Below are 116,887 nucleotides of genomic sequence, written 5' to 3'. Positions count from 1 at the left end.
TCTGCATGACCATACTCTTCATCCCTAATCCTACCCAATCCCTAAACCTAACAACTACCTTAATAACTATTTATAAGCAAAAAATTAAGAGGTTATTGGGAAAAATTCGTAGTTAATGCTTTGTTAACACCGAGAATTGCCCCCTATACTGAAGTGTGACCCTTTTTTTTACAAACGAAATATAGAAACCAGAATTTCTCCCCGTAACAACACAATCTTTTGTGGTGATTGTTCTCTGTCTCATCTGGCTATCAAGAGCTCTTCTCCGCGGCAAAGCAGGCAACAGCATGACCATTAAAGGTTCTCTTCACTGAGCCTGAAAACCAAAACAAATCAGAGGGCATTCAGCCGATGGCACACTCGAAATATAAACCATTGATAGGTGAAAGTGGTTTGTTACCACCAAGAGAGGGATTATCGCTGTGCTTTACATATGAGGGTACACAGATTCTCAAATATGAGCCTCCGCTGGTCTCTCCACATGCTTGTAAGGTTGAAGAGTTTCTACTGAACACGTATGCATTCCTTGCGAACTTCGGCTTCCTCACAGCCCTTCCCCTGCTGCTTAGCCATGAAAGCATAACGCCATGCTGTGGTATCTCCTCTATCTGTCACTGCGACAGCATTTGACTCACTTAACAGTTGTGGAGTGTTATACGGAACCAGGCTGTGTTCAGCTCAGTGTAGGGGCCTGTAGGTAGGCATCAGATGGAGAGAAGCCCTAGGCATCTTGTGGCCTGACTAACTCCGCTGGCCTGGAAATGTCACATGTGCCCAGAAAAAACGACGCCAGATTACCAGCAGCTTCAGTGGCGTAGTGAGAAAAACTAGTAGACTAGACGTGACTAGTAGTTTTGTCCGCCTTTTGCTGAACTCTCCCTTTTTTATTTTCAGATCACATATCAGACCATACAGGCATTTTTTTTTTATTAAAAAAGGCTAACAGGTGTTTAATAATAAAGTGTATGGGAAGGTTATGGGTAGAGAGGTCTTTATTGTCCTGATAAGCTGGCATCCCCTTCATCGTTTTAATTAATTTGATCATTTGTACTTTAGTATAATACAGTAGAATGTACAACAATTCTTGGTTTACTCTGCTGTGTCGAAACGGAATGGAGCATTCCTCAAGTGGAATGGATTTGACTGACCGCGATGCTCAAAGTGTGGGTCGAATGTCATTGGTCTTAAAACGTAGGTGGGACAGAGAAAACAAAAAAACATCTCCCATTGATTCATGTCATGATATCGGCTGAGTAAGGCCATGTCACAGATTAAAATCATAGTAAAATTACTGCTTGAAATTTTATGCTTTTTATTTTCTATTATTTTAAAGCATGTTTAGGTAAATACTCAAGTCCGGTCATGTATAAAAAATGTAGAAACCGTGGCATATTTGTTTGTGGGCCGAAAAATCTTTGCTAGCACCTTATGTCTTCTTTTTCCTTACCACAGCAGCCTTTAGTTTGCCTACTGAGAGATATCTTTGCATAATATTTTTGCATATTTGTTTAAATTTTTACAAAGATTTTTGCATGATTTTCCTGCACTAAAGTGTTTTATTTTCTGCCTTGGAACTATGCACGGTGGGTTACGCTAAAGAAATGAAATGATGTAGTAAAATAGTCGACACCTGAGGTGGCTGGTTCTGTGTTTCACAGTACAGTTTGCCCGGAGGAGCACTGGCTCAACACTCTCTCTGGCACATAAATCAGCATCATTTCGATGGAAAACACATTACAGATTACTAATGTTGGCCTAACTCGCACACTTGAGGTCTTGAGCACAACAGCCACACAGAAAAAAGTCCAGTCAGCAGCAGCAGCGCAGTGAGTCCTGCTAGATAACATGAAAGAGAATCAAGAAGAATAGAATTTCTCAGTATGTTTGTTAGATCTTTGAAGGTCCATGATGAAAAGAAGCTCTTCCTTGCCATTTATAATGTTGTTGGGCGTTGTCTCTCCTCAAATAACGCAGAGTGTGGAATGCAAAACCTGCCGCGATGATCCTCAAAAAGGCATCGTATCGCTACAAAGAGCAGCCCTCATGTTTATACCGCAACACTTTCATCTCGCTCTGCGTGCATCATATCACCATCAGGAGGAGGGCTGAGACTGCGAGCGCTGATATGGCTGCTCCCCCTCGCAATCTCTTTCCATCTCTTTCGCGAGTGCATCATAAAAATGGGGGTTTTGCTGGAGTAAATTAACAAGAGCCCTTGATATGCAGATCAGTGCCTATTAATCAAAGAAATGAGATTAGGATTTCAAATGGGGATGAAGAAAGCCTCCATTATCTTACTGGAGTGTCATGTTTAATAACGTGGAACGACGGCGTAATTCACAGCCAAGGCAGGCCCTGGAGGAGAGACCGAGCCTCGGCAGCCCCCTGCTCAGCGTCAGGTGACCCAGCTAGCTCACGCTGGGGTGAGGGGAGCCACTCGGTGTAGAAACCGAGTGTAGGGTGAATCAAAAGAGCACGCTCCTGCGGGAAAGTGGAGGCCCCGGCATTCGGCTTTGATGTTAGTGTCTTGCCGCGCTCGGTTGGGCTGGGCCTACGCACAACATAAATAATGGCTCGCTAAATGTAGAATCTGCTCACTCATGCATCTGTCGAACAGACAGCTTGGTCGGCGTGCATACGCTATTGCTCACCGTGGCAAGCCCCGAGTTCGAAACGCACATCCGCACACAAATAAAGTCATACATATGCAGATGTTTTTGCAAATGTATACAAAGCAACCTTTGCTCGCAAAGCCTTCATATAAGGAAAAAAAGAAGGCGGAGGATTAGATTCAGTAGTCCATGGGGGATGCAGGAAGTCTCTGCCACATTAGTATCGCCATTCGCTCTTAAACACGCCTTCAACACAGAGTTGTCTCACTGCCCTGAACACAATTGATTTTGACAATCTTTCCGCCATTGGGAAAAACACATAACTCACTGATGACTGCAGGCATGCATTGCTCAGCTCCTTGGGAGCCACAGAAATTATGCCAGCATTAATGTTTAATATTGCCAGGGACTCAGGAGATGCACATGTGTGCAAGGTCCTTTGTCTTTGTGTCAGGCGAAATGTGCTTCGATGCAGAGCGAAAATCATTTAAAACAAAGCACACACAGAGAGCGAGGGAGAAAAAGAGTGTGCGTGCTTTCCTTTGGTCACTTCATGGTGAATAATGCAGAAAGAGAGGAAAAGACGACGACTGGGCCAGGCCTCATGAAGGCTGGGCCCACTGAGAGCTGACCTGCACAATTTCCTGTTGAAAACAACATTTTGCAGCCTCAGAACTCCCATTCTAAAGGAATGTTGTTCTTACCGCATAGGAGGAGGGATTATTGTGTGTCTGTTTGTGGCAAGTGGTCATTTAGGTGAGCAAAGCTGCCACTGCATGGATAGCCGACCAAAAACCGTAGGCTGAACACTGCAGTGCAACATTTAACCAGAATTGTAGTTCTGATTATTAAATAAAATATCTGTATACTTTGAGTAAAATTTGAGAAACCGTTTTTTTCTCAGTTTAGATATTGGAGTTTGGTTTATTGCCACGGCTTGATTTAAGGGTTTATGGTTTTATTCTTTGATTCATTTAATCCAATTTCATCCTCACATACACTAAGTAAAACTAATTGTATAGTATTATTGCAGATTCTTCATGTATATTATAATCTAACATCACATCTTGATACATTGTGGTACCATTAGGAAAAAAGCTCGATTCAAGCATTTGTGATGAAATGACGGGGATTTTCGATGCACCACTATACGAATGTTTTGAATTTTATGTAGTTGTCATCAGTTCAGTCATCTTGAAATGCAAAGACCACCATTCCATATACAGTGTTCTATACATTTCATATTTTCCTGAAAAAGTTTCTTTTTTCCTTGCCAGTATTTCCCTTATGTCTCTACTGCCTGTGCTAATATGCTAATATTTACTGTAAAGCTGCTTTGCAACAATGCAAACGTTTGATAAGCGCTATAGACATACATTTGAATTGAATTTGAATTGAAAAACTCTAAAAAGGGAACGGCCCACCCCATCCGGCCTCCACCTGAATATGGCATGTCAGTGTTCGTGACATAACTAAATCCTATTCGCATCCTCTCTATATATCCTTTCCTAAATTCTTGTTTCTATAAAAACAAAAATTCGCTAACTAACTTTTATGTTATACAGGTCAGTTAATATATCCTTGCATCACCTAAATAAACTCAAAATGTTGTTTAATGTAATGATATTCACATATCTGCTCAAAGCATTCATATAAAGGAACCCAAAAATGAAACCTTTAGTTTACTCACCCTTTAGTTGTTAGATCTGTCAGACTTAGATCTGTTGAACACAAAGATAGATATTTGGAATTTTAGGTTCTGGGACACCATTCACTACCATATTGGAAAAATTGTAATGGTATAGTCAAAGGTGCCCCAGAACTGTTCGCAAAATATAACAACAACAATAACGTTTTCTACTATGGTAGTGAGTGATGTCCCAGAACTAAAAATCGCAAATATCTTACCATGTGTTCAACGGAATGAAGTAATTTATACAGATCTGGAACAACTTGAGGGTGAGTACATGATGACAGAATTGTCATTTTTGGGTGAACTGTCCCTTTAAACAACAAGACTGCCAACAGCATGCCATATGTTTGTTTGTACACAAGTCTGAATTTCACCACTTTACTGTTTTTATAAAACCTTCACTCCAATCCTTAGCAGATCTTCCTGCTGTCCAAAACGAAACACAACAACACACAATGACCTCACATTAGCCGTCAACCTTCCTGACACCGCATCCTCCAGGCTGCTCTGATCATGTAAGTGGCTGTGGGAGAGTTTCTCGGGGGGCTCGGAGGGGAAGCTGAGAGGGGCAATGACTGAGGTTTGATAACCTTTTTGTTAACCCTCTTTGTGTGGAAACCACGGCTCTCCTAAAGCATCATCATCATCAGTTCATTTGCTGGTACTCGGGGCATGTGTGATTACTGACAGGCAGCGGTGAGGAGGTCTCAGCCCCTCTCTGAGTGATTACTTATTACAGTTCAGACTGAGAGGGCGGCGGCTTGAGGAAACCGACTTGAGCCCAAGCACAATAACACACTTTAGTTCACTGCTGAAGGAAAACACTGCACACAGTGCAAAAATCTTTTCTTCTCTTGCTTTCCAGTAGCATTATCTAAAGGTCTATAAAACAAGCTAAATTTACGTTTTATTAGAATAAATATTAAAAATATAATTGACAAAAATGTTTCCTCTTGTTTTATAGAGACATCTTAAGATTAAAAAATGTATGTTCATAACACAACCGCCGATTTGATAATCGTCTAAGAAACGTAAACCTAATTCGGCATATATTCTCTAAAATCCTCTAATTTTTACTTAGTTTATCTTAAAGACACACCAAATTTCCATGAAATCTGCAGCCTTGTTTGATGCATTGACATAATTTCCCCTGACACAGGAAATTAGGGCATGACGTACTGAGTGGCCCTTGTTTTCTTCTAAATAGCCAATAGCGTGGGGTAATGCTAGATTATGCAGATTCTAGAGAGCTTTTGATTGGTCGTAAAAATTCGAAACGCAGAATAATCAATGAAAAATCATCCATTTCGAAGTGAGACTGCAAGATTTGAATGCTTGTATCTTCTAAATGTGCATTTTTTCAAGTTTTTGATCACAACGTTAATAGATATCCCTAATGCTAACATATTCATAAAAGTACATTTCTTGTTTTAAGACTTTTTAGCTCATTTGTTTCTTCAAGAAAATCAGACAAAAACACTGATTAGGAAAAAATATTATTATTATTTATTACAAGAACTTTTACAGATATGACTGAAAGGCACATTTCAGATAGGGAATACTGCTGACACCCTTTGCAAAGAAATCCTACAAATTTGTGACCATCAAATACAAAACTAAAGAGAAAACCGAGCAATGGGAGGTGGATAGATTCCTCATCTTCTTTTCTTCTTTACAAGCATTGCAATTTCTGTCAGTCTGCATGAGAGGTATTCACAGCCTGCTCTTTATGCACCGTAACAAAGAGAGGCAGAAGAAAGAACGGCTGTGACTTAAAGTGACAGCAACATTAAACCATTGCCTTCATCTGGCATCTCACAGAGAAAGTTACATTAAGAGGGGCCCTTAGTCTGTTTACTGTAATGGACTATGGAGGGGCCATTTTGTGGCCGTGTTGTGGGCATTGTGGGTAGCATACGTTTTTAACAGATGGAGCGTTACCTGGGCACATTCTGTCAGACAAGTGACATGCTCAGGATATAGTGCTGCTTGCAGAAAGAAACTTGTCACTTGGTCCTTAGGAACGAACGCATAGCCTGCTCTGTGTAAATGCAGTATTTTACTCAAAAAAGCTATTTTTGAAAGGCTAAGGATATTACAAATATTTTAACTGCATTACATTTAAGAAGTAATTTGGAAGAGCACTCCCAATTTTAAGTGCCTATAATGTCTAAAATACTCCTGTGCGAAATATCCTGCAATTCCACGCCATTACCTTCCCCTGCAATGGAAGCACATTTCCACTGTTTTGACACACGTCACTCAGGTGACAGAGCGCTTGCACTGTATTTTTGGAGTACACTTGCTATTCAGTTCAGCACAGAGCAGGCTGGACCCATTTTTCGAATAAAGTCTAGCTACACTGTCTATTTTGTGCAATAATCAGGTTGTAACATGAATATGACAATACAAACTAAATCAAGCAATATTGCTCATTTTTAGTTCACATTAGGGAATGCACGCAAAAAAAACCCTTTCCTTAAACAATGTTGGTTAGAGCTCATGCCATTTAAAAAGAGGCCAGCTGTACAAGAGGCAGAGCCCTAACTAAGACCCTCCCCCCAGCTACGCTCAGATTGGTTGACCTGGTCCAGTGAGTGGTAAAACAAATGAAGTGTCACTGTGGGAGATTAGATAAATAAGTCAGTGGGGAGCAGAAGGTGGACTCGGGTTTATTTCAATTTGGTCAGATCACCAGAGCATTGCAGGGTCTCAATCCCTAATGACCAATGGGGGAGGGGATCGTATGAACAATCGTCTGTTTGGAGGAGGGGAGATGATACAGACAAATGGTTCAGAGATAACAGATTAAAAACAATCCTTCAGACAAGAGTCCCGAGCACCGCATTCGGTGTGAGATCTGGGAATACAATCTTTTTATTCGAACAATCAAGTGTGTATATTTGAGTTTGTACGTTTTGTGTTATTGGTTATCATGTCCTCTTGGTCTTCTTGGAGAGGTAGCTGTCATAATAAAAGTTGCTGAACAAAGCGATTAGGCTGAAAGCGTAGGCAAGCACTAAGGCATTCATGAAGTCACGGTCAGCGATGAGGTTGACCGCAGAGTGAATGGTCACAATAAAGAACTGCAGCAGAGGGGACAAACAGGCAATGACACAAATTCAGTGAGATATATGAAGCAAACCTAAAGAAGAGTTACTTCTTGATTAATCATTGTTTTGATGGGTTTGCAATATAAGCATCATAATTTAGGCTATTCCACAAACAGAAAATTATTCTATACACAGTTTAATATGAAACTTGTTGTGCTAATATGTGTCAGTAATACTTTACAATAATACTTTACGGGTTTCATTTTAACTAACATTAGTTAACATGAAATAACAAACATTGACCCTAATTTGCAGACTTACCAGCTGGAGACAAGTGAGGTATGAAGTATTTCTGGGGTCCTAGTGCAGCCGGACCATATAGTACATATACATCACCACATGAACAAATGAATTAATGAGGCCAATGTGGAAAGCTGAGGAAGAGAGAACATATTGGTCAAAAGCAACAAATAGAGCTTTTAAACTTGATTCAATATCAAGCATCCATGAGATACTGGGCATTTCGTTTGTCTAACATCAACATTTGATTATCCAAAGCAGGACACCATCTAGTGGTGTCAGGGTGCAACTACCATATACCAATAAATGTCTTCATCTCTATAAATAATCATGCATATAAAACCTCTAGTGAAAATCAATCTTATTGTTATTTATATTTGGCAAAACCTTTATTTGAGTCTTTTTATTAAATATTTAGAAAATCCGATTTTCAGACTTTTGTATAGCACAATGCACAAAAAATTCTGGGTTCGTTTTAAGCCATGATTGGGTCAAAAAGGGATCAACCCAAACTGTTGAATTAACTGAACTCAGAAAATGTCCATACTGGACCCATGGGTGGAAACAACTCAACAAGTGTGAATTTATAACCCAGTGGTTGGGTATGTCCGTTCTTCACCCACACATGTTTGTTAATATAAACCAGCATTATTAGAGTCTGTATTTACAATTTGACTGCCACCAAACTAAGACCCTGTTGATTGTACATACATCTGCAAACTGTAGAAATAGTATCTGTTTTGTAGACCCACTTACACTGCCCTCCTGCAACATACTTGACTCCTGCCCACCAGTTGAAAATCATTGTGCCGTGATGATATACGTGCAAAAGTGTCTTTGGAGAAATAAAACCACCAGCACACTCTGGCCATCTGTAGAGCCCTTAAACATATGTTAGCTGATATCAATGGAAATCATGTGCGAAGCTGTTGTGATTATCCGCATTGCCAGTGGGCATTCTGAGTAGTCAACAGGCCGACAAAACAAACTGTAATATGCCAACCAAGATGATGCTGTGAACTTAAAAAATGAAAAGTTTACAAAAATGAATACAAAATGAATCAAAGGTATGTTTGCCATGTCTGTTTTCTTGGCCCATACCTCATAGCACATATAGGCAGAGAGGCACACCATGTTATAAGAAGAGCCTTAATGTTGACTGGTCATCTGTGTGCCATCAGCATTGGACAAAGCCAGATGATGAAAAGGTAACAGAGGAAGATGCAACTGGAGAGTAAACCAACAACCATCCATCTCAGAATGAAAGTCTTTTATAAGCTTCTTAAACGACTTAATGCACTGTAAAATCACCGGTGATGTACGTAAATGAAACAGTACATTGATACATTGATACAGTAGCTGCAGTTTTGCCATGACGCTGGCGATACAGACACCTGATACAAAGTGATTAACCAGATAGAGCAGGTGTTTCAATATTTATTCAAGAGTCAAAAATAAAGTAGGCCTACCAGACAAACATTAAACAAAAATATGTAAAAAAAAACATTTATGAAAAACCTTGTTTAATCTATGAAATGAAATGTCTGTTAAATGACTTGCCATTGCGCTACCGCAATCTTCTCATTCAAGAATGTTTGAATGGCGCCATCTATCGGAAAACAGACGACAACTCGTTGCAGGGGGAGAGAGAGAGAGAGAGAGAGAGAGAGAGAGAGAGAGAGAAATCTTCTCTAAGAGGTATTAAGCAAATCTCCAACTATTTTCAGTGTGTTTTTTGTCGCTATTAATGCAGTGTCATAAGACATTATCCAGTTTTTGTAAATTGACCATAAAGACCAAAGACAATATTTATTATTTATTGTATTACGGCAAAAGTGAACTGCAAGTTTATTTTTGTCAGCTTGATTACCTTTTGCATTACCACAGTTTTAATAACAAAAATACCATGTTTAAACGAGGGTTATTGTGGCGAGCAAGTCCATGTTAAATGTGTGCTTCCTGTGCTTTTACTGCTAATAGGCTACAACCAAAGAATCTATGGATATATAATGTTTATACGGATAACAATATTTGTAATAATTTGTGTGTTCCACATTATGATACAATCTTACTTATACCATTAGATGCTTTAATGTACTGATGTGAATTTATATGAGAACACTCATGAAAGTCACACTTAATATAACATTTCAGATATATTAACAAACAAAAAGCAGTTTTTGTGGACTGACAATTAGCAATGCTCTTTTTTCAGCAACTTTAGGACACGTGAAAGGAAAACTGATGCACAGTGTTGCTGTCCCCTCTGCTCAACATCCATATGCAGAGCCCTGATCCAGGTTTAAAGTGCACACTTCATCGAAAGCAGTGAGGAAAAAACACTTGATACTCCAAACTCATCAGAAGCATCAGAGGTCCCACCTAATACAAAATCTGATATAATAGTAGCTTTGTTGTGTTTTTATATCTAGAAAAACAAATTATGTAAAAAATGGCAAATCCATTCTATTTGCACATACACATAGTCTAACAGTGCACTGTAAATACATTCATCTGGTTCAAACCAAGTGGGTGTTTGTGTATGTCGCCTCCTCTCCTGTAGAAATGTCTGTTGTGAAACTCTGTTGCAAGTCATGTATGATCGTGTCTGAGAGAATAACCTAGTCCCTAACTCTATCTATTGTAGTAACTATGTTTTTTTTATGAGAATGCTGGTTTGTGGTTGTTGATTTGCTGGTCACTTCAGTATTATCTACACTGCTGTTGTGGTTAGGTTGATGATGATGATGATGATGATGATGATGCTCATGTTGATGGTGATGATGATGATTCTGTTGAGGACTGGATTCCGATGGCTCAACTTCAGCAGGCTCTGCAGTGTCATTTTTCATGCTTTTAATGTCCTCTGATACTGTAGAATTGACACTCAGCTAATACAGAGTATGAACACTGTGTCATTATCGTGAATATTTAGTCAATATGAATTAAGAACATATTGCTTTATATACAGTGGCACATGAAAGTATTTGGATGCTGAAGCCAATCTTATAAAAAACAATTAAACATCATTAGATGCAAAAACGCACATTATGAAAGTAAATGAAGTCTTGTCATACTGGTATAAACCATGCATGCCAGTAAGAATAATCACAAAGACTTTAATTGTACAAGTGTGTTTGGTTAGGATTGGAGCTAAACTCCAGGAATGTTGTTAAATAAGCTTGAAGTATGTTTGACCTAAACATGCCCATTTTATAAATAGTTTTTGTTTAAATTGATGTTTTTAATATTTGTGCTACATTTTCTTTAAAATAAATGCACTTTTTTACATATTCATAGAATGATCTTTTTTTGTACAACTTTCAAGACTGAAGTGTCTAAATACTTTTTGGGGGATCACTGTGTTGCATATTGTTACTCACTGAGCAGTTGCATATGTCTTTATGGTATGTGGCCCGGATGGCAGCTTCTACATAAGGGTATGTAAGATAGCTGTATGGCAGGACAATATGGAAGGTTAAATATCCACATCTGTGAGCAAAAACATTGAAATTGGTAAACAATACATACAAATTGTGTGTTTTCCTAAAGCTGCAATCTATGGCACCGTCTCAATTAAAAAAATTGAATTGTAGGTTGTTTTATGTATTTATCTTCATGTGTGTTTACATCAAATAAAAGCAATCAGACCCTTCTTGGGGAATCCAAACCTGAACACTCAAATTATATATCAGTATTATAAGATGACCATTTAGAATCGGGGAAGGTAAAGAGAGAGTTTTAAACACAGATCCTTAAGTAGCTACTTGTTCAATTACTTATTTTGTTCCTTTTAACCAAACATTAGGATGCAGCTTAAAACACTTCATTCTTCTACAGATCTTCATAGAAATAGTCATACTAGTGTGTACTAAGTGTGTTTTGTTCATACCTATCATACACCAAGAAATCATCTTTGTCTCCATCCAAGATCTCCCAGACACTATTTTGCAGTGGGCTTTGCTGATACACGGTGATGCCCTGTGCCCTCCTCTTGAGCTCCCAGTACATGGCTCTGGACTGAGCGTCCTGCTCATTGATAATCATGAACGCAACGTCCGTCAGATTGCCATGAGCTAACTTGTCACGCAGGACCCCCAACCTTCAAAATAGAGGAGAAAAACTTATTTTTAAATATATTTTTCAAGTGGAATAAATATTTCACAGAAACTGAAATACTAAACAGACGCAGACACATCCTGCTCTGACCTGGCAGCCTGCGTGAGACAGAAGTGTCAGCTCGCTTGAAGAAGAGCCACGACGACTACATTTCCCACAAGCTCCTTCATTGGAGCCTTGTTAGCAATCTTCCAATGAGGAGCAGGCTTACAGATCCTGGAGCCAGTAGTTTCTTTCTCCACAAACAGCGGTGAAGCCTCCAGCAGAGCCAGAGAAGCAGAAAACCATAGAGGCCAGAGAGCCTTCATTATGTCTGCTTAACTTCATCCACTGCAATACCTAAAAAACAGATCCCATCAGCTTCTCATCGAGTAACCTACAAATTAATATGCTCCAGAATTAATTATATCAACATGTATTTTCATTATCGGCACATTGTTACTTCCAGCACATTCATTTTATTCCACATGTTTATTATACAGAAAAACTGACACAAACCTCAACCGCTGTTCCTTCTCTTTGGGTTACAAATAAGAACTGAGGGTAAGTTATTTGGTCCACAGTTTTAAGGGCACTTTGGGCAATCCCTTCCCCCTTAACAAACAAAACAAACCGAGACCATGTGATAATGCTCGGACATACTACAAAGAGTACAGAAACATCTTTCATATGTGCGAGTAATACAATATTAACTTTTTTCATAACAAATTAAGTGGCAGTACAGGACACTTGGACATTTTATTTATTCCCATGGTTGAAGAATATTAAACATCAATTGTTTGAAAATACAAGTGTATCGCACACAAACAAGTGAAGCTGTATATTCTGCATATACTGTTTTGTCGATATATTTGTCAGGGAAGCTTTCTCTTCAGCCTCTTTACTCAAAAGAGAGGAAAATCTATAAAACAAGTACTAGTTGGATTTGTGGTTTTGTTCATTGTGATTTAAAATTGAATCCTGAATATTTTTATTTTATTGCCATTCGGGAAAAGATTTAAAGTGAAGAAAATAATTGTAGCTTATGAGCGACTAATTTTTATCCGGATTTATTTTTCTCTGGCACAATTTTTTAACCGTGTGCTACTGTTCGCTTGAGCTAAATATCTGCTCATCACATCATGCAGAAAACAAGGACGTCTATAACATTCTTGACCCGTTCAAACAATGTAAACACAACTCTTGTCAGTTGCCATTGTTTTAGCATAATAATTCACTAAGTAAACACTTAACTATATTTACAATTTAAGTCAATGAAAAGCCTGCTCATACCCTTTTATAAAAAAGCTTAAGGTCTCAGACATCCATGTCCTGAATGAAATGTAGCCTATATAAATGGGAAAATCTCATTTAAAAATAATCTTTATCTGGCTTCAGATTTGCAAAAGTTTACATAATTCCTTTATTTACACAGAAAAAAAAATCATTATTTAAAGGGTCTTACACAATCCAATGGACAGAGTGATTGATTTTTAGTTTGCAAACAGCAGTGGTTCACCTTTAAAATGACTGGACCAAAGTACAAACTCTGATTCACGGAGCAATAACCTTTAGAAGGCAAAATCTCCACGCAGGCATAACAGCCATCAATTAAGGAACTGACACATTTGCTCCGACCAAACTCTTGTTTCTAGCGAAGCAGTAAACCCTGAGGAAGATTAGGCTAAGTATAGTTAAGAGGGAGCACCAGCAACATTTTTGAGAAACAGTTGTAACTGCTAATGTCAAAGAAAGGGATACATCTCTGGTGATGAACAGCTGATAAAAGTGTAAGTAAAAGGAAACATAAGGCCGGAAGTTCTGGTTTCCTAACAGACGTTTATTCTTCAGAACTTTACCCTCAGTGGCAGCTGCATGAGTCATGTGTGGTGGGTCTAGAAATATAAGATGTGAATCCTATACGACAGCTAAACTCTTTCACTAGGTGATACGGGTCAAACATAATACAAGATAAAGCATTACACGTTAAAATAGTGACTTAGTCACTTATATAATGCCAATTTCAACCTTTACCAATATCTCTGTGTCAAAAACTTTCCAGGTCTGATTCTAAGCATTGATTCAATGATTCCAGCTAAAGTGATTCTCAAATGTTCCTTAATATTTCCATTAAGAACAGACAACTGTCTAGCTAAATGTAGCAAGACCATAATATTGCTTCCTTTCTTTGAGTGGAGATAAGATACAATAACTCAGAAAACAATGAACCAACTTCAGATTCCTGAAGGATTTATGTAAAAGGTTTTAAATGCAACCCAAAAATAAATTAACCCAGTTGACAGAAAGAGTATAGTATGGCCTTTGGCATATTTAACAGTCAGTTTCGAGCATTAGTGTTGTTTCTTATGTCATAATTCCAATGAGTCCTTCATCCCCCGTCGTGTTGCCCTCTGGGCTGTCACAAGCAGTTATGATGCCTAGGCCTAGTTCTGCCAGTTCATCCTGTATGCTTGTGGTCACCATCATTTTGGGCTCCAGGCGATTACACAGCGTCCTGTAAGATGGTAGGGGGTAGCCCAGCTCCCTGAGGTATTCGTAGCCTTTAACTCCCACCGCGCAGCGGATTTTTCGGGCCGTCAGTAAAGTGTCATGGGACCACACTGCCCTCCGAGAACGCTTAGCTAATGTAAGGGCGCGTATCTGATCCTCGTAAAGGAACATCTGGAGCCCTTTCTCGATTTTACTCAGTTTGAAAAGACGTTTCTTCATCTCTTCTGCCTGTATAAATAAGAAATAATGAATACAGAACTCTAGACAAACTGGGTTGTTTTCAAAGCATAGTTGGTAACAACAACTCAGCATAGGGTAATTTAGAACACTTTGTCTAGATTTCACACGACTGTAGGTTGAAAACATCCCAGCATATTTTGTGTTTTATTTTAATTGGTTTTCAAAACATGATAGATAATGATGAAATTACCTCTCTCTGCAGTCTGACTGTGTGCTGCTGTTGCTGTTCCAGTTTGGTTTTGTAATGCTGGCAGAGAGAGCAGGGTCTTTCCTCCTCTGACCCCTGAACTCCATCCTCCTCTGTATCCACAGGGGGCTGGCGACGGGCATAACCATGGTCCCCCATGTTCAAGTCCTTCTCCACTAAATAAATAACATGACATTCAGATACAGCACGCCAGGAGAGAGACCACAAATGAACACTTAAATTAAAAACTATATAAAATTCTGTCATTATTGATTTTCTATGAATTCCTTAATTTGGTGTCATAATAAAAATACCTTTGAAAGAAAACATGTGGGTGGACATATAATGAAAGGATTTAAAAAAGGGACTTTCAATCTATAAGTGGCATGTGCATGGCATGGAATCAAACCCATTACCTTTCGACCAACGGCAATTGCCATTTCAGCATAGTCGACCAATATTATAATAAATTAGTAAGATTACATTTTAGACATAATAGATATATTAAGGATTGATTCTAAGTTTGTATTACACTGAATAGTTTGTGGATGTTTTCTCTATAAACGTAAACAAAGGAATGTTTCAATAAGTTTACCTGGCTCATTTTTAACAGGTAACACCATCTGAGGGGTAACAGGAGAGGGAGGGTCCGGTACATTGAAAAGTGTTGGTATAGCATTGGGTTTGAGTTTCCTTCCCCCTGCTGGTGATCTGGCGATCTCCTCGAACTGACTCTCTTCGAAATGATCCTGCCAAGTCATTGAAATAATGCTTTATGACAACAATATACATCGTTAAGTTAAGAGGACATCAGGAAGACGACTTAACTTGCTTTCATTTATCAGTGTAGATCACGAGAGTGATCGGAATACTCTTCTGATGTGTACTTGCCTGGCACAGTCTCGAGCAGGGGGTCGGTACAAAATCACGGCGACAGTTTACGAGCCACTTTCTCATGCGCACGGGGTCTTTGGGAAAGCGAAACAGCTGCTTTCCTATAGATGTGGAGTTTGAGCAGTTTGGAGCGGAGCATCCACCCATTTTTATTTACAGTCGCCAAATGTTTAACTTATCATCTGGGGAAAACAACGATGAAACGTAGAGGTCTGCTAGCAGAGGATTTAGCAGGTGTATTAATAAAAACGTTTCGCTTCAAAAAATAGATCCCGGTTGTTTCAGTAAACAAAAGCGTTGCAGGCAGTCTCTTTAATGTACTGAGTACAGCGATTTGCTTGAGACAAATATCATTTTTAGTATTAAGTGAAATGCGGAGTTTGTTTGAGCCAAAATGGCGGCGGTTACTTCTTTTGGCGATTTTGATGACGTGAAACGTGTGCGGTGACTTTAGATTTGCCGGTATACAATTCGTTAATATTTGGCACATTTAAATGATTGCAAATCGTTGCACGTAGGGTTTGGGGATGTGACGATAGTACAATAAGTTAAAAAAGTTATAAGTCCGTTTAGGGAGATTTTATTTTTAGAAAAACGATCGATCAAAATGGGGGTCACCTTTGCTAGTGACGTAAACTTCTGCCGGAAAGAAAATACACCACTCACATGGTGCGCGGAAGGGTGATTTCATGAAAGTGAACGGAACGAAGTTAAGGAAATTTACGTTTATTCACAGTTAGCAAATTAATAATCAGTTAAAATTACTTATGTAACAGAACTATGCACAGTTTGCGTATATTGAAATGAGTGTTTGTCGATTAATTGCCGAAAATATTGTTTCTCCACATGCAAGTAGAACAAACACATGACGTTAATTTATTTACAAAATCACATGTGACACTTAGCGTTTATAAATACTGCTCTTAAGTCAGGCTCAAAAGGAAAAACCCGTATTCACACAGGTCATTTAAATAATGACGTCCTCAATGATGATTCCAGTAATAGATGTGCAGGGCAATAATTTTAAGGAGCTGTGGGCTGCAATGGTTCTGGCCATTAAAACGTCTTCATTCATTGCCATTGATACGGTGAGAACGACATCATTGTTTATGAACGGAATCAGTTGAATTGATGTGTTTAATACTCTAATGTTGTCTGATCTCTTTTAGGAGCTGAGTGGTCTTGGGTCAAGGAAAGCTCTCCTATCAGAGTAAGTTATATTGGGGTTTTTGACGTTTCTTTGTCTACTACGCAATTTTAGTTTAATTTACATGAGAAGATTCTCACAGTTTTCATTGTTTTTATTAAAGATCTATTGAAGACAGGTACAAAGCCATATGCCATGCAGCGCGCACACGGTCAATACTGTCTTTGGGCATTGCATGTTTCAAAGAACTTGAAAACAAAGTAAGATTTACATTGAATGTGCTTTACCTATGGTCACATTACATTGTCACGACCTCGATTCCTTATAATGTTCTGTTTCTAGGCAGACCGCACATACCTGGTCCAGGTTTACAACCTAACCTTGCTTTGCACAGAAGAATACATCATTGAACCCCAGTCAGTGCAGTTTCTTGTGCAGCATGGATTTGACTTCAATAAACAATACGCTGAAGGTATTCCTTATCATAAGGGGAATGACAAAGTAAGTATCTGTAATTCTATAAGGAAACGCGGATATATTACTACATAAGCATTCATTTTTAAACTTTCTGTGCTTGTTTTATGTTTAGGGAGGTGATGCCCATGGGGTAAACATGCGATCATTATTCGTAGAGCTTCTTAGAGCAAACAAGCCTTTAGTGGTCCATAATGGGCTGATAGACATGGTGTTCTTGTACCAGTGCTTCTATGCCCATTTACCCGAGCGACTGGGCACCTTTACAGCAGATCTGTCCCAGATCTTTCCTTCAGGCATCTACGACACCAAGTATGCAACGGAGTACGAGCTGCGATTTACAGCTTCATACCTGGAATACGCCTATAAGAAGTGGTAAGTGTAATGTCTCAATATGCAAGTTATAGGAAATGTGTTCATGGTTCCAGAGCATTGTAATTACAATACGAAAAAGCAATACACAATGTATAGACAATGATATTTTCTGTCCTCCACAGCAAGCTGGAAAATTCCAGAGCCATTGAAGGTGGCAGAAAAGCGGCAAATGTGTTTCTGGAGTTTTGTAAATATACAGGGAACATGCAAACCTACGTAGACTACAGGCCTTGTGTGGACAACCAGGATCACGATAGTGCCCTCAGCATCTGTGTTCAGTTTTCAGTGAGTTCTCTCTGTTGTCCTAGAAATATTCTGCATTTTTTCTTACAGGTTTTCTCAACATGAGAAGTTCATTAAGAAGTATAAAAGCAGTTAAAATCATAAATGCAATTGTCAGTCAAATAAAGATGCCTGTTGGCCATTTATTATTATTTACTGTGGTAGTGATCTTACATGATTTTTATTTCTCATGACAAAATTGTACAATTGCTACTGTATGTAGTTTTGCCAGTGTGGTAATCGATTTGTGCTCTGCTTTTAGTCATATGGATGGTGTCCCAATGGTTCTCAATGCCCAATGTCACATGACACAGACCTTATAATCCAGAATGATGAGACCAAAAAAGACAAGAAAAAGAAAAGAAAGCGCAAGAATAAAAATAAAGATGATAAAGAGCATCTGGACCAGCCTCCTGATACATGCGAGTCCCCAGAGGGCAAGAGGACACATTTGGAAAACATGGAGCTTGATCTGCAGGATCAGTCAGTGCCTGTACCAGAACCCACACTCTCAGAACACCAGGAGACGGTGGATAAGGAGCCAGCCGATTGTACAAATGCATCTGAGCCTACAAAAACAACTAAGAATGGGAATGAAGAATCTCAGCCACAAGCGTCCTCTATGGATCTCGATAGACCAAAGGAGAAGAAAGTTGAAGGAGGAACTCACAGAGCAGGCTTTGATGCTTTCATGACAGGTTACATTTTTGCTTTTGCCAGGAATCTCACAGCAATGACAGAAGAAAGCAACTCTGCAGACCCCGTCCCCGAATGTCTCAATAAGCTGTACCTCAGTGGCAAGTCTGTTCCACTACACATAGCCAAAAGCACCTTCACCAAATCTTCAAAGGCTCATGTGCACAAGATGGACTTTATCTGGGGGAAAAGCCCTGCTGTTCAGACTGAAGGAAGTGCATAAAAACTTAATTTTTGACTAATAAAATTTGAGTTAGAGTAATTTACTGTTTTCTTTTGTTCTTGACAGTTTTGTCTTTTTTGTATTTTAAAGAATCACTGGATAGAAGGCCCTTGTAATTGTGTATATAATGTAAAGAATCAAGAGGCTTCAGACTTGCAAAAAGTGCAGAAATGCATAAAGTGCTGTTGGGTATATACAGTAGTATGTGGGTCAATAACTAAAGCCACTATAAAATAAAACATTTTTTAATTTATTTTAAACAAATAGGAATACACACATGCAATTCAACATTTAAAGCCATATAAATGGTAAAATAGGTCCTGATCTGCCTTTTGGTAGAAATAAACATCTCCCATTCAGTTACAAATCTAAAATCTACAAACGCTGAGCAAACAGTCAGGACCTAACACGCAGAACGTTTGAGATAAAAATACACTAGCAAAACTTTTCCACATTTACATCTCTATTCATTAAACAGTTATAACAACATAGTAAAATAATTTTTACTCAATATAAATATCAAAATAAATCCTCTCTATAAAACTATCATGCCTTGGTTAAATTTATTGCATAGAAATGTAGTGACACAAAATAGATTAAAAAGTTCAAACCATTAACTTATTTCAAGTGCAATTACGATTTTAAGTAGATACAGACATGGACACTTTTGGAGACCTGAGAGGTCACAGAGTGAAATAGATTTTCTGAAATCACAATGACACGCACCATTGGCGGAGGACGACGATTCACAGGAGCTTTTGCGAGAGCAAGATGTACTACAAAAACTTGGAATGTTTGTAGACTCTTTCTAGGGCCAGGCAGTGCAAAAAAATAAACACCCACCATAACCTTTCTCCTAAAGATTTGCCCTTTGGTAACTTCTAAAAACAAATGCTAACAAATTGATGGGCAAAGCTGCTCCCTTAAATGTGCGTGGACAAACTCAAAGCATGTTTAAAAAGACAACAGCATATGTGGTTCGTGCAATCAATAGCATATTGAGTTTTAAAGGGGCCACAGAACGTCTTATTTGTAGCCCTGTGTAAGGTGACATCCCACATCTCCCTCGGTATGGGTTCTTCATAGTGTGATGGGTAACGAATACATGAACCGGTTCAGTATTTCACACCCGTTTCTTGTTCTCACTTTAGACACTGTTGTTTACTCAAAGCCGTCCTGTTTGCTTAGATGATACGGATTCCTCTATTCACTCCAAGAAACAATATTTACATCTTTAAGCGCTTTAAATATTTACCAAGAATATAATCTCTGTTCACATCTCATCAGTTCAAACCTAAGGGAGTAAGACTCCAGTCTACCATCTAGATATCACATCTGGAGAAGCGGTCTGTCTCTGTGGACGCTTTGCAGGCTGTCAGGACAATTGGACACAGTTCCTGGGGTTCAACGGACATGCTCAGAGTCAGCGAGTTCTTATTTGAGATCAACACATCCTCCTGGTCTTCAGCCTCCATGTCCTCACAAAGGCCACCGACGTTTCCGTTCTGCATCTGGCTGAAGATTCTCTCGGTCTCATTCGCAGGGCTGCCTTTGCTGTTGGAGCAGTCCATGGCCTCAGCCTCTCCTTCATCAGAAAGGACCAGAGGTGGCCAGCACTTTAGCGCCTCTTGTTCACCATGGGGCCTGTACGGAGGGATCTCTGTTACCGCATACTTCCTAGCCCAGCCACTCAATGCCCTCTGCCTGCTTTCACTGCCGGGCTGTCCTGCATCACTCTTGGATACGGTAGGAGTTGAGAACATGGTCTCCGAGTGGGGCAGCAGAGGGGAGACGGGGAGAGACCAACAGTGCCGACCCGGAAGCTGCCAGTGCTCCGGCCAGCCTGTGGCTCCTGTGCCGATGTTGGGCTGAGGCTGGTAAGAACCCTGACTGCCGTGGGGCGAGTGCAGATCGAACATGAGCGAGAAGACTGATTTGCTGGGCATGTCGAAAAATTTGATCTTGCCACCCTTTAGGTCTTCTCTAGCATTGAAAGGGTTGACTTTTGGGACCCCATAAATGAACTCTCTAGGTCCTGGGTTGTAGTAAGGGTCCTGAACGTTCACTTTGCGGCCGGCGGGCTTGCGAGAGAATATGTCCGACTGACTTCGGGAGAGCCAGATGCTGCGACGTGGACGAGGCGACTTGGGTGGAATCTTATCATCTTGGAAACCGTGAGGATTTAACCTTTTTATTCCCTTATCAACATGTCCTGGAACAAGAGAAGAAGTGATTGAAACCACATTACTTTTTGATTCTCATATAAAGCTTTTTTTTAAATAGGACATTCAAATTTTTGAACCGTGATCATTCTGTTAAGATTTTTTCCTATTTAGAGAAAAATGTATACAAGTTTAGACCATGGAAGAATGCAAAAAGCGCCTTTAAATTATAGAATTGACATTACATTAAAGTGTTTAATTTTGCCATCAAGTACTCACCTTGTCATTTAAAACCTTTATGACTTTTTTTTACAGAACACAAAGTGTTTGAGAAAGTTGTTAACTTGCCCCCACTCACTTCTATTGTATTGACACAAAACCAATGAATGGGGGCCAGTTAACAACATTCTTTGAAATATCTTATCTTTGTGTTTTGCAGAAGAAAGTACATTATAGAGGTGTAAAATGACAAAAGGATGAGTAAACGATGACAGCATTTTTGGGTGAACTATCATTTTAGGCTTTAAAGAAGCAATCCTGATCACTAGGGGGTGCCAAAGTAATATTTATTTGAGTGAGAAAAAAATACATGCAAAGCAAATGGCTCAGTAATGTTTATACATGCCCAAATCGAAAAACACAGCATGCTACATCCTGTCTTAAGTTTCTCTACACACTAAAGTATTTCAGAGAAAAACAAACCTGAGCTACTAAAGTGGTAAACGTTCCATCCTGACTGCATATAGACCCAAATTTAAAGGTAGCCTGCATCTTCATGGAGGCTCTAATCTCGCCCAGCCACAAAATATTTTGTTACTTATTCCTTCTATTCAGCATATAATTGGGCTGCAAGATTACAGAACAGAAAGGGAAAAGATGGCAACCAGACACTGTGTGTTATAAAGCAATTCCTATTAGAAAAGGAGAGTCCAGCTCATGAAAGCCCCTGGAAACGGGATGCTACTGCCTTTGGTCCTGCATGTTTTCTAGCTACTTTGTATTACATGTGTGGGTGTTTGATAGCAGGACCAGGATTAACTGCTTGCACATTTTGTGTTCACCACCACGGATCATGAATTAATGAACACCATTCATAATACAATCTTATTGATTTTAGTCCAATCACTGTTTCACATGAGTTTGTGTGAATTAGCACAACCCCACAGAACTCACCTTTAGGAATGGGTTTTTTGTCTAGCTCCACTGCAGTTAACAGCATCCTCTCTCTCTCGGATTCATCACCTTTCAGCTTTTTCTGGATCTCCTCCAGCCTCTTTACCATGTCTGTAAACGACGGCCTGAGCTTTGGATCCATCTTGGATGTGCGTGGAGGCAAGAACAACATAAAAATACGTCAGCATCTAAATCTCAAGTATGATACGCTGCACAAAAATCATAGTTGGAGAATAATCTTAAACACTGTTGATGTTAAAACATTTAATAAGGGTGTAGTTCCGTTTCTGTTGTTCGACTGCTGAAATGTAATTGCAACAAGAAGAATAAAACAATACTGAACTATTTTAGTAGGGTTGAAAATCAGGAACTGGTTCTTATTCAAACTTGATTCCATTACAAAACAGAAACAGTGACGCATGATGAAAACAGATCTTGGTAATGTTTGTTTGTCGATGAGTTCAGCCAACAAGGGCAGCACATCTGACCAGTGTAGTCATTTAGTAAGGGTCAAGGAGTCATTTTAGTGAACTGGTCAAAATGACTCACCAATGAATCAGATACTTACTATCTGATGTTTGGTCAGATCCGACCTTTAATAAACCAAGAATAGTTACGGTTTTCTGTTATAAACATGGATTTAAGGGAACAAAATTGAATAACTGGAGTCAGGACCAGAGGTCATCCCAGTTCCTACAGTGTGAGATACGATTTGATGAGAAATTCTCTCACATTGCAGCAGTTAAAGGCGAATTGTAGGAAGTCAGGTGGACAATCTCCAACCATGTGCTGGAAGGCGTGATAATCCAGACCAAAGTTCTGAAAAGGAAAGACATGACTTTTTCATGACAGGACACTATATGAGAAGTCATCATACAGAACTGTAAGATCAAGTTGTGGGCTTACTTCAGTGCGTGGTAAATAGTCAGGATCAGCCTGTATCCTCGCAATGATCTCGCATAAAATAATTCCATATGAAAAGACATCAGCCTAGACATGAATACAGAGTAACGATAAAGTGTTGTGATAAATGCTGGAGGAAACCATTTTTTACTGTTGATCGCAGAGTACAGCTGAGAATCTAACCTTCTCGTTATACGGCTCGTCTCTCAACACCTCTGGAGCCATCCAGAATGGAGATCCCACCACGGACAGCTTCTCTCCCTCTGAACTGAACACAGACACAGGGGGTTAAACACCAAAGCCAGATGTGTCCAACCAATTACACATGGAAGAAAAATACCGGTACTTATTATGGATATGTCCTATTCAGATCTAAGAACCGGTGGCTCAACCCATTGACTTGATTTCAAAATATGTATAAACAATTAAACCATCTGAATCACCTCAAAGTTCAGTAAGGCCAGCAGCACTAACAGGAAGTCTTTGATCAGGCTAATGTGTTGTGAGGAGGTCATGGGAGAGAAAGGGTTTTCTTTGAGCCGCTCTGGTATTATTAGCTCTCTGAAAAGTTGACTTTGTACGGTATGTTCCTTCTAAATCAGATGTCCCCACCCCCCACTGGCCATATCGCTTGCATCTCCCTGTCAATTTTACTTTTATTAAGTTTGCACGAGCAAAACAGAGGGACGCTACATCGCAAATCACTGCATTTGTAACTGCTGCCGGTGGTACAATTTTTGCATTTTCCATTGATTTTCTTAACTGGAAGAAAAGCATCACCCCCACGTTGGCTCTTACTTACACATCACTGGGGATTTTCTCTGCAAGGCCAAAGTCTCCGACGACTGCAGTATAACCATTCTCATCTGACTTGATCAGGCAGTTCTGAGATAACATTAAAGAGAAAAAAAACAATGAGTACTAGAACATATTGATCCTCCCATGGGATACCCTACACTTGAGATTTCAACTGAAGTCAATAAGAATCACTTAAACAGAAAGTAATGACGTAGTGTGATTCCCAGAGCTAATAATTACAGGAAGTCCCATAGGTGCTAAAAGAGAGAATGCAACAGCCGGCGGTAGAAACAGCTGTTTCAATGCTGACTGCTATACTCTTGATCATCATGTAATAATATGAAACCTGTGGACAAGTGTACCTTACAGGTTCTCTGAAGAGTCTTAAGAGAGATGTACATTTGATAATCAGCATGTTTCCTGGTAATCAAACCCATGGTCTTGGTGTTGCATGCACCTTGCTTTACCAGTTGAGCTACATGAAATGAAAGTAATTTTTGCTTAGTAATGACAAACCATTTTGGTTGTGTGTTAGGTCCCCACTTAATGTCCAATGTAAAATCTTGGTCCTAAAAAAACCTAGTTGAGAACCACTTCTATTACTTTGAAAAAAAATCGATCGATGTAACGATTGTGTTTGTGATTGCTTCCGATCACAATGTTAAAGAAGGCCTTTACCTTGGATGTGAGATCTCTGTGGAAAATGCCCTTTGAATGAAGGTAACTAAGGCCCATGGCAATCTCTGAGGCCAGTTTGACTCGCGTGGCCCAGCTCAGGTACTTATTGCTGTCCAGCAGCTGTTCCAAGTTGCCACCATTAATGTACTGAGAAAAACAGAGACATCATGAACAACACATCAGGATCAAGTTTATCATTTATAAAACCCCAAATAATTCAATTACAGAATGAGAAATAGGCAATACAGTGTCCTAATTATGCAACGTATAGACATAGGAAATTAAACAATATACAGCTGCAGAAAAAAACAAGAGACCTCTACAAATTTCAAAAGTATTTCTAGATGTATTGTGGACCTTTCAGTCCAGTGACTGTTGAATTTCAACAATCAAACCTGAGAAGCAAATGTGAAAGATCGACAGCATGACAAGACACATGAAAACTTAAAAATCTAAGTAAGCATACAACATTTTTATTTTCCCTAAACACAGAGCATATTTTTCTGTTTCTCCAGTTTCCATTTTCTGCAAATAAAAACAATTTTTTTATTTGACATTTGGTAAAATTATTGCTAGTAGTTCATAGAACTTAACACAAATGATTATTTTACCTAAACACATACTGTATACAGTAAATTTTAAATTCAGGAAAACGGTCTCTGAAATTGTAAAAAAAAAATGTGCCACTATTTATTACATATAAGGGCTGTAACCTGGAAGTTAATTTTTGTGGGTGGGGGGCAGTTTTCCAGAGATTTCCATTTTTAAAATGTATATTTTTTATCCATGAAATGGCCTCTGAACTGTATTCACATTTCATTCACAAATATAGTGGTATTGTCTGCATCTATGGTTCAAAAGTTTCTCAGTGAATCTCACCATTTCCACCACTGGTTACACGTGACATTTGCATTATGGGGATTATAATTGTTTTGAATGCCATACTATTTACTTGTTAAAACAAAGTAGTTTATCCAGTCGATCTCCTGTGGCTAAATATAGCAAACACTCTAGTGGACCGGTTTGAAAAAGTCATAAAAGCCTTCAAAACAGCAGTGCTCAGTAGGAGTCCTTTAAGTGCTTAAAAGCAGCCTTCTGTTTCACCGACCATATGCATAACAGCGCCATACAGTAATTAACTTATTATTCTGCAGGAGACATTGCAGCACTGTATGGTTTGTGTGATTATCTTTGAAACAAATCTTTGAGAGATTACTTAATGTTCCACACATGCTGCCACCCACTTGCCTGATGCATTCACCACAGGACACAGTCTCATCCATGTCCTAATTTTGTGTTGTCTGAAATTATCTGTGCTGGCATACACAGGGCTCCACGTGTATCCGCGATTGAGTATGCTCAAGAAGCTGTGCGGACGCGTTTGTGTGCGAGACGGATGCAGAAAGTCACGTTTTATCTGAGGAGCCCTTAGTATGTGTTCACCGCAGTGAGATATCAACAGAAAGACGAGATGGCAGAGTTGAAATGACAGCACATAAGAGTCGGTGAGCCCATGACCCCACTTTGTTTATCAATAAACCTTTTCAATGCTTTCTAGCATATGATGAAGATCACCGGTTAGGTTAACCCTACAGCGTTAGCACACTGCAGGACTTTCAAGTTAAGATTTGAGATCAAACTGGACAATAAATAAAGCCATTTCTTCTTTAGTATGACAGTTATTGCATTACAATAATGATATTAGGAGGCGTCTTGGATTTCCAAAGCTTCCAAATCTGCTATATGGGTCCCACACTCTTTACCTCCTTGGGCATATTTTTGCTCTTTTTACTTCAAGTGACCAGAAAGCCATGTCCATCAGTATTCAGAGGTCCATACAAGTACTGGAATAACATCTACCTCTTATCAGGGTAGCATTGTAAATTAGAGATGCACCGATATATCAGCATATAATCTGTATCGGTCTATAAAAGCAATTTTACCACTATTGGCTGTCAGTTTAAAAACAGCACATATGACATAGCCAACCACACAGTTTAGCTAAACGTTTACTATCCACTTTAATCCCATTTCTCTTTCTCTCATCATCCCGCAGACCTGATTTCTTGTCCAACATACATCCCCATTCCATCTCAGGGACACTTTCTGGAGCTGTCTAGCTTATGCAGTCTGTTGGCTTCCTCTCTCCAGGGTTAAACCTCCAACACTGCTCTCTGCATTGCACCATAATGATCAGCGATGACGGAGTACTGCCTGAATGATGAAGCTCAACAGAATGAAAGACCCATGCTCATCCACCTTCTTTATAGGCCTATATGGAGCAATAATCCACTTGGTGAAATTTGCTCTGTGATGCTGACGCACGCTAAAGCAGAAGATGGTGACAACCATCAAGTGGGTTGATTTCCTAGCTGCTGAGTGATAAGAGCTCATTTGAAACACTCAACAGCCTTTAAATGAGGTGTCTTTGCTGGTATAAAATCTATTGGAAAATGAATTGTTAATGACAGGAGCAACATAAGGCCATTGTGGCTTTCAATAATAGTATAATCCTTCAGCAGGCCAGTGATTACCCACGATTACTATAGCACTAATACCCTCTTTTTCCATCAACATGCATCAGGAAAGCAGACAGAAGGTCACACAGCCACTGGCACACAAAATGCTTTGGTTTGAAATCCATTGTTTATTCTTAAAGGGGCACTTGGTAGAAGTCAACTTCATTATCAGAGGTTTCCAGGTGTCAAGACATTGACCAGTTTACCAAGCTTGTATACGATAAACTATAAACCTGGTCCTTTGTGATTTGATTCAGTTACTTCACAACGCATTAACACAACTCTTAAAAGACCCCCCCCAATTTACAATGCAAAACTAGGACCTTAAAGGGGATAGTAAACAAAATATAAATTCATAATTTTCTCAACCTCTTGTCATTTTAAACCTGTATGACTTTCTTCCGCAGAACACAAAAGCAGATATTTTGAAGAATGGCGTTAAAGGGATATGTCTTCCGAGAAACCAAATTCCCCATGTTTTAATCACCCTCAAAGCAACCTAACTGAATATGACTTTCTTCTTGAAGAACAATGCAGTTGGAGTTATAATACCACGTATCCTTTTACTTCCAAGCGGTAGAATGGGTGGCGATTTTTTGAAGCTCCAAAACGTGCACCCATCAATCAAATAACGGCTCGACACGGCTCTGTGCAGTCTTATACAAACGCATTGATTTGCCTCAGAAGACCTTTGTTAGGAGAAATATCTATATTGAGAGCGCTATGAACGTTAATGTCATCAGCATCATCACGCTGAACTTCCATTTACTCTCTGTATTGACTAGATTTGAATACAACTGAATGCCCAATGAAGCTATTGCTGTTTATATTCATTTATATATTTAATGTTTCTGTTGTCAGACATGAATGAATAATTAGAGAAAATGTATGTTCACATGTCCCAAACAATGACAGGTGCCTGTAAAAGGTGTTTTTTTTGTAAAAGGTGTACTCACTCACATGCTGCGGTTTGGTCATAAATGTGCTGCTTCTGTCGCTCACTGATCAAAGACCCAGAGACATTTTTCTACTCACTTAAAGCTAATGTTTATCCAAAAAGATGCTAGTCGCTTTTCTGAGGGAAAAACTCTGTAAAGACTGCACCACTGCGTGCCTGTGTTTGTATGTGCATGGTGTCCGTGACAGATGCATCTGCATGGGACGTTTCGGCTGACCACACGCGCGTTTTCCAAAACAGACCAGGCATTTTGCAAGTCAGCTAATGAATGGAAACGATCGCATTCAGGGCAGGGGATGTAGCCAGTGTTGCGCAAGTTACTCTGAAAAAGTTATTACTAGTTACTCATTAAATATTCAATAATGTAATTAGATTACTTTACAAATTACTCTCTCCAAAAAGTATTTAAATACTTATTACCAATTGCTTTCTATATCGTATATCACCCTTGATTAGTTAAGTGATTCAAGGATATGAAACGGCTCTTAATTTATTCAAATAAATAATCTAAAATAAAATATTATTAACTGGTCAAAGTATTACAAATGTGAGAATTATGCATTAAAGCACGGATTTTAAAGTAAGTTTTGAATTTTGTGTAATATATGTGTGTGCAATAGTGGAATTTACATCAAAGTATTTAGTTTAATTACCTCAGAAGTAACTGTAATTAAATTACAGAAAACATTTCAAGGGAAAAGTAAATGATAGTAACCAAATACTTCTTAACTAATTACTCCCAACACTGGATGTAGCCTACCTCCTGCCGCTCACAGTCACGTTCAGTCCATGCACGATCACGCTCTAATGAAAGGAAATGATAGAGCCGGGTATTACAAATTGCCCTCATTGCAATCCGTCAAAATCACGGACAGCCTTCAGATTTTTCCGTAACTATAAAAAAGAAACCTCGCTAATGACAGAGAACTTTCAGTTAACGCAACCTCGGAGTAAAACAAGGGGAAATTTAGTTTCTTGGCTGAAATATCCTTTTAACTGGCCCCCATTCAATACAATAGAAGTAAATGGGTGCCAGTGTGGTTCGGTTACCAACTTTCTTCAAAATACCATCTTTTGTTTTCTGCAAAAGAAAGAAATGTATAAAGGTTTGAAATGACATTTCACATATGACATCAATGTAATCTTATATATATGCAGTTGCAAATACAAAATAAATATACTGCTGGAGAAATAAAACCACTTGGTCTTATTCAACATATATTCGCAAATATTTGGATTGCATTTGTGTTAGCAAGAATAACAGTGAGGCTAGAAACCATGAACACATGCTCAGGTTATAGCACAAATTCTATTAAAGGCATTTGTTGTTGATTTGTTAAACTGTCGGTTCCAGTGCAGACAATGGGAAAGAGTTTAGCCATGTTTCATGTGCTCTCCTTGGTAAAGAGTCAAACTTATATTATTATATTTTAAACCTATAGCATGTCACCTACCTCTGTGAGAGCATGAAGCTGACCTTCTTGCACACAAACACCCATGAATCTACACAAACACAAAGCAAGAGAGATGCAAGTTTAATGCTTTGCAATACAGCAGCATCTACTGTACAATTGAACGATTTTATGGGACATCAGTAAAATGTGAGCATAGAGGTACGTAGTACAAACTCTAAGGCGATGAAATAAGTATTAAAAGTCCTGAAAATCTCTGAGGCATTTGCCTGAAAAGTTTAGTTTATGCTCCGTATTAGTTTCATCTGTCAAAAACTGCTTTTACAAATGACACCATAAATTCAAGACAGGTTAATAGTGCTGTACATCATCACAAGCTATAAAACATGAGAATGTCTTCAGTACACACGGGCAAAACTCTTATGTGAATAAGAACAATGGCACGGCAAAGCAAGAGTTCCACCATAAAAAAGCTAGATACTTCATCACCACCTCCTTTGGTTCAAAGGGTTTATATAAGAATAAAAGCAGCAAAACAACATGCTATCCGTTTTCTACCTATACATCTTTATTAAATGTCTTCATGGAAGTGAACTTGGTAGTTAATTCACTATGGCTATATTGAAGCAGGCAACAAATATAAGATTAGTTCCACTTAGTTGGTATAATATAGGGCAGTATAGCAAAAAAGGCTAAAGTGTAAATGTTTAAAAAGCTGGATCGTTTTAATCGGAATCGAGTATAGAATTGAAGGGCTTCGCACACAGCCAATTCTTGAAGAGCAACGTGGCATGTTATTCTCAGTCTCCCATCCTCTCTTCTACAGTGACGGCTGCTCTTTTATGTCTATTTGCATCACGCTGACATCTAAAGCATTACTATAGTAACTAATGGATCTATACCAAACACTGTCAAAGCTGTCTGAACAAACAGATCTGATTTCAACGCTTTCAAACACTGACATGAACAGCAACACATCAAATTTACGATCAGACTGAACACAGAAAAAAGGCATGATATAGACATTCAATAGCCTTTCCATAATTTGCTCTCAGTGTGTCAATGTCCGCCTTGCACAGCTCATTGGACTGTACAAATTTGTTGCCGTTTTGGGAATTACAGCCTCATAAACTCGAAGCTTGATTTTTATTGTGGCTCTGTGTGTTTGGATTTCATTAACAAAGACCCCCTCAGCTCTCTCCTGTCTGCAATACGGTCTATCCGCCCCCGTTCGACAACACCCAACAATGGTGAAATTGTCAAATGCGCACAGGCTCTCTCTCCCTCCCGTCCACCCACACACTCAAATTCTGCTGTACACACGTAATGTGCCACAAATATGGAAACGATAGTAAATGCATTTAAAAAGACCTTCAAATGTGAACAACATTGCTTGTCAGTAGGCCACGTAGAACGGTCGTTTTATTACAAGCAAACACATTGAATTAGGCATTAAAACTAATTTTGACTTAACTAAGGTAAAGGAACTGAAGATCTGAACTACATGTCCAACATTCTGCCGATAAATTCTCAGGTCCCATGCTCCGTTTCAGTCCCAGGTAATCTCATCTGACAACACTCACTAGCTTAACTCGGCTGATGTGAAGAACCAAGACGACAGTTTTTCCAAGTACACCGATCTCAATGAAATCTACACTGGAGATGTAGTTTCAGTCCATCTATTGTTAACGGATTCTGACCTGATTTCTCTGGACTGGAGGAAGAGGAGGTCATCGCTGCATTTCCATCCAAAGTGGAAAAAGACATAAATTGAAAGCAATGCTCCAAAGCCTCACCGCGTAAAGACCTGCAGTAATTTGGAGACACTGGCAGTACATAAAACTCCTTGTTCAAAGAGTGGGAAATCTAATATTGATATTAAACTACATCAGACCTAGCTTTTTTTGTGCATGTTGGTGCCACATTTTCCTTTGAAGTCCATGTTAGTGTCATTTTCCTTTTTAGTTACAAGCTTGTTAAATGTACTTTTATTGTATCAGCTCCTTAGTTTGTTAGTGTAATCCTCAACTGAAATAAAAGCAATTCATAAAGTAACCACACAAACGCGCAATGAGCAGAGCCATAGACTCAATTTATGTTTTGTGGTGTTCTCCTTGGTCTTAAAGTTCTCATTGTGTGTTTAATTTGAATATATTCTCTAAAAGTAAAGCAGATGAACTTCTTATATTAATTTCTCAAAGTGAGTTTGTCAACTGTAGTAAAAAGCAGAAGACTCTACTGCTACATTTACACAGGGTGTCAGCGAAAACAATGCTTTAATAGATTAACAGGGAGAGAGAGAGAGAGAGAGAGAGAGAGAGAGAGAGAGAGAGAGCTGTAAACATAAATGCAGTGATGGCCAAAAGTAAAAATGACAACTTTGCTTTTTATTCGGAGTTGTGCTTGTATTTTAGAACACATTGACACAGCTTAATGACTAAATGTTCAAATGGTCGAAAAATATTACTAGAAAATCGACAACATTTCCTGTGAGATGTGTATAATTTTTTTTATTTCTGCTAAACTTCAGCTTGCTAAATAATGTCCAATGAGTACCTTAAAAGTTGTCCATTTTGTACCATACAACACAAATTTTGATGGTTTAATCTAACCTGAGGGTGCATTGAAAGCAAATAAATGATAAATCCAATGGTGTGACCGCAAACATGTGAAGATGTTAAAAAGATAAATCTCTCTATTATTAATCTCTCTATTAGGGAGTGTACAAACCTGAGAATGTTGGGATGGGAGAGTCTGTTCATGAGCTGAACCTCTCGCAGCATGTTGGCACGATTACTGCTCAGCGTGTTCATCTTCAGAGCCATGACCTGGCCTGACGCTCTATGACGCACCTACAACACACAGTCCAAAGGATATTGCTCATGTTGGTCACGCAAAGATTATTAAAATACAAACCAAAGAAATGTGTAAATGGAATGTATTTGCTCATAATATATCTTAGGTATGGGACTAGATGTTTTTATTCATTCTCACACAAGAGATTGTTAAATTGCATGGGAGTCAAGTAAAATCAATAACATTCAACTGCCAACGGCACCAATAAGAGAAGTGGTTCCCAATTTTGACGATCTAAGCACATAGTCTAAAGCGCAAGTGCACTTGGGGCGTTTAAGCAGGTTTAAGGAAAGGAAAACTGGTCGGCACGCCAGGCGCATGGTCTGAAAGGGCTGTCCCTATTCTCTTAATGAATAATGGGTGTATTTTGAGCAAAACGTGCAGTAAACCAATCACAGTTTCGTCTCCCATTCTCTTTAAGATAGTGGCGCTATTGCCATGGCGGATTTGCTGTTTACGTGGCGAAATTTGCAAGAGCAAAGACTGGATGCTTCTCCAGAGAGACCATAAACAATCCGGATTTTTTATCTTTATGTAGCCTACACAATAATAATCTTTTACATTGTAATCCATTAATTTTTTTATAGTTGGCATGTTTGTGTGCAGCTGCGTGTTCCTCGATGTGTGATAATTAGAATGTATGTGCGCTGTGCACCCACCTATTAGGGGTGGGCGGAATGACCAAAAATCGACTTCGTGGAATGAGTAATTTTTTTTCAGGGTAACAATATATATCAAAGTAAGTTCTAATAATGAGATCTATTATTTATTTCTCTTTTAAAAGGGTTTGCTGCGCATCATGTCAAAGCATCACGCATTTCAAAGCAAGTTTTGCCTCGTCTCGCCTAATGTTGAACTTTACGAAAACTATTAACAGCTTTACGAAACAATCGGACTTCGGAAATACGTGAGAATGAGCTTTTTTAATTTGCACGCGCAGATCCTTGCACCCCTGCACGAGCACTGCGGGTGAGAGACAGGAAAGTTACAAACAACAAACGCTGCACAAGAATGGATGGGCTTTCACAACAACTGAAATGTGTTCTGCAGAACAGTTTCACTGTGCCTGCTTTCATCTTGCTGACCAATAAAAAGTAATTCAGGAAAGAAATATCAACCACAGGATGTCCTCATGAGTAAAAAATTATAGTCTATTCCTGTAAATGCTGACTTTTTTGGAAACTCAGTGCATGGAAGTAGAACACAACATATTAAATTATGTGAACATACTGTACAGCCAAAAATTCATAATTGCTTTTTACTATAAATACACGATGCTTACATAACTAGTTGATATGCAATGAAAACGATTCTTCATTTCCTGTACTGCAACCATAACACCCCACTCCTGTTCAGCTATGCCCACCTGCAGTGAGAGCCGACTGCCAGACATGGACCCAGATGCTCGCAATCTGTTCTGCTATTATCAGGTCGCAGCTTGTTGCCCAATGAGCTTATCTCTATGCAACAAATCCAGTGTCTTAGGGAAATATTTCAGTTCCGCAAATGAAGATGGATTACAATATTGCGCAACATGATTATTTAGGGATTCTCTATCTTGCAGTGGGGGTATTGATATTTGTTCAAGCTCCTGAAGCGGGTAGAGATTCAAAGCCATTTGTTCCAATCAACTGAATAAGACTATTGTTGCATTTGCTTCCTAGACATGCTCGAACAGATCCCACAAAGCAGCTGGCATTTGGCTCATCTCATAACCCCTACCTGTGCCACATGCAGACACCCCCTGCCTGCCACCCTAAAGCCATACGCTCAGTTCCAAGTCTAAGCTACCTGTGGGAGGACAAATATAATGAAGGGAACCAATTAAATGGATTTCCTTACTGGACGGTTAATACCCATAAATTCTAAGATAATGTGGGTTCAGGGTAACAAACTGAAACAAAAAGTCCTACTCACTAGTTTGACAGGGCTCTACAATAAATGATTTACGCTGCTAAAATTAGCTATTTGCATGTTGAATTCAAAGACCTCAATATTAACATATCTCAGAAACTTGCCTTATTGGGGCTCTAGACTGCAACCAAATTCTTGCATTTTGCGACAATCTTGCCGTTGCCATCAAGTAAACAGTCACGCCAATTCGTCTCTCCTCCTTTAGCCATTTGCTTATGGGTGTGCCTGCAAACTATGTGTACTTTTTACTTTCCAAAATAAAATAAATCAACCCCTTTGAATTAATTTTATTCATCAGAGTCTGAAATACATATTATTAGGTTAACCAAATCGCATAAAGATTTTAATCTGGAACATGTTTATTTTTATATTTGTAATTAGATATACAGAAAAACGTGCTGCATGCGATAAAGACATGATGCAGAAAATGCATTTCTGCTAATATTGCAGCAAATTGGCAGCTTGTAAGGTCTACTACATTAGTTTTGACTCTTAGCATGTTTGTCAGTAATGTGCTCATGTGGTAATTTCTGTTTCCATAGAATCTATACTTGTTTGTCTTTGATAAAACGTCATTATAAAATATTGTGACCAGTGTTGCCTTCTAGGCTACATTATATGTGCCTTCTTTTAAAAACAGGCTGTATGTATCTTGAATAAGTATAATTATACGCCTAAACATCCAGTCAGATTAAAAAGCTTGACAGACTGATGTCTAAAGATCAGACTGGCAAGTGCTATAAGGTTTAAGCACGTTCACTGCAGTCTCTCGCTCGTCTTTCTTGTCGAATTCATTTCTGTGTTAAGAACGCGCTTCCTTGTTTTTAAAACGACGCAAAACAGTTTTATTGTGATTGTGCGTGTCGAACATTAGTTTAAAACTTGCCTTACACGGCGGTTGCATTTTAAGATTGCGCTAGGTGATAAATGCTGAACTCACAGAGATGGAGGGAGAGCACAATAAAACTGTCTTTCACTATGATCAATCCATGGGTCATGCGCATTCTGATCCATGGGGACGTGCGAACCGTACAAATCACAGATCGATCTCGATCCTTTTAGCTATTATGTAAAATGTATTGGATTAGAATTATTAGAGCTTTCCAACTTTCGTTCATGTCAGGCCAAATGTCTAATTCAACTTCGGAGGCACCGAAAATCTACATACCAGATATATATGTAGCGGTACCCATGCTACATGTTTTCATGTACCCATTCGTTACATGCTCCATGTATCTACTCTCACAGAGAGATAGTATTATGTATAATGCTAAAGACCACTGAAGACTCTTTTGTCTTATTTGATTAAATCAACAAAGAGATTATTGGAAATAGTATTGATATTTATTAGAGTTAACCTAACGAACATGTGATCTTGCTTCAGGACTTTCACAATACAGTGACATGTTGTGCATTACGCATGTAGGTAATGCGTTTCATTTTCATTTAGTCGTTCATCCATCTTTTTCTTTTGCAAGACGGATTAGATTTTATAAACTTTAAATGCTAAATAAGCAAGTTAATTGTGGAGCACGTCAAAAATAAACCTACCTTTGAGTGAATCATGAATCTAATCGTTTTTCTGTCAACCCAAAGATTCACAGCGTGTACACAGAAGCTCTGCAGGAGGTGTGAAAGAGCTGACTGCTGTAAGAGGAATTGATATGGGCAGCCTGCGGAGACACTCGTCTCCTCTAGCTTTTCTGACCTCAACATTTTATTAGGTTTTTCAGTAAATACAACCCCCCAGAGCCTACTGTACTACTGATGCAGTTCATGTAAGAGGTCATCTGGATTTAAGGTGCATGAAATGGCCAACCACAATTACACAAGATAATGTTTAGCCATTATAATCAACACAGTAGCGCAATGAGTTCCCTGTATATTTAAAGGGGCATTCGGCGCCTAATGGTTAGCGAGTCGGACTTGTGAGGGAGGCACCTTACCCCTACTTGCTCCACAGGCACTGCAGTGATAGCTGCACACTGTTCCGGGTGTACGTGTGTTCATAACTTGCTGTGCGCGTCTTGACTACTCTCTGGACGGGTAAAATGCAGAGGTCACATTTTAGGTATGGGTCATTTGTCAGGTACCATATCCTAAAATAGGTCACTTTCACTTCACTTGTACTTTCACTATATCTCTATATATTATGAGAGACATGTTTAGATGCACAGAGAATGCAGTGTTTCCCATTCCCTCGCTACGGTTTCAGCTTTTTCGGTTGAAGCGCAGACATGCGAACTGACCAGGATTTGAGATGTCGCCAAGCCATACTGAATAAAAACATCATCTGAAGAAAGTTAAATCTAACTAATGTTTCAGTATTCATTCACTGCAGTTATCCATCAGTACAACCATTTTATCAGTGTACGACAGAGCAAACAGAAAGCATTACCTCATGGCGTTAGCATCATCATGTTCAGTTTCCATGTTATTTCAAGCTAAAATAGCAGTCTGCATATAGGGAGATTTGACAAACACCATGTCTGTTGTTTAAAATTAGCAACGCCTCTACACAACGGAGCTGTACGCATAACGCACACCCATGACATTTATAACGATGATCTTTCGGCACAATATCCTCTAATATCCATGTTTAGCACCAAAAGGACCTCATTTAACCCTTTCCACATCGCTCCAATCATGGTTCAAGCTAGAGCCCTGCACAGGCCTCAAATGTTAGGCCTGGCCAGAGACGCTCAGGTCCTAGCCCGGCTCATGTCCGACAGCTTATCAGAATTCTCAGCCTGAGTCTGACTGAAGTCTGTTGTGTTTTTGTACCTCCGCATTGCACAGGCTGTTGCAGCGATTAAAAACTTTCCGTTTTGTTTTTAATGGCAAATTATTTAAAAATATAAGTTCATTTAGAGAAATGTTTAGAGTATTTTTGTTTGTTGCTCGGGCACAGAATGCAGTTTGATGGCCAACCGCGCCGATCTTAATGATTTAAATGCATGAGAAGTCTGCTTAAATTTATCTTTTAGCGTTGTCGCCATAAGAAATAAATATATACTGGTGCGTGCCACACTGTGTTATCGTGTACCAAACTTGTCAGAATATTTGGTTTGTCGGCCATCAAGCAGCGCTGCTCAGACCATTTGGCATTTTCCACAGGAGAACGCATCTGTCATAAACTGCTTGTGTGTTACTTCGATAAAAACTGATAGGTCTGCGCAATGCACCCATAAAGTTGTAAACATAATAAATGATATACTTTACATTACTCTGTTGTGCTGAGAGATGCCTGGCCCACGTTTTAACTATGACTTGACAACACATTTTGCTTCGGGTCAATTTTCATGACATAAAATTACTCATATCAGATACATTTTGTAATATATATTTGGGCTTTCTATTAAATATTTAGAATTAATTTATGGTGTTATCTAGTGAACGTTAGAAAAAAATTTTACCATGTAATTTATCACTGGTTCTTAATATATAGTAATAATATTTATTCAACTGTTAAACACCTTTTTTGCTTAATTTTTTATGGCTCATGCTCTACGTGTTTTGCCTGTTTCTGAACACCCATTTTACCATGCGTTTTATCAACAGTAGTACTGACACGCAGAGCTGGTTAATGGACACACAACAGTAAACGAAATATTTGTACTGTTTACTGTTTGCTATATGTTTCGTTTCGCTATATGTACCTTTCGACCAGATTTATGATATTTTATGAACCATAACGTTTTGTCTACATTTAGCATTATTGATCAGCATGTTACATTTGTGACCCAGGCTAAAGTCTCATCATCTAATAAATTATATTATTATAATTGCTACAACAAGCATCAAAGATCAATTTCAAGCATTCATTTCACCAAGATTTCAATCTTTAAAATGGCATTATTCCGTTTATATTGAAGATATGGTTGTTATATTTTCACAGAATATTCTGCGGGATGATTTTATGTAGAAAACAGTAAAAAGACTTTAGCTGGGTTTTCACAAGCAGGTTCACATTTTGTAATGAACAACGTTCTAATTGGGAAATTATTTAAAGATAGCAGTTCTGGTATGAATGGCATGGAAAGGTTCATTAGAGGCCGTGGTCTTAACATGTTGTCTTCTCATTGTAAAAAAACACCAGTAAGGTTAATCATGCATTTGATCAAAAACACATTTAGGTTAATACCAGATAAAAACTCAAACATACATTCTGGTAATACATTTTAATGTGAGATAAAGACTGAATGAATGTCATCCAGCAATCATCGTACCTTGTAGACTTCAGAAAAGAACCCAGATCCAATCCATTCGCAGGTAAAGTCATCAAGTCGGGTCAAGCGAGAAAAGGCACTGATGAGAGCTCGGTATGAAGAGGGACACACTCGGTCCAGCTGTGCCGGGCTGGAATCCACCCCTCCTCCCCCACCATCAAGGTCGTCCAGTCGATCTGGCCTTGTGGGGATCCCAGCAATGGAGTTGCGTTTGCTCCGCTCCATCACTACTGGTGCACAACTAATCTAGAAGAGTCCTAGTCAATCACCTGTTCACATATTTGACTATCCTTGTCAGACCTAGAGAAACAAAAAGGTAAGCAAAATATTTGCATGCGATGTATGCTATTCTTACAACTACTGGATAGTTGACTACTTGTCTGTAACTCAAGACAATGAAGGATCTTTAAATCACAGTAGCTAAACGACTGTACAAAAATGCCATTCATTTTTTTTCCTTTCACTGTTAACTTCTTTGAAATCTTAGATACAAGTTATTACAAAACAAAACAACCTTGAGGCAAACAGTAACTATGCTCATGTTGACTATTTGCCTATTAATGAAAGCAATTACAATTAAGCAAAATTGAAAGTGTGGTGCTAAAACACACCTGGTGAACAAGAAAGAATTTACCATCCTACATAACAAGACTTTGCCAGCCTTGAAAAATTGCAGTTCAACTCTTGCAGTGGCTCACCAGAAGTAAAAAGCCACTTTAAAAAGATCAAACATCCATGCAGTCCGTACAGTGTTTAACAGATGGGCCTACTCGCTAAAGTGAGATAGATCAACAAAGTAACAACTACAGAACAAATTTATTAATAACTTTTCAATGAGTTGCAACTTTAAAACTTCAATTAATACTTTTTGAGGAGATCCTTGAAGGGACAATTCACCCAAAAATGGAAATTCTTCATTTACTCATTGTTCTAAACCTGTATAAATGTATTTGTTCTATTGAACACAAAGGAAGATATTTGGAAGAATGGCAGCTACCAAATAGATCTCATCCCCTTTTTCCTGCCATAGTAGGGAAAATAAATATCCATTCAAAGGGATGAGATATGTTTGGTTAGTAAGATAATTCCAATTATATATCTTCCTTTGTGCTCAGCAGAACAAAGTAATGTATACGGGTTTGGAACAATCTGAGGACAAGTAAATGACAGAATTTGCAGTTATGGGTGAACGGTGCCTTTAAGGGCACACGTGTTTACCTTACAAAGTTATCTGACATCTAGCTACGGCAATCTATCATACTGTCAAAACAACCATATAAACCTTGAAATGACAAGATCACGAAGCAGGGCAACAATGATTCACGAAACACCAACACCACAACATTTTGCTGACTCGAACCTTTGCACGGTTACAACACTAGTCCTATTAAAATATCTGACTCATGATGATACGTAACAGCCAAGCAAGACCAGCAAAAAGGGCAAACAAATGAGGAAAAAGACGAACATCAATTCCAACAGAGACTTTAATGGCTTGATTTACACAAGGTCATGAGCATTTTAAATCCACTGAACAGTCGGTGTGACTTTTACAGGCGGAGGATGTGAACAACAAACATTGCTGACATTCCACAGATGTGAAACAAGTAATGAGAAGGACTTGGCTACCTTGTAAAGCTCATACCTGAGATGCCAGCATGCATTTGATAAAGACTACACTGGGAGAACAGAAATGCAGTGTTTGAAAAACAAATCTGCTTAGGATGTTATTGTAACATCGCATATTAAATATACACATGTAAAATGTAAATACTAGAGGATGTTCAGCCAAGATCGCCATAAGGCTTTGATGTTGGCCACAAACGACGAACTTCTTAACTCGTTTACATTTCCGACGAGTCTAGTTGAACATGCAAGCAGGTTTATGCACTAGACAGGACGTCCAAAATGTTTGCATAAGTTACACGGTTACCAAGGAAGCCAACGCGAGATACAACTCGGAAGTGCAAGTGTTGCAATCCGAGATCGCACAACACGTTATATGGCGACCGAAAGTAAACTCTGCTGCTGCATCCCTGTTGCCTGAGCTGCAAAACAATAACTCATCTCAATACCGCCGAGAATAGAGATCAGGTGCGACAGCACGCTGCCATTAAACAAGATCCCCAAACGCTTTTTAATTGTTTACTGACGGAGCAACTGAACTCGAATCGCTTTCTTGCAACTAAATACTTGGCAACCAAGACACCGGTCAAGATGAAATGTCTTACCTGTTCGCCAAGCTCGAAACTGAAGCAAATATACGCGTAGGGTCGGCGTCGACAGGCCTCATTTAGTTCCATTGCATTTAGTCAAAACAGACGAGGCCATTACACTGCAATCCATCCTTTTACATGCAGAGATAATTGCTTGTTTTGACCGAGCGTCGACTGGGCTATATCTGAACCACACGCCCGAAACACGAACGCCCCATGAGCTTCTTAAAACTTCAGGCGAAAGGCACAAACTTTCCCGAGCGAACTCGATATATAAACGACATGCACAAACACTCAACTGCGTATGTTTTGCTGTCCACAGAAATGAAGCGGTCAAGGGAAGATAAATAACGCGCGGGTCCTATAGGTCTGCCGTTTACCCCGTTTATATTATGTCTGACTAATTTATCGATCAATGCATTCCCGAATGCGTTACCCCTGCACGGAGCGAGTCAAAATGCACTGAAGTAAATTCAGAGGCAGATATACTTCCATAACAGTTGCCTCTCCCCACGGACCAAACTTACGTTTTCTTTGCTAGAGATTGACGTCTGCGTCGGCCATACAGATGAAGGGACTTCTTAAACGGTACTGTTTTGAACCAATCGGCGAGGAGGCTATACCAGGATGGGCGTATAATTATAAGGATTGACGTGTTTTTGCACCAATCCAAATCGTGTCTGAAGAACCCGTTGTCCAATTGGTACGTTAAAAGGACTACAAACACGGAATATGAGGGCAGTAATGCACTCCACGTAGGCGTTTAATCGCATTTTATTATACTGTGAAGTATAATAACGACAAAGTCGAACTGCGTTAACAATTGGCAACACTTTTGCAACGTTATATAGTCGTAGGATCTATGCACGATACTTCCTTACAGCTCAGTTATGCATCCGAAAGGAAAACGGCACAAAAAACAGGACAAGGCGTTATAAACCTAATGGCGCCATCTATTGGAAGAAGAGGCGGGGTTTTCCAGTCGACATTATATTAACGATAGACGATTAGTCACTGGGTTGCTAATCATTTGTTAGAAATTGTAAAAGGCCACTGTTTGCTTATGCAAAGTCTTCTCCTTTATCAATGTAAATCAAACAAATAGTTAAAATTGCCAATGATTGATGTAACAAGCATTATAACGATTCAACGTCTGACCAATAGCATCCCCAGGCCCATCTGATGAAGAGTGATCATATTTCATTTATTTATTGAAGATTTATTTTATATTTAAATATGCCTTTCAATTTATACACCTTGATACGCCTACTATAAAATGTGTTGAATTGACCTAGCTCAAATGTGGATAAAATAAATGCATGGAGTTCAATACAGTATAGAGACTCGTCCAGAACCCGCCCTAAATCTGTAAATGCCTATTCAAGGAACGGGGTTAATCTGATATGGTCAGTCAGTCGGTCAAGAGCTTACAACCGGTCTTCAATATGTCACTAACCTCACACACCTTGTGTGACATTTAAAATATACGCAGACAGGACAACAAGAATGAGGAACGTAATACTTTCAGGTATTGTATTGGCTCCTTTCTAATCCGTAGCATGCAACTGCAAAATATTATATTTAACTTAATTCATTAAAACAATGTGTATTCATAGTGCTTCTTGCGGCCGTTGCTGCGGTGTCAGGATACGTGGAGGAGCTCGATGAGAAGTGAGTGATACATAGTCCTATTGATAGATAGATAGACAGACAGACAGACAGACAGACAGATAGATGATAGATGGGTGTAATTTAATTGACTGCAACATTAAACTTTTACAGGTTTAAGGAATACAGACAGGATGAGCTCTGGCTGGTGGAGGTGAAGGAACATATTACGATTAATATATAGTCTGTAATAGAGTTATAATTGTAACTTTGTGTCATTTTAGCTGTGCGAAATAATAATGTGTTATATTGCAGTTTTATGCTCCGTGGTGTGCATACTGTCACACATTTGAGCCAATATGGTATGAAGTGGGTGCAGAACTGAAGAGTATGGGCTCTCCTGTTAACGTTGGCAAGATTGATACCATATCTCACACAAGTAGGTTAAACTCAAGTGTCTGCATTCATGTTTGATAGCTTTCCTCACCTAGATTGCATTTCTGAAATTATATTAAACATTAGATAAATGTGTGGCATAGTCCATGTGTGATATTAAGATATTATGTAGAATATTAAGTTTGTATTATTTTGTAGTATGTAGTAGATGACAGTATGGTAAGGCCACACTAGGCCATTGCTTAGCAACCAATTAGTATGCTACTTAAATGGCACGATAGGCTTACCCACTGTTTAATGGGATTAGTTAAGCAAGCCTCATGCTCTCATGAGAGTCAGTTCGTCAGACTATTTACTTATTCTGTATTAAGATGAGTGTCTTGTTAACCACATGGCCATATGGCACAAGTTACAATTTTAGCAATTTGAAATCCTTTGACGTTTTTGGATATGAGACTGCAGACACTGTTTTCATAATTTAATTCCTTAATACATCCTGGGATAATCCTTATAAATGAAATGTAGCTCACAGCCTTACACCTTATGTTTAACCCCTCTATAAAATATTATATTAAAGGCATAGTTCACCCAAAAATGAAAATCCTGTCATCATATACTCCCCTTGTTCCAAACCTGTTTACATTTTCTTTGTACTGCTAAACACAAAGGAAGATATTTGGAAGAATGTAATTAACCAAGCGGATTTCATCCCCCATTGACTCCCATAGTATCTATTTTCCCTGCTATGGGAGTCAATGGGGGATGAGACCTGTTACTGACATTCTTCCAAATATCTTTCTCTGTGTTCATCAGAACAGAGACATTTATACAGATTTTGAATAATCTGAGGGTGAGGAAATGAAGACAGAACTTTCATTTTTGGGTGAACTATCCTTTCATTTTATTCTCCCTCTTTAGGTATTGCCTCAGAGTTTAATATTCATGGATATCCAACGATAAAACTGTGAGTGTTAACAGAAGCTTAACTATAATCACAATGAGAATTAAGTACAGTATGAACTCTGTATTTTTCTTTTTATATTATATGAAGAATAGCTTATTGTTATTGATGGATTGCTACTTTATCTTTCTATATTTTAAAAAGCTTTAAGGGAGAGCTGTCTTTCGACTACAAAGGACCACGAACAAAGGATGCTATTATAGAATTCACCAATAGAGTTGCAGGGTAATGTTTAAATGAATATCATCAATGAATTGTCTTCTGTGTTGGCGTGGACTTGTAAAGTGTTATTCCGATTCTGCTGTCTCTTTTCCTCCATTCAATCTAGACCTACGGTAAGGCATCTCTCTAGTGTACAGTTGTTCCAGCATGCCATGAGCCATCATGATCTTTTCTTTGTCTACATTGGAGGGAAGTCGCTCCTTAAGGTAAAATAAATGTGAATGAATAGGGATTATGCATGTGCAATTAATTAATTAAAAAAATCTCTTGAAAAGTCATTACTGTTATTTGGTATTACATTTATTCTTGTTATTTATTAGGCACAATTCAACAAAGTTGCAACTGAGTATATTATTACCACATATTTTTTCTCTGCCTCTGTGGACGTTCTTCCAAAAGTAAGACATTAGATTCTCTTTATACTGATTAATATTATTTTATCAAAAATCAAATAAATGAATATTCTAACTTAAAATGATTATTATTCATGGTCATTGCAGGCAGTGAGTCTTGATGAAGTTCCTGTCATTGCTGTTTTTAAAGATGGGACGTACTACCTGTACAACGGTAAGATTTCCCGCAATCCGACTGCAATGTATCTTTTTAGCAAGCCATATCAGAAACTCACAGGGTTTCCAAGCAACAAAATCAAACTCGCTCTCAGCGTCTGAGCTCCAGGCTATTTCCCCTCATTGCCTCTCGAAGGGTACCGTTCCATTGAGGCACAGACGGCAGGTGGTAGCGGAATGCAAGGGCATCAAGGCAGAGTGTAACTAGGAAGGGGCACCAGTAATGGGAATTAGGCAGGCGTGAAGATCGATGCAGCACCCTCAATACAAATACCAAGCCACGACAGCCATGTACCATCAGGGTGTTTGTTTGCTGCAGTTCTCCATTGTTAAAGAAAGTCTTATTGAGCCAGTGGTTGAGCAGGAAAGGATTAGCACACTGAACCTTGACGTGGAACACTGAGCTGTCAGATGACTCCTCCAAAACACGAATAGTTAGCACATCCATGAAGACAGGTTAAAGATTGGGCAATTTGCAACAGGTATTATGTACAGCATGGTTTGACTTGCCTTAAAAGAAATACAAAGTATATCAGAATTTATTCATTTTCAAATTTCATTGTTTGTGGTTTGAGCAGATACAGCTGTGTTATAGCCCAGAGTTCTTGTTTTATCACTCCAAAGAATTTCCTGGCATCCATGCAGCAGTGTAATGTTCAGTTGGCTCAATATTAGATTGTGATCATCTATGTGTTTGACACGGATACACAGGCTTTGATTTCATCAACAGACAGGCTGTGGTTTCTTGACATTAGTTTCTTAGTCATTGCAACATGCATCACAATCCCTGACTGACAAAATGTGTTAAAGTAACAAAACATTATTGTGAAAAAACATCTGTCACAGCACACACATAAAAATGGAAGCACATTTACATTTTCCCAGCATCATATGAGTAATAGCTTATATAGCTATTAGATGAATAACAGTACGCAATCTTGAAATGGTATAATAGAAGTACTTACCCAAAGCTTGGCACAGGTTCTTGCATGTATGAAATAAACAACTTAAATGTCATACGTGAAGACATTATTATTGCAGTAATGGGCTTTTACCATTCTAATCCAAAGAATGAACAGAGCACAGGGCGATAATAAACTGCTTCATGTGTCACATGGCCTTTCTGAATGTTTTGTGTAAGCTATCATCCAATACCCACCCTATAAGTTAACAACTCGACTGTGTGTATACTCTGCATAACCTATTTTGCATGATGAACTGCATAGTCAATAAAGAAAAACACTCGGTCTGGTAATAAAATGTGAGATCATTTGTTGCTGATGAAAAGATGCGAAACGTTCATAGAAATTTGCATATGACACTCTATGACATTTTATGAAGTACATTCATAAACTTTAATCTTTCATTTTCTTATTTACACAGAAGTTCTTGATGGTGATCTGTCGCCCTGGGTAAACCGAGAACGCTTTCCCTCTTACTTCCAAATTGATAACTTCAGTCTCTACCAGATGGGAGAACTAAGTAAGCCTGTTTTTCATCATCATGAGCTCAACCCAACTGTTTTTGTTATTATCACTTTTTTACATGAGTCTTATATTTACACACTTCATTATCATTAATTAACAGCCTGTTTATTACTGCAAACTTTCTGCCACTAAGTGATAAATCATAACTTTGCTCATGCTTTGAAATTGTGTGAGCATTTGCATGCATGCATAATCAAATGCATTGTTTGACACATATCACACTTCCCTCACAGGTAAACTTGTGGCTTTGGCGGTAGTAGATGAGATGACTCCATCTGAAGAAAGCATTCTGTAAGAGACCACTAATGCAAAAACACACCAGGCTTTTCCAGCAGGAAATATTTGACATCTCTATCACTCGTAAACATCTAAATTTCCTTTCTTCTAGATATAAAACTCTGATTGAAAGGTTATCCACAGAATACAGCGATCAATACAAAAAGTATGTAACAAATCAATATTTATAATGAAAGTGTGACTATATCATGTTCTTTATCATGTCATTGAATTCTTATTCTTTCTTTTACTTGAACAATGATGAGAAACATTAAAATGTGTTTTATCTCAGCGTTTACCAGTTTGGTTATGTGACTGATAATGAATACATCAACGGAATTATTATGGGGTGAGTTAAACTGACCACTTCAGCAGTTAAAAAGAAACACAGTAAAAGCATAAAGGTGGACATCAAATACTACATAATATACACATATAATAATATTATTTCTATCCTCCTTAGAGAAATCATGATGCCATCCATCATTGTGTTGAACATGTCCGTTGATGGATACTTTCTACCAGGAAGTAAGATTGAGACCATTGAGGATGTAATTCACTTTCTCAACAGCGTATTAGAGGGCAGGGTAAAGGTACATAGAGTTAGAGGAATCTCTCGTCATTTTTATGCTTGTGAAATACAATGTTTTAAATGAATTCTCTACTCTTACTTTGATCAGTTACTCGGAGGAAATGGAATAATGCAGCAAACTAAAAGACTTTTCTTTAAAACAAAGTCTACTGTGGTGGTAAGACTCGCAAGCTTTGTTATTATAAAAATTCATTTTTATTGATTTTCAGCGATACATAAATATTTACACTTAACAGGATTCAGTAAAACACACTAATGCTGTACTCAGCAAATATTTACCTGTGTCTGATATTTAGGTCACTGGGGTCCTACTTACTAATATAAATCTCTCTGATCTCAGATGTTGTTCCAGACAGCTCCGGCCTTCTTGTGTTTGGTGTGTGCACTGCCGGTGGGTATCGTTGTAATGATTATCTGGGGTACGTGTACCGCTGTACCAGCAGACGACGAGAGACCCGCCGAAGAAGCCAGAAGCAGCGCCGCATCCGATGGGAAGAGGGCAAAATTATTACAACCTGACAACGGAGAAAAAACCTCAGAAGAAAAGAAAGAGGATTAACGTAGACTGTTCTTATAGGATTGTGTTGACAATGTTGTCAAATACATACTTGTTCTGTGTATTCCATGTTTCGTCAATTTTATTTCATTTTTTATGTGAATTTTGAAAGTCCACACCTTTGAAATGAATAGTAAATGTACCAATACAGGTCTAGCCGTACATATATCATCAGTAGACTGCAGCTTGTGTTGGAGCAGGTTTAAGGCCAAGTATTAAAAAGAAATATTGCTACTGTAGCCTATAGGCTAGTGGACGGTACTTAAGTAGTTTTACTCTGTCTATTCTGTCATTTGACTTTGAATTTTTTTACCTCATTATTCACATGTTTTATTCAATTTATTTCATAAATACATTTTACCTTTAATACTTCAAATTATCATACCAAGTTGAATTTATCAATATATGGGTACCACCTCAATGAAAGGCTGCCATGTTGTCTGTCAGTCTACATACAGTAGGCTACGCATGAAAGGTGACCGTTTGCGAATGGTGCTTACATTTGTTTCACGTGTTTAACAATAATCAATAAACCCATAAACGACCTGGATGTGATATTAAGGCGCCATCTATTGACCACCATAAGACTAGCAATACTAAAAGCTATACTTCGTTAGATAACTTGAGGAAGATGGAAAAAGTGACATGCTTTAACTAAAGCTCGCAGAGACGGTGCTGTGACGGGAGAAGAGCTCAGATTTATTTCTAATGGTTTACTATTTTTAACACAAACCTCCTGTAATCGCGTAAAGACCCCACGGACTATTTTATTTGCCACGAATCAAATCAGGAAGGATCACCATCTGGACGAGCCTCCGATGAGTTGTCTTCACTTTAAAGTAAAATGGATTAGCGGATTATCTCGCCTCTCGTGTCGCAGGAGACTAAAACACGTTGACATCGATGTTACGCACAGCGAGGGAAGTGGACAGGCGAACACTGCGACTAGTTTTTGGGCACTTTTTCATCGAAACCAGCAATAATAACCTTAAGGTCAGAAATGGGTCGACGGCTTCTGTGTCACTGTAGAAAAGAGACGTTTCTTCAGCGTTCGTGGTATCCGCTAACGTATGAGGGTTAAAAAAATATAAAAAAAACATTTCCTGGAAATCATTTAAGTGGTGTGCAAACATATTCGAGGATTTAGATAAGATTGCTGCAAGTCGCATTTCTTTTGTGGACTCTAATGAGGTTTTGGCATTTTTATTCAGTTTTCAAGGCTAAAAGAAATGTGCATATTGCTTAACAACAGGGAAAGTCTAGAAAATAAAAATATATGTCCTACATGTGGGTAAAAGTTTGACTCATTTCTTGGTTTCTGTGAAGGAGGAGCTTTCCAAGAGAAAGCCTCCACATCTGTTTCTTGGATCATGGCTTTGGAGTGCATACAGAGGTCTGCGGCTCTGCTCTGTCTCTTGGCTGGGATACAAGTTTTCTTTGGCATCTCGTCTGCGTCTGATAGATCTTTGAATGAGGACTCTGAACAGCGAGCGGGCAATATCACCATGTCAGCACATCTTCACCCCAAGCTATACTTTGATGAGAACGAGGTGCATTTGATGAAAAAAAGTGCCGGCACCACACACAGACACATATTCAAGGTTATCCACAATGCCGTTTCCACTATGTTATCCAACGCAGCCGTTTATCAGCCGCCGGTGAACCACGAGGAGTTTGGCAAGAAATGGAACGAGATTTACGGCAACAATTTACCCCCCCTCGCTCTGTACTGTCTGTTCCAGCCCGACGATGCGGCCGCCTCTCAGTTTCTGATCGAGTACATGGATCGAATGGTGATGTATCCAGACTGGATGGTATCCAGCGCCCCGAATGATGAGGTGCCGGTGGCCCACTCGCTCACTGGGTTTGCCACAGCATATGATTTCATTTACCCCTTTCTCGACACGCAGAGAAGATTCAGCTACCTGAAGAAAATCAGATCGGTTACGGAGGAACTTTTTGAGCTGTCTAAGCACAGAGGATGGGGAAGGCAGTTTCTCCAGAACCACCAGACAACCAATATACTAGCCATTCTCATCGGCGCTCTTGTGGCGGGGGAACATAATGACCCCGTGACCATGATATGGAAGCAAGTCTCAGTGAACTACATGGAAAAGACAATGTTTCTTCTCAGTCACATTGTTGATGGCTCTCTTGACGAGGGAGTCGCGTACGGGAGCTATACGGCAAAATCCATCACTCAGTATGTGTACTTGGCATTGCGTCATTTTCAAATAGACAACACGCAAAACAACTGGTTGAGGATGCACTTCATGTTTTATTACGCTACTTTGCTTCCTGGATTTCAGAGGACGGTTGGCATTGCCGACTCCAACTACAACTGGTTCTACGGGCCAGAGAGTCAGCTTGTGTTTTTGGATTCGTACGTGCTCCGCAATGGCTCGGGGAACTGGCTGGCACAGCAGATCAGGAAGCATCGTCCAAAAGACGGACCCATGATGCAATCGGCAGCACAGCGCTGGGCTACTTTACATACAGAGTACATATGGTACGAGCCTGAGTTAACTCCTCAGCCTCCGGCGGACTTTAATAAAGCAAACATGCACATATTCTCCAACTGGGGTGTGGTGACATATGGAGCGGGTTTACCTCGAGCTCAGGGTAATACTTTTGTGTCCTTTAAATCTGGAAAATTAGGAGGCCGGGCCGTGTTCGATATCGTTCACGCCCAGCCTTATTCTTGGGTGGACGGCTGGACGAACTTCAACCCGGGGCATGAACACCCTGATCAGAATTCTTTCACCTTTGCTCCGAATGGACAGGTATTCGTGTCTGAGGCCTTGTATGGCCCTAAATACAGTCACCTGAACAATGTACTGGTATTTGCTCCCTCCCCCACCAGTCAGTGTAACCAGCCCTGGGAGGGGCAGTTAGGTGAATGTTCAAAGTGGCTGCGATGGGGAGAGAAAGAAGTCGGAGATACAGCTGGGGAGGTCATTGCTGCCTCGAAGCATGTGGACATGTTATTTGTGAGCGGAGAGTCCGTGTCCGCCTATTCATCTGCCATGAAGCTAAAGAGCGTGTATCGAGCGTTGGTGCTTCTCAACTCGCAAACATTACTAGTGTTAGACCACGTGGAGAAACAAGAGCACTCACCTATAATTTCTATGAGTGCGTTTTTTCACAACCTAGACATTGACTTCAGGTACACTCTACAAAGGTCTTTTGAAAAGTACAACGGAGCTTTTATGAATGTGTGGGACGAGCATTACAAAATGTTTTGGATGGACATGCAAGGATCCAGCCCCGTTGCCAGGATACAGGAGGCAGAGCAAGCTGCTGAGTTCAAGAAAAGATGGACGCAATACATAAACGTGACCTTTCCCATGGAGAGCCCTGTCACCAGAGTGGCGTATCTGATGCATGGCCCGTATGTGAAGGTCTCGGACTGTAAATTCACAGACGTCAGTAAAAACGGAGTGCGGCTATCCGTGATTATTAATGACACGGAGACTGTTGTGTCGGTTGTTACAAACTACAAAGATATTGAGGCTAGACAGAGCTACTTGGGCTTTGCAGGATTTGCAAAAACAGAGGACAAGAATAAAATAGTTCAGTTCGGCCAAGGAGTTCAACACTTGTCGAGTCATGTCACAAATATTAACAGGCAAATATATAACTTTGGACTGGTGGTAAACATCTCTGCTGTACTGACTCTGTGTTTTGCGACAGGTTTTATGGTAAGGAAAAGAAAGTTTCACCTGTCTTTTAATATGCTTATTCATTGCACTCTCATCTGCGTGCTGTTTTTGTGGGTGACTGAACTTCTCTCAATGTTTTACGGCTGTGAACAGCTGCTGTGCAATGTTAAACTGAAAGACCAAAGCTTGTACGATAAAGCGGACACCAGTGAAGATATCCATGATGGTTTACCTGTGATCACCATCACATCTATGCCAGGCTCGGGTATAGAGATCCTCCAACACCTTTTCGATAACAGCTCTGACTTCCTATTCCTCCGAGTCCCATCCATGTACCTCCGATTCCCTTCATCTCCATTGGTCTCTCTGGTGGACTTGTGTGAGTGGTCCAGAACAGATGCACAGAATGGACGATTTAGAGTCATTCAAGGATGGTTCCACTCCATAGTGCACAATGTGAAACTGCATCTGCAGAACATTCAGTTATACAAGAGCAATGATGAGACGGGGCGTAAAGTCAAGAGAAAGAAAAGAATGCTGCTGTCAGATCAAAAGAGCACTGGAGGACGCAAGGCTGTCCACATGGACATTAGCTACATACAGGAACTGAGACAGCACCTGGTGAAGTACCCAAATGCCCGGCCGGTGTTGAGCATGGGCAGTGGCGGGTGGTTCTTAAAGCTGCCTTTTCTTCAAGAGGTCATTGGGCGCTCACTTCGCTCTGTTCACGTGGTCAGAGACCCCCGGGGGTGGATTTACATAATGCTCTATGGCAGTAAGCCCAGCTTGTATTCAAGCAAGAATATTAAAAGACACATGGCCAACATGTTTAACAGTGATGGTCATGGACACGGTGGCGCTATGAAAAGCCCAGAGTTTTTATCTTTGAAGAAAATCCTCTCTCAGTCAGACCCCAATCCTGTACGGCTGCTTGCTGAACTGTGGCTGGCTCATAATTCTGCAGGGCTTAGGGTGAGCCAAAGCCTCCCATCAAACACTTATCTAATAGTCAAATTTGAGGATATTGTACATTTTCCTGAAGAAACAGCTGGAAGAATCCATGACTTTATTGGAATACCTTTGGCACCGGCGGCTTTAAACCAGCTGACATTTGCCACATCTACAAATCTGTATAATCTGATATATGAAGGAGATATATCACCTGCCAGAGTCAACGTTTGGAAAGAGAATATGGAATCAAATGAGATTAAACTCATTGAGGACACATGCTGGCCTGTTATGGAGAGGCTGGGTTATACAAGACATACTGTCAGTCACTCTTTCTTGTGAATCAATGTCAGTGTTTTATATGCATTTGTCATTATGTACCGACAGATTGTGTTTTTGAGGAAATTTGCATTCTAGATATCTGCAAATATTGCCTTTTGAAAGCCTTTGCAATTTTTCTTGATTTCAAAGATGACTTGCTTTGTGCTCTGATTCCAATTTAGTAAAACAATGTTTACATGCTCCTTCAAGTGTTATACACAAAACTGATTCATGAATATATAGTATGTGGTCACGGCACACTGACAATCATGGAAGTATTTCCCACCAGATTGCCTTCTTTCGGGTATGATCACTATTGTTTATAGGTCTGTTGAAAAATATTAGCTATTTATGGTAATGTTATAGTTTTGTGATTGCATATTTGAATGCGCTTCATTGTAACTTTTAACAGAATGGTAATGTAAAAAAAAGTCTGGTGAGTTCAGAAGTCAGTCAGAACAGCAATAGCAAACCTGTGTTAGGTTGTAAAACAGTACGCTCATGTAATCCTAAATGGAGCATTTCACAAGCCAAATAAGTACCTTCGGTAAAATCACTAAACATCGTATTTCTCATTTTAATGGGAACAGTTTTAATGTGGTTTGAGGAGACTACTAATGTGAAATGTTTTAAAAGGCACAATGCAAATGGATTTTCCATGGCGTTGGTTGGAGTGTGATTATCACTGTGGGATAACTGAAATGGAGGAAAATAAAGAGAATTGATGTGATATTTTTATATGCATATGCAGAGACTGTGTGTGTGTGTGGTCAAAGTATTTTTGCTCAGCATGTGTTTGGACTGAACTTGGCAGCAAGCACATTTTCGAATAATATAATCTGTTTAAGAGAATCTGTATTATATTACACGCAGGTATAGCCATCGCATTCAATTGGTCATATAATAGCGTGGAAAATAGACTCCAGATATGTTTTGATGTAACATTCTGTGAAAAACTTTAATTATTCGACTTTGAATTGAAAAATGATGTCATTATTTATGCACCATACCGTGGAAGTCAATGGAGTTCAACATTGTTTGGTTACCAATATTCTTCATAATATTGTTTTTGTGTTCTGCAGAAGTAAGAAAGACATACAGGTTTGGAATTTCATGAGGTAATGATGAAAGAATGTTCATTTTGTGGGGAACTGTTCCTTTTAGACTAGACACATTATTCTGTAGATTCAAAAATGTATTTAGCCCACATCATTTCGTACGTTATCCTTTGGCTTTAATCGAAGGTGATAAAACGTGCATTTTGTGTTTTTTGGAATAAAAAGTAGTTAAAAGTCAGCAGAAACTCTCTGGTGTGAAACAGAAGGTAATAAAACATTTTATTATAACTCATAAAAGTTTCACCAGCAGAGGGCAGCAGATAAATAAATATCTTGTACAAATGTACTTGTACTTTATTTTGTTCCTAAAGTAGTAAGTACCTACTACTGTATACAGCACATTACTATTTTAAGCATTAATGCTAAACTTTCTTTCAACACCAAAGTTCACAATTACAGCCAAAAAGAGAGTGTGTGACATTGTGGTATCATATAGGTGCAAACATATTACTGATGTGTTTAATTGACTAGTCTTTCAGGCAGAGGCAAACTGGCTGTGTAAAAGACAGCAACAGCTCCTGCATTCAAATGAACAAATCCTGCCTTGATGCTAGATCACTTGCTCCGAGCCGCCAGAAAAATGTATTTGTTTCCAGATGACGGTATTGAAACCCTAGAATTGTGCCCCTCTAATGCGTCTCACGAAAAGGATTGATAGTTTTCCTGATCAGCAGACAGTTCTCGTGCCTTCTAATGCGCCGATGCCTTTAGTGAGAGTCAAGAGCCCAGCCTGTATTTGATCATTCACACTGGGCATGCACCCGCTGCAGTGACTTTGATGAATTAGGTGGTGTTGTGAAACCGGTGCTATTTATTCTTTTTAATGTCAAGCCTTTGGAAAGAGCATACTGATAGAAACATGTTTTAGCATTATCTATTGCAATGAAGAATTCACATTCGCAAGATGAATGAAGTTTATTCGGTTTATGGTCTTGTGGTAGCAGCAGATGTTAAATTTATACTAATAAATGTATCATATGATCAAATTAGTCTCCGCGATCAGACTTAGTGGTTTAGGCTCTTCCCAAAAGAGGGATATGGCATGGCGTGGTTGAATGCTATGAACAAAAACACATGATTAGTGACTAATGGTGAAGTCCAGATTGCTTTAGATAACAGGGCATTCCATTAAAAAACAACAATAACAAAATGGCCGAAAAATACAATCCTAGAGGAAAACGTCAAATTGATGCCCATGTAAACGCATCCATTTGCCGTCAGTTTTCAAAATCCACTTCTAAATCTGCTGCTTTCAAACCATCTGTAGCCTCTCCTCTGAATCAAACGCAATACAATCTAAATGCTAATCAATTTCACCAACAAGCCCTTTTAGTACTGAAGGATTTTCTTCTGCGCTCCGGTGTCCAGGAATCACGAGGCATGGCTGACATGCTGGAGATCAGAGGACCTTTAACATTTTTATTTTGGAAATTAAAAGGTTTCGCTACTTGTGCTGCTAACACCTCCCCACACATTATTATGAGAATGTAAAACATTATTTTAAATCTGGAAAATAAAACTCATCTGCGCCCAAAAGTGGGTCTACAGAGCACGTATTATTATAGCTTTAAATATATCTAGTGTCCGGCCCAGAGCGCAAGGTGAGGTAGAGCTGTTGTAAGACAGTGGATAAAGTGAGATCCATACTCCATTTTGGAGGATCAATGCTTCAGGAGACTGCGAGGAGAGTGGGATTAAGTTAATAACACTAATAACCACGGCTGTCCCTTTAACTATGCCAATCTATAAAACTCAGCTCACGATAAACCCTTGTACCCTTTGTTTCAACTGTGTAAATAATTATTGTTATTGTCAAGACATATGTTTAGACTGTCAATTCCACTATATTCCTGATTGCAATTTAACGCTAATGATTAGCGCTTATTGTTTACTAAATATGCTATTTAATGGAAAATGAGCCTATTATTATAACCTAATGACTCTGCAAACCCCCAACTAACACGAGACACAACACAACCGGCATTAATTAAATCGGGATCTGTGTCCTCGGAGCACTGCGGTCCAGTTCTCTCTGTGGCTGGAGAAGGGCAAATTGAACGTAACCTCAATCTAGGGTTTTTTCCCAAATGAAATAGTGAAAGCAGCGCACACGGTAATTAAGGAGACAGCGCCCCCTGAGTGCCCTCGATCTGGCCCTGCATCAGCTCACAGCCCTTTAATATTTCATCAACATCTCTCCAGACCTCACCTCTGCTCATAGAGAAGCTACAACAAAGCTGTCTTCTGTCACTCTCTCAAAACCATTGACTTGACCCCACAGACTCCAACTGACTTTCTCAGAACTACTGCTAATTACTTTTCAACTTGGAAGACTCTTTTCCAAGGATATATTCATAAACTGAAACAGGACAAGAGTATTGCAGGAGATCATTTTAGTTTTTACAGTATATCACCTTCTCGGTTTGAACAATAAAAGTGCAGGTTATTTGGTTCTATCTGAACTCTGAGCAGTTGGGAGATATTGAGATTCAAAGTTTTTGCATTCAATTAGACTAAGTAGAAAACACCATATATATATATATATATATGTTTGAAAAATTGAATTTTTTTTTAACTATGTATTTATATTTTGTCCTAATATGGTTGGTCCTTTATGGACCAGGCATATTTATGCAACATGCAACTTGCAGCTGTTCACTATACTTACACCAGCTGTGTCTCGTTTCATAAGGCAACGTCCTTGTGTCCTCCAGAGGAATCATCCTCTAAAGGATGCGGTATATAGAGAATTAAAATTATTAAATTAAAAAGAATGAAAATTAAAGGAGACGTCCTTCGTAGAACATACTTGCAGAAAACGCAACAGGAAGTACCGCACTGTTATGACGCTTTGCACTGGCACACCTGTCAAATCAACTTAAATTATTTATACATGATTTTAAGAGGTAAAAATTGGTTACTTTATACCCTAAACAAAGCTAAAAAAAACAAAAACGTTTTGCCTAACTGTTTTAAAACGTTTAAAAATCACTAAACGTTCATGCCTGCTAAGATTAAAAAAACACGACACAAATCGTAAACTGTTAACATTTAAACACCACATATTTGATTGAATGTATAGCTGCTGCAGTTTATTAAAATAACAGACGTTGGCCGACGCAAAGACTTGTGGGTTATCTCTAGCAACGAAGAATAAACTACAACTCACGTGTCCTCCGAATTCTGGTGAATGTAGGTAGCATTAGAAGGGTGCATACGGAGTGTCCTACCTGCTTTTATGAAATGAGACAGCCTCGATGACGTAGCAGGCTTCAAATGAGACTTCTGGAGGACGAAGCCTTCCGAAACCAGACACAGCTACCGTGTCTACACCGGACGCGACAGGCGCACCGTGCCGCATCCACTGTGGAGAAAACTTTTAATTATAACCCGGTGTAGACACGGTAATACTGGGTTGTTGTGTTTATGCCTGACGAAGATCTTCTGATCGAAACATGCGTTGTTTTATAAAGAAAATTGTAAATAAAGGGAGGATTACATTGCGCACATCTTCTGTTTGTTATTGAACAACTCAATTTTGACCAAAATGTCAGATAGAATATCTTTGCATGGGTTAAAGTCATAGTCAAACCAAATTTACTGCAAAATTGCTATGTTCAAAATGAAGTTTATACAGCGTGATTTTTGACAATTTCTTTTCAGTCTACTTTTCAGAAAAACGTGGTTGTACACTCAAGGTTTACTCAAAACTGTAACACCGAAAGTATACCTACACTGTCAGAAGAACAGAACAACGTTTTAAGGTACAGTAGCCACCACTGGGGTAGTACCCTTCAGAGTTCCCTTTTGAAGTACCCCTAAGGACCTATTGTGGACAATTATGTACCCCAAAAGATACAACATTTGATGTTTTGTATTTGTGCATTTACAAAAAGAAACCTTTAGGGTACCACCGCACCAAAAATAAAATTGCATATATTTCTTTGTTCTGATGAACACGGAGAAGACATTTTAAAGAATGTTCAGAATGAAGAATCCTCTCGTCTTCAAATGGGTCAAACAAAAAAACAAACAGCCAATGTCGCTGTATCAGGATTTTCAAGCAAACAATGATGACAGCTCCACAGACCCCACCATTTACAATTTTAAAGCATGTACATTAAACAAGGATATGAATTTAGGATCTTAACATAATGCGCCATCTAGCACATTTAAGCAACAGCTATTTGAAGCACACTGTCATAACAGTTCAGTAATTGATGAAATGCAGAACGTCGTGACAAAGAGGTACTAGTCTGCAATATTTATACAGCAACCATGCGGCAATTTGGGGATCACAACCGTTTGATCTCTAAACTGAGCTCTCAAAAAAGCTTTCAGCGTGAAGAGAGCATCGGGTCTCAGCAGCGCACTGAGAGCTAGTGGCAGCAGCGTTAGTAAATCATCAGAGTAAACAGAGATGCTGTGCTATGGCAGTCGTCTGAGTGAGAGCCGCACTCCTCTGGCCAGAAACTACTCCTGTGCACCTATCAATCACAGTCGGTGATGAGTGCTGAAAACATCCACTCATTGACTGCTACCCCTGCACATCAAAGTTATGGGTCACTCGTATGGAGCGCTCTACCTCCCGGATATCGCACTTCCGAGCACAATGCCGCTTTTATCACCTGTGTTGGAAGCGTCTGAATAAATGAGACAGGTTATGGTAGATCGGTTGATCGGTTGATCTGATCCTGTTCCTGTTCCTGCCAGATCCCTGCGGTCTGCAAATGAACAACGATTAGTGGTACCATCCCAAAAGGAAAAAAGTCACTCTCCCGTACATTCTCTGGATCTGTTCCACATTGGTGGAATGATCTGCCTGATGCTACAAGATCAGCAGACTCGGTTGCCATCTTTAAAAACGCCTGAAACTCATCTCTTCCGTCAACACGTCTCTGATTGATTTTATCCTCTTCTTATCAAAAGAAAATTGTACTAACCTCACTATTCTTAGCTTTGTATACTGTGCTAGGCTTTAATGGACTAGTTTTGATGCACTTTTTTTTGCCTATGTTGTTATAATTGCTTCCAATGTTTCGCTTAAAACCCTTTGCAGCCTGGCTGGGGACATAGAAGACATAAACAATAAGAAACTAACTACTTTTATTGTTTAATTTATGTATTTATTTTGTGCTAATATATGTTGTCAAGGGAGCATAGTTTATCATACGCAAAGAAAACACAAATGGTAGATCTTTAAACCTTGGATGCAACACGCATTACTTTTCACCAAGGTCTAGTTCAACCAGGAAACCCGGTATAGGCTTTGGTCAAAATAATGGTCTGAAAACTCCTTGACATATACATCATAAACAATGTCTGTGTGTTCTCCCTCAGAGCGGGGACTACACGTCCTATACTGTCTCTGTGGGCAGCATAACCTCCACCTAGATAGTTATGGAGACCAGTATTCCAAGGACATGGACTACAAGCTTGTCAAGCCACTACTCTGAACAAGCCTACTGTCTTTTAAAATATGGACAACATTATTTTAAAGGGAAAGTAGGCTTTATATCGCAAGCTTTCTGTTAGTAATTTTAACATGCATAATCTTATACCTTTATTGTTTAGTGCAGGGGTCTTCAAAGGCAAGGACCCCTTAGATGAGCTTTCCTGTAGCTCAGTGGTAAAAGCTTTGCTTTAACAATGCCAGGTTGTGGGTTCGATCCCAGGGTATTGCAGATACCTATGTATAGGATAATGGTATGTAAGTCGCTTTGGATAAAAAGCGTCTGCTAAATGTAAATGTAAATGAGAGCTGCATGGACCACCTGATACAAAATATGTAAAAACAGAGCTATTTAAATAGAAACACCCATATTGTTAACTTAATATTATGTTAAGACAGTACATTTGCACTATTATGCATGTTGTTGTTGCACACACATCATTTTCTGCCTATTATCTTTTTTGATCAGATAGATTGTTTGATTATTTTCAGGGATTTGCAGCATCATACATTTTCATTTACTTGTGAGATGGACAATTTAACATTTACTTGCTCTTTTTGTCTCTCTCGTGGATCAGTGTTGTCGCATTTGTTACAAGCAGAACACCATATCCGACCAATAAGAGCAAAATGCAACGAGTCTACTGCATTTTTGGGGCAACTTGTTTGACTTGCACCATCACGGTGCACGTTTTATTGATTTTAAAAGCGAGCGATGGTTTTGTCACAGTTTATAATACAGATACGTTGTGGTGTCTTTTGCCTGTCAAACGTAACTAATTTGAACAGCTTTAAACAGCCTTTCAAGTGTAGAACTAAATGAGAATGCACTTTATTTTCATGTGCACTCTGAACTCATCGGGAAGGAGATGAGGCACGATACGTGGCTTGTTCTAATGCCCGATTCACACATACTCTGTGTGCAGTGCGTATGTGGTGTGTGGAGCAACACGTATGCAGTACAGATCCGTGATGCACCATTGTGCTTCCACACATACAACATTTGTAGCGCGCTAGTGGTCTGCGTCTTCTGTGTGGTTCTGATTAAGTCAACAATGGGTATTTCCCAAAATTTGGATGATTTATCGAAACGTACGTTTTAAAAAGGTTTGTGAAACGCTATTGTCATCATTGTGGTTTTCTCTTTTATGTTTAGCGCCAGTGGTTGATAGACAAATAACAGCATCCATGGTAAGCTTCCATGGTGTATCCAAATTCCAAAAACATGACTTTGAATTAAGTGTAGGGCAACACAAAATTAAAACTATAATCATTTTCAGGACTAAACACAATAGTTGAAAAGAAGGTACTATTTAAAGTTTTGATGTTAAAATGGTATTTCCAAACACTTGATGCTAACGTGAAGTTATATTAGCATAGCCTATTAATAGAGTTTCAAAATAACTTGCCATCCATTCCAGTGACAGATGAAACGGCCTCCCGTGCCTTTTCTTTAGCATTCAGGTCTTTATAAAAACAGTCCTGGGGTCATAAATCACTTTGTATTTCTCTACCTCAATAATTAGCCGAGTGTCATCCACTACGCTGCCGTCTTGTGCTTTCTGGACCACATGCTTGTCTGCATAGAAGCACCTTCCTCACACAATATAAACACTAGAATATTTGAAGAGTTTGATTCCAAAATGAGATGACTCAGCTTTTTCAAAAATATTGTTTTTAATCATGTTTTTATTGTGTTTTATTGTATTATTGTTTTATATTTTTATGCTTTATTATGGCTGATTACACGGCTCATTTGAATGCTTGATTCTGACTGGCCAGTCAAATAACAACTGTTCAGATCTAATAACACCCTGTTACCCGGATGCTGCAAATCATTGTGAGAGGGGCAGTTTAATATTACACAAATTTTTTTTATAAATGTGTCTTTTAATTAAATATATGACATTATATGTACAAATCATTAAACCAATTTCCCTGTTCGTGACGTGAACGTCGTTTCTTACTTTAAAACCGAAAGTAAACAGCTTATAAATAATACAATATTTCAAAATCATATTTTATGTCCAGTTTTTTAGTCATGTGGCAAGTACTCATGTAATAAGCGGGATAATGTACGCATCCCGCACCACATCTGCAATGGCTGTTAAAGTATGTTAAATATATAACACAAAACCAGGTCTTTATTATTAACACATCCATTTTAAGAGTGCAGAAAAAACAGTTAATGTTTTATAAATAATTTAAAAGTGCCAGGAATATGGGCTGTTATGGGTTCTGAATGCAGAACTTGTTTGATTATAAAAATGTAAGAGAGACTTCACATTTAAACCACTAAATGTTGACATCTAACTCATCAAATTGAACAAAAACCTATTTCATTTTAAGGTTGGCCTTCCAATAGGACAATAAAAAAAACTTACATATTAATTGAAAACGCACACCAATAATTTATTTTGACTTTTATTTGAAAGCCACACATTCTTTCATTGTTCCAGCCTATTTCTTTCTTTTACAGTACAGCAGCTTTGTAATTTTGTGGTCTGTGGTATTCTGGCACTGCTAATATTGTTGACTCCGAATGACTTATTGCTTGTGTTGCATTTTTAATCATTTCTATATCACATTAAAAACCATCTGCTAGAAAGAATTAATGTAAACACATTCAAAATATTCTATGCTTGAAATACTGGTTAATTTGCCATTTTTCATATTATACAGGAAGGTAAAAAACTAAATGTGGTGTTTCTGAAAACACATGCAGCTCTTTAGCAGCAATTATAGCAATTTGTGGTTTATCTTACCTTCTATACTGATTCAAGATCAACCTATTAGCACGCTACATTCAGTTCTCTGTACTTGTTCACCCAATTCAAAAGACTATAAACCTCTTGTTTAAAGAATTTGTGTTTATTCGTGAACTGTACATCATAACAATGGATTTAAATTTTGTAAAGGAAACAAATATTATTTGCTACTGTCCTTCTGAAAATGTATTGCCATATTTTGTGATGTTGCCATAAACCATTATTGTTAGTCACCCTCTATGTTTGTCTTTGCAAATATATAACTAATAAAAAGGATAAAAGTGTTTGTTAACTTTGACAACTCAGTATGTAATTATAAAAAAAACGTGTACCAAATCATGTAAATTGTGTGTAAAACATTCAAAAGTTGTGTGTTCTTTTTGACAAACTGATTACTGATTTATTGTGTATCATAATGATATTTCACGAGTTCCTTTGCCCTGTCTTTTGGTTGTTGGTGGAAGGGATACAGCTACCTCCACTGGGGATGCGCACCTCAATACCGATTTTTGCGCACTTCAATACCGAACAGTAAATTAAAATATTTTTATTAGTGTATGGTTAACTTTAGGGTTGGGGTAGGTCTAGGCATTAGCTTATGTAATTTATTGTTATTTTATGGCAAGATTTTGCGTCACAATTAGTCTTTTATGCATTAATGCAATATAACGTGCCAAACCTGAGAATGGATTCCGCGATACGTAATTTGCGTAGCTGTAATTCATAGGCTTGATTATGCTAATTATGAATGAGCGTGCATGCACGCCTTATTTACGAGCGATTGGAATCATTTACATAAACAAGGTTTACTATCAAATCTGTCGTTTACAAAGACTTTTTGAATCCGGAGGAGAGTTTTCGGGAAGGTCTGCTTTAAGCGCAAATTTCTCATATATTTACGAATGCTTCTTGAATAAGATTTGAATGTATTTTCCCATTTCCTGAAAAACCAAGGCTGCAGAATGACTTCCATCCTTCCATTCCAGAGATGTATAGGCTACTCTAGTTCACGTCTTTCTCAGTTGCATGAATTCTTATTATAGCTTGAAATAATCTTATTTGCTTTTTGTTTAAGATATGTGTGAAAGTTTCACAGGACGTAGGAATATTATGGATGAAAGCAAGTCTACTTCAGAACACAGGAGTACACTGGATAGGGGTTTCATACCATTCTATAAAGCCCATCTGTAACGGTTGGGACTTTATCCTTCTCTGCGGCACTCGGGCCCTCTGGGTGATGACTCACCTAACTTGTGAAAATGAAATCTTTTCGCAGACCGCCCTATTGTCAGGAAGCTGGCATAGTTACTTCACTTTGTGACATAAAACTTGCTGCATCAAGTTTATACGTGTCGGCAGCACATCATTTCGTGGTGGGAATTTTTGTCAAAACAGGTTTATTTTTTCTAATCTTATATCTAAATGTGTGCATTACTTTATGTAAACAAATTAATAAAAAATGAGTCACCTTCAATACCATGCTGCCTTTTTTGGCATACGAAAGCTAACCGATGACAGTGTGAGTAATAGAAACAGTGTCCTTTATTTCAGAGGCTTTGCATAAGGCTAATTCGTGCATTGGAAGAACTAATCCCATCCTAATATAAGCAAACGGGCAAATCTCTCTTTATCTCAAAATATGAATATATATTTAACTGTAAAATCATGAGATGAGATTTAATGTTTCAAAGAAATAGCCATACAGTGATACAGTAATGAGTAAAACAGCCGACACACAATGCATATTCTCATCTGCATGTCATGAATCTTCTGTTACGTCTCCTTTCTCTGAAACTGTGAATGTTGCATGCACTTATGAGTTTCCCTCTCAGTAATATGGCGTTTTTATGGCTTGGTGATATTAGAATTCTAATTCTACACCAATGGTATTCGCAGAGCGTCAGCCTTACTTCAGATGAGTTTTTAATATTATATCCAACTTGTCCTCCATTTTGTATTGCTATCCAGCACTTTTAAAGCAGGGAAAGACACATCTATATGTGTGGATACTCCTACCTCTCTATATATACGATTTTACTTTATAAATAAGATTATAGGACCATATATTTTGATTTTAGATATATCATATTCACTTTCGATCAGATTTGGTCAAACATGACCTCCTGCGGAATTTGTTCATAATGTGGTATTTGCAGACGGAATTAGTAAAAGCATCCCTTTAAATCTTCCATCTCCAACTGAATCGAAACACAGCACGCAGAGTAAATCAAGTGAGCATCATCGCATAGGAAGATGTTGCATAAACCCCAGAGGATAAGCTGATATTTCAATACGTTTTCACAAGTTCTTCAAGCGACAAGTCTAATAGATTTCCTCAATCAATTTGCAGAGGCGGACGATATTATCCTGAAGAACGTAATCTTATGAACTGTGATATGATAATAATGGGTTTTCTGTCTTATTGATCATCTGTTGGGCTCTCTGATACGCTCAGGCTTACGGAGTAAACACACCGAACAGTTGGTTTCCATCTGTTTTCACGTACACATTGGTTTACTCAATCACACAGTACAGCGCATTACAGAAAATCAGGCTTTACAATTGAGTTTCTTTAACAGCATAAGGTTATTTATGAAATCAATTACGTTTTAAGGCATTATGTATGCTCTGTAAGCCCTTTTGTGGGTGGAATTTGATGCGAGTTAATGAACAACGTTGGGAGAAATGTCAGCTGTGAGGTTTTACGAATATAATGCATATCATCCTGACGTGACACCGGCAAAGAAACGGTTGCTGTTTGTCTGTCTGACCCTTAACTGAGATGATTTTCATGCAGGTTACACTTTTAATTAGAGAGATTATACTGTAATTGAGCTGCTACGGAGCCGTCACATCTCTCCCTTCCGCAGAGCTCGCAGAGCAGTGCAGCTCAGGCAACGTCGCCTCTAGAGACCACGGGCCAAATGCTCTAAATCCCCTCAACCAAATATTCATGCAGGAGATGGAACATGAAAAATGGAGAACGAGAGAAATGGCCTTTGGAAAAAAGCAGAAAGGCGAGGCACATGTAATTCCATGTGAAGTCTTGTACTTATTTCTATCAGGTGGCTTGTAAACTAACAGCTCCAGGGGCAAAGAAGATGACAAATATTGTTCATAATGGTTGAAAACTAATGAAGCGTAAGATGCCAGCACGAGCTAGGAGGGGGCTAGAGGCGATCTAACTCTGTTGTCTCCCGTTTCCTTTATAGCCCCCTCCCTTTCTGTTTCTCTCCGGAGCCGCCTCCCTCGCTCTTCTGTTCTTCTACCTTCGTCGTTCCTCTTTTTTAGCACAGGCTGCTAGAGCGCGACAAGTGAAAGTAACACGCTGTTCAGACAGCAGGGAGCTTGCTATACCAAACACCAAACAATTATCATACAGTATTACAATTATATTTTGGTGCATGATGCGGCATGTAAACTAAGAAAAACTATTCGTTCACCTAAAAAAAAACACCATTACTTACTCATCTTTAAGGTCACATTTTCTTTTGATATCCATTTTTTTTAGGTTGTCGTGTTTTTATAAGCATTGAAAACTCCTGGACTGGCTTCTCCAGCTCAAAAGCTTCCTTGTCTGACTCTCATACAAAAGGTTGCAAAGCTGAATTTTGATCAGTGAAAAACGAAATCCATCAAAGTGCTGCCGTGAACTCAAGTGACGCACGCTAATTTGTCAGTTGCTGTATATAAGCTGTCATGGTAGACAGACAGTTCTATGAGAATTAAACATCACTCTGGGTAGATAGCTAAGAACTAGACTTTGGTTTTCTGTGTAGTGAATTTATTAAAGGCGCAGTGTGGAAGATTAAAGAGGATCTATTGATGCAATATAATATACATGCGTATATCTTCAGAGATGTATTAAGACCTTACATAATCATGTTTCTATTATCTATGAATGAGCTAATACTATCTACATACACCGCGGGTCCCCTTACATTGAAGTTACCTTGTTGTTTCTACAGTAACCCTAAACGGACAAACATCTCTTCAGAACGTGCTTTGTAAATACATTATATCCTTCGACAAAGAAACGAAAACGTGACAACATCTTAGTCCTGTGTCAGCCACCGTAGTGTTTTGAAAGGGAGGGGGGAGTGAGCCGCTGTTTGCGATTCACAACCCCACCACTAGATGCCGCTAATTGTGATTACTGACATCTGCATTTGTGTTCGGCTGTCATTTTCCTGACCAAACATTAAGCAAAAAACTTTTTTTAAATCTTTTGCAAACATGAAAAGTCATTTTTCACCCACCTTCCTGTCGCTCCAAAGTAAGCTATTATTTTTCAGTGGAACAGAAAAAACTAGTGTTTTGAAGAATTGTTATTCAGCTCTTGCCATACAATGGCAGGTAATAGTGACCAGGGGCTGTCAAGTTCCAGAAAGTACAAAAGAAGAACACCAAAAAGCACCGTAGGTAGTCCATAATACACCTGCTTTATACTTCAAGCCCTCAGCAGTCATACAATAGCTTGTGTCTGTGGAACAAACTAAAAAACTGAACCACCATTACATGAAAATCTCTCTCATTCATGTTCACATCCAGAATTCAGAAATGTTTTCTGGTAACTAAAGAATCATTTTGAATGCCTCCATTTTGGAATCTGTTTACTTATACAGGCTACACTTACATTTAGTCATTTAGTAGATGATTTATCCAAAGGGATTTACAAATAAAGACGATTGCAATGGCCTGGTTTCACAGACAAGGCTTATCTTAAACCGGCCACATTCCTTGGTTAAATTAGGATATTTAAGTCACTTTTATTCAAATGGCTGAGATATTTCAAGATATGTCAGGGCAATATATTTATCATTTAACCCAGCTCAAACTTTTAGTAATTTAAGTCTAGGAGCCTTGTATGTGAAACCAGGCAAACTTTTAGGTTTTAAAGATACTTTCAGGCAATTGATAGGTATGTTTACATGTCAATAATGTAGAGAAAATTCCTTAAAACATTTTTTATTAGCATTTTTGAAAAGTTTTAACATTGTCAAAACAATCTGCATACAGATTCACAAAAAAAAGTACAAATGCTGTATTGCGCATATCATGCCAGTGGATGATGAATTTGATGTAAATAATGCATCTCCGCTGGCCGTGGTGATGCAGGAAATCCACACTTTGCTGCAAAGTGGAGTAGCACAAACACACAGTCCTGTGTTCCATCATTGTTGCAGAAAACGTAAACACATTCGGTCGCCTGACATCACAGTTTTCACAAATTAGATTGTTCTGTGGTTTACACGTTAAGAACAGTATCATTTTCAGGTCCCCAACATGCTGTTGTCATGTAAAGATTTTAGGTCAGATTTTAGTTTAAAAATAGTTATCATGTAAACTCACTCTTTGCATTTCAGCACAAGACCTCCTTACACAAACTACTGAATGACTCCCAAAGATTTTGAATGATAGAGGTTTTTTTGTGTGTGTTTTTCACATTCCCTGGTGAATATAAATTGTGGTATTGCACATAGTTCCGGTTTACATTTAGCTTAGTGTCGCCAAGATTAGCTCACACTATCACCGACATCTACAGTCCCACAGGTTCGGACTCTTGCTGCGGTAGACAATCGATTCACTTCTGTTTTTTGCGAAAAGAGAAAACACAGAGCTTATGAGCAAAAAAGCTGACTTCATTCATCTCAGCAGGCCTCAGACAGACCAACAAGAGCTGCTTGTGTGTCCTGCACCTCAATACTGTAGGTGCATCGACTGACTGATTCAATCTGGAATGTTTCCGATTTTAGACAGCAGTGAACTTGGATAGCATATCACGCTGCATTACGACTTCATGACAGGTTTGGTATTCTGTGTACCTTATAAAAATCTAATTGCATTATTTGGCTCTGGTCTCTTCCGAAGGTAATTGAATTATCCATCGATACCTTTGAGACAAAGAGAAACAGAAAAAATGTAATGCATTATTCATATTTTGCTCTGCAAGCTTATTAAGTAAAACAGACCACACTATGTTTATGGTAACCCTTTTGATTTGTAATTATGTATGAGCTTTTGTTCCTAACCGCTGCAAAGCGTGTTACTTCTGCTGGTTTTTTGTACTCTCAGCTAAAACTCTTCAAAATTTCTCCAACAGGACAAATTGCTGTTTGTTCAAAGATAAGAATGTGTGTAAACTATTAGACACAAAACAGACAATATGCTTGTAAGACTCGTCAGTGCTTTAGTTTAGCAGTGTTTAAATGACAAATAAACCACTCATGAGCCCCCAGCTCCACCACATCTGAAAAAACAGAGTACCTTATGAATATAAATGGACAAATTGGAACCACAGGGCTGATTACACTAATTTGATCTGCTGTTCATAAACCGTTCTATCACATGCTTTTGACAAATTGCTTTATGAAGTGGGGGAAAAAGACGCGAGGAATACAAAAAGCAGGCCAACAATACAATTGTGTTAAAGCAAACAGCTAAGGCATCAAGGTGATATAAAGGGCAAAACAGTTTGTGCAGGTTTGTGTGCATTTGTGCAGGTTTGTGAGGGACATTGTTCATTGTCATGACTCAAACTTGTCTTGCTGTAGATGTTTCTGACTGAGTCAGACCTCAGAAGAACATAGAGCTACAGTGTAATTCCATAACAGATTTCTGTCAAAAATGACATATATTTTGCAGTAAAAGTATGATCTGACATATGTATGGTCAAAAATAGGTTTATGTTTGTAGAAATAAATAATCAAAATTATTTTTCTTTTTTTTACTGTACTGTATATATTTTTGTAAATGACACAGGTTACATTATGATGGACATATTATTAATTGATTTTTCAAGGCTGGATTTAATGTTGTTTATTGTTACAGGATAGTGCTGTGTGTTTGTGCTGGTAACACAGTGCATTGTTCATGTATATATTATATTATATTAATGACAAGGCCAACTGTCAATAATTTTAAAATGATAGTTTCATCGTTCCAAACCTGTATGACGTTTCGTTCTGCGAACACAAAAGAAGATATATTGAAAACTGCTGGTTACCAAACAACACTAACCCACATTGACCGCCATTGTATGGATACAAAACCACATGGACAATTCTTAGAATCTGTATTGTGCTCTGCAAAAGAACGAATGTCATACAGGTTTTGAATGACATGAGGTTGAATAAATAATAGCAGAATTTATTTATCTTTTGTGTGAACTATCCTTTCAAGTCATTGTATGACCTGCTATTTTATAAATATTCTATCATAATCATTATTGTCACTATATAATTAAACACACACCTAATGAACTGTATCAAAAACAAACATTAAATTGCCATTTCAAAATGCCTGAAATGTTGTTACAATATTACTATATTAATACATTTTTTCGCAACTTAAGCTGCAAGTAGTTTTTACTGTAAATGTAAGAGAAATTCTTTACAGTTCACTAATAAGAAGAGACGCATTAGCCAATATGTTCTACTGTATTGTCAATGAATCTGTCTTTAGCCCAATAACCACACATCAAGGAGAAGAAGCCAAAGCAATGGACACCAGTGCAGGCTTAAGCAAACCTCCCACTATTCTCAACCTTAGGTGTTAAACATAATGATGTGTAATAAATGTATTATTAATGCTCTGCTTCCTTGACTCTGGTAATAGAATCCTTCCTGATGCAACCTGGCAGACTCATGCATGAATATGTATCGCAAGGATTACGGAACGCTTACAATGCAGGACACAGAAAGCCGTAGATGTGATTTTTGCAACCTCATCCCGCCAGGAGTCATTCAAATTACGGGTACAAATGCAGAGAAGTTTTTTGCTATTCCTAGTTCTCATGGGCACCTTTGCTATCGATATCAGCTTGACACATTTTTGGCGCTGTAACAGCCGAGAAGTCAGAATGTCCCATAATTCTATTCTGCCCCTCTCACTGACTTTATTAAGCACTACGATATCAGTCCTATTTTTCAAGTTTACAAGTTCCCGGGCGTAGCAAATATATCGTAGCAACAATTGTTCTACAGAGCTGTTTTGGTTTGGATTCGAGTTGGTCGAAGCTCAGAGACTGAACCCACTCGGTTCAGTACAACATTGGAGTAATAAGACTGGATTTGACCAAAGGCAACTTATGTCCTTCAGCTCTAACCTGTGCCCTAAACACACTGTCCAGCGCTATAGAAAGTCTGTTTAACTCTATAGAAATCATTAAGTAATTGTCACGGTTATGGATAGAACCAAAGCGCAGGCAGACTTGATATAAATAACAAAACTTTATTTAAACAAAAGACCCACGATGGGGAAAAACATTTACAAAAACCAAGACACAAATGAATAATAAACCACAAACAAAATCCACAAACTTAGAACAGGAACGAGATAATCTACGAACAGGTACAATCCAACAAGGTTACTTCAACAGGGACGATGATAACAGATAATGACAATGCACCGACAAGAGACAGAGGGAAACTGGGACTTGATAAAGGGAAACACTGACGAGGACTGATCACACAGGGAGAGTGGCGGCAGGTGACATGAATGAAACACTAAAGGAAAGCTAACAGGAGGATTGCACGAGGCAGGTGAGGGGAATGAAACACTAAGGGAAAGATGGACCAGGGCCGGTGACAAGACTAACACTAATGGGCCTCTAACTGGGGAAACAAGGGGGCGGGACTAAAGGACGTGACACCGGAGAGAGAGCATAGCGTGACAAACCAAAACAATGCTCTTTCTCCACACAAAACACATGGGACTGACATGATCCTGCCACAAGACTCGAAAACCAAGACAAGGAGAGGCAGGATCATGACATTAATACTTTAACTTGTTAAGAAATTGCATTCATATCCAGGAAATACAACATACTGTGTAGTTTAAACAAAAAGAAAAAGTATTTTCCGAAAAGTCTGTTCAGGCGTTAGTACATGCTATTTTTTGCCAAAGCTGATATTGTTGGGCAGCGGAACGTTATGGACATTGTAAGTAAGCGTACTTGCATTTCAACCCGGTCTGATTGTGAATTGTTGCCTCTATACTTTTTGGGACCTTGAAAACAACCTGGCTGGATGCCAGATACCGTATTTTCTGATAGCAGATGTTTACAAGAATAGTGATACATCTTGACATGTCACAGCTATTTCATCATTTTCTATGCAGCTAAATCTGGCCCGGCATCACCTCGCGTGTCGGGAGAACAGCCTGACAATAGAACCGATACATAAGATCCTCCAATGAGAATGACAAACACAGAATATCAAATTGTGTGTACTGCCTAAAGAAAGGAGCAGCGAGGTCCGCTCGGAGCTCTGAGATCGGAAGATTGGATGGGAAACTTGCACGTTCTGAACAAACGTAATGCCAAAATACTCAAAGGAGGGCTTAAATTTGAGCGTGACGTACAACAGATTTGCCAAGCAAATACCATTAGGTGTTGAGAATTAATTGTATCTTTTCAGTGGGGAGGATTTTCAAATGCAAATGTCAGCTCATTTTAGCAGGTAATACAAAACTGCCAGAAGGCACTCGCAATGCCGTCTCTCATCATTAAACCGAGCTGCCGGATTTATCCGAGCTCGCCCAGGATCTGCACTTTCCCAACAGCAGTTTCCGTGATCTCCCTTGTCATTTTTTCCTTTCCCCAAACCCGCTACTCTTACTAAATTGATTTAGCTCGCTCGCTCGCGACTCTTTGTGCTCCGTCATTTAGAGCGATAAGTTTAATTTGTACGTTATCGCATTAGAGCGCTATCATTGCGCCTTTTGGCAATTAGCTTGTGCGCTCGATGTGAAAAGACTGAATGGGACGCAATTTTGCTTCTACGTACACTTGCTGAAAAATGACAGCAATTTAATTGTGATCTGCATCAAATTAGGATCAATGCACACTGATGGTTATGTTTGATAAATAGACGCACCACACCTGTTTAGACATCATGAATTCACAACTGGCTCTGAAAGATCAAGTGGTGACTGCTGGGGCCTAGAGAGACTGAGCATTTTATCCGCCCTGGCTCCCGGCCAGCTACACGCTACAGTTACATTTAGGAGTAATGACTTAGCCAAAGCAAGCGTGCGTGCCGGTGTCGAGGGGGGAGGACTTTCGGTGACTGGAGAGAGGAGAGCTATCAGTTTAATCTCCCTTTTCATCAGGAATCGATTAACTGGTCCAATAAAATTAATTACGTCCAGACTTCAGCGTAATTACCAACATGATGGCTGTCTCCCAAATTTGGATTAGAATTCTTAGGTACAGAAAGAAGGCGAAATTAGTCGGGAAATGGAAATGTACATATATGTAATATACTGACTGGAAAGATAAGAGAGGCCCGGCCCCTCCCTTCAGCCCCCGACGCAAACCCACACAAGGGACGCTTACAGAATTGAAGCTTTCCTCTCGGAGAAAGCGAGACACTCGTTATCATATCAAAGCCGTCTTTTTACCTGTAATCTATGCAAATGTTTATGTGATGTGACAAGCCGTGCTAGATGTTTGCACGATGTGCTAGCGCACCAGCTGCTAAAATTCCTGATGCGGTATTGGATGCAATTTATGCAAAAAAAAGTTGATGATGTCTTGATGAGCTGATGTGATTTTCAAATGACTTCCAGGGGATGAATAATTACATTTAAGTTTGCTATATGTGGCTATAAATGGTACGACTGCGTGAATCTGAAAGGCGAGATTGAATCTTTCTTGATCTTTTGCAATGAAAAAGTCTGACGCAGACTTTGAGAACTCAAAACTGCCTCCGCAAAAAAAAAAACACACACACTTATTAAAAGTGGGATGTGACCTAAAGGCCGGAATACACTACGAGACTTTTGCTCAGATTTTCTGTCTTGATTTGCAGGAAGTCTGCTCTAGTTTTAACGCATAGTGTGTGATACCCTGTTTTTTTAACCAGCCTTAAAACAACATGAACATTTAACACATAACAGCTGCAATTTAGTGTTTTAGCTTCTTGCCTTGCCTATACAGTATGCTGCAATGAGAACGACAGATTTAAATATTATGTCTGAACCCTGTGGGTGTCACAATACGCAGATAAGGTCAATGCCAATGATATTTGAAAGCCATGATATATATAGAGTATTATGGTAATATCATACATACACTGTCAGAAAAAAAGTGGTCACTGGGGCAGTACCAGTGCTTGAATTGAGAGGGGGGCCGGGACACCCTATTATGCACTATGGAAACCTTAAAAAGGAAAAAAAATTGATTAGATATTTTTTTGTAATAACAATAATAGTTACAAATCTAAAACTTGCGCAGGTAAGATGAAAAAGAATGCTATAAATTCCCCATTTGTACTCATAAATAGAGTTTTATACTTTATCTCTAAATCTCTCTCTCTTCTTTGTACAGTATTTATCCAGTACTATCGTTCGACAAACTCAGAACACATATTTAAGAGGGTCGTTCTTATATTTGCCCTATTCCATCAGATGGGTGAACTTTGTGTAAATAGTAAATAGATGTGCTATTTGCAATGTGTTTAAATAGACATTCCAACAATATATTTAAAATTGTTTTACATATTTTCTATGAAAACTATTTTTAAAGAGATTTTTGGTCCTGCCCCCCCAAACAAAACATCTCACGGAGGGGACCACCATAAGACTTAATTCAATTTGAGCACTTGGCAGTTCCCTTCAAAAAGGTCCTAATATGTACCACTTGGTTTGGTACCAATACGTACCTTTGACATACTGCAAATGTTTACTTTTTGAAAGGGTACCACCCTAGTGACAGCTTGTGTACAGGTTATAATAATATCGTATAATAATACACATTGACAATGTTGCCTTTAAAGGCACAATAGTTACAAAATGTCTCTCTTGCCTCTCTACACTTGAATTTTTAGTAATTGGCCAAAAAGAGATTTAAAGATAGCTACATCACCATAAGACGACAATACTCATTCCAACTAGAATTTAACCAGCGTTACGTGCAAGATGGGAAAAGTTTCTAAAATATTGTGCTGTTTCTGTAGTTGGGTAACAACTGCAGCTTTACATATTGGCACAAATAAACAAAAGGCTAAACTTTAATTTCTCCAAAAGCCCCGATCATGTAAATCTGATGTTAACACTTTTCTTTAGCTTCTACCAGATTGGATTTTTTCCAATAAAATGATTTAAATAGCAGTTCTTAGGGTCATAAAGCGAGAATATACATCTTAGGAAATTAAATTACAGCTGTTTTGTGTGTAAGAAAACCTTGCCTAACAATTTAAAATGCTTTAACAGAAAATGTTATGCGCCCTTGATAAGAACTATTCCCAATTACTTAGCTTTCAGGCTGAAACAAAAGCGTCTTGTATGAAAATATGTGGGTGGAGTTAACACAGAAGAATAAGAGTGTTGATATTTTAGGGCACGTCTTACAGCCTGCCAGTAACTGCAATTACAACACAAGGGACTCATGCAGTCCTGCAAACCATCACCGTTCAAGCACATACAGCAATTCCATAATGCTGATTACAAAGGCCGTCCTGTTTATTTATTCACGCCATATTTTGGACTGAAACAAGCGCTTTAATTCGAGACCGCTAGTCATCATGTTTCCGTGAGTATATTCATAATATCCGTGTGGAAGTTTAACCACAGGGCTGCTGTTTTATGGTCATAATTCACAACCACAAGTTGTCATGTAGGAGGTCTGCTCATTATATAAATGTGTGAGTTAGACTGCAAGTGAGATGGTTGCAGACACCAGCAACAAAACTCTGTTAATTATATTCCTCCTGACAGGAGTGTGGGCTGCACCACGAAATTAAATTAATAGGTTTTCGCGAGTTAGCCAGGAAAACAGAGCAGGGCAGGATCCCGAACATGGTCAACATACACCTACACCTGAAGAAGCCTCATCTATATTTGTTCTGCCCACAAGAGCTGTAAACATCAGATATACAAAAAGACCTTCATTTCACGATCGGGGAGATAAATTCTGTTTTGTATACTGTGGGTAATTCAGTTGCATCTGACATGAAAAGTATATATATACAGTATATATACTGGTTATACAGGTACAATATCATTAGCTTGAAACATCACAAGTACATGTTGCATGTTCTGTTTGTTTTATAATACATCTAATGTGTGTCTCCGAAGAATTGATGGAACACAACACAAACAGCAAAATGGCTTTTCTGAGCCAGTTGCCTTTCTTTTAACTTTGTTAGTTTTCCCTCTAGCATGTTTACTATGGCTACAAAAGAGTGCTATATACCACGCACACATCTAAACGCAAGTCTCGTGTAAGCAGCTGCGGATGCCGAGCTCCGAACTCCAACGGAAATCAAAAAGCCTTATGGTGCTTTTCCTCCATGTTTACGGTACGTCTTGTATTCTGTCGTGATGAAAAAAGAATCAATGCCTCAGAGCTTGTAATAAAATTTTATGCGCGTAATATTTTGCGTCGACCCACAGCATGATGAGCGATGTAAGCAATACAGCAGGCCTACAACCGAGGTTTCCCCAGAGGTTGCGCTTGTCTTTTTTGATGTTGGGGTAGCGTTGCAGAGGCCCTAGTCAATTTCACCACCACCACTCCGTGATCACAATGTCAAGAGATGGCAATTTCGCCATTTGCAAGTTACAGCCTTACCTCGGGGCATCAAATAGATGGATAGACAGAGCTCGAATTGACGAGCTTTACGCGTTACCGTATTCAAAACGCAACGTCGTAACGTGATAGATGGCATAAGAGTATTACTCGACGGGCACGCGTCCCGTATTAAATTCAGCTTCCTATCACGGTCTCCTGAAATGGGTTTTTCACACCCTGCGCTCGGTGCTCGGTGCCTGTTGACCTTGATTATTTCGTTTCATTTGAATATCCAGCATTGATCTCATGAGCGATGCATTAACCGGCTCCCCATCTCCCCATGCACTTCCCTCAACTAACTTCTGTTTATAAGAGGCCATTATCAATGTAACGCATGCGTGACACAGATTTGTTAGTTCATGGTGACAACAACTTAAGACAATTAATCCAAAGGAGATGATGGGCTGTGCCGGTGGGAGCGAGTGTTGGGCAAAACATCTGCCCACATTGGTTCGATCCGGTGCAGAGCTAGTCGCCTAGTTTTCACTCCATTTATTTAGAGGCTGTAAGTTGCCTGTTAACAGGGTTAGACCCTTTCATCCTCACGAGTCTGTCATCACCTCTTACCTCCCGTCTCCTCTTCACCGCTCTCCTGCGAGCTATCCTACTTCTCACAGAACTGCCGTGCGCATGGTTGCATTAGCACATGTGCATGCACACACGCACACACGCTCATGTAGACAGACAAATGTCTTGCACTAGTTGTCAAATGGAGCATCATGTCTACTTTAACCTTCATTCGAGAAAAAAAGAATATCTGGGGAATACAAATCTAATGTAGCTTGTACATTATTAATGACTGCATGCAGATGTTCTTAACTTGAATCCGTGATGCTTTGGGAGATGAACATATTTCAAATGTCTTCACACGTTTGGTTTCATCGTCCTGGACAGAGCTAGATTAAAAAAATTTAACATTTTTAACATTCGCATTTTGTGAAGCTGAAAAATGACGGTCATTACTTTGTAGATTTATGAAAAGACATTTGTCCACATTTATTAAATGAGCCTGCTGATCAAAGCATGATTTTGAATAATATTTCAGATGTAGGCAGAAGACATATTTCTTCCATCATTCCTGCGCAGAGGTATGGGACGCTATATTTCAGCGGCTAAATTTAGGTGGATCTTATTGATGGATGAGTCTTTATGCGCCTGGCCTCTGAAGGCACGCCTGAGTTCGACACTGAATCAGTCGGTTAGCGCTGACCCACTTTTATTTCTTATTCCAATAAAACATTGTTATTATTATTACTTGCATCGGTATTATCCGCATTAATCATCTGCAGGGGACCCCGTGGCTAACAGATACGCATGCCCCATCAAGTGATGTAGTGCTCCCCACAAACAAACACACAATGACCCACTTAGAAATTCAACACGAGCCCACTCTGCCTGAGTGTGAAATAGCAATTAACTCCAATTCAGACGACCAATTCAGCGGACACGAACCTTTAGAGATTAAACAGATGCTGCCATGGCTGTGAGGTGTGAATGTTGTCATTCCAGTAATGATTTTACTGAATCCACAGCAGTATTTGGAAGGCTTCAAAGCACTTTCTTATTTGACAACCAGGAGTCTTTCCTGGGCAAATTATGATCCCTGTGAGCTACATTTGAACTGAATATTGAACGTATTCCTCAGAACTCGAAAATTATTTAAAGTTATATTTTAGACGTGGCAGTATCTAATTTAAGGACTAAAATCACCCCCTGAAAAATCGGTATAATTTGTCACATTGGGAAGACGAGTATAACCAGCATGGTCAAGAAAAATACCTCACTGGTCAATTCTGTTTATTTTTGCTTTACCAGACTCTCATTAGGGAAAGAACTGCCACCCATTAATTAGTGACGGTTAACATTAACATAAAAAAAAGTATAGATACCAAAAATGATCCAAACCTCAGGAGATTTCACAAACCTTACTAAGTTTTTAGATTTTTGAAAGCCACAAGTCTTGTGACGTGCTGAAAATAGAAGTCTCCTTTCCTCAATCATTCAGTCATGATTAGACATTTACGACAGCGAGCAGGATGAGCCGCATGCTATAATGAATGATGAATAAACTGCGCGGATAGATGATTGCTGTTGTTGCTGATTAAGTGTCTCCACTACAGCATCGCTGATTCTGTCAACAATAAAGTAATTACTTTTGCGGATATTGACAACACAAACACACGCACATGCACACGCAAATATTGGCGCCTGTCGTAAAATGTACAATATATATTTAATAATATAATGAGAGACCATGATCTGTGTTGAATGCCTTTGATTATCTTTGTTTCGCTTGGAATGGGTTCTCGTAAAATATCTTTACTACTTAATAGTATGTCTGCGATATGTACCAAATAAATAAATTGTTCTCACTATATACTGTATTTTTGTCATATGTAACACATTGCAGTAAGAAGATAAAAACGCTGATAAGAAGCTGAAGATGTGATTCATAATGTTATGTTTGATAGGTGTAAGGGTTTGTCTACCTGACAAAAACACGTTGGGCTATGTGATTATACACAAATTCCAGAAGGAAAATGTTCAGCTGCAGGGATGGAAAGTGAAGTGTTTTTATGTTTTTCGCTGCTGTAATTCAGAAACCTTGTATCTCCAAATAAACCCTGTATCTCCATAATCATTATTATTAGTCACCCTTTATGTTTGTGACTGGTTTGTCACTCTTGCCAATATCTAACCAAAAAAAGGATTAAAACGCGCTTGTGGACTTTGACAACACAGTATTTAATCATTTAAAAAGAACTCTGTGTGAAAGATGTTTTTGTACCATTTCCAAAACAGAGAATTTGTACATTCAAGGTTTCAGAAGGACAGCGACATTTTCTTAAATACTGAGATTCTAAGAAAGGCGACGGTGGTCATTCAAAAGCAAAAAATAGGCAAAGGACCTGAGCATCTTTGAGTGCATGTTCGGCTTTACTTGCTGGATGTCCAGGCTGACAGCTGAATATTTGATGTGGGCTGATTTGTAGATCCAGGTGCACCATTAATGAATGATTATGCTCAGGTGCAAGTCTTTTGTATGGGGACAGTAGTGTGGGATAACTGGCAGCAGGGTTTTTTCTGAAAAGAATGTCAAAGAACTGCAGATGGTCAGAGAACACAGTGCATTTATGCCAGGTGCGCTAATAGAAACGCCAATCTGAACCTCAAGTGACCTGTAAGGGGAGTCACCTAAAAAAGTAAAAATCTACCTGAGACTTACACCACACAACTTCTGTCTCATGTCAACTTTCATTCAAATTTTGATGTGTATCTACATGAAACAACTTCGAGAATTTTTGAAAAATTCAGGGAGGGAATTGACTGAATCATCAGAAGTTGGCCACTGTATAGAGGAGTTGTTTGTGGGGGGAGAGGAAGTTTAGGTTTTGGATAAACGATTATGAAGTCACACATGATCTTCATTTCATAGTGAATTTATGCCGGGAAAATTTCACTTTAGTTTGAGCAACTCTGGTTTTATGGCATTGTTGTTTGGTTGTGTTTATCATCATAACTTACAGTACACAGCTAAAAGTGCTTAAAGGAACAATGTGGAGATTTTAGCGGGCATCTAAGGAGGTTGCAAATTGAACGAAGATGTAACTGCAGTAGCAATTACAAAACAGAGATGGCGACAAAGAGGCCATTCTTATGGACAGCCACTTGAATTATTTGGTTTATTAATTCAGTCAAGTGCCACAAAACTCCTCCCTTTCGCAATAAGTTGCAAGTAATATCAGTTATGTTATGTTTTAAATAGAGATGAAAATAAAGAGGCAGAAGTCACAGATTGCAGCTGTTAAAGTTAATGCTGGTGCACCTATATAAAATGGGCCTATATAAAAATAGTTCAGCCTTGATGTATCCGCAATTAACAGCAAGTAAATGACTCCAACATTCTTCATGATCTACAAAACTGTTCTCTGAAAACATCCGACCTTCACACAAAAATGCTGTAAGGTTAAAATGAAGTAAAGACACCACAGGTGACAATATATCAAGGTAACATTTGTTGACTTAAAGTTCATGCACTGGTAATAAGCTCCCTCATTTACATCATTAGTCAAGAAAACTAATCTCAATAGTTTACCTCTGACTGGGTTAACAGCATTGTGACTTCACTGTGGAAACCACCGTACTTCATGTACTCTGTCTCTTTCTCAACTAATTCAAAACAGATGCCAATATATTACATGTCATTCTGTGATCAAGAATGTGATAATTTTTATGTCTAACTTTGAGAGAACGGTCGAGTCATGTACTCCGCAAGCATACATGGGCATCTCCCGAGGAGCTCGATTTACAAAATGGCATAAGATCAAAAAGAGAACTTGAGATGAAGTTCAAATGCATTAATTAGATATGAACTACAGAGCTTTCATTGAATATTCAACATCTCTCGTAGAAATTGTTGGAATTATTCAAGAACATATTCATGGTTATGTCCCCATGAAATTACAGGAGATGTACTATTCAAACGGTTCTCACAAAACACACTAATGTACGATAGAGACATGCGTGACTTTCAATCATTTCGACTGGACTGAAAGTGAAAGAGCGCTGGAACAATCATCGCTTCTCTTGAAATGTTATTTCTATGCCTGTTCAGGTCTCTCTGCTTAATGGTCCACAAATTCAGTCCATTGAGCAAACTGACCGCTCTGCCGACCAGCCACAAAGACATCAAGAGCATTATTATGATGTTAGCTACAGTAAGACGTTATTTAGCCTTTCTTCTCTGTCCAGGTAAGAATGAGAGACACTTAATCATTCTTTGGGTCAAAATGAGAAAGATTAGCAGCAACTCGACTGAGATTTTATAAACGAAATGAAAAGGTGAATTTAATCTGTGTGTATTAAACTGTATGAAATCTTAAATCATTCTTCTGATATAACGTCCATTAGATGGCTCCTCTAGATTTGTTTTGTCAAGTTAAAAAATGGGATTTAGTAAACAGGATGATAAATCCTGATGAAATAACACACTGGATTACATTTCTTTATAGATTGATTTTAATAGACTGATGTTTTAAATGTAGTACAGGCCAAAACTGATGTCCAGTTTTGGACAATTGACATTTTCACTATTAATTTAATTGGGAGGATTAAAAAAAGTATGACGGTGTATAAATTACACACAACACATTTTCAAAGTTTACAAATAGCCAAGAAAAATAACTAGAAAATATTCAACTAGAGAGGATCAACACATGTTAATGCTAGATGCAGTTGCATTTTTTTATATATCAGAATAAAACACCTTCATTTATGTGTTGGGGTTTGACTTTTCTGCCAAACAATGTGCCTAATAAATACCTCTTAAAAAGGTATTGGTGTAAAAAGTTCAATGTTCTGTCCATTTTGTACCATACACCATTTCAATTCATATTATTGGAAATAATATACCAATATAATCCCAGATATTACTTTTAACCATTACTGTATGTGTTTCTCATAGAAATATATATGGATGTACACTGAAAGTACTGTAACCAATAGACGTTTGAGGTTGTCCCAAAAATCCATTACTTAAAGCCTGAATGAGTATTTTTGAATGAGTATTTTTTGTGCGTTTTACATGAAGTTAAAATTAAGTTTATTTATAAAACACACCACTATAAAGCACGCATGATGAATTATAATAAAAATGGAAGTTAAAACATAACAGTTAGGTGTTAAAATGGTAAGAAGTAACACAGACTGTGTGGCGTCTGTTCCAGAGAATCCAGTGCATTCATACACTGTATTTCAAGCAGAACTTTCTTATGCACCGTACAGCACAAATATAATAACTGGGTGCTGGTGTTGAGTAAAGAACAACCTGTGACATTTGAAGCCAACCCCATTTACTAGACTGGTTCCAGACAGCGCTTTAGAAAACCAACCATAACTTTATTCTGTCTCCGCTATGCTCTCTCCCAACCTCTCACCTCACCTCCTGGTTGTTCGTGTGATATGATGTGTTATTGAGATACTGAGGTACAGGGAAGTAAAACTTGCTGTGTGATAATGATCAGACTCCCCACCCGATATGGCAGAGGGGGGCATGACAGGCGTCAGGGGCTGTGAAGTCAGGATCAACACCGGGCTGATGAAACCAAGCACTTCCTGCGCAGTCGTGCACTTCAATAAACGGATCAATAACGTTGTACGAGCATCATAAAGATGACACAGAGCCAAAAAGCGTTGTTGATTTTTTTTGGTTTTGTTTACACTATTAGTAGACGATGCATCCGACATATGTTGGACGACCTTTGAAAGCATGCCCACTGAAAAATTAGTGACTGTGATGCTGGCTCACGTTCCGTTTATAATCTGACACAACAAAGGAAGGGGCAACAAAGTTCAGAGCAGTGACAGCTTTATTTAAGTGAATCATAACCACTTTAGGACCTACTTTTTTTTTTATTTGGCTTTTGCTGAGATTCAGTTCTGCTGTCTTAATAGCCAAGCAGCTCTACTTACATTAAGTGCACTAAGTCCTTGTCACAGAGTGATGCTGAGGCCAAGTTGCCCTGCGTGCATGCGGGAACAGTTTGATTGCCATTGTTATTTCTGACTCTCTTTACCAGCCTTGTACTCTGCCCACTGCTTTGGTTGCAGTATAATCAGAGTATCTCAGAAATGCTTGCTAGATGTCATGCTGTGTGTTTTCTCCCTCGTTCCCTTTCTCTCAGGTGAGGTTTTGGTATGGCGAGTTTATCAGCAGGCTGTGTTTACCCCTGCAGAACCGACTCGACGTGACTGACCCCAGCTCACAGAAGACCATTACAAAGTCTAAGCTCCAATTTCTCTAGTAAACACCTGAGACCACAATGTGTTTCTGGCAGATCGTCTAGTGGTTGTTGTTGAGCTAAATGCTCCTTACATTTCATTTAACAAAAGCTGTCAAACTCATCACATTTTGGCAAAAACATCCTTTTAACGTTTAACATTATTCATGACACGAACGTTGCATCAGCTGGTTTTGGTGAATCAACTTGCTATTTGGTAAATACAAACACAATTGTTGTCGTGTCAGACGCACTGTCAACCACACCATTTATCTTGAAGCTGTCAGCAACTAAGTGTCTGAGTAGTGAGCCGACACCATGTCCTGTATTAGAAACAACTTTCCATGAATAGGGTACAAATTTGGTCCCGAAACACCCATATTAAAAGCAATTTTTCCTTCGTTTTCGACAAATGGTTTGTTTATTTAATCGTAATAAAATGTTGACTGTTTACCTCTCGAGGTCACACTAAGTATTAGTGTATAAAAACAGCAATAAAAAAGGAAAATAAATGTTACAATATTAATAAATGTAAATATAAAAAATAGAATATGAATACATTTACATATTCACAAAATACATATTATTTTTTCCAAGAACAGGATTATGTTAATGTTAAGTGGTCCAGTGTATGAAATTTAGCAACATCTAGCGGTGAGGTTGCGAATTGCAACCATGGCTCAATCCACCCTTCCCCTCCCCTTCGCTTCTTCGCTGAAGGAGATAACAATTATAGGAATCTTGCTCTGTAGAACAGTTTGTCCGTTTAGGGCTACCGTAAAAACAACATGGTGAAAAAAGCCATGGGACATCAAAGTGTACCGAATTTGTGGAAAGTGCCACATGTACGTACTCCTCGCTATGTCAAATATAAGGAAGAAGGAAAGCCCAAGGCTACGGGAAATAAAGTTAGAATATGAGGATTGAAAAACCTTGGAAAAGAAAGGGCACTTAAAATCTGGAATTCAAGTTTTCAGACAGATCTTCTTTTTTCTTCACTTATTCTAATCCAATTTCTTTGATCCCACCACGGCCAATGAGCCTATCACTTTCATTCCAACCCCCCTTTTGTCATACACACATTTGCGTGGTGGCGTACGGAAGGCAGGGATTATTGAAAGTAATGATTTTTCAGGGCCTGATTTTCTCCTGCTGGAGTGCGAGAAGGAATTAGCTCCTGGGGGCGGTGTGGCGCAGAGGAGAAATACCTGCCTACAATGACACGCGCGGGGAGAGGTGACCGTGCAGGGATTTGAGGACGTGATTGAATTGCGTCGTCTGAAAAACCTAATGGTGCACATTTTCTGTGTGAATGATCCCATAAATCCTGGGAAAGGATCCCAGGTAGAAAAACACGGCTGGCACGGATAAGCGCAGGATTGGATATTAATGCTGTAGTAATAAAGTGTGTCTTTCCTTCCAGAACCACTGTCTCCTCTTATGGTGCAAAATCTGCTCGTGATAATGTCAATAAATCTGAGGGGAAGAAGACTGATAAACATGCTGTTAAAGTGTTGATGCTGTTGTCAGCTTTTACTGCTGTGATATGAAAGTGATTTATAGCAAACAAGAGCTATGAGACCCCCAGTAAGAAAAAAGCTAACTAATAAAAGTTAAACATAGTACACAGCATAGTACTCGCCACTGTTTTGCCTGGAAAGACTTTTCTTTTCTGACAGCTTCCCACTGCACCTTCTTCAAGCAGTAGGTGGGAGCAAACTTAAATCTCTCTCCGGGAGTCACTACGCAGTCTTTCCTATTTCTGTGGATTTAGAAATCAAACTTGGTAAGGAATCAAGTCAAAATGTGTTTTGCATAAAGTGCGGCAATAACTTTGCCTCCCATATGCCGAGATTCCTCTCCATCCCTGCAAAAGCCACAAGCACATCAGATTTTACACACAAGTACCAGAGAATTAGGTCAGTGCGACCACAAGAGTTCACATCTTTTTGCCACGGTGACTTTCCCCAGAGAATATTGCCAGCCGCGCACTTTAGAGCATTACTTAAACCCCAGACAAGGCCAAACTTCACGCAGGTGGTGACACGCCTGTGCTGACAACATAGTCTTTGCCATCAGTAAGACCAAACAGAATGTTCGCTCTCTTAAAACTATCTTGTTTCAAATGGGCATGAGATATTAAAAGCATTATACAGCCCAATTAATTGCCTTCGCATTGTAATAAGTAGAAAATGTATCCCCCTGGATTTAGGAGGACCTAGTTAGCTGTTAAAACTAAAATTAAGCAAAGCTATTAGAAACACTTCCAAATTTATCTTCAAACTGCACACGGAGTGAAATAAACCTCATTTTGATGGGTTTTGATGAGTTCATGGCTCTGGGAACCATCAAGTCAGGTTTAAACCTAAAAATCTGAAAATGTAAAGCTTATTATAGCGTTTATATTGTGGTTCCTCTCCAGGGCTACAGAAAGAGTTTTCTGCCTCTGAAAACACGTACTAAGGTATCTTCAATAACAAATAAATTCAGCACATTTATAAATCTTTTAAAAGACTACAGAGTGTGCTGTGGTGACAAATTCTCTCTGGATCTCTCCCAACCAAGCATCTTCTAACGGGGCTGAGGTGTAAAAAAAACATTGACTTTTAGTATTGTGGTAATGAGATTCTTCTCACAAGAGTGATTTTTAGTTGTTTGTGTGTTGCTGTTGTCAGTTTAATCCTTGTAGATGCTGCGGTCTGAGGCTTGACAGGAGAAATGGTCAAGAAATCTAGCAGACATTTCAGAGTTAGTTGAACAGGAAGTTCAAGTGCTGAAGCTTAACAGCTGTGGAAGGTAGAGCAGGACTCATTATCCGACTGTCTACTGAGAGTGTTGTTGGGGAATTATTGGCACTGGCATATCATTAACAAGGAAGCTCTAGTGCAGTGCACTGCTGAAAGACACGTTCAGAAGAGCTCTCAGTCTTGGATCAGAATTCATCCTGCCTTTGCATATACAGTTTGAATTATAGATTTGTGCAGTTGTTTCTACGGTTTATTCATCTGTGAGTACGCTATGCACATTGTTTTCATGTAGCGGCGTTTCACCGTTCTTTATTATCAATATAAATTTGCAATTATTATTCGTCACATAACAATCTCGTCTGCCCAAACCAGATGTATAAATATTGCAAGATGGATAATATTTGTTAGTTATCTGTGAATGATTATAAACTGTACTCCATGTGCCAGTGTTGCGCAGTCGCAGTAAATTGCACTAAATATCCGCGCGTTGTCGTAGCTGGTTTTTAATGACAGCATCTGGCTGTGGGTTTGAAGCACTGGCCGCACACAACATAAATGGCAGATGGTTTAGTAGATATTGTGTTGGAGTCGCCCTGCAGAAAAGAGAGCTTTAAAAAGCACCTTTTGAAGGATATATGGGTAGGGTTTGTTATCTTTAAGTCTTTGTGCATGTTCGTGCATTCATTCAGTTTCACGGATTCTTGTACACATTTTGTTAAGATATGACGTGGTATAAATTATGGCTCCGTTACTTTGGAATGTGGTCGTTGTTGTATGGCCAGGGAAAATGTTGCCATACCCTAGGTTTCTCCCTACTACCCCTCACCTCACCTTACCATACACTTTATTATTAAACACCTGTTATTTTAAATAGTTTTTTGTTGAAAATAAATGCCTGTATGATCTAATATGTGATGTGAATATCGGATGTATGTACAAATGAAAGCATAATGAGACTAATAAGAGTCATCTGCACCCTTTGAATGACTTAATAATCAAAGAGGTTCAACAAGTGTGAAATATAAGTGAAACCCTATTAATATGTTTCAATCATTGACTTCATTTGTATGTGCCGTCACTGTGGTTCTGACTTTGCTTTAGAAATAGCAAGAATAAAACTATGCCAATATCAAATATAGGTAAATGGTAACACCAGTTTAGGTGTTATGGCAAGTCATCATATGTTAATATATGATAAATACAATTGCATCAATGAATTCAAAATTCAAAGAACCCCAGTTTGTAAAAGCAAAGTTATATAGTACATTTTACTTTCTGTCCACAGTCAGAAAGTGTATTTATGTTGGAAGAAACACTTTACATACAAATAAGCTTGCATTGGCAGCCTCAGACCCAATCCATAAGATTAAAACGAAAAAAACGTGCTATTGCTAACATGAGCTTTTATGATTAAAGTTGTCAAGCGTTTCTATATGTGGTTTTGTTTCTTTGCTTTATTGCCGCACTAGACATTTATAAAGGCTTGTTTACCAGTACCTGAAAGTTATTGCAGTTAAGTCAGAACAGAAATGTTTTTTAAACCAAGGGCTCTATTCTGCAGAGTAAGGTACCAAGAATAGAAGAGGTAAACATTTTCATTCCCTTTCATTCTGAAAGTCTTTATTGTTACATCTTTGAATATTATTCTAATAGAACTGTGCATATATTCCATCAGCTGGGCTATTATTGTACCTTTATAGGCAACTCAAAATATAACGCAAAGCTACAAAGAATTTTATCAAAAACAATGTGACCAATGTGGCCCAATGATCTCTGTGGTGTTCTTTACATGTTGTTTCAAGCACATCCCTGATCAAACAGAATTAAACACTCTTGAAAACACTCTTGTAAAATATAAAACTAATGACAGATGACTTATTAATACGTTCTTTGATAAAACAAATGTGTTCTCACGTAGTAGTTTCGTATTTTAGTATGTTTTGTGTGGAGTGTGTTATCTACAAAACAACAAGCCCTGTCAGTATCAATGCAAATAGATTCTCCCTAGCACATCCAACCCAGCAGGGAATAAAGCCTGTGAGAGGTTCAGTCAGACTGTGTGTGGTCTACAGGGAGCACCCACAATAAAAGCTCAGTCCCTCAGGACCTTCCAGTAGCTGGTATTAAATCTGTGACCACACTGTACAATGCTGTGAAGATGCTTCGGCTCTTCACAAACATTAAATCGACGACTGGAAGTTTGCTTGCAGAAGGAAATGTGTTTATTTCATGTAAAATAAGATGACCTCTTGAGAAATGTTTTGTAAAGAATGATGTGCCGTATCCGCCAGCTATTAACAAGAGGTGTATTGCAATATATGGATAAGATTTCTTTCATCCAACCATCATAACAGATATGGTGAAAAACAAGTTACTAGTGTTGTGACCAAACTAATAAATTCAGCTGTGTTTTGCACCTATGCATCACCATAATTGTACCACGGGAAATTGTGTTTTTGGCACTTGCTGTCGAGCCTATGAACACTGAAGAAGAATTATGCTCATTGTCCGATAGAAGTTCATTCAACAGTTTTCTCTTTGACAGTTTTGTTACTTAATTTCAGCATGTTCAAACAACTAGCTTGATTCTTTTGAGTCTGGACTACATGAGTCATTTGCATTGTGTTAAATTAGGTGAGCAGAAGATTTCCTGCTATCCCCGATGTGTTGTGCATGTGACTGAATAATGAGAGTGAATAAATAGTGTTATTTTATTCATTTTTAAAACAAAATGAAAACAGGAGAATTGATTGGTATTGTTTAGAGCAGGGGTCTCCAATCTTGTTGTAAGCGCAGGCTACCTGAAGAGATAAAATCAGTCAGTGGTTTATTTTTACATGTGGTAAAATCACTATAATAACCGTCTTATTGCTTTTTTTTGTTACATTTATGCAACAGCTAATTTTTCTTTAACAGCAGCCTACATTGAAGACAGTATACACACAATGCCATACAGCTTAATAATACAGAAGGTGGAATACTAAATGAAAACAGAATTTAGATGTTCAAGTTTGATTTGCATTTACTTTAATATATGCATCCCATCAAGTTCATGTAATACTTCTAATGCAACTCCCAAAAGCATTTGTGCAGGAAAACACTATAACGTATCTGCATTGAAGGCGCAAGTTGTATTCACACCACAGTAAATATGGTATGAGAAGCTGGGTAAGGGGAAAAAACAATGACATCAAGTTAAAATGATATTCAAAATGTAAACACCAGGCTTAGTCAGCTTCATAAGTTCATATAGGCTTTCCTTATTGTGTCTGCTAGGCCCAGTTAAATGTCAGGTAGTTTTCATTATGTCAGGATTGCTGACTTTATTGCTTTGTAAGCCTTATAATAGCAAATAACAACAGATTGCTCTTTTTACGGATGTAGTTTCATTGCTTCATTTTCCCCCACATCTGTTCTTTCCAGATCTGCAAACAAAAATCATTGTGGGCTGTATATTACCAGACTAGGTCTGTATTATTTATCACGGTAAAATGAGAAGCCACGTTCATTGCGAAATTCCAGAATGGTTTTCGACGCTGAAATCTTGTCAAATTTATTGACTCATGAATTTGAACATTATGATGAGTTAAGGCAATGATATCTGAAGCCATGCCACCCACCCATTACTATAAAGCTGCTCATGTTCATCACGTTTTGTAATTTTTTCCCCATATACTGTATGCTTTGACACTTAAGTCGCACTTTAAGAAAAAGATAAATGTCTTTGCATTACATAACAATACATCAAACCAAGTAACATTTGTTTTAAAGAAAAAATGCACTTCTCAGGCAAAACACTGAAATAGATTGCAAGGCTATAAATGATAAAAAAAAACAGATAAAACGGATGAAATTCATACAGTGTTGGCCGCAATTTCTGTTCAGGTTACTCTGTTAGCACACATCTAGAAAAAAACTTGATACACATCCATGCTATGCAAATACATTGCTAACAGGTGCATGAAAGCCAATAAAACTGTCTCATGTAAGTTAAGCTCTATAGTATAATCTGTGTACAGATGGCACTTCTGATATTTTTTCTAATGCAGTGACATTCAGACATGATTAAGTGTCATCTAAAATTCGGTCAATATTTACTCGGCTCGCATGCCTTTCCACAGCTGCACGCTGTTATTTTCTCTGTGGAACACATGTCGAATAATCCTTACATGGCTTTATTTTCCAGACTATGACAGTTCACAGTAACCAGAATGTCAATCTTCAAAAAGAACAAAACATCTTAAAATCTAGTCATGAAATAGCCTGTGTGATGAAGGCACGCAACAAAGTGAATTATTCACTCTAAAATCCAATAACTCACGCAGCTTGGCTTTCATAATAAATTTGGCACCTGTGGCATAGATTGGACGTCCATTACTCCAGAAGTCATTGGTTCTCACGTATCCTGCCTGACCACACAACGTCGCAATGTCAAACCTGGACTCAAAATCTCTGCATAGCTGAACTATTTAAAATCTTTGGAGTTTGACAGATCGGTCACTAGGTACTGCTATTGCATAAAGAACAGGAAATCTGAACTTATTTTATTTATAAATTATATATTTACTGTTGAGAATAAAATAGTGTGCGGAGCAAATAACAGCATACTAGTTAACATATACACTCTAAACAAATAATTAATGTGGCTTAGTAAATATCACAAAAATAGGTCTTCAGGACCCTTGCTATTCTCTATATACCTGATGCGCTTATGTAACATTAGTAGAAAACATGGAATTAGTTGTCATAGCTATATGAAGATGAACCTCAGTTATACATATCTAGACCGGACGAAACCTCAAAATTAACAAAAGTGAAAGACTGCGTTCATGACATAAAACATTGGATGACTATCCATTTTCTTCCGCTAAAATTCAGATAAAACAGCGTTTATACTTATCAGACCAAATACCTGTAAGCAGAATATTACAGATTAAAACTTGCAAATAGGTGGATGCACTGTTAAAGACCTTGATGTTATATTGGACAGCAAACTTTTGAAAACCACATCTCAAACGTCTTCTTCCATCTTAGAAACATTGCCAAACTGCAGAATATTCTGTGTATTCTGCATACTAGTTCATGCAGTTATGACTTGTACTAGTTCACTGCAGTTATTGCAACGCTCTACTTAGTGGTTGTCCTGCATCATCATAAAAACAAATTACAGCTAGTTCAAAATCCAGCTGCTAAAGTTCTAGGAAAGGTCTAGAAAGTTGACCACATAACCCCAATTGTATCATCCCTACATTGGCTACCCATTAAGTACTGTATAGACTACAAAGTACTTCTAATCGCTTATAAAGCATTAAACGGTCTAGCTCCTGCTTATCTAACAGAGCTTCTATCACGCTACAACCAACCAAGATCACAAAACTCTGGACTTCTTATAGAATAAATAAATCCACCAAAGGGGGTAGAGCTTTCTCAGATGTAGCACCTTTACCCATGTGGAATGGCCCTCCTGGCACTATTTGAGGGTCAGACACGCTCTCCTAATTGAAATCTAGATTAAAAACACATCTTTTCAGCAAAGCATACATATGATGCATAACAATATTAACTATTGTTTATAAGTAAATGAACTAATTATTCTCTCTCTGCCCTTTAACCACAGATGATGCCGGCTGAAGTACCACCTGGTGTCAACCTCCTGTGATAGCCTGCGGACTGACTGACCATAGGGATACCCATTTAGAGGAAACACCACATTACACCAGCAACAGTGGATTGTCACGTGCCACCCCCAAGCGACTTCATGTGCCATCCTCCTGCGAGATCCTGTGAACTCCATCAACAATCAAGAACAAAGATGGACCCTTGATATTTTAATACTAATACTAACTTTTGTTTATTTGTGTCTTTTGTGTCTGTGTCTTTCATCATTCATGTGCAAGACAAATTTATAAAAATGTTTTTTAATGATTAAAAGCAATTTTTATCAAAAGCAACACTGTATAATATCTCATATCAAAGCAATGTTGTTTTTCAATAACATTCTCGTTTCCTAAGCTTTCAACTTTGTGTCAGATGTCACAACCATAATATGTCAACACCATCTTCCAATTTCCAAGAAATTATTTTAAATATTTAGATCATTTTATTCTCCTAAAACTATTTTAGCATCTGGCGTTAACAGAGAAAACAAAATGGCTACTACATGAACTCCAATTGTTTTGTGAAAAAAATGCCTTATGTTTGACCAGTCAGATGTCACCACCATAAGATTTTCTGTCCGGCGGTGGAGACGGGCCACTGACGTAGTTGACATTCCACATGAAGTCATCACATTTTTGTGATTTTCCAGTCATTTTTTATCTTATTAATATTTTATAATAAATAGCTTTTCTAATAATGTATAGATACTAAAATGTGACTGTCAGCATATATTGTTTTTATGGATTTATTGTCATAAGATCTAGCAGAGTTTGGGTTGAGGGATCATAAGATTCAAGGAACATAAGGCTGAGGGAACACAGGGTTTAAGGTGCATAGTAAGGAACATTGCATGGTAAACAAATATGATAAAGATGGTCTTGCGCTCTTTTTCTGTGTTAAGTCCAGGATGGCTAGACAACATCTTTCATTTGAGGAACAAAGAAGGAGGAACAGAACAACACATTCTTACTCCCGACTCGTCATATATTGATGTTTGGTAAGCACCCCTCGGTGTCACTTTTTTCAACGTGCAGGGCACACAAATTTTACCGTCGTTATGAAATTGTATATTTGATATCATTTGCAATGATAATGTGTCTGGGTTTTGATTTAAGTTTAACAGCCAGGATAATTGCGTTTACATGAACGCTTTTCGGGCAGTTTAAGCAACTAATGTAACAGTTTATCAATCGTAATATAAAACACATCATGGGCGCTTACCGAAAAGTCAATATGTGATGAGTCGGGAGTGAGAAAGTATCAGAAAAAGCAAAGAGAGAAAATTTGTACACAGCCAGTATTAACAAAGATATTTCTTAGACAGAAGAGACAAAGGTGGAAACTGATAATTGAGGAAGGAAAAATAAAGCAACCACAGACGAGCAGGCAGGCTGCTGCAGGTAAAAGAAAGAGGTCATTTGTGTTGCAATGATATACAGACATACATAAATGTGAATCTTGAATAAAAGCTATATAAACAATAACAATCACTGTTTGATGTCTTTGTTTTAATACAGTTGTACATTTAATACAGTTGTACAGAAATACATTTAATTCAATGTATTTGATGGTTAAAAGGACCACAACATCAGGTTTTCGTCACCACACGTCAGATGTGTCACCTCCGTCAGATGCATATTTTGATAATATTTCATAATGATGTTTTATATTTCTTTAGGAAATGTTGGTCACGTGTGAAAATATAATCTGTTCGTTAACATGAGAATGTGTTTTAAAAATGTTAAAAACATCTTGATTGCTGTTAAAGATAAAGTTAAAATTATATTACACAATCCAATTGAGACGTATTATTTACGGTAAAGTATTTTTTTGTGGCCTCTGTCAGCCTTGGTAAACAATAGTGTTTACTTCTTATAGCTTTTGCATAATGTGAGTTAAAATGTATTTGTTTAGGTGTCTGACGGTGTTGACACAAAATAAGTGATGGCAAGGTAAAATACACATAGTGATACATAAATGTAGTTTCAAGGTTTTATTTTTGTCAATATTGAACCCTGTTTTGTCCTTCTTCTCAAGAATCACTAATATTAACTGATTTTATCAGTGGAACATATAAAATCAACAAACCAACGGTTCATTTCTCTAAAATGTACTTATATTATTTAAGTTTATTTAATGAAAAAATAAGAATTTAAATAACAAAAAATATTTTTTTATATACACTTGAGTTACTCAGATATACTTCATTCTTTAACTTACATTTACACAGTTAGTCGTCACTGTAATTTTTCATCATTCCTCATTCACATACAGTATACAAGGTCACGCTGAATATCTCTTCGCTCACCATCTACAGTGTTAAGGTCATTGTCAAATGTGTTCACTCGTCCTATAGTCAGGTTGAACTCTATAAGGTCCACTGCATTAGGTCTCAAGAGGAGGGGTCTCCTCTGCAGCCGGAGAATGGGTCAATGCGTGACGGCAGAGCGGAAAACAGTAAGAGATTGACAGGTACTCGCACGCTTGTTTGCGGTGTAATCGTTAAGTGAGGAGCTGAGTGTAATGTTATGTGCGATGCTGAGTAGGCAGCCTCTTTAATTACACACTCTTCTGAGCATGTCATTCCCATTCCCCAAGCATAGACCAGACTGCCCTTTATAGAGAGCACCTCCCTTAACTCTCCCTGTCCTCACCTCAACCTCCGAGACACATTTAAATACAAACACAAGTACACTGAGGCACGGCGACACACACATACACTCATAGACAGACACACAAACACTGTGAATGACAGGGGGATACACATGCATACTGATAGACGGGGGGCTATACAAAGACACACACAAAAATATGCACGTGACCTTTATAAGGACAGATCTTATTAACTCCTTAGCTGCTTAAATTGAGCCTCAGTCTGAAATCCACCAGTGAAGGGTTTTTATTAAAAGATGTGTCTAATGAATGGGATAGTTTAAACAAAGATGAATCATTTACTTGTCATTTCAAACCTGTTTGACTTTCATTGTTCTGCGTAGCACAAAATATATTTGGAAAAATGCCGGTAACCAAACCACAGCGGTACCCGTTGACTTCTATTGCATGGACAGAAACAAAAATGCATTGGTTCGGTCACCAACATTCTTCAAAATATCTTCTTTTGTGTTCTTTAGGAGAACAGAAAGAACATCAAACTGGTTTGAAATGACAAATTTCTTTTTTTTGGGTGCATTCTCATTCTAATTTATAAAAACACACCACATCTGCATTAGAGGTCTTGATGAGCTGCTAGGCGCGAAAGCAGGGGAACGTTTCAACAAATGAAACCACTCTGTCGCTTGGATTTCATAAATCACTGTTTTACAGATGTTTTGCCGCCTCTCCAGTGGTAATTTTTCATAGTCGAGGAACGTAACTTCATACTGATCTTTCGACGCATTGCTATTTGCTACAGGGGATGTGCAGTGTTCATTTATAAAGATTCCGTATGCAACTTCTGATGTTTTCGTGGAAGCCCACTATGCATTAAATAGTGTCGCAGGCTTTGCCATGCACTAAATGAAAAGCATAACCGGCGACTAATCAGCCCTTCGTGATAAAATCTGTTATTTGACCTCAACCCTAATTAGCAGCGTTGCAAAGCATGTGATCAATTATATGTAACTGAGTATCAGATTTGGTAACCTCGGGTTAGTATGCTACACACCAACAGAATGCGAGACAGCCTTCCCACCGTGAGCTTTTTTTCACAGTTATGATTATTAGACTGATTGCCTTGAAATATATCTAATGAAAAGATTACATTTCTTCACTCAGAAATTACTTGAAAGGTAAGACTAGAATCGTCTGCTGGTAGCGCAGTGCAATTGAGAATAGGTAGCCGCGGACAGCTTGTCTTCCTACCGTGATTGACATTTCCATTATAGTTAATTAGAGCTCTGCTGCACAGACAGGTCTGAACAGATAGCATTACCTTCCTAATGATGAGACACTAAAACCACACCCACCAATCCTAGAGGGATAAACAAAGACACAAAAGCAAAAGAAAAATGAGAGAAATGAACGAGTTGGGGACCAACCGATTTACAGCAATCCTCGAGTTGTCACTCGTGTGGCAGAATAGTTTTCAACACCTCATGCTTGTACACGTATTTGTAGACTTGTACAGCAAAATACACTTAAAGTCCAGTGTATGAAACGCAGCGGCATCTAGCGGTGAGGTTATGAACTGCAACCAACCTCTCACCCTCCCTTTGAAGCAAGCATTGTAAGGTCTTTAAACACATCTGAAGACAAAGTTATGTGATTTTGTGTCTAGAGTACAATGGTAGTCAATGGGGTTCAGTGTTGTTTAGTTACCAACATTCTTCAAAATATCTTCTGCAGAAGAAAGTAAAAGGTTTGGAATAACAAAAAAGCAAGTGAATGATTAAAGCATTTTCGTTTGGGGCAAACTTTTACTGTAACTACTACTGGGAATGATGGCATGCTGCCTTATAATTTAACCAAAAGAACATATTTTATGTCGGGACCATGCCATTGAATCAAAAACTTGGACTCCACTATACTAGAATATTGTAGGCTATCAGGTTAAACTTGATATTTGACAAAAAAATCTGGCAACCAGAATCTGTTACTTGCTGCTTCTTTGGACTTAAAATGTAGCATTTCCTTTCTTCTTGCGCACTTACTACTAAAGTGGTTTTCTCCTGAACAAACTCTAGATAAACACTTACTCAATGCCTCTCAAGTCTTATTCGTAAGTCGTCGACCAATCCCAGTAAATTGTATCGCTTGAAAAGGAAGACAGCAACATTTAATGTACCGGGCTGTGTGTGCATGCAGATTGTCTGCGTCTACAGCAGCGCAACAGCAATAAACACGTGCCACCGAGAAGTTCAAGGGAATGTTACTGAAATGCCAGTTGCACCATTAAAGTCACAGTCTTAGTCTCACACTGAAGCACGGGGGAACAGCACCACCACCTTGTTTGAAAAAACACCTTCCCAGAGTTGAATTTCTGCAAAAAAGTTTCAGTCGCAGAACCTTCAGCCCCAGTCTCCGTAAGACTAAATCTCACCCAGGCATTAGGGACCAATTTAATAAGGCAGGGAACATAGACACAGACTGACCGCCGCACGCGCAGTACGCGCCACGGGAGAGCTAAAACATGAGCGCTATGAAACTGGGATTATATTGGCCTGATGTTAAATAATGCATGTCATTATCTGACGACAGGGAGTGATTAAGAGCCTGTGTCTGGCCAAAACAGAACGTCCCTCTCCTTACCGTCACCCCTGCCCCTACCTCATCATAAATCACTTCCCAAATCTGATCATCCCCACAGTCCTTCATTATTTAAAATGTTTCTCATCGGGCACCCAAGGTGAGGCGAGGTGAGGATAATGAAAAACGCAGAACTGTAAGTTGGTGAAGGAAACGAGCACCTTTGTTCACCCACGCAAAACCTATTGTAGCTACATTACAGGAGACGTGAATTCAGGCACAAGAATACACAGGCTGCAACAAGCAGCCCAAGGCTTTTTATGTTTGAAGCTGTTGAAAATTGACAGGACTACTAATCAGAAGTGTGGTCAAGCTGTAGGAACAGCAGTCCAGCTGACAGCTAACAGAACTGTAATGCCATGTTATGTGATGCTGTAGCTGGAGAGGAGAGTTTTGTGAGTCCACTCTGCAGTCTTTCTGCAGCGCCTGTACTGCCTCAACAGCGAAACGCCCCTACTGACTCAATAATGGAGGTTTAGCATCTGACCTCAGGTTAGACGGCGTCTTCGGAGGAAAAAAAGCAGCTAAACCTCCCTAGCTGTCTTTGTGTTGCCTCCAGTGATTAAATTATCTTTCTAATTGGTACAAGGTGGGTGGAAATTTGCACATCGTACAAACAACTGTCGTTGTGTAAATAAGAGGATCAATATTATTTAAAAAAATGCGAAACACCACACAGTTAACGGGTGGGTTCACCTAAAAATGTAGTATGTTGTTATTTACTCGTCCCTATTAAATTCTAAACCCACATGCTGTTGGGTTCTCTTCTGTCGAACAAAAAGAAAGATCTAATGAATCTTAACACAGTTCTTTCTCCATATAACAACAGGTTCATATCAACCATGTCTGCTGAGTTACAAATAGCGTCTGAGCCTTTCATGATACTTTTTGATTGGAGGTTGACAGACCTGTTGTTATAAGGAAAAGAGAAAAAGCAACATGAGAGAAATATCTAAAATAATATCTTTTCACATATATATATTAATCTCTTATTCATAGACGGTTTCAAAGCAAAAACATAAACAAAAATTACTGCGCGTGCATGCTTTTGTGGCCCAAATTTCAATTCCGCTACACATCTGCAAAAAATAGTCCCTGTAGATTATTTCAGAAAATAAGCAAAATAAATAACAAGTAAATTACATTAGCTAGCAAGTTCAAAGTATGTCGAGACAATAGTGTTATCAAAAGTCCCTGTACTTTGATCGGGTCCAAGTCAGTACCTAAAAATAAAACAATTGGCGGACCGGGTCAACCGGGTGCTGATGCGCTGTCTAACAGGTGATGAGTGGATAAGAGCGGCTCCGATCCACAAGAGATGCTTCAGATTGAAGGCATATCACGAAGAAAACGAACAGAGTTGTGTGAACAAGTTTAAAGGTCAAGTCAGTTATATCTAGTGGCAAGCTTACGAACTGCAACTAACCGCTCACTCCACCCCTCCCTTTTGAAACACTACAACGGCTGACAGAACATGGCGAATTACATAAAAGGGGACCCGCGCTGAATTTAGATAGAAATAAGTCATTCTAAGGTAATAAAAACATAACGCTTCATTGTGTAAGCTCTTTATACACCTCTATTATATTGCATTTCTATCAATAGATCATCCCAAAAATTACACACTGGACCTTTAAGCGAACCTTTTCAAATTCTGTAAGCAAGTGCATGAATGTTGTATTATATGTTAAGTTAAAGGTTAAATTAATATAAACATCTCTGTTTGCATGTTAATTTATTAGCAACAATATGAACCCTGTCAAGTGTCCTTATTAACCATTTAATGCTTTATAACTGTAATGGGATCAAATAAACGTGAGGACATACTTATTTTGTATATGCGAAATCTATGTGCTAGTAAACAATGGACGTATGACTAAAAATGTGTGTTGTTAATATAATTAAGTCTAACTTAAACCCATTCAACGAATTGTTTATAAATACAATTATTATACAGTAACATATTGTTATAAATGAATATTACTATAAATCAATTAAAATATAAATAGTTATATTATTCGGCATTATCCAGATCAATGAACAAAGACAGACCAGAAGTTAACTTCGGGCCAGGCATGTGCATTTGATGAAACCATCTATATACATCTGAAAAAAAGGTTTGATGCTTACAGATCCATACATACACTGTGAACCCACACTGCGACAGTCTTGGAACAGCGAGTACCCGACTATGAGCTGAACTTGGTTAGGCTGGTATAAATCGACCATAACGTTTCATTACTCTGTGGAACAAAGCAAATCACAAGCAAATATTCAACCATATCAGGCCATCTACTCAATAATAACCACAAAGCATACTAATGTGAAGTCAAAGCCCCATTTCAGACCAATTTGACACAGAATTAATACCTACCTCATTACACCTTTTATTTGCCATGCACCGCAGATCAAGCGACTCATATTATTGTAGTGGAGGAAGTAACTAGAGACTTACCATCATGCAGATTTTAGGGGTGACACGGCTGGTGGTCATGTTTTAAGTGTACTGAAGGCTGATTAGGCTTTGGTAAGAGTTGGCGGATAAGCTTTGACAGCAAGCTGCTGGTAGATCATTATAGGTAAAAGGTCTGCATTGATTTCCATCCAAAAGTTTTTCTGTAAGCAACTGTAATGTGTGAGTTTTACGTGTGCTTCAAAGTTATTGGTTCTTGGCTTAGATCTCTGTTGATCAGTTATCACCTTTGCGTGAAGGAGACTGGCAAGGAGCTGTGGTGTTTACAACACTCGTTTTATTGAACATTTGGAGGTGAGCATCATGAATATCTTTCCAAAATTGCGCAAACATTTTTGGCAATGCTATTCAACACACAGTGTGTAATCGCTTTACCAAACTAAAATTTCGAAGACTCCCAATACATGCATATAAGCAGGTTTCAAATTGGAACAACAACCTTGGGAATGGCACCAGAAGGTCCTTATTCTGGCTTTGGCTGGCTTTCCCAAAGACTTAGAGTGTACAAACAGAGAGAAGATTACGTCGTCCTTAGAGTTTCATTACAATGCAAGATCGGTTTAGCACTCAGGAGGATTTCTATGGCCCCAGCCAAATGTGGCAGCCAGATAACATTTTAATATACTGTTCTTTTTGTTTGCTTTGCTCCTTGCACCCTACCCACAATCCAGTTGCACTGAAAACATCTAAATCCAAAGAAGGGGGTACATACACTGTATGAAAAACAGGATGGGCCTAGGAGGGTTTTTTCCAAGGATGGCACAATGTTAGTTCCAGAGATAAAGCATTTATTTTTTTCCTGGAGGCTGATTGGGAGTTCCAGCCAAGTTAGACTCTCATCCCACATAAAGCTCCTGTCTTCCGGTCTCAGCCTAACCACAGCCACCTCAGACAAGCTTTTATACTGAGACAGATGTCGTGAAAGATATCTGTGTCAACTCAGGAGCGCTCAGAGAGGACAATGATTACTTATTTCTGGCAAGGATGACATGCACTTTCACACAGAATATGCTAATAGAGAAAGAAAATGTTTGTAAAATATTGTTATGGTATTATGGCTTCTCGGTTTTACAAAAAACAATTTTAGTTCATATTAAAGCAAACGTTTAAAATGTATTTGTGTAATACATTCACAATAAAGATTATTTCAAAGCAGTTTGGCAATACAACCCACAGTGAGAAAGGAGACGTGATGATCACTCTCTTAAAATGTAAATAGAATATCTACATGAACATTGAATGAATTAGCAATACAATCACCTTAAAGTATGTACTATTCTTGTTATATGAAGGTTTAATTGAGTGCATGGTAAAAAGTATGCAAGTACTCATACACATCAGATTTTTCATACATTATTTCTTATCAAATGTTAACTGTATAACGTTTTTTTAGTGAAGCCTTACTTAGTTGAGTTGCTAAGAGTGTGTGTAACGGGTGCAAGCTAGTGAAGAGCTGTGCAGTGTGTAAGCCTCACTCCCCAACCAACAGAGACGCTCTAGCGACAGACTCTAGAGACTGCGGTGTTTAGCCTCCTCGTAAGAGCGCCCGTCTCCCATTCGGACCGACGTCGGTTTGAAGCCCGCGGAGAACGGGGCGAGTGGGACCGGCTACATGTGCATAGATCTGCACTTTGAATTTTCACCCGGGTACTTTGAGGATGTTCATCTCAACATACTAATTCTATTTACAAATAATATTTAGGATGGATGGTATGCAAATTGAGACGTATTTTCCCTGATTTAAAACTGTCAGGTAGAGATTTTTAAACTGGGGTTTGCACCTTGCAAAAAAGTTAATTCAATAGAACTCAAGAACAAAAAATATGCAGTTAGTGAATGAGAGCAGGTACAGTATGCATTTTCTATGTATCGGCTACAAAAAGGAGAAACAACACCAACAATAAAAGAAGCCAGATTTAGATTTCCTTGACAAACACTTACATCCTAGCAAGAATTCCACATCACAGGATTGGCATTTCCCTCCGCATGGGCAAAAAGGACAAGCGGGCGCACAGAGCACACAGTCAAATAGTGCTCGTCAATCCGAACCACCTCGGAGAGAACACTTGTCAGCCTTTCAAAGGCCTTTCATCCAGTGGGGTTTTTCAACCATTGTTATTGTCCTCCACTGCAATTTCATGAAACCCTTCCTGCTTACTAAATGGCATTCTCTCTCTAAGACAAAGCCGCATAAAATGCTGATGCTAAGAAAAACGGGGCATGCTACGGCACGGTGTGTAGAGTGGCGGTTAGCTTTAGAAATATTGTTAGAGTGCAACAAAAGATCCTCATTTCCCTCTGGCGGTGCTGAAAGTTTTCTTTTGTTTTTGATGGATTGGCATCTCAGAGCGACAGGACAGCACTTGAATTATTAATACTGGAAAACACATCAAATAATTGCAGTAATGCTTCATATTAAGCTCACAGTGTTCCCCAGAACAAGTTCGCCCTTCTTATTTCAATGAGACTGTCTGGCCATTCACGGTCTCCGATGAGCAACTAACGCGATAGATTTAGAAATTTCAATTTGTGTGTGCCAACACCGTCATGCAGAGAATGCAGATGTATCTGAGGGATCTGTGGGTACTCAGGAGTTTCTAACTGGGTAAAGGCACGAGTATTCAACCTGTCATGACTGATTTGATTTTTGCTCCATTGTTAAAATGATATAAAAAGTGCGCGAACAATCAGAATTTCAATTGTTCTGGAACGGCAACGCGATAAGGGGCTGAAAAAGATGGCGGTCGACACCCACTACATAGCACGTAAAGCTCAATTAATTACGGAGAAGAAATGGCCGGTGTCACCTTTCAAAAACAAAACCATGATTACAAAATAAAACTATGATTACAAACTTCCCCGTGCAATCGGTTCATTAACCTCTTAATAAGACGCTGATATATTTAAATGAGAAAGTTGGACTGTGAAATACCAAAAAGGATCTAATGGGAGGGAAAAAATGACAGCTAAACCCTCTTGACCTTTCACTCAGCCCATTAAAGCGGACTGCCAGCACCTGCCCGGTAATTAATGTGCAAATGTGACTGTGTCCACCGCTTGCGCTCCTCCCCACATCCACACGCTCGCCGACTGCACCAGCCCTCTATTTTCCTCCCTCTCTTTCTCTCAATTAGGCTGCAGCTTCTAATGGAGAATCTCATTACTGAAAGCAAATTGGTTTTAAATTCCAAGTCCATCAAAGACTAAGTTATCTCAACTCTATACACGAATACAAACTTGCTGCTGCGTCTTCCTCAAACTTTGTCACCGGCGTGTATTTGGAATGGGTTCGGCTGTTACAGAAAGCTTGTGTGAACTATTTTGTCTTCAAACAAAGAGTCTTTCTACTGTATGAGCCGACATAATCGTTTCGTTTTAACGGCGCCCTGTGTAACGCACTCTGTCAACAGGCAGTCACGAGCAGCAAAAGCAATCTTCATGAGAGAGGGAAAATGGATCGTCGTGTCCTCGCTAAACCTACCGCTCTGTCTACCTCGCTATTGTCATCTAGGAGCAAAAAATAAAGAAACTGTGCATTTTACCCTGTTCCGCCGCTTACTGACAGCTCATATGTTTGGGCGGATGTGCGAAGACGGGCATTGCTAGAGGAAAGGGTTGATTGAGAGGGATTTAGCACCGCTGAAGTTCCATCACTTGCCCGAACCAAACACCACTCTCGGAAGACACAAAGTTAATCCACTCTAAACAAGGGTGAGTGTGCTTGCCAGTAAACTAAGAGAGTCAGAGTGCTCTGAGGATATTTCATGTCTTCATCTCTCAGTGTTTCTTTTGGCACAGGCGGAAAAGGAAAAGAGGCTTTTGAAGGAAATGATGCTTGCTGATGCTCGTCATCTAATATGAATGAAGCATGAAAAGGCACAGCAAGAAGCAGCTAACTTTTATCCTGGGTGTCTTTGTGATATGTGCGGTATTTGAGATGGTTTAAGGAAGTCCGGCTTAGCATATGGTTAAACCTGGTGCCTTTCTATTTTCTGCCAAGAAAATTCAGAGTCTGCCAAGTTATCAGTCTATGGTTGCAATCCACAGTGACGTTTTTCTGGAATCCATAAATCTAAAAGTCTTCATCATGCTTGTTCAAGATGAAAATGGATCATGGTCTAACAAATGCAAGCACCATCAACAATGACCACACTTAACTTTATTTTTTCTTACGGTTTAAAATTAAAATTCTGTTATCATTTGCTCACCTTCTTGTCAGTTCAAAGCTGTACGACTTACTTTCTTCCACAAAACACACAAGACGACATTTTCAAAAATGCTGGTGTCCAACAACATTGGGCAATGCTTTGAGATGCGGCACCAATGGACGTATGGCAACCTGAGTTCCCAATTCGAGGTCCTTTGCTGATCCTGTTGCCTTCTCTCCACCCTATAGTTTCCTATCCTCTCCTAATATACAGTCCAATAAAGGAAAATTGTGCCTAAGCAAATATATAGAAAAAATAATGTTGATAACTGAACAACGGCGGCACACGTTGACTTTGGTTTCGTGTAGAAGTGAATCGGAAACCTATCTTCTTTTATGTTCTGCAGAAGAAAGTCATGAAGGTTTGAAGTTACAAAGTGAATGATGGCAGAAATGTCATTTTTGTGAGAACTATCACTTTAATTATATTGGTCTAATGTAAACCACATACAACTGTGGCGACTTCATAGAGAAACAATGTAAGCCTGACTGAGTTCATGCTCTAAATAGGAAGATAAGATGATGTTTGAGCAGCTCTCTCAAATACTGCTGGGATCTGATGTCGTGGAGCTCAGATTAGTGCATATTTGTTGTAGAGATTCAGCTCTTATGCTGTTTACCCTGGGAGTCAAACTGTCACAAGTCAGCACTCCAGCCCGTTTGACTCCCGGCGTGTCTTTAATAGGTGAAATAATAGAATACATATTCACACACAAATGAGGCTAAATGATTGAATGCCTTCACATATTTCCACCTCAAAGGATGAAAGGTAACATTTAACATTTTAAAGTGTAACTTACAGCAGCAAACTCATTTCAGTCTTTTGAAATAAGGTGGAAGGAGGGAAAGCTACAATAGAGCCCATTCAACCTCTCAACTTTCTTTTTCGCAAAAGAACCAAAGGGATAAGTCTAATTAATTAAACCATTTACATATCAAAACATTCATTTCTCCACGATAATGGAAGAAAACTTGAGTCGTCTGATAGGGAAAGGGAAACCTGGCATCGAATAAAGCCTGGACTGATGATGCTTTTTGTGTGAGGGGAAAAGATAGATCAGACCTTTCTACCTTATCTGATGAAGCGGGTCTTAAGCATAGCTACATAATGAGTATCATTACAAGGGCGAAATGTTCCCGTCTATAGGGGAGCTATTGTGTCAGGAGACCAGGCACGATGAAGCCGGCCAAGAGATGACAATATAAGATAAACACATAGCGGAAAGACACGCACAGCTGGCGATATTTTGACATATTTGGGCTCCCTTCCCGGTGGAATTATGCATTTTAAAAAAAGGGTAAGCGTGACCTGTGCAATATGATCAAGGACCGTATGGCATGTTTCAGTAATTTGGTTATATTGCACATAACCTTGGTAGCGGTTAATGTCTGTTAAGTTTCTGAACAAAGCAGATGTTCAATCATTTACTGTGCCCCTTCGCGGTCAGTAGGCAGACTAATGTTACGCTAATGAGCACCTGAAATAAGTTTGTTAACATACAATGGATAAACGTTACATGTGAAATTCAATGCTGTTGATCTTACACGTCTGTCGTTTAATTGATATTCAATATTAACCATAAGACAGTCTTTGAAATGGTAAACATAACACAATGCACTCGAGTCACTCTCTTTCTAGCAATTGATTTTGAATTCCGCCGTGTCTTCATCCATTATTCAACACAGTTCTGCAATGTAAATAATCAAATGTATTGTCTCAGTCGCAGGAAGACCTCATTCTGGGAACGAACTGTACTGTATGTGATATAAAAGTGCATTGCACATGAATGCATCCCAAGAATTCATCCTATAGGTGAGAAACGTATGGATCTCTTTGCTGTGCGAATCAAAGGGATCGCTGAAGGTGCTGGATGGTGACGGATAGAAAGGCTTCTGATTCACAACCCGAGCCTGCTGATATCAAAGCGGGGGGGGGGGAATTCAGATTTGTGCCTTACGGTACTATCAGTGATGTTTTCTTCAAGCTCAGCTTGAAAGCGGTATGCTCAAATGTTGCTTTAATCTAACATCGCTCAAAAACACGTCAATATACAGTAAACCCACAGGTGCTCATTCATCATCAAGAACTTGTGGCAAGAGGAAAATGCTTCTTAAAGTTGCATACAGGCCGAATGGGAAGGCTCCCTTTGATAATGCTGTCAGAGAAGAATGTAAGATGAGACAAATTCGTATGTAAACATGTTTTAAGAGAATCTTTAGGCTCCAGCATAAAGCTGAAAATACAGTGAGCAAAACCCATTTCGTTTTAGTTTTCTTTTTATTCACTGTGTTCTTTATTGCTTGGTGAGTATTTCAACCTCTTGTCCTTGAAGAAGAAACTCATCTTCCTCACAGGAATGGAGCGATTGTTGTGAATTCTCCGTACATACTAGCTGTTTAAAACCACGCATTTGCACTGTTGTGCAAAATGTTTCGCCAATATTTCTTGTTTTCGCCCTTTAAGGTCTTGTCTTTGTGATCAAGCTCCAGCATCAACGTGTCAGTCATCTCCTAGCATCCATACGCTGGTGTATCGCTTAAGGGAAACATGTGAATTTCAAGTCTGATTTCAGACGAAAGTTTGTCTTTGAAGCAACAGTCAGTATTTGTGTTTTATAAATGCTTAGAAGGATAGTTCAACCAAATCTGAAGAAATGAATGCTGAACCACTACCATGAAAAGATAACAATAACTTTGAGGTTTCCTCCAACAGTAACAGCGGCAATACAAACAACTGTATCTTTGAATAGACATCCACCTAATGAAATGCTTTCTGAAGTACTGTTACTTTACTTAAGTACAGTATATCTAAAGCACATCAGTTTTCGCTCTCTTAAAAAAATGGTGGCATGACGCCAAGAAAGCATTTTAAAATTATCAAAGCTATGAAGAGAATGTCTGATACATACAACTCCACCAAAGAAAATTCTGCTGTATATCAGTCGGGATAAGCGTATGCTGATCTTATGCAGTCAGTGGTGCCTGGCCCATTCACAGAGCTCAAACAACCTTCAGATGTCATGGGCTGAGATTTTAACACAAAATCATGTAAATACAATATGTATAATTTAATGGCAGAGACTTAAATCAGTATAAGCCGGCGTCTTGATGTTCGGCACGGGTCAAAGAATTTATGTCCTCCCAGACAACCACTGACTGTGTTCAAGAGAGATACCAAAGGCATTTGATCTTTTTTTGTAGAGAGACTAGTGGGTGCCTGTGTGTGTACACAACAGTATAGACTTTGATTTCACCTCAAATATGATGTAAACACACACGCTTTTTGGACACACAAATAGGCGAAGACCAGTTTCTCCTCTTCAACTCCCATGATGCTCTCTGGGTAGCATATTGACAGTTCAATTTGACGCCTTTCTGCTATAGTTAGCGCTGACGCTGATGACAAAACACCTCTGCTGTTTCTCTTCAGCACACTACTTTAAATAGAACCAGTGAACACTTGATCGGACATATACTGCATTCTTGTTTATCATCTTTGGCTGTGTTCGCAACTATAACACTGTCATGCAATTTGGATCAAGACGTGCAGGATTAAAACAGAGGATACTGCCAGGAATACTGTATGCTTGACCCTTTCTGTACTTTAAAAAAATGTAATTTCAACTTACTATTTGAACTTTTAACCAGTTGTGTGTTGCTGTAACTTACATAAATAACTGGAGATTGTTTGACTTATTTTGATAAGAAGCAATGCTAAAACACATATTTGAAACAGTAAGTTGTAGTGACCTGTAAAGTCAGTTTGGTTGCTCTTAAAGGGGATGTGCAATGGTGTTTCATGCATTCTGACTTCTTTCCAATGTTAAACATGTCGTCTTCTCATGCTTGACATGGTCAACTTGTCAAAAAAAAGAGTTGGACGTATTATGTAGTATTTCTGTGCTCGATACACTTCCCCAGCGTTCGTATTGGTTTCGGAATTCTCCCGGAAAAGCATGCCCACGCATTAACCCGCCAGAGCCACTGTAAATATAATAAGAGCAGATGAAATTAAGGACATTTCAATCTAAAACTTTATAAAAAATACAGCATAGCCATTTCCCCAACATTATAATGTATACATCGAGCTTGTTGTTATTGCAAAACAATAAGGTCGTGTATTACTCGAAAAGGGTTTAATTTGCGATAACAGTCTATGAAAATATTGCTTCTGAATATTTTTGTGCCAGAGAGGAATTTTGCTTATGTTGGCATGAGAAAAGAGACAGCGGAGTGATGTTATACACACATGTATAAGTAGTATTGTTCACAACGCCTAGAACTGTATGGGAAAACTGACCTCAGAAAGTCAAAGATTGACTAACCAATCAAAATCAGGTATTCTAGAGAGAGGTGTAATACGTGTAAAATCTAATGTATAATACTATTGTTTACCATACTGTAAAGTGTATACCACCAGTTTTAATAAGTTTGAAATGCAGTGAAAAAGTGTGGAGTATTCAAGTATTTCCCTCTACTTTGCCATGCATCAAAACTAAGCTTTCCCTTACCCCATCCCAGGCTTGTCCTGTGTCCACAACACATAGTCCAGTCTACTTAACTGTGTGGTCTGTCCCAGGATCCAGAGATCCACCCCATCCCCCTCATCGCCAGCCAAAGGGCTTGACGTACCTGCATGAATGCTTTCAATGGTAGAGTGGCTGGCATGGTCCACTGCAACCCCAGCCTGTCAATCTCAATTGGGACAGGATGCTCTGCGCAGATCATCTGCATGTTCGCTGGCTCCCAACGGCAAGCCTGGAACACCACAGGATGTGACTCAACTGCCAGGAGGCAGAGAAGAGTAGGTAAACAAGTCAGACACAGAGGGAAGCAGCTAATGAGAGGTGATGTACTGTATTCACTAGAACTGTAGCTGCTATACATGTGACAGAGAGATTGCACTGAATAATGTGAAGCTTTGAGTTTGACAAACTGTTAAAAGCCTGAGTGAAAAAGAGGTGTTTATAACACCACAGTGGTTGGGGGATGATATTGTTACAAAATAAAAAAAAATATTTTTTCATTTATTTCATCTAACTAATACTCTTTAATGTAAAACAGCGTAGGAAATGGCACAATGAAGTCTTGATAGAGTAAAGCTTCTTAGTAGGAGCAACACAATTCGAACAATTTCAGACTTTATAATGTGAAACACTTGACAAAATAAAGATGAAAATTGCATTGCTCAGGGGCTGCTTCTGCTCCAAATGCAAGTCACTTTAGATAAAGGTCTCTGCCAAGCGTATGAACGCAATGTATAAAGGCTCCGTAGATTTGAGATTCTTTGGTTTTCAGAGAGTTACGCTTAGAGTTTAATTTGGACAGGTTTTCTAAATGACATTTGAGTTGAGTGCTGTTTTGGTCTGGCAATGACCAAAGCAAGTTCCAAAACAGACATATCATGCAAGTAAAACGTAATATGTCATGAATTTGCATGAAAACAATTACATATAAAACAGGTTTTCTGGAACAATTATGACAAAAATACAGAATTAAACTGAGTACTGGGAAATACAGCCAAGTGTTTCAATAGTAAAAAGACTCAAATATGTTCACTTTATTTTTCATTATCTCTTACCTGTATCCCATGAGCCCTTCAGTCTCTCTGTCTCCACCTGTTTGCTCTCTCTATCCTCCAACATTGAATAAAAACGTTTTATCCATCTATAAAAATGTGTAAATGCCGTTTGGTGTTCTAAATGATTTCTGTGTGTGACAAACAAAGAATTATGGGTGTGAGCACTTGGAAGCAGAGACGTCCTTTGTGAAGTCTAAACTCTGCTACTGAGGATGCCACTGCCACATTTTACAAGGACACTTCCAAGGATTTAACAAAATGTAAACATATTTTTGTTACCCATTCATCATTCATATTAGAAGGTATTACTGTTAGTTAGACAAAGGCAAAATAAAGATATTGCATTAACAAAATGTGCTATTTATGACTTTAACGCAAATGCTTCACTATGCAAAGCATAAGCAAGCGATAAACTGGATAACATTCAACTCGCCTAACGTTACTGAGAATGCCACTGCCAAATTTAACAATGCCACTTTGTAAACAAATGTAACATTATACAGTATCTACCGTATCATTACTGTATTACTGTTAGCTAGCTATAGATGAAGCCAAAATAAAGACACTGTATTCAGGAAGTGCATGTGTCAGAAATGACAGTCAACAAAAAAAGCATGCGTAAGCGAATTATAAACGGGTTAGCTTAATTGAGACGGCCATTTTTATTAGATATTAATACCTAATAAATACTAAATAATGTATAAACGTATTTATGCATGCTAGAAATCAATTAAAACATAACAGTAAATACCTTCTATGAGCTTGGATGCATTTCTCCATTAAAATAAACCAGCGAGTCGCAACGTACTTACAACGGGATACCACACAGAATACCAAAGATAATTACAAAGTATGACTGCTTCTTACTGCATTTTTTCCGCTATATTTCAATTCTTTAGAAATTAAATACATTTTTCGTATGTAAATATGTTTTGTTTTGTTAATGATCTTTAAAAGTTAATTAGGCTACTTATTTTAAAAAAGTTGTAAAGATTTTAAATAACTGGCTACTTATAATAAACCCACTAAAATAAATTAAAAACATGTTGGCAGACTGTTTGTGATTACTTATAATAATTTATTAAATCATAACTTGAGGGGAGTAAATCAAGTATGACTGATACAGTATTATCGTGGCCAAGATTAGTGTTGGCGCATATGGCAAACGCAACTAAATCCATAGTACTTATAGCTCAGGTGAAATGTTTTAGTGATAACCTTCTTACAATAGGGCCATAGGTGATATATTTAGACTGGTTCAAATAGCCAAAACATCCATGCTATGTAAAATGTGAGGAAGAATGTCTGATAATGCTGTGTGGGTGCGAGTCACACCTTGTAAAATTCATATCATCTTCCGGCTAGTGAGCATAACCTTTGTGTCACATTGAAATTCTTGCTTGGCTCTGTGACACATGAGAAATGCAAAAGAGATACAATATCGCACCATACACTGTCTGCCTACTGTGTAAATATTAATCCAGTTGTTTTTCCCAAGTCCAGGGGGGCCAGAACAAGATCCGAATGGTTCCATTCGCACTTGCTCGAGGTGAGGGTGATGGGATCAGCTTGTGAGAGCCGGTTAGGTGTGAGATGTGTGAAGCCACAGGTACAAAGCAGAATGGCACTGAAATTGCACTTTTCTCCAGAGAACTTTTGAACATCAGTCTACATAGGTTGCTCACTAAAGGGATTAAAATGCCGTCAGAGCTGCTATATTTATTGACGTACCAAATGACCAATATCATACCTCAACTCGCTGTGTCAGGTGTTAAAACGCAGGTTAAAAAAATATACTCCTCCTGTCCACACCTTTAAAGCTTGAATCTTCCAGATCACAGCTGGAAGATTCTACAATTCTTTCTGACAGTTTTCTTCGGATCCGCTTGATGAGATGTAGGAAGCAAACTCGATGTGCTTTTGGACTCTACCAAAGGTAACATCTACAGACGGTGGAATAGCTTTCCCTTTTTCAGAAATTCACTTTTTAGTTAAGGTGCCCAGCTGATGTTCTCTTTTCACAAGCCCACAAGAGCCATGAGGCTACATCAATGTTTATTATGTAACAGCTTTGTACCTTCAGAGGGTTTTTAACAAAAACTGTAGGTTCATCCGGTTCAATCCATGCAAAGACATAGACATATGAGCAATTTTGTCTATTGATTTGATCATCTTAGTATGTGTTATTATTCTGTCTCTCAAACTGTTGTACAATTACACAAATAGAGTAAAAGAAAGATAACTTTAAAGAAACAGTTAACCTTCAAAATGAAAATTCAAAAATTCTGTCCTCATTTAAGCACCCTGTTGTCATTTTAAACCTGTGTGATTTTCAATCCTTTGCAAAACACCAAAGAAGATATTTTGAAGAATGTTGGTAACCATAAACCATTGGTCCCCATTGACTTCCATTGAATGTACACAAAACCAATGCAAGTCATTGGGGACCAACGGTTTTCTGTTACCAACATTTTTCAAAATATGCAGAAAAAGGCATAAAGGTTTGAAATGACGAGGGCATAAAAGTAACAACAGAATTTACACTTTGAAGGTGATGTATTCCTTTAACTGTATCAATATTTTTGATGTTCATACCACTGAAACTTACCCACTGAGCATGTCAGCAAGAATTCGTCATACGTTAAATGCCATCAATGTTCAATATAAATGTTCATCGTGGCATCAAAAGCTTATTTGCGTATACACTGATGCAATGCAACGCGCCATACAGAGGACATCTAATGTGGCAAAGCGTTAGTGGCGTTCGTCTGAACACGTGACCTGAGATGTATTTCACACACAGCACAGCCTCACTCCTTAAGAATGATGCAGACATGGAACCAATACTACCTCCCTATCCTAAGATTAACCCGATTATAGGTATTCTGTGTCCGTGATAATCCTGTATGGTGGGTTATGGGGAGATAACCGCTCGGGGAAGAGCAGCAGTTATCTGACAGCAGGAGCCCATTCCCAGACAATAGTGCCGTGATTGGTGCTGCTCGGCATTAGGAGCGAGAAAGCCCTTGAGTATGACAGGCTCTAAGACGAACGGAAAAATCGGACCGTGTATATTAAAGTCAATATTCATTCTCACCGAGGGCTAATGAAGGACTGTCTGTTTTTTTTCAATAGCAATCCAATCAAAGTGACTTTGCAAACGGTCTCTCTCTTACAATGTCACTTAGCACTGCGGATACAAGGTAAGATTTAGGAGTATTAAACACACTCACAGTTGAAAGGATTCTATGGTGCTCATTTCTGCCAATTATACAACACATCTGACAAATAGTAGCATTGCATTTGCGTTGAACCCATTATGTGCAAATTTTAGCAATGATTTAATGTGTGGGTTTCTTTTTTGACCCCACAAATGTTTATTATATGATAAATTACTCGCATTTAAATTGTTGTTTGCTTTTTAAATGACACTTTACCTATCGTAAACTAATATTTGAAATATAACATAACCTTTTGATTTGTTTGTTTTTTATTTGTACATTTGATTGCTGAGTTCTCTGAATTGAGTTGCTGTTGAAACCTCAGAAAGAAGCTGCTGATTCTCAGATGATAAAAAATCACATAATTCCAGCTGAAGTTACAAAAGGCTATAAGTATTAAAAGAAGCAATTTTACAAAAACTCAACTTCGTCAAATTACAGAAAAAAGACTGCAAATTAACAAGAAAAAACAGGGATTGCAAAGTGATGTTTAAGTTATACATTTACTTGACATGTGTTCTGTGCATTTGAGAGATGCTTCAATTCAGCGTGATTTACAGTGCATTCAAGGTACACATTTTCAGAATGTGTCTTTCCCCTGGAATCAGTATTAAACACTCTTATAGGCAGGACACCGCAAAATTCTCCATCTCTCATTTAATCTCATTAAAGTCCAGAAGAAACATTCGAGACATTAAATAGATCTCACCAGCGATTTTTCCTCCCTACGCATCCAGTCTGCTGTTGTCTGGCCATTCGTAAATATTGTCATCCAGCAGCTTTAAGGGTGATTAAACTGTAAGGGTTTTGAATTCCTATAGGAGACTTCAGTCTGGCTGGATAATCAATCAGAGCAGCCAAGATGAGGATCCTGTGGATCCGTGCCCTAATCAGAATGAATGATGCCGTGGTGATCAAGGATGCAGGTCAATCTCTTTCCAAACTTCATTTACATTAAATGTTCCAGCCGCCAGAAAGCCATTCAACCCTCAGGCTACAAGCACAGTTTACCCAATATCTTGTGCCCTTGAGGTGTCGTCCCTGTGGACAAAGCTGCGAAAGTCAGCACAACGTCCCCTGGATGACTTAAATGGTGGTGTTTGACTATGGCAGAGCTCTGTGGTCAGTTTTAAACAAAGCAGACGTGATGCTGGCCAGCTATATTTGAGATCCTTGAAAAAGAGCCAATTACAGAATTACAGCTCAGCCCCGACATACAATGTTGACATGTTCAACCACCTTATTGACAATATTCTCCACAAAAGAATGGTCCGTTTTGTGTTAAGGCCCTTCAGCCTTTTAACATGGCTCTTTGAAGATGCACGAAAAAGATGCATCGTGTAATGACACGCTTTTGATATGAAGTGGCAGCATTTAACAGAAGGAAACTGAAAAGATCTGGGTGAAGAATGATCACAGAGTGTCAAAGCAGATAGAGCACTTAGTCTCAGTTCTAACCGAGAGCCGCTCACTGCACTCATCAGATGAGCCACAATCCAGATATGACATCGTGAAATGCACGAAATGCATTCAGAAATGCCCCAAAGTTTTGCTTTTGTAAGTCTAAACAAAACTGCGACTGTGACTTACCGCCTTCTCGACCTATCTCCAAACATAATTGAAAGAGTTGACGAGGTTTGAAAACTTGTTTTGCTCTGCCGGTTTGGAGAACTCATTTTCTGAGTGCCAATTTACAGTTGATTTGCCGACACTTAGGAAAGGCGTGGAGGGTCTGTTTTATCCTAAACTTGTGAAGCCTGAGGCCTGACTGTCCTAATCTGCAGATCGAGGTGCTGATAGCTCTATGTGTGTCTGATTGCTCTCTATTTCCCTGAGGGGGTTGCACTCCCCCAAGCTGTGTCCTCCTGTTGTTGATTTACTAGGTTTTTGCTTCCCTATTTTGATCATAACAATGGTTTGAGAAGAAAAATATCTGAATTTCTGGTTGTACATTTTTCTGTAAACCTTGAAAATTGAAGCATGTGTTAATGATCTACTATTTTCAAAGGATATTAAATAATCAAGTCTGTGTTATTGTGGTGGACTTTAAAGATGTGATGTGTGCAGATTTCACTGTAATATTATTAGGGCCCACTAAGAGAAACTCACTTGGTGCCAATAAGATTTACTGTATCGAATAATACCAAAACAAATATGAAAAAAAGAGTCAAAAACAACATTAAAGAGATGTGTGATATCTTATTCATCAGTCGACATTGATAGAGTATATATACGCAACAAGACTGACAGCTTCACAATGAGGCATAAGACATAACTCTATATATGAAAAAGATTGTGAGTTGCCACTGCGAAGGATCTAAATTCAGTTGCCCGGAGGTTATTCAGGGCGCACAAGTAATTTCTTCATAGCACACCTACATACAACCTTTAGGTTACTCAAAGTGAATCTTGTGAAAGCATGCCGGGGAGTCAAAAAGCACGATTATGATTATCCAGTCGCTAATGTAAAAGATTTCATGGTCACATTAGAGCTATCCAGCCAAAATTCGGAGCGATAATTGGGGTCCTAATCGAAAACTGCCCGCCGTTCCAAAAGAAACATACATGCCGTGGAGTATGGTGGTAGTGTGATCATGGAGTGAATGATTCCTATCACCACGACCGGACCGAGCATCTTGTGAGAAGAACACGGATAGTACAAGTTACAGAAAACACAATTGCCGATCATTTAAAAAATAATGCAACAAAATGCATTTCAGGACAAAAAAGGAGGCAAAATGATATAGATAGCTTAAGAATAAATGTCAATGGTGAAATTGCAGTCAAAGCCTTAATCTCAGTCCAATTGAGGATCTGTCACACTGTTTGAAAACTGCAGTGCATCAACAAATCGGAAAAAAGCAAATCTGCATGTAAAAGGGCTTATATGGCGTCCAATTATGTCAAAATAATTTAGTAGGTGACCCTAAACTGCTGTATAGAATTTTTTTTGTAGACCATACAAAATTTTTGCAAATATTGACATTTATTTTGATACTCAATTAAAATGTATGACTTGCAAAATCTAGACATAAATAGATTTTCTCAACGTAGCATCTGTGTAATTTCATATTGTTCTCAATGTTCTAGAAGAATTTCAAAATCGTGCATTTTAATCGTCTAATCAATGAAAGAAATTCATATATTTGCACAAATGTATTTTTGTTCACCAAAAAATAATGTCTACCATTTTAGCACACACTTTCAGATTTAAAGATTAAGATCAAAAACCAAAAAAGAAAATATCCCTCAAAGCGCCTTTTTTTCTTCCACCAAACTGTCACAATGCCTAATGTTGCATTCTGAAAACTTCTAAGGGAGAAAAAAGCGAGAGGGAGGATGAGAGGTTTCATGGGTTTGTGTACATATATTTTTATACTTTGACAAAATCAACACTTCAAAGAAAAGCATCACAGTCGTCCAAGGTCAGTTCAAAGCAAATAAAAGCCACACTCAGCAATGTCAAGATACGAGCGTGGCGCAAGCTACTACATTAAACATACACGAGCCACAGTAAGCCACAGAGCCTCGCCAACCAGAGGCATCGGCTCAGAGGACAAAGCCCCGGGAATGTCAATATATGACTTGAAAACAGAAGTCTACGGCAAGCAGGCAGCTCTGCATTTGGCGGGCGTTGGACGTGACTCACCGTGAATACAAATCCAGGATGCGCTCTTTAAAGTGATCGATCAGAACACCCTTGCAACCTTTAAAAAGTTTTCTCTCCATCCCACTGTTATTTGTTTTGTTATTACAAGCGCTCTTATTAATATTATTTGACTCGCAAACACGCGAGACGATCAAGTAAAGATCCCCGGTGTTTTCATAACATTTCAAACCCGTTCGCTGTAGCCTTTCCTTTGGCTTAAAAGAGCCATTCCTTGCATAATTATCCAAGCTCTTTTAATGAGTTTTCCACAGGCTTGGAGAGGTAATTGGATTTTTCTGGGAGCAATCTTGTTAAATGCATAAAATCGTATATTTAATTTAGAGAGGAAATCGATAGCGACGTGAGTGTCGTTGGCAGCGCTCGCGCCGTTGTGGACACGCAACGAGAAGGTCTGAGGAGGGAGGCAATATATTAACACGCACACAACATCTCGTTACAGTAATGAAAGCTGTAAATCCGAAGCGTTAGCTTTGTAAGTGTTTCGTGGGAACCATATAAGCAAGAATGCGCTATTCTGTGCGTTGGGGGAGACGTTATTAATGTCGTTAATTTTCTAAATGGACCCAAAGACGTCGTCTTTTAGTCAAACAAGAAGAGTCAAAAACACGTACGATTCTCTGACGTTTTGTTTGTCAAACCTGCTTTAAAACTTCGTACGCGTTTTAAGTCCAAGTTTAACCGAGGCCATGCATCTCGCGTGTCATTGCAGAACTGCTTGTTAAACGATCTTAATCAAGTGAAAAGCATGTAAGAGGTCCTTTTGTGGCGTTCGAGTCGTTTTATGAGTAATATTCATTAGAAATAATCAGCCACTGGACTCGAGCTGTCATTATAAGTTATGTGAAGCCGTTGCAGTGAGACTCGCATTGAAATACGGTGTTATTGAAATTGTGTAAGTCAACAGTGGTTTTCTTTATAAACTTTGCACATATGTCTGTTCACCTTTCTATGAGAGAAACCTTTTAAATATCAAGTGTATTGATCGTCTGCTAGACTAAAGATAGCTTACAAAGGTTTGGAAGCGATTCCAAAAAGAATCGATTACTCGATTCCAACGGTTGGAATCGATTCCATTTAGGGAATCGACTCCTCTTTAGAGCCTCAAAAGCACAAGCCACACCCCTTAGCTGAGGTCATTGGTCAACTATTTCCCATTTGTTTTTTGTCTACTATTACAGACTTCAGAAAAAAAACTGATGGATGAAGTCGAGAGCTGTGGAATGACATCAAATATTCTGCATCCAAAAACGCAAAAGCTTTGTTTGCACACACAATGCAGATATAAATATAAATTTTAAAAATCATAAGCACGTTTGCTTTTCAGACGAACTGTCAACGTAACGTCTTCTCTTACCGATGAGCTCAATATGTGCTTGAAGAGAATAACATGCATATAAAGCACAGTCTCACAACATATTTACTTGGTCGTCTTTTTAAAGCTGGACAGAACTTACGAACAACTGTTTTCACTACTTGTATATGCACAGTATTCTCACATATTTTTAATACAATTTACTGATTATCGATCTGTCTATCTATATTTTTGATCAAGTATTTTTGTGTACGGAATAACTTAAAACGGAATAAAAATAGTAATTTGACCTATATGCTTTATTTTTTTAAAACAGCTAGTAAATTAGATTATTAATGATATTATCAATGATACATCTGAATTGCAGGACAAGATCAACATATTTGGTTAAGGTTTTTGTTAAAGAAACAATAAACATTAATAAAGGTAAAAAGTGAAATCTTAGAAAAATGGTATTGCCTTAAAATGTTAAATTTTTTATAATACATAAATATCTGTAGTAAAACAAGGAATTAAGCAGGAATCAAAAACAGCAGCCAGGAATCAATTCTTGGAATCGATTCTTTCGATTCCCAAATCAGAATCGAAGAACCCGAACCATACAATAACCAGTTTAGCAACATAAACAGAACCAAACTCATGAATGCATGTTGATTCTTAAAAGAAATAGCCAAGTTGATTTTCATACCCTCTTATCCAAGTTATAATGTCTCATGTCTGTGAAGAGACACGAGTTACCCCAACCTCTTTTGTTTGCTTTATCTGCTCGCTGCAGTGACTTGCTTAATTAAAACTGTATTTATTATTACTTAGTGCCAAGTCAAACGAGATTTCAATTGCCCTTTTACTTTTCATTTAGCAAGCCAGTTAACAAATAATT

At 38.6% G+C, this 116,887-nt stretch overlaps 6 protein-coding genes across 13 annotated transcripts; 3 read left to right on the top strand and 3 right to left on the bottom strand.

Annotated features, from left to right (window-relative positions):
- Window positions 1–8,909: 8,909 nt before the first annotated feature.
- selenop2 (selenoprotein P2) lies at window positions 8,910–13,141 on the bottom strand. 2 transcript variants are annotated; one of them, XM_079452706.1, is made up of 6 exons: window positions 13,050–13,141; window positions 12,276–12,371; window positions 11,868–12,116; window positions 11,551–11,760; window positions 11,042–11,150; window positions 8,910–10,549 (listed from the first exon to the last, which is right to left on the bottom strand). In XM_079452706.1, the coding sequence occupies exons 3-6, from the start codon at window positions 12,083–12,085 to the stop codon at window positions 10,280–10,282; spliced, it is 807 nt and encodes a 268-aa protein (XP_079308832.1). In that variant the 5' UTR covers window positions 12,086–12,116; window positions 12,276–12,371; window positions 13,050–13,141; the 3' UTR covers window positions 8,910–10,279. The 2 variants fall into 2 exon arrangements, with proteins under 2 accessions (XP_079308832.1, XP_079308833.1); XM_079452707.1 differs by lacking the exon at window positions 13,050–13,141 and having other exon boundaries at window positions 11,868–12,153; window positions 12,276–12,316.
- LOC306892005 (uncharacterized protein) lies at window positions 13,125–16,248 on the bottom strand. Its single transcript, XM_079452705.1, has 4 exons — window positions 15,586–16,248; window positions 15,290–15,443; window positions 14,698–14,870; window positions 13,125–14,495 (listed from the first exon to the last, which is right to left on the bottom strand). The coding sequence occupies exons 1-4, from the start codon at window positions 15,733–15,735 to the stop codon at window positions 14,121–14,123; spliced, it is 852 nt and encodes a 283-aa protein (XP_079308831.1). The 5' UTR covers window positions 15,736–16,248; the 3' UTR covers window positions 13,125–14,120.
- toe1 (target of EGR1, exonuclease) lies at window positions 16,085–18,822 on the top strand. Its single transcript, XM_079452690.1, has 8 exons — window positions 16,085–16,297; window positions 16,551–16,676; window positions 16,758–16,798; window positions 16,899–16,995; window positions 17,078–17,236; window positions 17,325–17,584; window positions 17,707–17,869; window positions 18,129–18,822. Exons 2-8 carry the CDS (start codon window positions 16,563–16,565, stop codon window positions 18,783–18,785), a joined length of 1,491 nt encoding a protein of 496 aa, XP_079308816.1. The 5' UTR covers window positions 16,085–16,297; window positions 16,551–16,562; the 3' UTR covers window positions 18,786–18,822.
- tesk2 (testis associated actin remodelling kinase 2) lies at window positions 18,818–41,213 on the bottom strand. Of its 5 annotated transcripts, none has more exons than XM_079452682.1 (11): window positions 40,619–41,144; window positions 38,388–38,687; window positions 32,119–32,240; window positions 29,431–29,479; window positions 24,500–24,646; window positions 23,826–23,908; window positions 23,207–23,291; window positions 23,027–23,110; window positions 22,853–22,939; window positions 22,121–22,262; window positions 18,818–20,997 (listed from the first exon to the last, which is right to left on the bottom strand). In XM_079452682.1, exons 2-11 carry the CDS (start codon window positions 38,610–38,612, stop codon window positions 20,108–20,110), a joined length of 1,914 nt encoding a protein of 637 aa, XP_079308808.1. In that variant the 5' UTR covers window positions 38,613–38,687; window positions 40,619–41,144; the 3' UTR covers window positions 18,818–20,107. The 5 variants fall into 5 exon arrangements, with proteins under 5 accessions (XP_079308808.1, XP_079308809.1, XP_079308810.1 ...); XM_079452683.1 differs by having other exon boundaries at window positions 18,878–20,997; window positions 41,131–41,213; XM_079452684.1 differs by lacking the exon at window positions 40,619–41,144 and adding an exon at window positions 39,022–39,141 and having other exon boundaries at window positions 18,878–20,997.
- Window positions 41,214–41,339: 126 nt separating this feature from the next.
- On the top strand, window positions 41,340–48,552 carry tmx3a (thioredoxin related transmembrane protein 3a). 3 transcript variants are annotated; one of them, XM_079452694.1, is made up of 16 exons: window positions 41,340–42,131; window positions 42,220–42,274; window positions 42,386–42,425; window positions 42,527–42,650; window positions 43,526–43,571; window positions 43,713–43,793; window positions 43,897–43,996; window positions 44,111–44,188; window positions 44,291–44,357; window positions 45,743–45,841; window positions 46,080–46,137; window positions 46,235–46,288; window positions 46,415–46,471; window positions 46,586–46,715; window positions 46,803–46,871; window positions 47,055–48,552. In XM_079452694.1, the coding sequence occupies exons 1-16, from the start codon at window positions 42,110–42,112 to the stop codon at window positions 47,271–47,273; spliced, it is 1,299 nt and encodes a 432-aa protein (XP_079308820.1). In that variant the 5' UTR covers window positions 41,340–42,109; the 3' UTR covers window positions 47,274–48,552. The 3 variants fall into 3 exon arrangements, with proteins under 3 accessions (XP_079308820.1, XP_079308821.1, XP_079308822.1); XM_079452695.1 differs by having other exon boundaries at window positions 42,007–42,131; window positions 46,586–46,709; window positions 47,055–47,643; XM_079452696.1 differs by lacking the exon at window positions 44,111–44,188 and having other exon boundaries at window positions 42,007–42,131; window positions 47,055–47,819.
- An 88-nt stretch (window positions 48,553–48,640) lies between these two features.
- Window positions 48,641–52,257, top strand: dsela (dermatan sulfate epimerase like a; the record flags this gene model as incomplete). Its single annotated transcript, XM_079452663.1, has 1 exon — window positions 48,641–52,257. The coding sequence occupies one exon, from the start codon at window positions 48,641–48,643 to the stop codon at window positions 52,220–52,222; it is 3,582 nt and encodes a 1,193-aa protein (XP_079308789.1). The 3' UTR covers window positions 52,223–52,257.
- Window positions 52,258–116,887: the final 64,630 nt, after the last annotated feature.

This window comes from Barbatula barbatula, assembly GCF_947034865.1.
Source record: "Barbatula barbatula genome assembly, chromosome: 3".
In the NCBI taxonomy this organism is placed as follows: Eukaryota; Metazoa; Chordata; class Actinopteri; order Cypriniformes; family Nemacheilidae; genus Barbatula; species Barbatula barbatula.
This window is presented reverse-complemented; position numbering and strand designations above follow the sequence as displayed.

What these genes read in the sequence shown, in the direction of transcription:
- toe1 (XM_079452690.1), top strand. Translation starts at nt 16,563, where the DNA reads ATGACGTCCTCAATGATGATTCCAGTAATAGATGTGCAGGGCAATAAT. An exon ending in CATTCATTGCCATTGATACG is followed by an intron (nt 16,677 to 16,757) that starts GTGAGAACGACA and finishes GATCTCTTTTAG; the next exon opens with GAGCTGAGTGGTCTTGGGTC. An exon ending in AGGAAAGCTCTCCTATCAGA is followed by an intron (nt 16,799 to 16,898) that starts GTAAGTTATATT and finishes TTTTTATTAAAG; the next exon opens with ATCTATTGAAGACAGGTACA.
- tmx3a (XM_079452694.1), top strand. Translation starts at nt 42,110, where the DNA reads ATGAGGAACGTAATACTTTCAG. An exon ending in TTCACCAATAGAGTTGCAGG is followed by an intron (nt 43,794 to 43,896) that starts GTAATGTTTAAA and finishes CATTCAATCTAG; the next exon opens with ACCTACGGTAAGGCATCTCT. An exon ending in TATTAGAGGGCAGGGTAAAG is followed by an intron (nt 46,716 to 46,802) that starts GTACATAGAGTT and finishes TACTTTGATCAG; the next exon opens with TTACTCGGAGGAAATGGAAT.
- tesk2 (XM_079452683.1), bottom strand. Translation starts at nt 38,612, where the DNA reads ATGGAGCGGAGCAAACGCAACTCCATTGCTGGGATCCCCACAAGGCCA. An exon ending in GAGAAAATCCCCAGTGATGT is followed by an intron (nt 23,292 to 23,825) that starts GTAAGTAAGAGC and finishes GTCTGTGTTCAG; the next exon opens with TTCAGAGGGAGAGAAGCTGT. An exon ending in CAAAAAACCCATTCCTAAAG is followed by an intron (nt 20,998 to 22,120) that starts GTGAGTTCTGTG and finishes CTCTTGTTCCAG; the next exon opens with GACATGTTGATAAGGGAATA.
- LOC306892005 (XM_079452705.1), bottom strand. Translation starts at nt 15,735, where the DNA reads ATGGGTGGATGCTCCGCTCCAAACTGCTCAAACTCCACATCTATAGGA. An exon ending in CCTGCTCGAGACTGTGCCAG is followed by an intron (nt 15,444 to 15,585) that starts GCAAGTACACAT and finishes ATGACTTGGCAG; the next exon opens with GATCATTTCGAAGAGAGTCA. An exon ending in ACCTGTTAAAAATGAGCCAG is followed by an intron (nt 14,871 to 15,289) that starts GTAAACTTATTG and finishes TTATTTATTTAG; the next exon opens with TGGAGAAGGACTTGAACATG.